Raw genomic sequence first — 102952 nt, forward strand, 5'->3', positions numbered from 1 at the left:
TGAGAAATCCAGAATTGGGTCCTGTATGAGTTTCACCATGTCTAATCGACTGTAAAATGCAGTAAAATCCCAAAATATTCGGACGGAAGAAAACGCCAGTTCTCATGCGCCTTGCGAAGGCCACTTAGTCTCAGTTGCGCTTTTTGGTCGTGATTATGACCTTCAAGTGAACGATCGCTCAGCATTGTCATTTGATCGCTTTGACAAACCTCCCGCAAGTCTTCGATACTAATCCGGTTGCACAATAAGATCGTCAAACAATCGTCATACCACTCACCGTTGTCGTTACCAAGGTGGACCAGGTTCGTTGCTCAAAGAGAGTTGAGAATGCGCGGTGCGGCGCGGATATTCAATCACATGATGATTGACTACGTATTGAAGCCCAGAGTCCAAATGCTTAATCGGTGAATTATTCTCAGATCATTTACAGACGACCTTGATGGTTTCCCGGCGGGGGAGGGAGCGGTCAGCCGGTTGCGTGGTAGGACCATGACCTCAACGACATTGCCTCAAGCGGTCAACGACACATGATCAAAGTTCCATCCGCTCTAATTTCCGACCAAAATTTCGGCTCAGGGAAAAAGACCGATCTCTGTTTAATTTAATAGCACTAAGTGTACTAAGGATGCTGGCAAAAGTCTCCCGCCGGCTCGTGGCATGATTTAGGTTGTCATGACTCTCGACGCAAGATACCATCCACTTAATCCTTCAGTTGAACATGTTATTATTTTAAGAGCATACCTTTGCTCGGAAACGTTGCACATTGAACTGACTACGAAGACTCATTACATACTGAATTAAGCTGGGTCATTGATATCAATGGGCACGACGACAGCGTATCTATCCGTCGGGACTGCGGCGGGGCGGAGTCGCTGAAGCTCTTGTCGACGCGACGAGTAGGGGCAGTCATCCACTGCTGATAGCCGCTAAGGCTCGATCTTCGATGAACCAGCTCTCGGGAAGAGGGGATCTCGTCCTTGAATAGCCGGTTGTTCCCAGGACTTCTTTTTAGACTGACCGACGTGATGCTCTAGGACTGGCGGCTTCGCAGTAACTAGCCAATAAATGATTGTACAGGCAGTAATGAAAAGATTGCCGGTATGACTCGACGTTGAGACATCACCAAGCAATCCATGCGACCCAGAAGCACGGTGTTGGTAACGACCCCCTATATCACACAGCAGCACGGCCGAAGCCATCCCGCCGGGCCAACTTAGCTCGTACCCCCACAATATTTCGAAAATGCCATCGAGGCTAGAAGTAAACTGCCAAGTTTGCCATATAGGGTACGGAGTACCGTCGCACGAATAATGAACAGTGGATTTTGCGATTTAATTTCAGTAAAGCATTGAAACAAATAGACTCTTTGCTTATCCGACGTCAATAGTAGCTGTGAAGCATGATTTGAGCCAGTGGACGTGGCCCCCATGGCTCAGGGCTCATGACATCTCACGGCAATGGCTCACTAGCGGGAGCAGTAACAATCATTTGGGCAGTGGTCGTCAAAGTCTATTGGCAATCGTTGGCGATAAACGAGCGCACCAGTCGAGAACTTCCATGGGAACTTAACTCCGTTTAAGAGGCCTCTCAGGGGTTTTCACTACTTGGTGTATACACTGATAGAGGAGAACAATCATGGACAATGGGTGGCAGGTATTGCAACAGACAGCAGATAGAAGCTGAAGATGACGATCAAGGCACTAGTTTCTTCTTTCCCTTTTTCTGCCTTAAGCATAGGCCATGCTCAGAACCGTTGAGAGATAAGCCGTCATCAAACGAAAGGAAAAGAAAGCTACGAGGAAGAACCGTACTTTTTACCAAGTGAGATGAATGCCCAGAACTAGTTTGAGCAGTACTTGGCTGTGAATCTGAAAGTATAATTTACTTGCAATAATCGAGAGACAATGCTTGAAAAGAAAGTAACAAGAAGAATATAGGAACCAAACAGTTCTGTCACAAGCCTGAGCCCCAGCGGAACCTTAAGCTTTCGGAAACTGTGCTCGCCATTAAGCCTTCTGAGTTGGGCCTCACCTGCCTTCGGTGGTGCATAAGCATAAGACAGTCCTAACTCAATCAGGTGCTAAGCCTGCCAGGTATCATAGAGGAGTTTTAAGGCTTTTGAAAGCGAAATTAATGTCCGATACTCTAATTCAACTGCAGATTGAGCTATCGGTAGTGGTACATCGCCGGCAGCCGTCCTCGGCGTCTTGCAATGATCGGACTCACAGTGAGAGAACCAAGTAGACGGTATGTAATACAGAAAGAAACTTCAGGTCTTGCCCGTGAGAAGTCCTACATGTGAGGTGCGAGAGAGTTGTCTGTCTGGAACCTATCGTACGTTTTGGTCGTGACCAATGACCATAGTGTTTCTTAAGGCTTTAAGGCTACTAATGGCTCGGGGAATAGACCACGCATAATCGGCATTTGCGCCATCATGGAAATACTCAGGGTGATCTGAATTCTCTCTGTAATCCTCACCCCTGTTTGGTTCTAATATGACGAGTTGTGAAAGCCTCTGCGCGGCCCATACCATGTGTAGGTGGATTTCGCTATGACTCAAATGTGTCGTGATGTGGGTGAAGTTGGGACCCTCGCAGACTGCTTTTATCCACCGCTGATTTTCTCGCAGTTTTTGAGCCTTGCTCAGACACGGTCTTATAGTGGAAGGAGTCAGCGGAGGTCGGGCTACTACGAAGTAGATCTTTTGAAACATTTGATGTCCGCATACTGAGTTTTCTTTACGGCGAAATTGCCCATCTTCCGTTTCTAATGTGAGGTATCAAGGCTGCGGTTTTCTCATTGATTTCCACTACTCGGTAATACCTCATTTCTGAAGCGGACGAGTCATTCTCCTTCAAGGGAGAAAAACTCAAATTGATTGATTTCATGGTACGGAACCCCAGCTGCCGTTCGTTACGCCTTCGACAGATTATAGCCAGAGCTATAAGTTAAGTGATGTACAATCATCGATCACAAGGCCTTTACTAGTACCTCAAAGCTTTCTACGACTTTACTTACTCTTGATCACTTACTTATCTGCTTTGACCGACCTATCTTACAATTAACAATGAAGGGAGGCATTTTCTTCACGATCATATCTCTGGTGGCGGCGGCTGCCGCTCTGGTGGCAGAAGACCCTTCCAAGGTTACCCGGGATCACCCCCATCCAGTTCGCGCTGCTCCCGATCAGTGTTGCTCGATGAGTATGGCAGGATGTGTAAGCTCTTCTGCCTCCATTTTACCATGCATCAACCAACCGCTAATGAATTATCGTTCCAGACCTGTGTCGCCTACACTGTTGAGGTTTGTATATGAGGACGTAGTCACTCTGCTATTCGATACTAATATTTTTTGTAGCAATGCAGAAAAGGACAATGTTACTGAGACCACATCTAACTCTTGACGCCATGAGGCCATTTTTGCTGTTGAAATCCCGGTGGTCGAATTATATGTCCGCGAGAGACCCAACATCTCAGAATTCATCTGCTCGAAAAAGACCAGGTTGAATATGCATTCTGTCTACTCTTGCGCCACGCATATGGATATGGGATATTTATTACGTTAGGAGAATAGCATAACCGTTTACTTTCAGAATCGCGGGAGAAGGATTTCCTTCTCGATAGGTCCCCGAGGGGAACGATGTGTTTATCAGTTATTACTTGCCCGTGAAACCAGGCCATAGTAAGAATAGTGCATTGTGGTAAACCGCACGAGTCGTCTCCTATGTGACCCAAGCCCGGTGAAGCCTGAGGGACCTTGTCGGAAGGCCTTGTTTCTGTGCTTCTAGTGCCGTGGCGAAGAAGACTTCTGGTTGTGATGTGATCAAAATTCCGAGTTGGAATAAGCATCATAGCAGATGATTCATAATTGGCTCCTGATTCATTGCTGTTTGACAAACCGTCTCCATGGCTATTGGTTCTTGGAAGAGTATTGATTACTCCGTTTGAGATGGCTCCATGGGCGAAATGAACGGCCGGGGAAAACATCGGGGAAAGCTGCGAGACTTGGTTCAACATGTGGCCCAATGGCAATCAATTGCCGTTGACATTTCCGAAGAACCTCTCCGACACGCAGGCCAAACTTGTTCCACGACATTTCATTAGAGGGTCTCGAGAGCAGCCCACGGAGCTATTCCGAGAGATGGCCCGGCTTCAGAAGCCTAAGAAAGAGGCCTGCATTAGCTCAAGAACCCTTGTTCCATCCCCTAGTCTTTTAGCAACCACCTTTGAAGAACACCCCTTTCCACAGATTTCCCTGCTGAAGCAGATTCATTATCATCTTGAAGTGATGGAAGCGCTGGGATTGCGGAAATAGCATAGTTTCCCTCGCCTTTCGTTTCAACTCTACAGACTCACACTGTTTCATCAACGTCTTCCCACACTATTTCGAACAGGCTAAGATACTGTCCGTATTCTAGCAAGATGGCATCGCGATCAATCGAAATTTACGAGGCGCCTTCTGGTCTCCCCTTAAACAGAGACTTCATCGTTGAAGCTCGCCCGTCAGTAGAATCGACAGATGATCCTCAACAATGGCGCTCGGTCCCGGCGTATGCAGTCGATGTTGCAAACGCCAACACCATGAGAAATGCATTCGACAGACACACGGTGGCTCTGGCATCCTTCGACTCAAGCGCACCGACAACAGTCAGGGTGAAGTATAAGGCGGGTGCCATTGAGACGGTTGCCATACGGCCTCTTTCTCTGGGCATTACAGCGCAAGTCGAAAACGACACGATTGTCTTCAATCTTGATCAGCCACGGGATGTAATGATAGAGCTCAACGGAAACAAGTGGAAAGCACTCCATCTCCTGACCAATCAGATCGACAAAGATGCACCAACGGCTGATTCTGAGGACATCTGGTACTTTGGACCGGGCATCAATCAGGGTTCGGCATATTCCAAAGTCACCGACGGAGTCAACTTGATGGTGCCTTCAGGCAAGACAGTGTATCTGGCCGGCGGCGCTTTCATCACTTGTCGACTGAACTTCATTGACGTATCCAACTCTTCCGTAAAAGGCCACGGCTTTATCCTCGGGCCAGAGGGTGGATACGTTTACCGAGAGCATGGCGGCGCCATCCACATGAGCCGGGCAAGACACATTAAGGTTGAAGGCGTCACTTCTCTTGGGGCCAATGGCTTCAGTCTTTCTGCTGGAGAGTGCAAGAATATCCTTGTCAACAGGTATCGATCCTTTTCGTTTGCGGGCAATGGCGATGGGGTTGACTTCTTCTGCTCTTCGGACATCACCATCGAGAACTGTTTCTTACGAAACTCGGATGATACTATCGCACTGTACTCCCACCGCTGGGACTGGTATGGCGACTCAAAGAACGTCACGATCCGCAATTGTGTGTTGTTACCGGACATTGCCCATGCCATCAACATGGGTACACACGGCAATCCAGCGAAGCCGGAAACCACCAGCAATGTTCACATAAGCAACATCGATATCTTGGACCACGAAGAGAACCAGTTATGGTACCAAGGGTGTATCGCCATCAACGCTGCTGACGAGAATCTTCTCCATGATATCCACATCCAGGATGTCAGAGTTGAGAAAATCACAAAAGGACAGCTCATCAATATTCGCGTTATGAAAAACGCGATGTGGACCACTGCTCCGGGCCGCGGCGTTCATGACGTTCACGTCAAGAACATGTCGGTCAAGCTACAAGCCTCGGAGGTCGTCAATCCATCGATGATCATGGGGTATGACCAAGATCGGATGGTGAAGAACGTCACGTTCGAGAACTTGAAGGTCGGAGATGGGATCATACATGAAGAAATACCGAAGCCTAAGTGGTACATGGTGGAAGATTTCGTACCCCTTTTCGTCAATGAACACGTTGAAGGGGTGAAATTCAGTAAATCAGCAGAGTAGGAGATTTATTATCGATTTATTTTGATAACAATCGCTCGGCTAGTGCACTTCCAGGTTTCAGAATACTTCGAACTTGTGTTGGTAAACTTTGAATGGTTACAGTTGTCCTCCTTCTAACGCAGTAGACCCTGATACGAACCTGACGAAGTTCTGGAGTGTTAAACACCCCTGAGAGAACGCATCCCTGAGAAAGTCCTACATAGTCAATGCTAAGGCAGCCAAGACTCCCAACAGCCAGGACGCAGGGTTGAACTTTTCGGAACCGGCCGTGGGAACCTGGACGATTGTACTTCCAGAAGGTGAGGCTCTGGTAGTCGATGAAGTACGGAGAGTCTCGGAACCATCCGAAACAGAACCTTGGCCTCCCGGTGGAACTGCTGGTCCTGAAGTCGGCACCACAATTATTCCTGACGTTGTCGCAACATTGCCAGACGCTGTGACTGTAGCTCCAGGATGGTTTAATGACCCTATTTGACGATTGTAAATACGAAAAGAATGCGGAATCCATTGAGTAGCTTACCGTTGATAGCAGAAGTTCTGATCTAGCCGACTGTCGCTGTCGGAAGATCATCTTGAGAGGACATGTACTAGGAGTTATGTGGATCAGAATCGATTAGAAATCCGGGGTTCAATCAAAACCAAGACTTACAGAGCAGTCAGTTGTCTTGGTTGACAAGGTCCTGACTTCTGTACTCAAGGCCACAGATGTTGATGCAAAGATTGCAACGGCGTACGTAAATTTTTTCTTCATCGTGTCTCCGAGAATCTGATCTTCGTGAAGACATGAACAAGTTGACAAGTTTAACAATTATGGAAGACCAAAAATGTGGAAGAGGCAAGAGTACTATAGAGAGGAAGACGATAGCGAGCTCTTTGTTGGATTTGTGTACCCTCCTGCCAGTCGGCCTCAAGTCTCAGACATGCATTTTCATCAGCAAAGATCAAATAGCTGACGGTGAGATTTGATCTTGGTTTGGGTCCTTGGCATAAACTTCAAGCGTAATCCAGAATCCGGAAATCTAATTACAGAGAGCTTGTATTAGGAGCACTTGCCGAGTAACAACCGACATAAAGGTTTGACTCGCTATTCGCATCCGTCTTGCAGTTAATCAGGAAGAGTATTTCATCGGCATTACCCAGTCTCGGTGAGTCATGCAGAATTCGTCCGGAGAAAATTGCCTGACTCACGAGAGAATAACACTTTCGCACTCATTCCTGAAAATTGCGTAGCCATGAAAGTGCGAGTGAGGAATGGGGTAAGTACATCGAATGACGCCCGACCACAAAGCATCAGAGTCTGAGACGCAGCTGTGATGTGCCATCACTAATTCTGTTGTCTTAAGCAGCTCGTATGTTCTCTCAGGTACTAAGACATAAGAAATTCTTAAAGCCAAGCTCTTATCTGACAGACGCCGTTTTCAGACATGAGATGAGGTGGAAAAGTGTTGTCGAGACCGACTGGGACTGTTCATCTCATTTCTCGTACGACTTCCTTCCCCTTGCGAGTCCAGCGGCCTGCCCTCGAAACCAAGGTCAGGTAGTTTTTGTTAGTCTCAGCTCAACGCCAAGAACGGTCTCTTTCCGACTTTAAACTAGCCTAGAGCTCGGATTATCCTTTACCCCATAATGATCGCGAGATGCAAGTAATATCTGATAGTCATGGGGGGGTTTAACTCTTTGTACGAGTGCGTATGAAGTATTACCTAAGTAAAGTACCTGTAGAGACATTGTTACTGAAGAGTCTGCATCAACTGGATCCAAGACCTACTCCACTCCTCAAGAACAGTGATTAAAGCTTAGGCAGTCCAGTCAATTGACTAAGTGGTGTGGCGATATCCTGGTCGGAAAAGAGCATGCTGCCCTGTTAAATTCCTTCACGAAGCCTTAACTTTGAACACAATACAAAACGACACCTAACTAGGAAAGACATAACAGTCCATAATAACCATATTCATCGTCATCCAACCTTTCCAGCTCTCGTTTTCGAGGTCCCTGATGTCTCCGCATAGAAGTATATCCTAATCTCCAGATGGACATGCGTTATACTCAAACACCTCAGATACACCTTATCGGCATCCTTATTACTCTACATTGATAGGTAGATCTAGTATTCGGGCAGAGGGAACACAAGTATTCACCTACTAAGCTACTTGAACTTCTTGATTCGGACGCTTGGCTCCAACTGAACTTTTCAACTTGAGGAGAAAACACTCGGCGATCATGGGTAATTAATTGACGCTTTGGCACGTCTAGTCTCATTTGCGTCTCCCTACGAGAAAGTACATGTACTTGGTTCAAATGCCCGTGCCCTATCCAGTTTTCGATTTGTTATACCTCACCGTGGACTAGTCTCTGGCTTTAGTTTACAAGGGACCTTGAAATGTCTCACAGCTCTCGCACAAGATCTCTTCAACAACACACATCGTTGCACCCTCTTTCCTCTTCTGGAAGTGGTGTGTATTGCTCATGCGTGGGTGCGGCGATCGTATCTTAATTCGTCAACACAGCATCATGACTGGCAGAATCGGCATTGTTATTGCCCTTTTCATCTATCAAAGGCATGATCACGATACGACATTGCGGCCATTCTACGGCGGCCGACTTGCTGACACTAGCATTCTTTCTTGCGCGATGCTTTCTCTCATTCCAGGTGGCAAAATCCGTGAGAGCTATTCGTTGTAGCCCAATAATAGGGAGTTTTGCTATCCGGGCAGTACTGTTTGGCTATCCGGGCAGTAACCCACTTTTCTACCCAATCAGCACCTACCGCCCCAACTTCAAATTTCTACGCCCCGCTATACCTACCTACGGGCTATTTAGTACATATATACGCCGTACTTATATAAGGTAGCCGGGCGGCCACGAACTATAGTTATAACTACGTATAATTATAATTACCTATAGTCATAATTACTTATAGTCGTAACTACTATTTCTTAGCTTAATTAATAATTATAAATATATTTAACTAAACGACTTTAGTTAAAAATAGGTAATTTTAATCGAAAATAGGTAATTATGACTATAGGTAATTGTAATTATAGGTAATTACGACTATAGGTAGTTACCCTATATAGCTTATATGCGTATAGCTACTTTATGTAAGTACGGCGTTAATAGATGGGTATGGGGTAAGGTCTAAGCTTTTGGCTGGAGGGCCCTTATTGGGTGGAAAAGTGGGTTACTGCCCGGATAGCCAAATAGTACTGCCCGGATAGTAAAACTCATAATAGGTGTTGCTGACCAGGGCTATATCGGCGTTGATGTGATCTGGGAAAAATCAAAGCTCCCATGTCCAGCACACAATCCTTGTGGCTCCACGGTCTAAGCTAGCGCAAACGCAATTACAAGGCTTTCATACGGGTGATGGATGTCTCCGGGGTCGTGCCTTTGACAACAGACGCACACACGCAGTCATGTTGGCTATGAGGACTGCGATGAGATACTATAGGACGTAAGGGAGTGTCTCGAAGTTACTTTCGTCACAAACATTGGCTACATACGGAGTATTCAAGCCCGAACTGGCAGGCTATAATAGCCTCGTTACGTCATATGGCTAGTTCACATTGCTGTGGGGAATATCATTCGCTCCACGTAGAATTTGCTACAGCCGCCAGTTAGTTCTCCTGCGACTCCACGCTACATATCTTGATGGAGCCCTGCTCGGCAGCCCACGACATCATCGCACCGTTCCCGGATTAGGCCTCAAGAAAAGATGCTGGAAGTGTAACCGTCTTGGCGCAGTTCAGAAAAATCATAAGAATAGCCAGAGATTCTGCGACGTCGAGAAAGGGTATCTGAAGCGTTCACGCGCTACCGTATGTTAGCGATATGAGCCTTTATTCAGTGTCCGAGACACATGAATTCACCAGTATCATATTTGGGGCCTCAAGGCAAAGCAAGACAAGGCCGATGTGTATGGAGGGCAAATACGAGTGTGTGGAACGGGGACAGCTTGCCACTCTTCAGTCTTAGGGGTGATTTCAATTCCTCAGAGCCTGCAACAGCCTGGAGAATGGCCATGCATCTATCGGTACGTGACAATTGGCCACCCTTAGTGACTGAAGTCTCTCATAAATGCTACATGGAGGCAAGCGTTTAGTGAGAAACTGAACTGTTTTCGGATGGGTTGTGGGAGGGGCTTTGATGCTAACATGCCCGTTAACAGACACTCTCCGTATGTGTAGAGACTAGCAGGCGTAGGCTTGTCTCTTGGTTTTTAGATTAGGGCCGAAGCCAATGCTACTGCGTATGAGAATACTAATAGAAGGTACCTGTAGTCACTTAGAGCAGGCTGAGGTACTGGAATGCTAGCATCTTTACCACATTCGGACGTACAAGAAACATCTCTCCACTTCTGCCGGCGGCACAGCGCTGATCGCTTTCAAGGTACGGACCCTTGCTCCCCGTTCGACCCGGCCGAGTCTACCTCGGGCCCTTTGCACATAGACGGGTTAAGGGTACGGCAGAAGCAATGCAATGTTTCTTCACAACGCCCATATATCTAGGGCAGCCCTATTTGATCCAATGCTATGATGGGCTGGTCTCGGCGTCGAGCAGACAGGCGCTTTGTGGATACCAAGCTTCTTTCCTTCTTCCGATATGCCCTGCTAGGCGCCGGGCTAACATTTAGGTACGTGGCTCCGGTACGGGAACCAAGCACCACTAAGCAAAAGCTAGAACCCTACTCGTATATACATCTGAATCTGGCATCTAAGTAGGACCGGCGAGAAAACACCTTCCAGTAATGTCTGACCTGTCCTCTAAGACGATTTGGAGGTCGCGGAGTACTCAGTAGTAACATCCTCAAGCAGGTACTAGGCCAGTTTCGTGGCAATTTGCGAGGAAAGAGAGTCTGAGGGTACTTTGCTTGCTTCTTCTTCGTCTTAGGCCAGTAATTCAGGGCAATTGTCCCAGTGACCCCACGCGGTGATCCTTACGCCAGCTCCATTCGACTCATACCAACTGTCAGTTATCGACTTGGACTTGGGCTTTCAACTGCGCCAGGAACTGAGACTAATGCGCAGTTGATAGAAAGAGTGAATGTGAAAGGCGGTGCAGGAAAGTCCCAAATCTGGGAATGAAACTGTTCGGAATCTTCCTATCACCACATGTAGCACAGCCATTATCACATCAGCTAAGGGAGTTGAAGCGTGGGTTCTGTGTCTTCTTTCAAAGCATATTGCCAAAACTCAAGAGCAAGAGGTCCCAGTGACGTGAGCTTCCGGGGGCTTCGGAAGAAGACCAGGAGTTCAAGTAAGTATTAGCAACCGGCAACGACGTTATGTTACTTATGCAGAATCCAGTACTGGTAGCTAATAATTGTGTAGGACTTGGACGGAATGGCAAATCCCAACCAACATTGTCCGCGATGGTACACTCACCTCAAAGGCAACGATAACAGTCTCAGCTTCTGGAAATGAAGCGGGTCATTCTGCCATCCCACCAGTCGATACTGGCAGTTTGGGCGGCATCTCTACATCACCCGACCCTAGCAGTGGTCCTGGCGTTGTTGGGGGGGCCCGGCCTAGCACAATCACCACGTCTTCGGGACTTCAACCGGGAGCAACGACGATCCAATCAGGGACCCTAGGAGATCCGAGTAGTCTCATTACTTTCGTTGAGCCTTCTGGGACTCGTCTGCCCACGGTGACTTCTGTTGGCAGCCGCACCGGCCTAAGTACAATTCCTCCCGGTCGAGATGGAGGACCCTCGACCATCGTCACATTCGTAACAGACAACCTACCAACCACATCACCACCTGTCATTTTAATGTCCGTTGCATCAATTACTGGCCTTACGACTCTTCGTCCTGGACCAAATGGCGGACCACCAACTATCATCACCTATATGACAGCAAACCCAACATCCGCATCACCTATCACCCTCACTTCCAGTGCTTCCACCACCGGTTTGATAACGATACCTCCTGGCCAGAACGGCGGTCCACCTACCATTGTCACATATATCACCACACCACCCAGCCTGGTGACCCTGACATATTTGACATCGACGACAGGTTTGACTACGCTTCCTCCCAGCCAGGATGGCAGTCCTACTACAATTATGACATTCATTATTACGCCATTCCCTCTTCGACCGGTTACGCTTACCTCTGTTGCAACCGCAACCGGTCTGACAACTCTTCTGCCGGGTCCTAGAGGTGGACCCTCGACCGTCCGGCGTCATCACCTACGTGACCCTTCCGCCGTCAACACCACTTAAAGACCTCTTGGATGTTCCTGTCACTCTCACATCAGTTGCTAGCACAACTGGCCTGGCTACTGTCTCCCCTGGCCGGAGTGGCGGCCCGCCCACTGTCATCACCTACATCACCAGGCCGCCCACTGTCACATTATCATCGATTGCATCTACTACCGGCTTGACCACTGTATTGCCTGGGCCCGGTGGTGAGACTCCGAACGTGATCACCTTCATCACCACTCCACTGGCCACGCCACCAGTCACTCTGACTCAGCCTGCCATCACCACTGGGTTGACTACGATTCCCCCTGGAACAAGTGGAGGGCCTTCCACTATCATCACTTTCGTGACCGGGCCTCCGCCAGTCACTCTGACGTCTTTTGGCAGCGCGACTGGTCTAAGTATGTTCCCGCCTGGGCCTAATGGAGGGCCTCCTACTGTTGTCACTTACCTGACAGGCCCTCCGTCAGTGACGTTCACCTCTACCGTCAGCATAACGGGCTTGGCCAATCTTCCTGGAGATCCCGGTGACCTTCCTACGGCTATCACATACGTGACAAGCCCCCCACCAGTCACCCTGACCTCAACCAGCAGCACTACCGGCCTAACCACAATTCCTCCTGGAAGCTCTGGTGGTCCACCCACCGTCCTCACCTTCGTTACAGGTCCTCCGCCTGTGACTTTGACATCCACCGCTAGCACGACCGGTCTGACAACACTGCCCGGAGACCCCGGTGGCCCTCCTACAGTTGTCACTTTCGTTACAAGCCCCCCGCCACCGACTCTCACATCTACGGCGAGCATTACTGGCTTGACAACTTTACCTGGCGGCCCTGGAGGACCCCCCACAATCGTGACCTTCGTTACTGGCCCTCCGCGCGTGACGTTAGCTTCGACTGCTAGCACTACTGACTTGACGACTTTACCTCCTGGCCCTAGTGGAGGTCCCCCAACTCTAATCACATTTGTCACTAGTCCTCCACCAGCAACAGTAACGCTCACATCTACGGAATCTACTACGGGTCTAACAACTCTCCCATCTGGCCTGAGTGATGGTCCTCCTACCATTGTTACTTTTGTCACTGGCCCGCCTCCAGTCACCGTTACGTCAACTGCCAGTATGACGGGACTGACAACAGTTCCACCCGGCACCGGTGGGGGACCTACTACCGTCATCACGTTCGTACCTCCGCCCACCGGGTTCCTCAAAACCCTCACTTCTGCGGCCTCCCGAACGGGGGCAACTACGATTGTCCCATCTGACCCTGCTGGAACCACAAGCATTATGACTTTTGTACCTCCTCCCACCGGATTCTTGACAACTCTGACGTCGACAGCCACCCAGACAGGGGAAACCACAATCATTCCAAGTGACCCAGAGGGCACTACGAGTATCATTACGTTTGTGCCTCCTCCAACTGGGTTCCTCACGACTCTCACCTCCACGGCTTCCCAGACGGGCTTGACAACAATCGTTCCGAGTGATCCAGCTGGAACAACGAGCGTCATTACATTCGTCACACCCAGCGCCATAGGCACATCATCCAGCTCGAGTGCGAGCTCTGTGCCATCTGGTGCTTGCGGTACCCCGCCGGTAAACTGCGCCGCATCTGGGCTGACTCTCAGGGCCTACGCCAACTCTGTTCAGGTTGCCAGTGGATACGGAGTGTCCGATGGTCGATCAGGTGTTGGTCCTGACTACTACCTGTCCCAAGCACCCTTAGCTCAGGGCAGCACAAATTCACTTGGGGTTCCTTCTCAGGGATCGGCTGGCTCGACCGCAACGCCATATAACCCGCAGACACCGGGCTCGTCGGCGACGTTCCAGTACTACGATGGCTTGACCCAAACCTACGGAGGAATCACGTACAACGCGAACAACTTCACACTTGTCTTTACAGGTTATTTCCGTCCTGACCAGACCGGGACCTTTACGTTCTGCTACGCGCCTGACGCCGACAACCGCGACGTTCTGTATCTCGGCAGCACCAGCGCGTTTCCTTGCGGTCAGCCTTCCAACGCAGCAACCCCTCGAGGAGCCACTCCACTGGCTCAGTACTGGTTCGCTGCGTCCGGTAACACTGGCTGTGTTAGCACTAACCTCGTTGCCGGGTTCTTCTACCCAATTCGATCAGTCTTTGGGAACTGGGGTACTCCATCGTCACTTTCACTTGTGTACACGGGGCCTGGGCGAACGACAAACTCGTCCGATATATCGGGGCTTGGCTACGCTGAATCATGCTAAAAAGCCATTCCAATGGTTCTCCTGCTTCTTGTTCATCAATGCACAACATTGCGGCAGCTTCAACTTCTCACTCATCAACCCGGCCGGACGTGTTGTTGCCTCGAACTCTCAAGTTGCTGTTGGCGACCAACTCATCGCTAGCTGCTCCAGGGACGCGAATGCGACGCCGTTTGGTTTCTGCTGTGCTTTTGCTTTGCTTTCTCTTTCTAAAGCTCAATTTTGACCTTGATATTATCTTCTATGTAGACTTAAACGATGCGATCCTACTATCGAACTTGAATGCTCTTCAATTCTTGCTCGCGATTCTATGACACTTTTTGGCGTCAAAGTGGAGACGTGAAGATACTGAGCGTACCTTACGGAATGAGTTGACTAAGGTATGTATTACGACTTAGCAAAGACTGAAGTTCAACCATGGGGTCTCAGCTTTGTTCACCTTCGGCAGAATCTTGCGACCCGGAAATCCGGGAGAGATCTCGGTGTCGCCCGCGCCGATCATGAAAGACGGCCACGCGACGCAGCGGGCCGGGTCGTGTTACCCCGCGTTTGTGGGGTAACGCGAGGATCGAGTGTCACCCGGGGGAGATCGCGCCGGTGCTGTGAACGGGTATGCACTTTTGTTGACTGCAATATTGTTAACGATGCACCTTCAGGTTTTTCGTATTGCTTAAAAGCCGTAGGTGTGTTGCATGCTAGTCGTGCTCATGAATACCTCTGTTGTACCTGATGTATCAAACTTCTGAGCACTTTTTGACATCACACTTTTGTCGTAGTTCTTCGGTCTCAAGCAGTCATCATGCATCTTAAGGTCGTTTTCCTTTTCCCTCTGTTGTCATGGAGCGCGGCAGCGTCATCACTTGAGCAGCCGCATAGCCTCAATAACACATCATTCGCTCACCCTGGCTCCTTACACTCCTCCAAAGACATTGCAAGAATCAAGAGCCATGTCCAAGCCCAAGATCAGCCTTGGTATCGAGCCTGGCAGCATCTGGAATCCGGAAAATTAGCTCAAACATCGTGGAAGCCAACACCGCAGTCAATTCTTGTTCGCGGCACAAACGCAACATTTGCGCCCACCAACAACTACGGCTATGCTTATCGCGATGCCCACTCGGCTTACCAACTGGCTATTCGGTGGCTAGTCGGAGGCAACACTTCCTATGCAGACCACGCCGCGAAGATTCTCGACGGCTGGAGCTCCTCTCTCGTCGATATCAACGGCACCGAAGACAAGTATCTCGCGGCGGGACTTTACGGCTACCAGTTTGCCAACGCCGCTGAGCTTCTCCGCGGATACTCCGGCTGGCCCAAGAAGAACCAGACAGCCTTCGGTAGTATGCTGAACGGCGTCTTTGCGGTGTATAACCGCGACTTCCTCGAGCACCACTACAATAAGCCAGACTTCTACTACGCCAATTGGGATCTCTGCAACATCGCCTCCTTGATGGCCATTGGTATCTTCAACGACAACAGAACCATGTACGACTACGCCGTCAACTACTTCAAGAGCGGGCTTCCGGGCCAGCCCGAGGTTGTAGCTAATGGTGCCCTGCCCTATTTCTCAATCGCAAATTTCACGGAGGAGGCCAGCGGAAAGACTCTGATGCAGATTCAAGAGTCTGGCCGTGACCAGGGACATGCTCTGCTCTGCATAGCTCTCATCGGAGTTATCGGACAGCAAGGATGGAACCAGGGAGTTGATCTTTATGACGCCTTTGGCCGCCAGATCCTGAACGCGTGAGTCCTCATCCTTTCTCAATTTGAGACTTTCAGCAGGTCACTAATTTCAAGATAGCGCCGAGTATGTTGCCAAGTACAACACCAACCACACTGTTCCTTACACGCCTTATCGCAGCTGGGAGGGCGTGCTGGAAGTCGTCGCTGCCAAAGCTCGTTTCGATGTGCGGCCTGGCTACGAAACACTCTACTCACACTATGCGGAAGTCAAGGGTCTTAACGCTTCGTGGTCCATGGAGTTTCGTGACTTTGTCAACGGCAACTTAACCGCTAATCTTGAGGGCGGTGGTGGTGACTACAGCGCTAATTCGGGCGGCTATGATTCATTCGGACATGGTACTTTGCTGTATCGTATCGAGAAAGACAGCTGAACTCCAATCCTCTTGCACTTGACAGCAAGACTCGAGAAAGCGAACCAACTAGAAATTTCGGAGTACCCTTTAGTATCAGAAGAAAATGTGTAAGACTCATCGAGGGATGTGTTTGTCTCCACTGCACATACATAAGATAAATTTGCGGAAGCACCTTTGTACGAGAATACACGGTGACAGCTCTGTTCACGAATTGAGAAGTCGGAACCTTTGCCTTCAACTTTGAGTAATTATTACGCAGTGAGAAACTTTACTGGCAGCAGACGTACGTATGATAGTGGTAATTTCTAGATACTAATTCGTCCCAGACCATCCCATATCGAATTTTAATCTAGACTTTCCCCTATATCGTAATACTGTGAATCTCTCCAAGGAAGCCACGAGTCTGCTGACTATGAAGCTCGTCAATTCTATTTCGACCATTGCGTTATAAACGTTCAAGCTTCTTCTCACATCGAGCCTTCAACAATTATAGTGCACGACGTTGTTAATCATGTGAACAGGTAAACATTAAGCTTCTATTTTACAATCGGCCTTTGTGAAGCTGACAAGACCGTTCTGTTCATTCTTCCGATCATGAATGAAGACTGACCTGATGCATTCATCTATCTGAGAATCGTAGCCGTTCCACCCCCCAAATTTTCGATGTCAGACTTGACAGGTAGCGTTCTGGGAAGCGTGGGGAGACTACCGGTAGATTGCTCGGCAGACAGCTGATCTTCAAGATTCGAGGGCGCACGTCTCGGGATCTCAGTCTCGTTGATTGACGAACGAGATGGCCCGTCGGTGCCAGTACTAGTAACATATCCAGAAGGCTGCTGCCGAGAGCGCTCATCCACGGTCCGGTGGTTATTGGTGTTGTTGTTGTTTGCCGACAAACCATTAGCATTGTGGTGTTCGTCTCCCAAAATCGATGTAAGGGAGCCAGGGGCCTTGTTAATAGTATTTGTGGCTGATTGCGGCAAGTTTCTAACTTGTTCGGTAGCTGTGCTGGTCACATTGTACGCCGTCTGTTGACCGCTCCGAGAAGCGTTGCCGACAGTTGTGCTAGCATCAGAAGTCATTTGTTGGGCCTTGGAGGATAGTTCAGCCGCCTTTGCTTGTCCATCGCGAGCGAGATCCGCGCTCTTCTGAGCGGTCACGTTGGCCGCGTTTTGAGCCTGTATAGTCGCGTCGTGCGCAACCTTTCGTCCCTGAGGTGAGGCAGCGAGGGGGGCGACGAAGATAGCAGTCACTCCAACGACAGCTAGCCAAAACGGAGAAAGGACTTTGATGAGGGCATACAAAGATGCAAAGCCGACAAAAGCCTGAAAATGTGTCAGCCAGGACGTCCTGTGTCAGATGATGCACCTGTACTGACGCCAAACGTCTTGCCCAGGTCTTCGCCGTAAATAATTCGCTGAGCTTCTACGACTGCATATTGAATCAAGTCGTGAACATCTCTAAGGGTGTTGTTGAGGGCGGACTCTGGCAGTCTCCTGTACTGCCTCGGTCGCAGACGGGTGGACAAAGAGTCGGAACCGAATGACCGGCTGGCGTATTCGGCAGCCGAGACAACTAGCAAATTTCAGCATTCAATGCACCTGAAATCATTACTGGGTCATAGTGTTTGGGATCTTACCTCCAAGAGTCGTTACTGCGGCCTTCAATGCCAACTGAGTGAGAGGCAAGTGGTGTGCCCCGAACAAAATGCTCAAGGCGCCGATGTACACGCCGAGTGTACGAAGAGGATCTTCCCACTAAAGTTGTGAGTTAGCAAGGCTCAAGTAGCAGTACCGAGTGAATACGCACGTTGATATACTTGTAGAAGCTATCTTGTTGAGCTACATTAAGACCTTTGTCAGAATGCTTGCTGGTTATCGTCGACAGCATAGAGTACACTAAATACCTAGAACTTGCCGCAACGGGCCATCTTGTGCCAATCTCGGCGACTGTCCCTCATTCAAGGCATTCTGGATCTTCGATGCAACTAAAAGAATGTGAGTCTTCCAGCTTACCCACATTGAGCGGTGCCTCTCAAACTTACTCTGCGATCTTTCTTGGTCAGTGTGATGGGAGCCATCAGCCGCGCCGGGCAAAACAATGACAGTTGGGTCAGCCATGGCAATGACGTCGATTTGTGGATGATGAGAATTTGGCGAGTAAATGTGGATAGGATCGCGAACTCCACACAGACGGCACGAAAGGATTATGAGCTTTTACTTTGCGTTGATGAGAGAACATGAACCGCAAATGCCCCGTCAAGCAGCTGAAGCAGCGCTTTATGACAAAAGTCAATCTTTGAGAACCTCCTAGGCCGCTCGTGGCACGAAGGCGCAATCTGGCGTATTGCACCACCGGTGCATGGTAACACGGTGAGGGGAGGGGGTTACGACACCCAGCGTTTGTGACGTACATAGCTGGTCATCGCGTATCCGCTGAACTGCGGTAGGATTCCCCAAATGTCAATAATAAGGCTCGCATACCCGCTGGAATCGAGATACCGTACGCCGCGCTGTCATAAAGTTGTACGAGGTGAGGGGAAAACCTTTGATGTTCGAGGTCGATTGACGTCGTTCGGCGGTCATTTGGAGTCCGTTCCACTTGCAGCCCTGACGCGCTTTGATGACGAGGAGGCGGGATGTCTCACTAGGAGATCACGGCACTAGCATTCCGCTAGGCTGGCTAAAGCCAAGATGCTATTCAAGGGATGATTTACTACGTACACACATACTTACGCCAAACTAGGTGGCCAGACCACCGGTAGTTCATGGCATTGCAGAAATTGAAGTAATTAGATGTCAGCAGAGACCTGTGCTCTCAGCCGGAGAGTCGGCGGAGCCTCAACAGACCTTCCACCTACTTTACGTAAGGTACATGCATGATAGACACGCACACGACCAGTCTCGACAGGCTACATATGGAGGCGTTCGGTCTCACGGTCCGGCCCGCTTCCTAGTGTGCGTGAGGTTCCAATATACACAAGAATTCCTTGAGTTGTTCGGATGCAACCCTCCAAACCCGTGCATGAAAGGTGTACACGGGTATCGAAGCTGAGTTCATCCTTTAATCTGAATAGTCACCATTCGCTTCAAGATTGGGTAAGGCATTTACGTGAACAGACACGCTGTATGAACAGATGAATGATATATTGGTCTGCGCTTTTCCGACGCTTCCTATGCTAATCGAAGGGTATATGCACTCTATGAGAACCATATAGTATACAAATAAGAACCACAGAAGAAAAAGGAAACATCCTCTACATGACATGGCAAACTACATCCCACATTAGACGACCAAAACAGCCAACGCCGCTGCAGCCGCAACGAGGCCGCTGGAGCTAAGCTTACCAGCACTGGCCTGAACGGGACCAGTGGTGGTCGCCGGGCACGCGGCGCCGACACAGGGAGAGGTAGACCCGGTTCCGACGGGGATCACGGCGGTAGTAAGTGTGCCGTTGAACCCAACTGACGGTGCAACGACCAAGGTCGTAGGGATAGGGGGCGGGCCGGTCGGGGTTCCCGATGCGCCGGGGGTCTCGAGGACGGGCTTCTCGGTGGAGACGGTGCTGCTGGAGGCAGGGACACCGACAGTCGGGACACCGGCGCCAGGGGCGGTCGAAGCACCGGAAGTGGCGGGTACAGGCTTCTCAGACACGGCGGTGCCGCCGACAACGGGGGTAGTGACAGGCTTGGGGATCGTGGTGGAGATGAGCTCGCTGGTGACGATAGTCGAGGTTCTGGCAGGGCAGTTTGTGACCTCTGCCGTGCAGGAGGTAATCGTGACGAGGTTAGTCTTGTAAGTGGTCAAGACAGTGGGGACGTCGGTGGTCAGGACGGGCTTCTGGCCTGCCTCGGTGGTGGGCTTGGGAACGACGGCGCTGGTGATGATGGTGGATGTTCTCGCGGGGCAGTTGGTCACCTCTGAGGCGCAGGAAGTAATGGTGACGATGTTGGTGACATAAGTGGTGATTTGCTCGACGGGCTCAGTGACGACGGGCTTCGCGGACTCGGTGGTGGTGGGGACAGCGGGAACACCGGGGATCGTGGTGGGGATGACCTTGCTTGTGACGATGGTGGACGTCCTGGCCGGGCAGTTTGTGACTTCTGCGGCGCAAGAGGTGATTGTGACAATGTTAGTCTCGTAGGTTGTGATGGCGGTAGTGATATCAGCGACGGGCTGCTGGGAGCTGACAGTGATGGGAGCATCGCCGCCGACTGGCTTTCCAGGGGTGTAGCTCTCGACGGGGATGGCCACGGTCGTCGGGATGACGGCCTGGCTGGTGACGGTGGTCTGTCTGATGGGGCAGTTGGTGACCTCAGGGGCGCAGGAGGTGATGGTGTGAACCTCGGTCTTGATGACGGTTAATTGTGTAGGGACGTCGACGACGGGGCAGATGGTCGTGGTGACAGGGACGACCTCGGTGACGACCTGGGGGGTCTCGCGGGCCGGGCAGTTGGTGACCTCGGCGGCGCAAGAGGTGATGGTCTTTACGTTGGTAGCGTAAACGGTGGACGTCGCCAGGCGGGTGGTCAAGCTCTCGAGGGCGGCGGCAGAAGTCGCAACAGGCATCTCGGAGGCCACGGCGGTGGAAAGAGCGGAGCTGACGACGGCGGTCTGCGCAACAGAGGAAGAAGCAACCTGGCTGGAGATAACGGAGGCAGTCGCATTACCGTCCTTGAGGTTGTAGTACTTGATGGAGCTGATCTTGAAGAAGACATCGGCAAAGGCAGTCGGGTTGGCAGCAACATACTCCTTGCAGGTCATGCCAGTCTTCGCCTCGCAGGTCTGGGTCCAGATACCATCGTTGCCGGCCACACCGCAGAAATCAATGTTGGCCACGAGTTTCTGCTCCTCGAAGAGCTTATCGGCAGCGCAGGTGCTGGTGGTGAAGCTGGGCGTACCCCACGCGTCGGGGTTGGGGTTGGCACTCGCGATGTCAGCGGGAACATTGGCGTGGGTGAAGCCCCAAACGCGAATGGCGGTATCGGTCCATTGCATGGCGTAGACTCCTCCCTCGGCGGATCCAAAGGGGGCTGCTGCATCGAGGCCGGCGCAACCCTCGTTGTCGGACTGTCCTGCGGCGTAGTTTGCGCAATTGGGCTTGCTGATGGTGCCGGTCATGTTGGTGCCGTCGATGCGGCACTCGGCGATGGTGCCATCGGTGTGGAGAACAACCTTGTTCACGTTGTCCTCGTTCCAGGTCTCGACGATGTCGATTTCGCCGGCGGCGGGCCAGGGGTTGCCGACGGTCCAGCTATGGATATCTCATAAGCATCATGAAGTGAGTGGGGAGCATGAGATGAAGCAACTTACACCGCAGGCCAGGCACCGCAGACAGGCTTGGGAAGATGAGAAAAGTTGATGACGAAGAGTCCCTGGCCATACTTGGCCGTACTCTCAATTCTCACACTACTTCTTCCGATCCCAGCGGCATCGAGAATAGATGTGGAGTCGACACCGAGGTAAAGGTCACCACCCTCGGTCTTCACGAGACCCAGGCTCTGAGCATCCGCTGCTGACTTGTAGCTGACATATCCACCGGTGGGGTCAACATCGTTGTAGTTTCCGGTAGAGTGATCGCTCTGAGGAAATCAAGTCAGTCAAAGATCTTGCGCCTCACCCATTGACTTGAATCATACCGTGAAGAAACCAAACTTCTCAAGAAAGTTGGTCGAGTCGTAGCTGTCGGCGAGTTGGTAGGTCTGGATAGCGGTCGCGGATGACGTGAGGAGGAGGGCGGAAGAGAGCGTGGAGAAAAGCGAAGGCGCCATTATGGGCTAAAGATTGATAAGAGAAACAGAGGACGGGGTTTAAACTAGAATGAAACGACAGGAACTAGAAACATAAACCACGGTCAAGAAACGACAGAAATGGGTCTTCGAACTGCAAAGGGAGTGAACAGAATGAAGGATCACAAAGGCTTTGTTTTGAACAAAAGAATGACTTAAGAGACCAGAACAGGAATCTTGAAAGAAGGTGAGAGGGAAGGCCTAGACGCGCAAGGCGCCTGCTCCCGTGGGGTTACCATGAGTCTTATACCGAACCGAAAAAGACGGTCGACCCAGATTTGCTCCTGGCCATTCGATTCATCCGCGGAACGACGGGCTGAGATGTCCAGGGGCCTATGGCCTACCTGTTTCTCCAGCAATCTCATTCTCATTGGGTCTCCTCGTACCGACAGAGGCTTGGTGAGAAGTCCCGGGAGCAGTGGTTCGTTCAGGGGCTCTGGATGGAGAACGAACTAGAACATACATAGCCCGCTCCTCTCCTCGACCCCTTGACAGAGTCTGCCGGTTCTGGAGATATCTCAAGGGTTCTTTTGCATCGTCTGCCAACATACGTAAGTAATCGTGGTTCCACCCCTCGCATCTCCATGCTCTATGCCACTTGTGCATTGACATATGCGCTTGTGAGTGGACACAAGTACATGTTTCCTGCAGGCCCAGAGAACCTCAAACACACGAACGCATGCACTAAGTCCGCATTTGTTCATGGGACGCCAGGAACGGCACGGCGGTTGGCTGGCGGCTCAGGCACAGTCCGCACAAAGGTGTGGTCGTCCCGAGGCCAATGAAGCGGAGGGCGCATGTAAGCCTACCCCCTGCTTAACATCCAGGAACAGATCCTTGATCGGGACAGGTTGGAGTCAAAGTGGATTGCAACGGGGGCCGGACGGTGGTCTGAGTGGTTGCCGTGAACATGTTGGATTGTTTTTCTTTGAACTGACGGGCAGGATTCCGCCGTTCCCCTATTTTATTCTCCATTGACCATTCAAGCCATTGTGCCGCGCTAGACAGGGGTTGTCTCACTCAAGCCGCCGAGATCTTGATGGCGCTGGTCGCTCTTGGGGGGCGTGATTGGCAAACATCTTCTGCACCGTTGCATCGAATTCTCTAGACCAGCGGCATTCCTTCAAGTCGTTTTTTCTACTTTACTTTCTGTGTCTTGGTGTATGTTTCAAGTCATGACAACTCATGAACAGTCCTAAGTGCCGCCGGTCTTCTTTTAGTTCCGCTACATCAGAGCGACGGACTGTCTTTGGCCACTTGGCCACGCGGCGCGTTAAACCCGTCAAGTTTCCACACCCGTTTACGCACATCTTTCGGGATTGGAGGGCTCCAACTCCCAACTTCCAAGGGCAGAAAAAACGTGTCGCTTTGATTGCTCCCGCTCAGGGGCTGAGCCTCCCGCTTCGGAAGTCAACGACCAATCCAGACGTTCGCAGGGCTGGTTTCTGCGGCGTAGCGGCCGGCCGTCGTATTCGAACATGTATTAGCGAAGGGGTTCGCCCCGGTGGAGTTATCAGAAAACCCGGCACGAATTCTGGATGTGGATTCCCTGTCTTGTCAACTTATGCTGCCCGGGTTCTGGTTTTTCGGAGCATTCCATGAGGCGAAGCTGCACAGAGATGAATATCAAATTACAACCCACACTTTTGAGAATGCTGGCTGGATAATCTGAATCGAGAGCTGTCTTGTCGATGCACGACTTTTGTGGTTTTCTCGTTTCTCGAAAATGGGATGGCAGCCCTCGGTTGATGGCTGCTTTGATCCGCTTTTGCCTCGGCTGCGGGCCCCCTTGTAGTCTGGCCTTTCAGCTTTGGCTAAGAACGTAAAGACAAGTGGACCGTGGAATGATATCAAGGAATATTTCCCGATCACTGGGCCCGAGTACTAAATATGGCGTCCCTTCATCTCCTTCACCTTGGTCGACCGTTGACCGACTTTCTTCTTGAGCTGGGTGTCCTCTAGCATCTTGGAATTCGATAATGGACATGCGCCTCAAATTGTATTGAACCAGGCATAGGTGTGTCAAGACGGGAATAGAACCCCCAAGATCCATATCGTCATTCGTATAATGACTATCTACGGATACTCCCCAGACTTTTATTTTCTTCCATGAGAGCCATAGTCGTGCACCATGCGGCATCACCCAATTTCTATGTGCCCAACGTGAACAGTCCATTCCGCGAGGTTGTACACGATTATGCAGGTCAGACAGCAACCCTGCGCCAGATCGAGTACCCGTCTTTCTGGCAATGGATATGGAGTACTCTCAGCCGTTCGTAATCCACAACAGTTCTCTGCATCTAATGGTCCTATCCACTGTAGAGCACTCCCTTACGATCTTGCGATCACGCTAAACTCCCACATGCCCGGGTGAAGTCTGTTGATCCAGCGACCCAGATATTCAACCCAAGTTTCCCAGTCACACAGTCCCTCTGTACGAACGACCAAGTACATCGACTCTGCCGTATCTGCTTGCTTGCATTGAGCCATCTGCTGGACAGCACATCTGGACCTCAGGGCTTGGTGGAGTCCGCCTTCTCGCCTGCGAATACATCCCCTTGCACTGTAACGGCACTGCTTCGGAAGTGCCACGATTCGGGCTATGATCGGCCCTTGCCTTGATTTCAGCTTTGCTGACGTTGCATTCCATACTTTGTGAATTCCGTCCTGTCCAAGGCAATGTCATGAACGAGCATACCGGTGTGGCTGTGAGAGTGACTACAGCGATTCCAAACTCTGTACTATGTTTCAGTTAAAAACAGGGAGCAAGAACGTTGCTTAATCGTGTCCTTCGAATTATTATTCGTAGAGTCGAGTAAGACGTAAGTCCATCGTCTACAATTGTTGCATCGTTAATACAATGGTTTCAAGGTGTTTTCCAAGAGTGTAGCCATATAGTGCTCCCTTCTGCCTCTTGAGGTAGCACACTATAATGCAACGCTTAGACATATGCATTTGAAAACTACCATGCTCAAGAGTGTAAGGAACAAGCCTTTCACTAGCACTAAGTTGTTTTCCTCGGTCTGTGGAAAGTTCAGACCCAAACAGAATGTTTCTAGGAGGCGGATAGTCCTTTGGATTTCGTCAGGGCGGTCTAACAATTTCCTCCTTGATAAGAGACTAGAAATAGCTCATAAATATGCTAAATGACGATCGGCATCGAGCTTTTGATTGTTAATACATCAATTGCTCGGTCTGAGTTACTTTCCTCTGAGGTAGGTTGCAAACGATTCAAGTCTTTTGGTTCCTTTCACATCTCCGAGCATGTCAAAGCTCGTTGCTCGAGAACGATCAATTCTGGAGAATTTCTTGGCAATATTGTAGAAGCCATGAACGACCAGAAGAAACCGTGAAACGAGAGCTGCGAATATCCTCCTATCAACGCAATACTCACTAATATCAAATATCGCATGCATATTTCATGAACTCATTACCATGGTAGTACGTGGTAGGATGTCATCGTGTATGATGTTATTCATGTCAACTGGACTTTTCACGCGGAGATTCGGGACTGAACGTGGGATCACGTGTTGATCCGTCGTTCAGGGCATGTTAAGTTTGAAGGAACAAAGGAAGAGTATTTTGATCAATACGTCATCTTTAGTCGAACCCCATCTTGTGACCACTGTTCTTGTATTATAAGTTCAGATCTTCCCATAAAGATCACCCTCGTCTTCAACCCAGAAGAGCGAATACCAGAACAACCGCCCATACACTCCCCACTCCCCACAATCTGAGCACCCCAAACCCTCCCTTCGCACCACTCATCTGATTCCCATTCGCATCAGGCAAAGCAGGCGCGTCTCGGAAATCATTCGGGGGCACAATGGACGGCAACGTCTGGAAATTGGGCGGAACAAACACCGTCACAGGCGTGATGGACTCCGAAGACGGCGTCGAGGACGCCACATTGACGGGCGGTACGGAGGGCGGCGGCGGAGGGGGAGTTGACAGAGAGGAAGTTTGCACTGCCGGCGGGAAGGTCGGCGGCGGTGGAGTTGTTGAGGAGGACGTTTGGATGGCCGGTGGTATGACTGATGCTGGCGGTAGGGGTATCGATGATGAGGATGAGGGTGTAGATGAAGATGGGAAAGGCTGGATGGGCGCCAAGTTTGCGGGTAATGTTGTTGTTACTGCCGGATTCAACACCGGCGGTGGTACTATCGGCGGAGAGGTGGTTGTAGTGGTAGAAGTGGTGACCGCCGGCGCCGGAGCGGCCGGCGCGGCAACGAAGCCGCATTCTCCAATGATCTCCCTGATATCTATCCCTCATCGTCAGCAAAACCACACTCATTTCAAGAAATCGAACCTTCATCAGCTATTTCGACTTTTAGAAAAGGTAAGCTCACCCTCATTGGCCTCCACAGCCGTAACATTCCGCGAAACACACGATAAACACCCAAACGCAGCCCCAGCAACATCGAACCCCCTCTCCCCACAAACACACGCCCTCGAAGCATTCTCCGCCGCCGCCTCAGCAGCCTCTTTAGCAGCCGATTCGCTCGCCGAGCGTCCGACGCCCAAAGTAGGCGCCGCCACAAGCCCCGACCCGGGAGTCAGGCTCGCTGTCTCCTCTTCCTCGTCGCTGCTGTCGCCGTCTGACTCCGGTTCCTGTCTGCTGCTGAGTCTCCGCCCCAGCATCCTCTGCAGGTCCCTTCTTCTCCTTCTTCTCCCAGACAATCTCCTCAAAGTTGTTTCTTCCACATCTCTGGTTTCCGAGATATCTTGATGTTGTCGAGTCGATAGATCCCGCTTGTCCGTCCCAAATTGCGCCTTCACTTGGGCCTCGCACCGTGCCGTGAGCTGCACTATCGGCGCGCATACCTGGACACACTCAGGCGGAACGTCCTCGGCCTCCAGATCCTCTATCGCCGCCACGCCAGGCACGAACATCTGGCCGGGCAGGTTCGTCGTGGCGGAGAGCAGCGCGAGCACGGCGGCGAGGTGCAGCGCCGTGGGCCGGTGGTGGCGTGTCATCGCAGCGGCGGCTCCGACGAATACATGCAAGGCGTGTAAGCAGATATCTCGTTAGTTGCTGGTGGTGCTTCCTCGTCTTGATGGAAGAGTTTATCCAGTTCCCTATTGTCGTTGTCGGATCTGTCGTTCTTCGTCTCGTCTCATGACATCTGGAAATAGCACTGCAATTCTGACAGATGCCATCCAAACTTTGGGTCGAGTTTCTGCAACTTGTCCCAACTCTAATTTCGAGACCCGCCCTCCATCCATCAAAGAGAAAAAAGAATCCAGACCGCTCTTTTCCAAACGTGTGATGGCTGGAGGGGGGGGGAAATCAACCTTATTGTAAAAAGAGCAGCCCTTCGTTTCCCTTCTCCCCCACTATCCGACCAACTCATACTAGAATCCCTCAGGTCTTAATGTAACTGTAATACCTTCTACATGATCTACCCCTCGGAAACATCAGGCCAAACGCCGAAACCGAACCCCTTAGACTACTGCCGGACAAAGCACTCGCAGACGACTGCTGAACGGCATCGCATCCCGAAACGTCTTGGCGGTATCACCAGAAGACGGTGCGGAACCACAAAAATCACAAGAAACCCACATTTCCGATGGACGTTACCGTAGGCTTTATGCGCGCGGCTCTTGTGATTTTTTAGAGTTCACGCTCGCAGCGGGAAGCATCGACAGTTAATATACAGGAATTGACCACTAAATTTGGCAAAAAGAGGGTTCATTTGATTGATCGCCTGCCGGGATGCTGCTTCCTTACCTAAGGCAGGGAGAGAAGCTAGAGGATGGAAGAAAAGAACACTGAAAGAACCCCGCTGCGAGTCATTCCGATCGTATCACTTCCCATCTCTTACCGATAAAGTCTAAATAACCGACCTCCATCGTCAGATCGTTAGGGAACTGGCGTTAAGTAAGTACCCGTAGGACTGACCCTCTCAAGCTAGATCTCCCCGTCTACGGATTATGCATATCCGACACCCTGCCAAGTTTTCCGTTCTAGAACCCTTACAAACCACTTACATCGCCGAGTCGGGTGCAAAGAACGGCTCCGACTTGCCTCTCCGGTTACCCTTGTGCATATTATCGGCCGAGTCAAGTCGAGTCATTCCAGTCGTCCCCAGCGATGTGAGACCTGAAAGTCTTGGAGTCTTAGTTACACGCAATACGGTATCAATCTGCTCCCGGAAAGGGCCACCCTCGGACTTCAGCTCAAGACAATGCCAAGGTTCAGTCATTATGAAAGCCAAGTCCTCGTCAATTCGGCGAATGCTTACACAATATCGATGCTTGACCATTTCTACTGATCCATTTCCTATGCTCCCGACGTCTTGGCTATAGAACTGACTTGACCCCCCCCCCCCCCCCACGCGTACCACACGGGTCCAGTCCGCGGCGGGTTGTCTCTCCCGGCAGTTCCGAACGAGTTCCGAAGAGGCTCTCGCTGAGTCTGTGACTCTGTGCTCCAGTCTTGGCTACCATTCTACGCAACATCAATAACAAGATAAACACCAAGCTGACAAATTCTGGACACCCCTCGTCGTCAGCCTCGCGGATCACGGATGACGCCTTCGTCATCCCAGAACACGTACGGATGCCGTAGATGTGTGCATCAGATCTCTCTTCTTGGGTATATTCACTGAGCTATAACAACCTGAATCCTCGCCATCCACATATCCATACATCCGCCCTTCCCTTTCTCTTGGCCTCCCCTCCCCCTGGGCAATGCCCGCCGGGGGGTTTAACCCCACGTCCCGCCACCACCACCCCCACGACCGCCCTTCCTCTGCGCACTAAGCCTCCAATCGTCTTCCCCAGCATACTTGTTATGCAGCGGCTGGATCCTCTCCGCCTGCTTCCTCTTGGATAACCGATCCGTCGGGGCGACCTTGAAGAACGTCGGCGCCGCGTCCACGAGCCACTTGGGCTCGATACTCGTCGTGCAGTGCATGTACTCCTTCGTCGTCAGCACGAGCGTGTGGTAAATGACCCACTCGGCCTGCTTCCCAAACAGCGCCGAGCTCGGGTGCAGGTAGACCGGCGTCCCCTCGATGAGTGTCTTGTACCCTTCCTGCGGATCCTTGCGCGCCGCGTTGCGGAAGAAGCCAGAGCACAGCGCCTGCCGCACAATCTGCGTGTGTCGCCCGCAGCTGACGACGGGGTGCCGGTACCGGTCCATGATCTTGACGAGCTGGTCGTGTACGTCCTTGGCGCGCTTCATGGACCTGGCCTGGATAAAGTTTTCAAAACACCACGGGCTCGAGTAGCTGCTCTGCTTCCACGAGTTGTAGACGTTGAGCAGTGTGAGGTGGTCGCCGTGCGGGTCGTGGAACTTTGCCTTCTTCTGATCCGCTTGCGATTGCTTCTCCTTGGGGCGGTAAAAGACGTTGGGCAAGTTAAGCATGGCGACGATGATGAGCATTTCGGCTGAGCATTTCATGTCGATGGAGATGATGAGCACCTTGGCCAGCGACGGTTCCATGGGGAAGTCTGCCATCTTTCGTCCCAGGCGCGTCAGCAGGCCCTCGTCGTCTAGAGCACTGAGCGCGTATAACTCTTCTAATGCTGTGAGCATAGTGTTGATTGGCGGAGGATCCATAAAGTCAAAGTGCAACAGGTCGTTGATACCCATGGCCTTGAGCATTAGAATGACGTGAGACAAATTTTGTCTTTGAATCTCGGGAATGGTCGTAGGCAACATCTCTGACTGGTATGCTGCTTCGGTGTATAGGCGGAAACACTTTCCAGGTCCGGTACGTCCGGCACGGCCAGCACGTTGATTCGCCTGGGCTTGCGAAATCGGGGTGACAACCAATGAATCCATGCCCAACTTGGGATCGTAGGCGTTCTGTTTGACGAAACCAGGGTCAACGACGAAGTAGATGTTATCGATGGTGATTGAAGTTTCGGCAATATTGGTTGCAATGACCACCTTTCGGCAACCAGGGGGCGCGGGATCGAAAATACGACTCTGCATTTCGTTGGGGAGTGCAGAGTACACGGGTAAGATGATAAGCTCTGGGACGTTGGGTCCTAGTGCTTTCATCCGCTCGTATAGAATCTCGGCCGATGTGTCGATTTCTTCCTGACCCGTCAAGAAAAGCAAGATATCTCCCGGAGGCTCGGTAAGGTGAATCTGCATGACGGTGACGAGCGCGGCATCGAGGTAGTCGGACTCGGGCTCGCGCGAGTATAAAACTTCGACGGGGAACGTGCGACCAGGGATGGTGAAAATGGGGCAGCCGTCAAAGTACGACGAGAATTTGTCGGCATCGAGGGTCGCTGATGTGGCAATGACCTTGAGATCCTTTCGACGCTTCATCGTCTTCTTCAGAAGCGCGAACAAGACATCCGTAGAAATGGTACGCTCGTGGGCCTCGTCGAGCATAATGACCGAGTAACGCCTCAGGTCGGGGTCGACGAGAATCTCACGCTGAAGCATACCGTCCGTCATATACTTGATCTTGGTCGCCGGGCTAGTCTTGTCTTCAAATCGAATCGTATAACCAACGGCCTCACCCAGCGGAGTGCCAACTTCCTCGGCCACACGCTTCGCAACAGACATGGCGGCGACACGTCTGGGCTGTGTGCAACCAATGACTCCGTCGTTGGCGAAGCCATCTTCGGCGAGGTATTGCGTAAGTTGTGTCGTCTTGCCTGAGCCAGTCTCTCCGATAACGACCATGACCTGATGCTCCCTGACAGCGTCCAAGAACTTCCGCCTAAAGGCGAACACGGGCAACGACTCTCGTTGGTCCTTGATGCTCATGTTTGTCCGCTTGCCAAATGCCTGGTCCTTTGGCGCCACCGCTCGCTTCCATTCCGGAACAGCATCGGGCTTGCTCTGGGCCATCTGTGACTTGGCGTTTCGCAGATCGCTGGCAAACTTGCGCTTGTCTGGGTCTGCCATAGGGTCGTTCCACTGCGCAGAGAGGTCGACCTTGGAGTCTTCCGCCGCCGCAGCCTCCGCTTCTTGTTGTTTCAACTCCTTTCTCTCCTTGGCCAGTGCAGTACCTGACATGGCAGCTCTGTTCATAGAGCCATCAGGCGCTTTGACAACTCGAATGGGTGATAATTCCAAGGATTGCTTCGTCTGACCGGCTAGGAACGGCGGTTCCTCCTCTCGAACCTCAATATCAACATCCTGTTCCAGCTCCAGCTCTCCGTCGCCCGTCAGCGTCGCGTTGTAGTCTTCTTCGAGGTCGGGGTAATCGGAAGCCTTGGCGACACCGGATGCAATCAGCTGACGAATCTCCCATCTCTCTGGCGATGTCATGCGCTTCTTCTGTCGGCGAGGTTGATGCTGTGGTGGCGGCATCGGTCCATCATCAAACATGTTTCCGTTTCGACCACCACCGCCACCCAAAGCTTGCATATTTGCACCCGAGGATATCCTGTCTTCAGGGTACAGATCCATGCCCGTCTCTTGATCCACCTCTTTCATCGATAGCCCTATCCTGTTTGCCTCAATATTGACGACCTTGACCTTGACATCCTGGCCCTTTTCTAACAAGTCGGACGGGTGATTAACCCGTTGGCCTTCCACCAGCCTGGAAATGTGAACCAATCCATCTACCTTGCCACGAACACCATGGAGGTTGACAAAGGCGCCAAAATCTTTGATACCAGTGACGTGTCCGCTATACACCTTGTGCAGCTGAGGCGCATCGTCGACTTCGGGCTCAGGCGCCCTCCTGAAGCGGCCATCGTCTTCGTCGTCGTAGTTGCGTCTCCGACTCCTCTGCTTCAGCGAAGGTCCGCTCTCGAAATCGTCGTGCTCCCGGGATCTCGACCGGTACTTGTCGCGCTTCCTCCGCTCCCTTGACCTTGACCTCCCCCTCCGCTTCCGCCGTGAATCGCGACCGTCATCTGGACTGCGGCTCCGCTTGCGCGAGTCCGATTTATCTTTCCGCGCCTTGCCCTCCAGGCCCTCCAACAGCGCCAACGTATCGTCAATGGCGTCGACGCCGTCGCCAATGCTATCGTACGCCACCGGCTTGTCGGGCACCGAGAGGCCTCGGAATATCTCATCCTTTTCTGCGGCGCTGCGGTGGTGGTGTTCGTCGCCGGTGCCGGCACCGTTGCTGTTCTTATTTGCTTTGCCCCTCATCTTTGGGTGCATGGTGAGCACCAGACGATCAACACTCTCGACTAAACTCGGGGGGAAGTCGGCGCCCATGCCGGCGAGCTTCTTCTTGAAGCCATCGTGGTCTTCGGCGTCGACTCGCTGGGCGATGATGAACTCGGCGAGCGTCTTGTCGGAAACGCCTAAATGGTTCTGCAGTTCGGATGTGACCTTGGACACGAGCGACAGAAGCTCGAGATTCAAGAGATCGTCCATAGTGGTCGAGAGTTAGGTAACCTGCGGGTGAATACAGGACCTCGGAAGTGCGATGGTCGCTGGTTGAGGCCTCAAAAAAGTCTAGATTGCTGCACGCTGCGCGCGCGACCGAGACATGACAGCACTAACAGGGAAGCATCGGAGAAAGCACTTTCCGCTCCGATGTCGCCCCACTAAATACCTGGAACCGCCACCCGACCCGGTGTTCTCGGTCAGGTACGTATTGTTTGCGGGACGGGACATGGAGGTCTGCCAAAAACCTCTCGAGCTACCTTATTATTGATGATTGACCTTCTGATGCTTGTCCATAGATGAATGAAGTAGGCGCCATCACTTGAATATGTTGTTCTAGAAAACAGAGTTGTAGCCATGTCTTGCATATGGATATTCTGCAGCCTTCTCCTCGTTTAAACTCCCTATTCGCGTCACTTTCTCGTTGATTTCTGTTCGGTCTTGAATATCCTCTCCATATCTCTTACCATCAGACTTATCATAAATGAAGATGCTCAAAGGTAACTTGGTGAAAGAGAACTAACAAGCAAAGGACGAGCGCGTAGATATGACGGGGAGTCAGAGGCGTTGACAGCGAGAGAGAGAGAGAGAGCCAAAGCAGACCTTGGAACCAACATGAGAAGGTGTGTAGAGCCACCGACCTGTCTCGAAGCTCTAAACAAGTACCGAATTCTCGGCGGTGGAGCTCCAGAAGATATCGCTCCACAGTCTCCAGAACAGAGTCTCCTAGAGTTTCCATCTCAGTTCAATTATTCGCGATGGTTCAGATCAGTACCGTAGATCCAGAACAGTGCATTACTTTGTAGAATTATGTGTACTATATACTATTACTAGACTTGGGCTGTGCTTGAGCCAGGGGATCGTGCCATGACAACTGCTTGACGATACCGCTACTTCCGAGCATTCGTCACGCCCAATTTCCTTCACTTGAACGTCAATCCACCCTCCCGCATTGCCCGAGCAACATCTGGATGTGGGGTTCCCGCAATCTTAGTAGGTGTCGTCCGTGTTCTACCTGTGCAGCCAGCCTGCATTGGCTCCATGCAGGGTCCATAGTTGATGCTGGGTAACCTTTGGGTTCCCTGTCGTTAGCACAGGGCAGTGATACGATTGACTACGAAGCAATAGACGCGCATATTGTAAGAATAAAGTAATGGTATTAAATGAATTTGCAAGGTATCCCCGACGCCTGGTGTGATGATGATATATCTCAAGGTCGTTATCATGGATGCGAGCCTGTTGTCCTCCTCAGGAGTGGCTTCTAATTCGCACCAAAGTCCGCTCGGCTGTATCTGGGTATTGTATTCGTTGAGCAAACCGTGCTCGTCTGTTGCCTGCTGGCAGATGATGGTCTTTGTTTATCGCACAAATCATGGCCTGCAAAAACTTTTGGTGGCTATGCTGCGGAAGCCGAGGACCGGTAGCCTCTGTGCCCCGAGCACCTTCTATCGAGCCGGCAGGAGAGAAGGCCTGGGCCTCACTCTTCCTTTTCCATCTCTTCGAATATCTTGATCAAACTCCGCACACCCTTGAGTGCGTTTTCGTCAGGACCCTGGCCGGGGGTCCACTGCGCGTGGGCGAAATCGATAAGTTTCAAAGTGAAAACCTTGGACAGTTGGTCGTCGTCGTCGTCGTCGGAGTCTGAAGCGTCACCGTCATCAGGAATGTGAATCGTCACACGGTCTTCCTCGATCAGCTCGATGCCACTATCGACGCGGAGGGTAGTTCTACCAGGCTTCTCGCCATCCGCCTGAAGCTTGGCCTCAACCGCGGCCTCGATACCGTCGACGGCCGCATTGTTCAGCGCAATGGCTTCCCTGAGCTTGTCGCCATCTCCCTCAAAGACAAACAGCAAGCTGGCCGAGTACATCCTGCTCTCTTCCGAGGAGAGAACACGTTCAACGTTTCGCAGATCGTGGAGGAAAGCCGAGACAACGGCGCGCGCTAGGTCGTCATCGATACCGGCGGCCTTGTTGAAGATGAATTTGCGGAAGTTTTCGACAACGTTATCGGTGTTTACGTAGGTGCGACCATAGTCCTTGTCGTATACCTTATAGTCGTTGTGGTCCAGCTCGGACTTCATGGTTGAGCCGCGCCATACTTTCATACCGGCGATCCTGAAGCCCAGGGGGGCGTGTGTGGTCTTGCTCGTGATGTCGTCGAATCTACGCTTCTTCTCGGCAGGCGCATCGTCGGCCCACAGCCTGACGCCCAACTTGACGTCGAGGAAGTTGGGCGATGCAAAACCCCAGCCCGAGTTGTTAAGAACGACCGACTGATCAGTCTTGATTTTCTTTGACTTGTTCTGCACCCACTTTCCATTCTCCTGGTGCGAATCGGCCGGGGGCTGTCCGGTAACAGAGGTTTCGAGCTCCTTCTTAGCCTCGGGTGAAGCGACAGGACCGGGAACGCCGTCTTCGACAGAGCTGAGTTCGAAAGGGTCAACGAGGCTCAAGGTTCCCCAGAATTCAGGCATTAATTCTTTGAAGTCGGAATGCGCGGGGTCTGAGTATGCGGATTGGTAAAAGTCGAGCTCTGCCTGCGTGCAGGGCTTGATGAACATGGTGCCATCGGCAGTGGTCATGGTTCCAGCACTGAAGGCGGCAAACTAATGTTAGAGTTTTGCCTTTTTCATAGCGCTTCGCAGCGCACCTCGTCGGCAAAGGGTGGCGCCAAAGACGAGGTACGCGAGGCAAAGGAATTACTTACTGGCCAGCAACAGTATGATCGTAATCGATAAGATCAGAGAGATCAGGGAGGTTAGGGATCTTTGTTTTGCTCATCTTGTATGCGCTGGGGAAGTTTGAAGAATTAGAGAGGATCGGTGTGTGTCGAAGAGTGTTTATGGGCTATTCGCTTTCCCAGGGGATATCCTAGATGTGCCTGGCGCGTCAAAGTCGGGGTAACTGGAAAGTTTTGCAACGGATGTGATGCCAGATGGTCGTAGCGCGGCGTGGCGAACTGGTTTGTATCTGCGCGAGTCTGTCTTCTTGGCTTTCTATTTCTTTGGCGCTGTCTCTTGAGTAGATGTCGGAAAACGGCAGTCGGGACGGCTTGGCAAGGGAAGCGAATGGAGGCGCGAGGTTAGTGGATCGGCAGTGTTGAGAACTTGAGAAGAAACGAGGCTCCAGTGTCGAGATGAAGGGGACGGGGAGAGGTTAAAATGCAGCTGGTCTGGTCCGGAGGTGTGGGAGGGAGGCCGGTGACAAGGGAACAAGGTTAGATGACAGGAGGGGGGAGGAGGAAGAAGGAGGCGTAGTCACGAATACACGATGAATGAATGAGTGTGTTTGGTAGGCGCTGGCAGCCAAATTGATTTGGGCGCGAGAGCGAGATTGAGAATGCCATTCGCGAAAGGGTACGTACCTCCTCGGCAGTGTAGTGTTGTACCTCGAACTGATTTCAGGTACTGTGATGCCCACAGATGGAGTGTCAGGTACTTTCAGCAGCACAAGGTACTTTTTACAGTGGATCGCCGCGCCCCATCCCCCCCAAGGTCTGAGGGAGGGTTTTATTGAGTACGTATCTTCGGAGTACGGAGTACCTCCCTAAAGTACCTGACGTTGCGTGAACAGCATTAGGTGCCACCTATTGGCGGACAAAAGAAGGCAATCAGCGCTGTTCTCTCTCCTCCAACTCGGCCTGAGAAGATCACGGATGGAAGAACAAGGACACAACGTCGCAAAGGTGCTGGTGGCAGCAGCAGGCATGATTTACCACGGGGTAAGGTGGATGGCACGGGATGGAACGAAGGGGAAAAGGGACCAGAATAAACGCAAAAAGACAACCACCCCGCTGCCCGCTGTTCTGTTCTCAGGGACCTCTTCCCATCCATCGAAACGACGCTACTTCGTCTTCCGCCCCCCTCCACCCTCCAGGCCCTGTGTGCCCCTCCAAAAAAAGACCCTTGCCGGCCGTTGCGGGAATCCCACGTTGGAACCGAAAAGGTGGCGGAAGCTGCGAATCTTGCTCAGCCACATCACCAATGAACTCGTCCAAAGTTCCTCTCTCTCACCTTTTTGCTTCAATTCAGCCCTTTTCCTCTCAAAGTCCGCCTTGTCCAGCCGCTGGCCCATGTCGCTCACACATCCAGGCGCACACATGAACGAACCACTGGCATCCCACACTCGAGCCACTCCGTGAGCCATGGGCCTCAACCGCCTGTCCCACAGTCGGCCGAGTGCCTTACTCAAGTTCCTAGTCTCTCCCCATCTGTTCAACCTTGCTCCAAAGTTCCAACATGGGTCTGAACAGGCGCAGCTCATCTTCCCTTTACTACGTATTCGCACGACACAGCAAGTCGAGGCTTTGATCAAAGGCGTCGTTGCCAACGAGCTAAGCTAAACCCCCCCCCCCCCCCCCTGGTCGTCAATAGACTGAGGTATCTATCTGTGACCTCGCTTACAGCGTATCTTTCCGAGTCTGACTCTGGCTTCCATGGAAACTTCGCTCTCGACTTGTCGAATTTGAATGACCTGGACGGTATGACTGTGTCTTGTGAATCGGCGGCGACATTCCACGAAATACCAGTAGCGAGTTTCGCCATGGCCGAAGATCTGGATCACACCGTTGGACAGGTTCGTCACGATACCGTCCACCAACACCACCACCAAAATGGTGCATCGCCTCGCCTGTGATATCCAAATCGAACCAACAGCCCGTATCTATCTTTTTCTACAATACCACTAGCTACTCGGGTCATTTCGTGTTGGCTGCATTCAATAGTCTCACCGCTGCCTCTCCAGCGCACGAGAAGTTCCCCTCCCGCTCTCCTGTGACAGGACCGAATCATGTCAGCTGGGCTTTCCACGCAGCAAATGGAATATGCAGCCCGCCGCCTTGGTCAGTCATCATCCATCCTCCTCCTCTTCCTCCTCCTGCGGCGCACGCCATACGAAATGCGACGGGACTTGTCATGCATGATGATTGTCAACTCCGCCTCACGTTTTTCGCCTCAAAGAAGCGAAAAGCCGCGCTGCAAATGCAAGTCATCCTACAATTCCAATGATATTGTGCCGCGTCCCACGTAGGCACGTACGGCACGCAGACTTCCCACCAACCCGCCGCGCTTTCACGTTGCAAACCCCTGAGCAACCCAGACTCTCGGAGACAATTGGCTCGCCGTCTGCGTTTGTCTGGAAGATCGTTTGCAGTAGGCCTCCGATAATTGGGAGTGCCTGAGGTGATTGGGTCGCATGGTTTCTCACATCAGGCAAAGTTTAGATCGATTCTGCCATCTGCGCATGTTGTTTCTTAGGATAAGACGGTATCCCATGCTGTTTAGCAACATTTGGATTGTGTCAGCGCGGAACAGAAACCGGCTTGAGAATGCATCTCTTACTAGAAGTACAGTTCTCTTTAAATGTGCTCTGATGTGAGTTGTAAGGTGAGGAAGGTGGCGATACAGTCTGCCTCCTTCTTTTCTAAGTGGAAAGTGGAGGAGCATAGAATTCAAAGTGGAAAGAACGAGAAACGCGCCTTCTCTGTATAGGTAGATACCTAGTCCGTACTTGCCTCGCTCTCCAGCGGACTATTCAAGACTTCAATCCCTAACGTGAATGAATTGCTTCTGCTCTTCTTCTTCACTTCCAATACAATCAACCTGATCCTCTCCGCTTCATTCTCAAACATCTTGGGGACTTGCTCTTCCTCTTCTCATGCAATAAGACATCCATCTCCAACATAAACAAGAACATCACAACAACATGGCAGGCAAAAAGGCCAGCACAGCTGACCGCGGCCCAACTGCCATGCACAAGTATCGCGGCACTGGCTTCGAGGGTATATTTCATTGGGTAATGATTGATCGCGGCTGTGCTTTGCTGACTGGGTCTCACAGAATTCTATGCCGACCCTCCCATGACTCCTGCCGAAGCCCAAGAGGAGCGCGAGAATGTCTACAGCCTGTAAGCGATTCTTGTCATTCTTCACTAGTCCTGGGCAATCACTGACGTGGGCTTACAGAGACCTGAACTTCGCCGAGTAAGACTATTCCTTACTCATATGGCCATTTACCTTCCAACTAACGAACAGAAAGACGCATCCAATCATGCATCCAGCGCTACCGCGCTCGCCGCCGTTTAGGTGCTTCCGATCAGATCTTCAACAAGTATCTCTTTCTGGGGGGCATCGACTCCACCCCTCGCATGTTTGGCGGCAACATTGATGCCGATCTCAAGGACATGACACCGGCTGAGAAGCGGGAGGCAACGGCCATTGACATGGTTCACAGCTCCGGCGGTGGCGCTCGCTTCTACAACGACGATGATCCTGAAGGTTGGGATGTCGACTTTGTCGGTGTAGTCGCGGGTTTCTGCTCCGAGACTCTGCCCAAAGAGATGGCCTGGAATTACGCGCACATGGGCAAGGCGGTTGGCCTGATTGAGAACTTTCTCACCTACATCCTCCAGCATGATGTATGCCCGGAGTATGACGCCAATGTCAAGGAAGCTCTGGATCTCTGCCAAAAGGCCAAAGTCGACCTACCGTTGTCTCACCAAGCTCTCCTCCGGTTCCCTGGTCAATTCAACCTGGCGCTGTCGGAGCTGTTTTGCAAGGACTTTTACTTCTTCGGAGACCGCGATGAGTTCCAGCGTCCAGAAGATTTCTCCCCCGAAGCCGTCTTTAAGGTTACCATGGCAATAACTGCCACCAAGGAGCAGTATGATGCCGCTACCAGTGGCCTGAAAGATGGCACCATTGAGGTCATCGGCGAGGAGGAGTGCAGCGTCGAGATCATCTCTATTCACCGGCCCACAAACGAGTCGCGCAAACTCACCCGGAGCATCCTCTTAGGCAAGGGACATCGATTTGAGCCCGTTGGAATAATTGTCACGAAGCCCTGCGTCATTGAGGATGGCTATGACTATGGAGACGACATCAGTTTGTCTGACGGACAGCGAGATACCTTCTATCTGGAAGACTCAGTCCTGCAGCGTCTGAAGCCAGGCTTCAAGCTACAACTCTGCGTCTGCGAGCTCAACATTGGCATCAAGTTCATCAAGCAGGCTGGTCAGGTCCTCGTGGAGTGGTATAGCTTCCTGCCGCAGAACCTCATGCGACACTACAAGGAGCCCGTACCCAATGAGCGCCCTGCCCCTTCGGCCATCAAGGTAGACGAGGAGACTGGGAAGGAGAACACGATTGGGAAATAGGTGCCTGCGAATATTCGTCGAGATAGACAGAACAATAGCTGGCTATCACCACGTTAGTACCAGAGTTGACCCTGTCACAGGGAGAACGGAGGTCACTGGATAGAAGGCTCACGAGCAAGGTTACGGCTTGAGGCTGAAAACGGGTCATTGAATTAGACTTCCTCCGAGGTAGCTACGTCACGGAGGCATCGGCGTTTCGGAAAGATTGGACCAAGATACCCCTTCATATAGATGAATTTAGAGGATTTAGTGCCTAGTGTATATGGATAATGCAGTGATACATCCCACCAGTGTCTCGCGTAAAACTCGTGCAAAACGTGATTACTTCGTCAAACCCCCCAACTCCACATGGCAACGGGATCCAAAATTCCTCGCGCTCATACAACCCAGAACCAATTTACAATAACCGCAAGTAGAATAACAAGCCGGGCAAGCCTAAGCGAAGAAAGCCAGAAAAGCTGTAAAGAATAGACAGAAATTCAGGTAGCAGAGGATAGAACCAGCAGCAGCAAAGTCAAAGACTTCACAACGCCACTGTAGTATGCCAATCCTGCTCTAATCCCGGGTCTGAATCTTGTTATCTCCAGCCACGACCTCAGCATAGCTAGGCGGCACGGCACCATCGCTGCTTCCCTCCCCAGCACCCTGCTGCTCAGAGTACTGCTGCTGAGGCTGCTGCTGAGGCTGCTGCTGCGGCTGTCTGGAGGACCCCCCGGCGTTGTTGCTGTTGTTCGTAGTACCGTATCCGACGGCGCCGCCGCCCTTGCCGTTGTGCTGCGAGGGGCGGGGCTGCTGACGGGGTTGCTGGGTGTGAGGACCGTTACCGTTGCCGTTGCCGTGGACAAAGACGTATGTGACGCGGCCGTTGCCGCCCTCGCGATCCTGTTGAGGGACGGAGTCGTATTCGTAGTCTGGCTCGGGAAACTTGGCGATGATGTACCAGGCGTGGATGAGTCCTGGGATGTAGCCTAGGAGGCAGAGGAGGATGTTGATTATCGAGTCTGCGCCGCAGATCCCGCGCTTTACCCAGACTGTAAAAGAGCAAACCGTGTTAGATATGGTTCGATGCGCGATGGGGGAGTTTGTGGGAATGCGCTGGAATGCGCGATTGCGGGGGACGTACCTGGGAGAGGCGGGAAGAGGAGGGCCAGGAGGCCGAGGAAGATGTCTGCGGAACACATTCTGACGGGCGTGATGCTCGTGTATATGTGTGGATGGAGTGGTGGAAAGAGACTCGCGGGGGTCTCTGCGGTGTTGTTGTAGTGATTTAAATCGTCGCTTTTCCTGGAGGATGCCTTTGCAAAAGAGTAAATGGTGGGTGACTGGATGGTGCAAATAAGGTGACGTTTGCGCCTCTTTGCCTCTCAAGGTTTCGGTCCCGCAGGCTCAGGTGAGGTCAGCAGGCAGCGAAGTAATTGAGCCGGGTACGGTTGGTACGTAACGGGTGGTACGGGTGGCGGAGCTGGGGTGAGGCGCGAGCGGCTGGTGAGGCGTGGGGGGCTTGCGTAATTGTTGCTGGTTTAGGTCCGAGGTAAGACGGCGAGATGATTGGTTGTTGCGGAAGAACATGCCCCCGAGGCGGAGGCAGCCGGGGGGATATGAAGTGGGTTGCACAGGTTCCTGAGGGGCATCGCCGCACAGGGGTGGGTGGATCCCTGGATCGTGCGCTTTTGCCGATGTTTCTGGACTTTTGCAGCTGCTTCTGATAGTCATGTGCCTTTGATGATTACCGCACTCATTCTTCAAAGTCTTTATCGAATGAAGTCCTGTCGATGTCAATACAACTACCTAAAAGTTTGTAATCTCTCGGAGAAGTATCCGCGATGCGCACAATTTCCTCACTCCCGCTAAACCTGGGAGAATATGCAGGAACATGGAAGCCGCATGCGACAGCGACGACGGCCCTGAGAATCGCAGCCCCGCCAAATAAACCCCCGCCAGGTGTGGGAAGCTCCCGCACGGACCATTCCAGCATCCCCCAGCCGTGATGTCAAGGTCCCCCAATTGAAATTCCCAGTGTACGCGTTGGCGGCCACTTTCCACGACTCTAATTATTGCATTTTGGACGATTTTTCGACCCTCCAGAAGTCGCAACGCCTACTAGTCTCAGTGCTCGACGCCCTATGATTTTTGAATAATCCAACCATGTCGATCCCCGGTTTGGGCCACCTCGTGGCGCCAGTAAGCAAAAAAAAAAAAAAACACCGTCTCCTCTTGAAACCACATCGAGAGAGCTTAAGAACCCAGCTAACACACCCACCCACCACAGCAACCGACGTCCGCGAACCAAACCCGCACAATCCGCCTCCAGCCCTTCTGGGAATGGCGCTTCCAAGTCGCCTTCGACACCCAAATCACCCTCAAACTCCTCTCCGGCACGGCTGAAAAAGACGGCACCGAACTCGCCCTCCAGCACATCTACACCTTTGCCGGCACCAGATCCAAGATCCTCACCCTGCAAGGATGCGAGCTCGAGGTCGAGGGCGTTCTGGCAGACGAGTCCGTCGCAGAGTACGCCAAACCGCAAGACTCGCCCGCAAACTCGGTCTTGAACCTACACTTCCAGCTCACCGCCATGCGCCAGCGCGCCGCCGCCGAGAGGAGGGAAGGCCCGAGGATCGCCGTCTGTGGGCCGCCTACGACGGGGAAGACGAGCTTGACGAGGACGCTGACGAGTTATGCTGCAAGAGTGGGCGCGCAGCCGTTGGTGGTGAATACGGATCCCAAGGAGGGAATGCTGAGTTTGCCCGGGACATTGAGCGCCAGCGTCGTCGGGTCGTTGTTGGATGTTGAAGCTGTTGATGGGTGGGGTACTACGCCGACGAGCGGACCGAGTCAGGTGCCGGTGAAGTTGCCGCTGGTATACTACTATGGCCATGCGAGCTCTGAGGAGGACCCGGCGAAGTACAAGGAGCTCGTGAGTAAGATGGCGGCGACTGTGACGTCGAGGCTGGGGCAGGATCCTGAGGTCAAGGGGTCGGGTATGATTATCGATACGCCGGCCGTGACGGAGACCAACCAGGTTGGTATGGAGAACTTTGTGCATGTTGTGGAGGAGCTCTCGGGTATGTTTCCACCTTCCCTTGCGGCACTGTTTCTTTTTGCGGGTGCTAACAGAGGACAGTCAACATCATCATTGTGCTGGGCTCAGCGAGTCTCAACGCCGAAATTGCTAAACGCTTCTCAATGGAAAGGACCAGCCTCGGCGAGCAGTACAGTATCCTCCTCTTGGAAAAGTCAGAAGGCGTGGTAGAGCGCGACGTGGGCTACACGCAACAGGCTTGCGAGGCGTCCATTAAGGAGTACTTCTTCGGCAGCATCGGCCAGACGCTCAGTCCCGCCACGCAGCAAGTTGACTTTGACAGCCTGACGATATACAAACTAGGAGACGGTAAGTTATCGTCTTTCAAACGCCTCTGTTTCCTGGGAGAAACCTCTGAGAAGCAAAGACCATCATTTACTGACTCTGCTTGCCCAACTAGACGCCATGTACGGCGGTGGTGCCGACGAGAGCCTGATGCGCGTGGACCCGGCGCAGCTCCTGGCCCATTGGACACTGGCCATCGTCTACGCCTCGGTCAAGGATTCGCCAGAGACGATATGGACGGCTAATGTGATGGGGTATGTGTACATTGCCGACATTGACAAGGAGAAGCGCAAGTTGAGGATTCTGGCGCCGGTGAGCGGTCGACTGGGGGATAGGCCGCTGTTGATGGGCAAGTGGCCCGAGCCGTTTATCAACCTATTGGGTTAGGACATTTTCAATGATACCACTTTACATCGCCATTGCTGCCAAGGCTTTTGCTGTCTCTCTGCTACTCTACAGCCTTGTTTCTGGTATTTCAAATTATTACTGCCTGCTCGATTACGAGTCAGCTCTTCGTATTTGCCAGCTTTTGAGCAAACAACTTTCCAGGTTCTGTAGGATGAGGCTCAGCTAGTCTCTTCTTCTCGTACCGGCCAAAGACTCAATCACTCTTTCCAACTGGAGAGTCTACGCAGCTCGGACGCCATTCGTACCTAGTTCTGGTTTAGTTGCCTTGTCCAGACTTGAGACACTTTCCCTCTGTTGAGTTTTCTCTGACCACAGCCACCAACGCCGACAATCACTGAACAGAGTTGTGAGTTATACAGTTGCATGTCTTTAGCCAATATACATCTTAGTTGGACGCCACCAACATAACATCAGAAACCCCTTTCCGCCCGACAGACATTAAGCCAACTGTTCAAGTACCAATTCGACTTATCATTAGTTGCGTTTTCGTTAGCGCAGATATAACTCAAGCGTCAAGCCTGATGAAAAGGAAACGTTAGATCACCACATCTATATATCTGCAAGGAATGACTGGCAGGTTGAGAGTAAGGACTGATGAGTGATCAACTTCGATGACGATTAGGCTCGGCTTTCGCCTCGGCAAACGCCCTTGGCCATCAGGTACTTAGACTTGAAAGACCTAGAGGACTTGCTGAGCGCCATTATTGGAACTAGGTCTCTCATTCGTCTCTCTCTAATTGCCACGCCATGTCTTATAGTCGAAGCAAATATTCCATCTTTTCAGCAGCCAAACTCTAAGCTTCAACAGCTTTTGCCAAACACTAACTCAACTAAAGGCCCAGGCTTGAGTCTTTCCAACCCCCCTGCAACCGGACTCAGAGGAGTTGTCATGCGCCTATGACAGCTCGCGAGACTCGGCCCAAGACTCATAATATGCAGGCGCCATGTGTCAGAGTAACAGCAAACATCGCGCCAGTTTGATAGCGAGACTCCGTGCTCACCAGCTTTTCAACCGCCGACTCGACTCTGAGCTACATTCTGTGGACCAGACAACCCCCCATTATTAGTTTCGAAGGGAGGGAGGTCGTATCCAGCCATTGGCGTCAAGCGCCAATGACAACATTCGATCTCTCTTTCGTCTTATGAAAGGTCACATACGCCAAGTCTTGAGATCCAAGCAACCGTTGTGCTTTCCAAAAACCAGGCTGCGAGATGTTCCACCGCTTCGCGCCCTGCACTCCCTTTTTGGGTTTTAATGCCCCATCATCGAGCTGCAAGTAAGACTGCGCGTTGGGAGCGGCCCACGTCAAATGTTACGATGGAGCCTTGGACTATCACTATATAATTGAGGGTTCATCCCCCCCTTCCCTGTTGCTCTGCCGGTGGAGACCATGAGCGTGGGTTAAATTACACTGGCTCACGCCTCAAGCCTGTCCACAGCCTGGTCTGTTGTCACTGAAACTTAGAATATCTTCAATTCAGTTCTTCTATCGCGTAGTCCCTGCCATGGAAACATTGTCATCGCTCTTGAGGGACAGACTCGGGCAGCAACCTCCGCTACCTCTTCGGAAACAAAAGAAGAAGTCAACCCCCAAAGTCGACGTGTATAATCTCCACCCGACAGGCTGGGAATCCGACCCAGAAGACGAATACCACCGTCTCTGCACGCTCGACTACTGCTCCGGCACAATCTAATGCGCCTACGCCCTCTTCTTCAAACTCAACCCAGAAGCAGACAAACACAAAATCGTCGAGGTCCTCAAGCAAGGCCTTGAAATCACACTCAGCCAATGCCGCCGCCTCTGCGGGACACTGAAAGAACATCCCGAAGGCAGCGGAGAAGGCGAACTGTGCTTCCACAAGAGGCGTGACGACACGGTCGAGTTCCACGTCCAGTGGCTCGACGGCACCAACACCAACGACAATGACAACGGTGATGAAAAGTACCCCTCCTATGCCGACTTTGAACGCCAGCACTTCAGCACCCGCGCCTTCGGCCCCGACCTGAACCTATGGTGCGTCGCGCCCATGACGCCCGCCGAAAAACCCTCCAACCGTCCAGAGAACAAGCCCAAGGCGGCCTCCTTCAAAGCGAGCTTTATCCCCGGCGACGGGCTGGTGTTGATGATGATGCACCACCACCTCGCCAACGACGTCACGGGGTGGGCGGGCGAACTTCACCAGCTGGCCGAGAACTGTGCCGCCATCTGGGCTGCATCGGCGTCGGCGTCGGGTGTGACGGTCACTAGCGCTGCTACGCTGCCGGAGCTGCCTCCGTGGGACCCCGCGTGCCTGGACCTCTCGCGCGTCACGGCCCCGGACCCGCCCGCTGATCAACTTGTTGACGGACCGCCTCGTCCGTCGCGACATCCTGATCAGAGGGCTGCTTCAAGGTTGCTTTTCCATATTCCGCGGAGTAAGTTGCTTGAGTTGAAGCGGTTGGCGACACCAGTCCCGGCCCCGGCTGCGGATGAAAGCACCAGCGACAACTGCAACTGGATCTCAAGCTACGATGCTCTTAATGCGTACCTATTGAGAGTCTTGCTGAAGCACAAAGCCCGATTGCACAAGTCTGATCCAGAGGCGCTCGTTGAATGGGTTGAGGCTGTGGATGTGAGGAGACGGCTGTGCGATGCTTCGGGGAAGCCGATGCCGGCGCGCACGCAGGGAAATGTGATTGCCGTTGCTATCGCGTCGAGAAGTACTCAGATTGTACCGCAGTTTACAATCAAGGATATTGTTGAGGAGGCACCTTTTCCCAAACTTGCGTGGTGGGTTTACATATTTACTTCCCCTTCTTTCCGCCGCGGATCTCGCCCAACCAACATTTGACTTGCACCAAATGAACGCGAGAAATTGAAAGTCACTGACAGTCTCCTCCAGGTACATCCGCCAACTCACAAACAGCATCACGCCAACCGCCATAGGCGCAATGCTATCCGGCATCGCCCACATCCGCAACAAGCTAACCCTCTACGCCGGCTCCGACACCTTCCCGCCCACGACCCTCCTCGTCACAGACTGGCGTGACGCCGACCCGTACACCGCGGATTTCGGTTTCGGCTGCCCTAGCGGGTTCCGGTGTCCGTGGGACTCTGTGACGGGAGGGCTCGTGGTGATTTACCCGCCGCGTCCTGCGGCTGTGGGCGAGAGTCCCAGTGGAGAGGACGAGGGGAACGAGATCTCGTTGGCGGTTGAGAAGGAGCTTGTGTGGGATTTGCTTGCGGATCCGAAGTGGAATCGGATGTTTGAGTTTAGAGGGGTTGAGGTTGAGGATGAGTGACGGGGAGAGTAGGGTGGTGGATGTGAGGGCGAGGGGGTTTGGATTTGATCATTCTAAAGCATGCTTGCAGATAGTTTCCTGTGATTGAGTGCCTTCAGTACGATGGGCATACTCCATAAAGCCACAGTTTGCGATACTTGGGCGCGATTTTGAGAGCGTGCTCCTCTTTTCCGTTATCACGGTAGACTTAGTGAGAGAGAAGAACTATGATCAAAGTATCTCATACGCTTCCATGAGAACCAGTAGCAACAATGAGTTGAAAACCCAAGCCCCTCAGTGACAAAAGATGACAGGCAGGCGACAGAAAACACCAGCAGAAAAGAGAACCGCCAAAAAGATAACCCGAAGAATAACTTGGTCAATCGCGGTGAGGATTTGAGCCTCACGCGGGGGTCGAACCCGCAACCTTGAGATTAAGAGTCTCACGCTCTACCGATTGAGCTAGCAAGGCGGGTTATTGATTGTTGAGGGACAAGGCTTCGTGCGGTACTATGGAGGAAGTCGGGTGGGGTTAGCAGGTGTGTGTGCATGAGCAGGTCTCGCTCGGTCGGTCCGAAATCTCGATGACTTCGTCCGTGAAAAATTTTCTCTCGTCCGCCTGCTCGGGAAATGTGGATCAAATCGGGGTAAAGATGGCTGCGTTTTCCAATGTTGGAGAAATGTGCTCCGTGCGGAGGAACCCACCCCGGCCCGTCCTCTACGGTTCCGGCCTGGACAGATCGTTCCTTTGATTTCTTGGCGTTGTCTTACTCGGAGCCAGGCTTTCTCCCATACACCACGATCCTTCACGAGTCAGTAATCTGCCCCAGGTCGCAACCATCAGATAACTGAAAACACAAAATGACAACTCACATGGGCCAGTATGCATGAATACTCCGGTCCCCGACATCTTTCCTTGCCTGGGCGGCCAACACGTTCACCTCGTCCAACTTCCAGCCCAGCCCGCGAGTCAGCGCCGCCATGAGAAACCCTTGCAGCCCTGTTGTGATGTTCTCGTAGTTCCAGGCACCGAGCTCTTTGAACTTTGCGTGTCGCGGCCACGTATTGCTGGGCCACTTGAAGCGCAGTTCCGACACGTCGACGAAGCCGGCGGCCTCTAGCATGGGCTTGAGTGCGTCGAGGTCGACAAAGGCGTGGTCCGTCTTGGCTGCCGCCTCACCGAGGTGCTTCATGGACTGATAGAGAGCGTGCTCCTCCTTCAGGGTGTCGTCGTCAGAAAGGGGTAGGCCGAATTCCTGGAGCTCGAGCCAGCCGCCGGGTGTAAGATTTCTGTGATGATGCATCAGAGCCTGGCCTGCAGAGAAGGAACTATGTCTGTAACTACTCGAAAGATTGGCGGATGTATTCCTCCCACTTGGAGATGCTAGAGTTCATCATTCGGCTGTGGATGTAGTCGAACGGACGCGAGTAAGTCCAGCTGTCCTCGATGTCGTCGACTTCGAACTTGACATTAGGCGGTACACTGTATACGTTGTCAGTAACATGCTTGGGGTGAAAGCGGTTGGAAATACTGACAATTGCGGTTGGATGGGTGACAGATCGACGCCAGTGACCTGCGATATCAGCATAAGAAGAATATAGGCCATACTATTGTGTCAACACCAACCTCGGCCCCAGGATGCTCGTCTCCAAAGTCCATGGCCCAGATGCCGGTTCCCGTTCCCAGGTCCAATACGCGGCCAACGTTGGATTCGGGCTCGTTTGGGGGCGACAGCCCGAGTTTGCCTTCGAAAGAGAGGTCAAAGATGTGGTGTTGAAGGTCTGTGGGCGTTCGCTCAGTATCAGTCTTGTGAACGGAGGTGGTGTTCGGCAAAACTAACCCAGTCTCTCGTTTTCCTCTTCGTCGTTTGGAAAGTGGTACTCTCACAGGGTGTCAGTGAAGGAGCAAAGAGCATGCTGAAGCGTCACTACTGACTCCCGTCGCGGAACTTATGATAAGTGCGGCCATTCTCTTTGCGATAGTTGAGAATTGAGCTGTTCAAGCTTGCGGTTGAGGAGGTTCCATCCTACGGCAACTATCAGTCACCAAAGCACCTTAGCGAGGACATACAGGAATCGTACGTTGCCGACATCTCCCAGAGAGGAGTCGTTGTCGTTGAAGTCATCTGGTTCCACCACGACGTCTTGTGCTGGCGTAGCCATATCAAAGATGATTCAACTCTACGGTCTGAGTCCTTTACGTAGTAATTGGCCCCAACGGTGAAGTAGAAGCAGTTCAATCGTCGACACGGGGATGGAGCGGTGCGATGAATTGCGCAAGCCATCAAGCGGGGTCCTCCTGGAATGTTGGGATACCTGATGTCACTACTCAGGCACCCTGAGGGAGGGGGATTCGACTGCTTCCAGCCAACGACATGTCTTAGCTAGGATCGACCGACGAATCCAAAGATGGGATAGGGCGAGATTAGGGCGATGCAGCTTTGAGGTTCAAGGTGCGTCTTGAGAGGTGTCGAATGCAGGTTAGCCGTTGGGAGTATTCCAGGAGCCAGGTCAACACCGCGGATGCGCCGGTAGACCCTGGGCGAGTTGCTGCAATGGAAGTGACGCAACTGAAGTCTGTGTCGTGGCCCAATCAGAGTTACCGGGGAAGCAGCGAAGGATGCAAGCCAACAGCCACTTTGCATGGCTCAGCTACCAGTCTCTGATGGGTTTCGTGTGATGGGGATGCCGGAGTGTTCGCCGCCCGAGAGGCTCCTCTTCGGATACGGAAGACCAAACTAGTGAGCAGTGTCAATTGAGAATGGAAGTTCGCATCGACAATTCCACATCAGATGGTGCTCTAGCTGCGATATGGGACTGCTGGGTATCCTTTCCTTGAAAGCTTCATCAAGGGACCGCAGCGTATTGCATCCTGGACGTTATCATTTCATGTTCTCCATTGTGGTATGGATTCTCGACAGCATCGGGGTATTATTCCGAAGTTGAATTGCAACTATCAATGCTCCGTGGAAGTCTGCCGTGATCTAATCCGTCATCGATCCTGTGACGCGTACCTGTCATTGAGCATCTGCGGGAACAAGAGAACCTGGCGCATTCCGGGTTGCATAAGGCGGAACTAGCTTTTTGCGCGGCAATTTTTCTCTTCATGGCCTCTGGAATAAATTCGGTGATGAGATGAAGATGCGATTCACAAGGTCTCGCCCGATGGAGGAGGGAGGGACACCTCGTCATCGGTGAGGAGATAACGATAAGATGGCCCATCCATAAGCGATAAGATAAGATAGGCTTCGCCAGCAGCCAGGGGCGCCTCACCAGCTCAGCTCAGGGCAGTAGAGTGGACCTCGGGAGGCCTTGGATCCCCCGAAGCTGCCAAAAGAGCACTGTACAGGAGAGCCCCTGTGCTGTAGGAAAGTCAATTCCTCCTCACAGGGCACCGCTTGGCTGGTCCTCGCAACTTCGCGAAACTCTGCTGAACATTTGACATCCAACGACATCTGTCTTCTTCTTGGCATATTGTCTTGACAATGCCACGGGAAAATCATTCTTCTCCACAGATGACATTCAACACAGGAATCGGCATGAAATTTAGCCCGTCGTGTTCCTTTTACGTCACGTCGTGAAGCAACGTTACTCGAGGTTGCCCCTTTCAAGGATCTCGCCCAGGCAGCACTACGGATTCCCAAACCTCCTTTTACGAGATGTGAACACCACGCTGCGAGGCTTAGATCAGGTATTACATATGGCCGTACTAGACAGTTGACGGGAAGTTCATGCTGTGAGGCGGGCCAAACATCCATCCGCACCATGTCCTCAGAGTACGACTTCTCTCACATTCAACCCCAGAGAAATGGGTTTGGATTTTGGGTCACCGTGGAGTCGAACCTATCTTCGCGAATAATAGGAGAACTTTCGCTTCAAACGGCCCATCATCGGACAGACCACACCGTTGACAGCCTCTCCCGTTTCGCAATGCTAGTCTCAGCCAGACCAAAGACAACAGACGAATGAGCTGCTATTACGGGCTTGGACCGCACGCTACCTGTGAAGATGGGGAAACCTGGATCGTCGGAAGATCGTGACAGGGGAGGGGCTCCCGTGCAATGCAGAATTTCTACGGATACCATATTTTGCTTATTTTCTTCTGCACTGAGGTAAGTCAACGACTCTCTTTCTGCAGCTGTCGGTGGCCCTGGTTCAGGGGCTCGAGAGCGCGTTTAGGCCCGTTTGCCGTTCTCCGATGTTTCGTCCCATCCGAAACATTAGCACGACAGGGACGGCCTCGTCTGCGACCCAGTTCTCCAACGTCAGCCTCGACAACCTCACTGGTCCACGCCGCGCCATGGTCTCTGATCATCTGGTCTCATGGGGTTTCGACGGCATCAGGATCGCCGGGTGGCGGTCCCGAATCGTGATAGCATTCCTACGCAACGAAAAGAGAAAGATGTTGGTCATTCAGCTGCATTTTCTGGTTGCTCACTTGCTCAGCCTCAGTTGCAGAAACGTGCCCCTGTGACAGACCTGCGTCGCATCTTTGACTGACCTGGTTGACAGGCGGGAAGCATCAGCAAGCGCGAAGAGCCCTAGCAAGCGTGCAGGAATGTTCGGATCGATATATCATCGTCAAAGCATGGAGAGACGGAGGACATACTTAAGATGGCAGATATCCGCGAGCTGGACTTGAATCTTACTCAAAGCGCCAGCATCGATCACTTTCATCTCATTCTTGTATTAGTTATACTCCAGTACTTTGACAGTACTTCATTCTCTTCTTACTCTCATTACATCATGGTTCGCTTCTCTCTTGCTGCAGCACTCTGTGAGTTCTCTCTCCCGCACCTCCCGTCTCCGGGTCGTTGTCACCCCAATATCCAGCTTTGACTAACATACCCCAGTCGCTGCCTCTGCCCTTGCAATCCCCAGCCCCCTGACACCAGACCCATCTGGTGACAAAAACGTCGGCAATGGCAACGGCGTCCAGTTCATCGGCGGAGCCTGCCTCAACAGCAAAGACTGCGCCTCGACCTGCTGCGCAACCCTGAACGGCGCCGGCATCTGCTCCGGACTCGGAGCTCAGTTCCAAGCAGGCAAAACAGGATGTGGATTCGGTGATGGTGGCACTGCTGCTGGCCCCGCTGCGTCCCAAGGAGCAGGCCAGGCCACACCGTCCATGGAGGCAGCCGCTGGGAGTGGAGGCGGCGCCGGATCAGGGACCTCGTCGAATGTGGGTGCCGGTAACGGCCAGCAGTTCATCACGGGGCAATGTTTGTCTGACGCGGACTGCACCTCGGGGTGCTGCAATGGTCCCAAGGGTGCTTGTGCCGCTAGAGCCGTCGCAACAGAAAATGGCAAGGCGGGGTGCGGCTTCACCGGCACGGGAGCGGGTGCTGCCACTGGCTCCACCGGCGGCGGCGCCGCGGCTGAGGCTGCGGCGCCGCCTCAAGCTGCTCCGTCTGCAGGTGCAGGTGCAGGCTCTGCTGCAGGTGCTGGCTCTTCGGGCGCTCCTGGCTCACAGAATGTTGGCAAAGGAAATGGGCAGCAATTCATCACCGGCCAATGTCTGTCGAACGCAGACTGTGCTTCTGGATGCTGTGCCGGGCCCAAGGGAGTATGCTCAGCGACGGCGGTTGCTAATGAGGGCGGGAAAACTGGATGCGGATTTACGGCGGCATGATTTGATGACAAACTTGAAAATTAGTATGAGTACAGCGGATGTAGACAGTCTTGGGGTGATCACTTTCTGTATGCTAGGTAAATTGAGATGATACCATTGAGAGGCCTCACCGCAACCTGTCTAAGTAGGTACGTGTGAAAGAAAAGAGTGCTTGATCTAGTGTTCCATGAATCTAGCGAGCGATTCCTAAGCCGGTACCATCCTCGCATTACCTTAGTCATTACACATGAGGTTGGAAATATCTCCTACATACTTGTTTCTTAGAAACATTAAGTGAGATAATATAGTTGAACTTGATTTGAGAAGGCTATGTAGACACCTATTGAAATTCAAGGCTAATGGAGATACCAGTTTGGACTACGCCTGTAGGTTAATCCTTCCTCCAAGCCTTCTCGCCAAGCCAGCGAGTCAACCTCACAGCATTCACATCGACTATCCGATTAAACACATCGCTCGCCCAGAACAGCGCCAGTGTGTTCACCAAAGAGCCCCAGAAGAACGCAAGCGCGTACGCACTCCATGCCTTGTTCACCATCTCAGCACCAGCAGCGGCGTTACCACCTTCCGTGAGCACCTTGGCCTGGGCACCAGCGAGCTGCAGCGCAGTGTGCGCTGGTGATAGCCACCTGACGCCAACCATGTGATTGATGGCGCCGTGCCATAGATACAACGAGTAGGAAATCTGTCCGAGGTACTGGGCGAAACTGGTGGTAAAGGGGCGTTGGAGGAGAGGTTCGGCTGTTTGTGCTTCGGCCTCTGTGGAAGAGAACGCAGCCGTCGCAAGCTCTTCTTTTTCGTTGTCATCGAGGTCTGATCTTGTCTGGTGCCAGGGCAGCCGGATATTGCGACCCCTGAGAATCATGGCCTTTAGGTTGAACGATACATGTACGGCCGGGGAGTACATCATGGCGAAGATGAAGATGATGGCACCAATCGAGTTCCAGAACAGTTGGGTGCGGTCGCCCATGGCCTTGTAGTAGTCCGGTACCCATTGCGAGATCGTGATGAAGCCAGGGGTCGAGGCACCGTAGTACTCGGGATAGGAGAAGAGATGCAGACCGAGGAAGAAAAGGGCCATTGTGCCGACGTGGCGGATAATGTGGAAGGATTTTGAGCCGACTCTTTTGACAACGCGCAGTTTGTGACTAGGGAGCTCGTCTTCGGGTATCTCTGCTATCTTCGGGGCTGCGTTGGGGAGAATAATGGAGAGCTCTGCGAGAAGGAGCCCGGCACAGAAGAGAGCTTGGTCCCAATCACCGATACGGACTAACCAGATTGCAACGCCTGTGACGCCGACCATGTGGATCCATCTCTTTGCTCGAGCGAAAATAAGCAAGAGGAAGAAAACGAGCAGCGAGCCCTTGAATTCGACGGGGATTGTCCAGAGATGCCCATCGTACTCGCTTCCCTTCATATTCTCCCGATTGACGATAACTCGGAAAGGGTTCATCAAGTCCACCGTACTCCAGAACCAGTGGTGTAACTGCTGGTCGAGAGTCGGGCCCCGGGGAGGTACAGATGCTCCCGAAGGATCTCGTGTGTACTCCCCTCCATATACCAAGAGGGCAATAATAAACGTCGACGCGAAGATAGGGAGGTATAGTCGAAACGGGCGGCGGAATGCTGAGCCGGCCAATGCGCTAAACGCCTGATCCATCTTCCCCTTGTGGATCATTGTGAGCGTCTTGAGCGTAAGGACGAAGCCCGAGATAACGAAGAAGACGGTAACGCTGGCGCGGCCGGAGTGTAGGGAGCGGATGATGGGCATTTGCCAGAACATATCGTGGCCGAGGCCATAGCCCCAGCGGAGGTCGGGGTACCAGAGGTAGGAGAAGTGGAAGATGTAGACCACGAAGGCTGCGACGCCGCGCAGACCGTCTAGGTACGCTGTTGGGCCCAATTTCTTTGACTTCGGGCGCTGGGCCGAGGATGTTGTGAAGTAGTTGAAGGGGCTGACGAAGAATGTGGGGAGAAAGAGAAAGACGAATGGCTTCAATGTGGTGAGGAGTGTGAGGAGGCGATCCGTCCATGTTAGGTCGCCCCCGAGGTGAAGGTGTTCGTTGAGAAATGATGACACTGAGTTTCTTGCCGATCTCACTGAGATCAGGAAGGGGTACTCGTGCTTTTCCATGTCGATGATGTCGTCCAGCGATTCTGTTGACGGCGAGGCTCGGCCATCTTCCTCTCCGGCGATGAGGGAATGTCGCTCATGAGTGTCCCGTGGAGGATGCGAGAATGGGTTTGTGAACCGCATGATGAAAAATGATGGCCCAGCACCCTGTTCAAAGATGAAGTGTCCCTTGGCTAGGGTTGTGGAGAGAGCAGAGTCGATAATTAGGGGGCGAGATAAGTAGTACTTTGGAGGTCGAAAAAGGTAGTTCCAGACTTGTTATACAAGCTTTGACAGGCTGCCGGCGCAGTGTGTATGTAATGATCGTCCACCTTGAGCCTCATCTGTACAAGTGCGGGATGAAATGCTGCGTGCCGACGTCCACGCACCTAGTATTAAGCCGTAAATGACGATGCCCTCTCTGTATCCGTGACTGATTAGCGACGATGGCCAGAACGCAAGCCGAATCAAAATCCGTCTCGACTCTGAGCCACAAGCCTCTATAGGGAAAGCCTTTCGCATCGGTGACCTGTGGCAGCTTTTGGAGTGAGGCGAGTGATGCGTCTGGTGTAAGTGCGTATAAGTCAGCCAGTATGAAAGCGTGGTGCCTTCGGGTAGGCCGATCTGCTTGAGGAACGTTGTTTGCAGCAAGCTAAAAGTGGCGGTAGATCGAGGCCATTAGATCAGAAATCGTTAGAACCGGGCACTTTATCTATGTCATTTCAGCTTCCCGAATAGAGTTGACGCTTTCGTTCGGACGGGCTGACACCTCACACTGAATAAGTTGGGGTGAAACCTGAAAGTGGAAATCGGCTTGTGTCGTCTTGTCTATTTGACAGGGCGGAACCCGGTGGCAGGTGTCTTACCTTGCCAAGTCAAGACCAATTGAAAAGTCGTGACTCGGGCTCGGGGGGTTAAAAGAACTTGCCAAATAATCTATGAGGAGGAAAGTAGGGCCCAAGGTATTCTTTCGAGCTTTCCGCAACTTTGCATTTCAAAACCAAACAACAATCATCTCTGAGACTTAAAATCCGTGGAATTCGCGGTCCGAACTGTTGACTCAGACATCCAGACCAAAATGGCAGATGAACACATGCCTGTGAAAAAGCTTAGACCAAAACAGGACGTTGACTTGGCATTGGCGTGAATCGGCCGGAGGCGCTTTTTGTCTCACAATAGCTTGGCCCTGTCTCTTATTCGCGCCGAAGACGTTCTATTTATTCCGATTCCGAACTGCCAGTCGCTGGTAGCGGCATAGGTCTCGCAATAAGACTTGATGATTTCCGGTTATGTGTAACCATGGACCGCGAGCCACTGACACCCTGATTTTAAGATGCCCGTTAAAGCTGTCATTCTGCCCGTGTGAGTAGCGGGCATCCCACAAAGTGACATCACATCAGGGTGCCAGTTTTCAATGTCGCCAAAGCTCATATTCGACTCAGAAGTGAGATCGGGAATCAAAGAAGGATTCAATGAGCCATGGCCCATGGCCTTAGGGAGTCGGGTCCCCTTCCGGATAGAAGCTCTTTGGTAAAGGAGCGGACTCATCCAGGATGCCTGGCCGAACCTTTCGATGCTGAATGCGTTTAAAGTTAGGGGGCCTGGACCGACACTTACTTCCGCCAGATTTTATGAAGGACAAGGTCACACGAAGAATAACGACCGCATTGTTCAAACGCCTCCGTCCTGCGGCTTCAGATACGGTTGCACACGCAGCCATGTGTGGAAGCCTCATGGAATCGGGATGAAAAAGGTTTCTGGGAGACACTAGGTACTTACACGTAGGCGCCATTCTCCTTTTGGTTTTCTGGAATCGGATTGATATTCGAGTCAAAAGAGGCGTAATCAGAATTCAAGGCGCCTTCCTACAAAAGATCTCATATGTAATCAGGATTGAGGAGTCAGGGAGCATACGTTCAATGTTCCTCAAAAGCAACGCGGCTTACGATACACTTGGGGCTGAGGTGGCTAGTGTATGCCGATGCTCGATCGCTCGCTCGACTTCCTGCTTCCAACGAAAGCATGGGGCCTCATTCAGGGGGGACCAACTGAAAGGCTTTTTTTTCTTATTTTTAGGTATCGCCAGATATGACTTAAGTGAAGATGACATTGAGTACTTTAAGATATCTCATCAGAGGCTATTGATCCGTGAGGGGCAGCTTTCCCAAAGTTTCCTCCGGTGTTAAACATCCCCATGAGTTGGAAGAAAGGAAGATTCGGGGCGCGATCATTGCCAAGTTCTTAATACATAACGCACGTGGCTTTAAGAGTCCTCTGATGATGGATAAGATGGAGGTTATGGCAAACAATGAAATGTGTTATTATAATTTTTACGAGATAATACACTGGTGACTAAAAGGAGCCGACTTTGAAGTTGCCTTGATGTAATACCGTAGGATCGGTCAGAGTTTCGCACTCAATGTGATCTTGCAGTTCGAGTCCGATGTGGTACGCATGACGTCGTTTTTCAACGTCTTCATTTCGCACTCAGTTAGTAGAAACCGTAGCACTTAGTTGACAGCCCAAAGACATCATTAATGCTGTGTAGCATCAGCAGAGAAACGTACCTAATTCGGAACTCGGATAAAAAAAAAACGTCGCGAACCGCTCTCTGAAAACGACGGACTCTGGAAGCAGGGTATCATTCAATTGACTTTTGACGACGTCGTCGACCCGTTAGACGTTGCTAGCGGAGCTTCTATGTTGGTAGGTCACGTACATGTGGCTGGAGGTGATCTTGGCGCTGTTACCTCATCCCGTCAATATGTGCAGCTGAGACTAAGATCAATTGCGAACTTTCGGGACGGGTCCCAGACACTGAGTGGCGCACCTCCGCCTTTTGGGTCTCGCAAGAATCTCATCCAACATCAATTGCGATAGATAGTTTTGGTCAAAGACTACGATGACGTCAGTTGCGGCTCCATCCCGCCGTGCCTGACCAGTGGGTTCGATGCTGGTGTTGCTCACAGGCAAAAACCCCTCAACATCTCAATGATCTCTTGTCCGACGCTGTTGCCGTAATATTAATTTACCTAGGTAGTCCTCCCAGCCCCCGTGAACCCAATAGTTGGTTTTACTTTTAAGAACCTGATCTGGCGCCAGATCCTAGCTCCCCCCGTGCATAGCGCAAGACACCCTTAAGCTGTCTGCTTAGTGCTTCACGATGTACGAAAGATTCCTATTGGGAGCTCATAAGTCATAAATGACTATGGGACTCGCGCTTCAGAGCTCTTGAAAGGATGTTCGTCACATCAAGGGCGGCTGGTAATAAGGCACGAGATCATCGGTAACGACTGAATTCTTTCCTGGCCACCCTAACGCCTTGCATTCCCTTAATTTTGTAATAATCTCCATACGTACATGACTTTTACTTTTGCTGTTGTTTCCTCTAGGAGGGCTGGTGCTAGGATCGCTATGGAAGACCTTGAAGTAGGACAGGGCGCCTATACCGGTCTGGTTCTGGTTGTTGAACTACATGGAATGGTCCAGTGGAGTACGATGGACTGAAAGGCTAGACATGACGATAGAAAAAGAACAGGACTTGAAGAGAAGACTACGGAGTTTCAGTTGAATATGTCATGCGTGGAGCGCGGTATACATTCAGAAACTGAATAGACCACTGCGGCGCTTGCCGAGCGGGTAGATAATCAACGCGCTGATGAACAGGCCAACGGCAATACCGATGGCAATCTGGATCATGGAGGCGGCGACATTGAACACGACCGTATTCAGAGACTCGCCTCCGGAGTATTGAACAGAGCTTGTGCCATTGACGGCGTGCGTCGAGTTGGTGATTGCGTTGGCTGCACTCAAACCACTCAGCAGTCCTCCGGTGGATGCCAGACCTCCGGGTACCTGAGTAAAGATAGCCGGGATGAGCGTGGCTGCCGCGACGCCATGCCTCAGACGCGAGTACAGGTTCGCCAGGACACCGACGGTGAGCGCGCCAAGGGCATTGGCGACCTGCGGCGCGGCGCTGAAGCGCAAGCTGCTAAAATAATTGACAATGTAGCCGGCGAAGGCAACGACGAGCATGACAGGCATCTGGCGCCATTTTGCCTGATACAGAATACTGATGCAGAGGACGAAGAGGGGCACGAAGATGAAGGTATAGTAAGTAGGGATCGAGTTGGTGCAGCTCGTCGTGGACACGGCGTTTTCGTCGAACATGCCGTAGAGGACGGCGCCGATGGTGATACCGAAGCCGAGGAAGAGAGAGTATATGATGGCGTAGACGATGCGGATCGAACCGGGGACGATGGCGCGGGACTGAAGCTCGAGGGCGGAACACACTGGGCCATCAGCGGCTTGTCCTAGGTCTTTGGCGCCCGTGGGCAAGTAGCATCCCCAACACGTACGCGAGAAGCGCAGAGACAAAGGAGGTACAGCTAGGGTGGGAGATCACAATGGGGTGTTGCGAAGAGTTCACTTACAAACTAAGTATCCAGGTAGAAGCATGACGATGCCTCCCTGGGCCATGGCCGAGAAGCAGAAGAGCTCGCCACCCTTGATACTGCCGAAGGCCCGTGCCAGGAAACTTACCAAGACAGTTGCCGTTACTTCGAGAACGTTGCTGTACAGCTTAGAGTTGGCGGCAACAATGAGCTGCAAGAAACCGACGAGGCAGCCAAAGAAAAAGCAGAGCGGGAGATCGATCATGCGAGCGCCGAACGAGAAGGGGGCGGCAGTGGCACTGGTCAAGCCGAAGACGAGAACTCGGATCCAGGCGTGGAACTTGTCCTTAGCTTTGATGAGGGTGTCCAGCCGCTGGATGCCATCGTCAACGCTGACGACATCGTGAATGACTTCTTTGTATACATGATGCGCGTCCCTGAGCTTTCCGAGGTCGATACCCTGGGCTACGCGGACGATGCGGACTTCGGTCGTATGGGTGGATCGATCATCGAAGGAGACAATCATGCACCCTGGAAGATACAAGAAATGACCATCGATTTCTAGAACCTTGGCCGTTGTGCTAAGGTACTCCTCAAGACGATGAGTAGGCGCACCAAACAACATCAATGCCTTGCAGAGCGTGATAATGTACTCCTGTCTGGAAAGCGTTTCGGCGATGTGAACGGTGATCTTGGCCTCTTCTTCCTGTCTGGCCAGGTACGCAGCGATGGAGTTGCTCGCAGTCCGCTTGTGCTTCGGGCGTGTCTTCTTAGCTGGTGCTTTGCCATTCTTTGGTGACTCGTCTGGCTTTCCTTGCGTGTTGGGGTTCGCAAGGCGGGCGGATGCTTCGATGAGGTTGACGAGAGTCTCCTGAGAGCGGTTCGCCTCGTACCACTTCTTCTTCTTGGGCGTCGTCGGAGTTGCGGTGCCTGAGTTCGAGCCTGGCGTGCCGGCTCCCGGCAGCGGTCCACCAAATGAGAAAGAAGTTACCGAGCTGCGGTTGGTCTGCCCGGACGACTGGTACTGATTGCCTGCTTCCGCAGGCTTGTAAAGCTTCAGCAGCTGTGATAGAACACTTCCGCGGTACTCTGTGGGTGCGGGGACAGAATAGACGCCATCGTATTGACCATTGTTGATCTCTTGTAGGAGGTGTTCAGTGGCCTTGTGCATTTCTGCGTCTTGGGCATTGGATGGGCCGGCGACGCTCTCGGACCTCTCGGCAAGGCGCCAGGTGTGAGCTCTCACAATCTTGTAAGCCTCGTCGTTGAGGGCGGCCTGGTGCTCGTGAGCTTTCTTCTCGGCCTCGGCAGACTTGTCGTTGAGTGGCTGACGGGAGTGAAGGTCTTGTAGAGCAATATACCCTCCAGCTCCCTCCGCTCCTCCGAGATCATACTCGCTTGCAGTGGTGGTCGTCGCGGACTCGAGGGAGTCTCGATTCTCGCGGGTCGGCGAGCCGGAGTGAACATTCTCTGCCATCTGCCGGGCTCGTTCTTGAGCAGCAGCTGCGGCAGACTTGGCTTCTTGGCGTTCATTTTCATCCGCAAGATGGGGTTCCTCTTTGGCAAAGGTAGCCACAGTAGGGATGGAACTGCCGGAGCCGCCTCGTAAGATGGATGGTCTAGTAGGCTGTGCTGGAGCAAGCTTGGGTGTAGTTGGAACTGGTGGTGGTGATGTTGGAGGCTTGGTCGCGGCCGCGTTGCTGTTAAATCTGACGCGGCCTTTCTCTTTCCTTAGGGCGGCTGCAGCTGCGGCCTCGGAAGGGGTGCTTGTCCCGGCCGTGTCGGAGCCGGATGTTGGCTCGGAAGCGGATTCCACCGGCTCAAGTGCTGCCGTTGAGGCCGAGCCGACACCGCCGGGCTCGGGGCCAGGGTCGTCATCGGGAGAGGACTGTGAGATTCCCGCCATTGCATTGGCGTCCAGAAAACGAGCGAGTATCTTCCAACTTGGCAGCGGAGTAGGATGGAGCCGCGAGAAGAAAAAAAAGCGAAATGCAAAAGCACAATATATTACCAAAGAAAAATTCTGACGGCACAAGTGGATCGTGGGGAAAAGTATGGGGGAAGACCCCTTTCTTATAAGTCGAACCGGACCGGCGGTTCACGACGTCGGCAGCTTGTCACCCGGACCCTCCGGTAACCTGGAAAGGTTCTCATACCGGAAATACTTTCTCGTATCCATCAAACTCCACTTGGGCCGAAACCGCTCCACGAGAAGCAGCAGATCGAATTTCCATGAACGTGCTAGCACACCATGGTCTGGCGCAAGTTCGTCGGGCCACCGACTTCCTATTACCTAACAAAATCAGGCATGCTTGCCGTCATTCGCCAGGGGACTCCCTGTGAGTCCCTGCGCGGTCTTGGCTTGCGGACGGTATGCAATATGGATATATGCACATGTCGTCATGGGGCTTCCGTTTCCTCTTTGACGCGTCTTTCGGCTGATGTGCTGGTCTTCGGAAATGGTGATAAACCGCCGTATTGGTCGAGATGACACAATATCGCGGAGCTGTCCATGAGGTTGCAAGAAAACTAGTGCCGTAGGACGATGGCCTTAGGGCCAACCCGAAGATCCTGCATAAGACTCAAGAGCTCCCCTCGATGATGTGTGTCCCACTCGGAAGCACCCGATTCGCTGTAGCTTGCTGTCATCCGAGCTCAGCCAACCAGACGTCTTGTTTGTGTCTCTACTGCCGTAAATATCTGTTCCGTCAGGGGCTTAAACCAAGGGTCTTCCCATCTCTCCCTGCCCAGTCCTACCGCCTCATCGAAAGCCACATGTTCGGTTTCGGCGCTATGTTTGGTTTGCGCGGTCCGCTGGGAGCGCGGTCTAGACTCTCGAGTTCATGGAAAGCTTAGGTCATGAGTGGCAACCCCTTTCGAGAAGAGGAACGTGGGCCTTACTGGCCTGAGTCATGTAGCTGGTCCCCACGTGCCGGAGCCCTGTACGGCCCGGCAAGAAATGGGTTTCCACTACACGTGAGCAATGGAAATTTTGTATCACGACGCGAGTGAAATGATGAAGACTTTTTTCTTCAGTAATAGAAGCTGAGGAAAAGGGGCACGTATTTTTTTTCTCCGCTCATGAGATGCTTGTCCGAGGATGGGGTGGGTTAATTGAATGATTCACCGCAGTTCTCCACTTCGGAGAGAGGCTTGGCCCAATATATGTGTGCAAAAGCATGTTCAATATCGATCGTTGAGGAGGCGGGTTAACCTCGTGTATGTGCTGTGTCGGACTTTGGCATCCCTCGTTCTCCGTATTTTCTCTGTGGTTAAGTCAGTCTTGATTCGAGTTATAGGGAGACTGCAACAAGTCGAGGAACCCTTGCACAGAACCGGAAATGTTTAGAAAGAGTTTTCCAACAAGTCTTACTGGTAAGGTACAAAACATGGTCTAATAGGCGGTCAGCCGAATTCTCCGTGTGATTATAAGTTCGTCATGCGCTCGGACGAAATTAGGTATTTGCGGCGACCACGGATATCTCGATGTTCACAAGTGTTGAAAACAGAACTGAGAATTGCAGATGGCCGTCAGTTTTGACTTAGGGAACTAGGGCGAGACTAGTATTTGCCACAGCTTGGAGATTCCGTATGATTGTTCTGAAGAGAATTGATATTCATCTCAGAAATTCGGCCACGGTCTCGACCAAGCAAGCGACGAGCCTGTACAGCTGCAGGGCGTCCTTCCCCGTCAAAAGCATCCTATCTCTAGTTTCATCACCCATCATCCTATCCGTCATATCAACTACTCTTTGGTATGCGAAGAGAAAACCTGTGCAACAGTCTACCAGGCATTCCCTAGCGCCGAAGCTTTCTTTCGTGTCAGGAACAATGACGACGGGACAATATAAAGCGCAACAACACTCTGCACAATGCCCACTCCGTCAAGCGTAGAGCGGTAGAGATACTTCTTCAAATATAGTCGTAGCGGGAAACTCTAGATTGTATCCTTTCTTAGACTCATAGCGTAAAATGTCCAAAGCGCCAGGTCCCATTCTCTCGCTTGCGCTCCGGACTCGTCATGCTTCAAGTCACGCGAAGGTGGGCACCATTCGGCGAATTCCAGCCCTTCGTCTCCGAGGCTCCGCCGTCAGTAGATACCCTTGGGCCACGAGGTAAATGTTAAAACAATTTGACAGCACACACATGTTCCAGGATACTTTGGGAACCTAGATTCTTTGATGATTTTACTCATTATTTGATACATGTAGCCATCGTATTTAGGCAATGGAATCAAGGCTCCATTAGCTTCTTCGACTAGGTATCAATGAGAACGACCCGCGCTTGACGGCTATCATGTGCTACCTTGGCTCTTGTTGGAATGTTGCGAGCGAACTGTGTACCGTACTACATTGGTGAAGAGAAAAAGATCATTATTTGTTATTTGTTCCGCGGGCTGGTGCCTAATCATTCACTCCGACAGAGCATCACTCGTTTGAAAAGTCAACTGGACACATCGTCCCGAATGTCCGAAAAGTGCCGATCAGATTGAAAAAAAGAAAATCTTGCCGAGGTCAAAATTGCCCACCGAAGACCTCAGTGAAACTTGAAACATAGAGAACAAAACATTTCCTCCAGCTTAAATCTCCTGTTGCTCCCAGCTGGTGGCTTTTCTCAACCATGCGGGAATCTCAACCGGCTGCCCGAATACAGCTGGTGTCTCCTGGGGAGCTGTTGCTCGATTTATTATGAAAGAGGGGTCTTTGGTAGCGCGATAGACGATTTGTTCGAGCTTCTCGTACAAAATGTCTGCGGTAACGCGGTCGTCCACTCGAACCAAAAGTAAGTGCTGGGTGATTAGATTGATGACAGCGCCTAGCGCTGTGTCATCCCTGCAGCGGGGATCACCTCGCAGAGCTACAAACGCGTCAAGAACCGAGGGATGGATAACCGCACTATCTCCTCGAAGCGCGTAAAAGTTTGAAGTTGGGATAATGGACGTCCTGTCCTCCCTGGATTCGGCAAAGCTATTGATGGCACTGAACCCGTGAACCATCCAGATAACGAACTCGAGATAAATGCATGCCATTGACCAAATATCGTATCTGCGAGGTCTAGGCTTCTTTGTCTTCTGAGTGGCTTCAGGTGCTTCGTATGAAGGAGTAGTCGCTCTGGTGTAGGTGCTTATGGATCTCTCATACGTAGCAGCTGTGTGGACCTTCGAAATTCCAACATCTGCAATAACAAGATTACCTAGCCCGCCGCGTGGGAAGTGAAGGATGTTCCCGGGCTTGAGGTCTCCATGACGGAAATTGATGTCGTGGAGCTTCCGGAGAGCACCACTGAGTCCAAGCATCTGTTGCAGAGACCACAGCATGTACTCCCGATTTGACGTATGCAGCATCCAGAACTCCTGCAGATTCCCCCCTTCTGCCCATGGGAAGGCTATGAAGTAAGACTGACCTCTCTCGCAGAAGAATAGGTGCCGAATGAGATGTCTGTCTTGAATACCGCGGGTCTCCAGAAGGTTTTCCTTTTCCTTCTCAAACAATTTGAAGCCTTCAGACCTGTGAAATACCTTAAGTGCAATCACCATGTCCGTGTTTTGCGTCTTCGCATACCGTTTGTTAGCGCCTGGATTTCTCACTGCGGGAGCAGATTCAGGGGCTCACCTCAGAACCGGTTTGATGAGCTGCATGTAGCTCGCTCTTGTAGACAATATTGCTGTGTTCACCACGAAGTGGAGTTGCCCTCAAGAATGGCAACGGGCATTTCGAATCCACTCGAAAGACCGCAGATGTCCCTGAGACATCTATTGTTGGGGCAAGAAAGTCCCATTGCTTTTCCAGAAACATATCCACCATGGCCTCGTTGTTCCAGTCTTGAAATGACCTGACTTCCAGTCTCCCCTTTGTCTCCAAAATACGACCGTGACGGGCATGAGTTGGCCTAGCAAACGGCAAATCGTCGTCGGTAAGACCATCGCCGACCAGCTTTCGAATTGCGGAAGGCTCTCCGATCATCACAAGGATTGCAAATAGCCGTCTTGCGTTCTTCGAGACTTTGCTTGGGAGGCTATCAGGGAGTAACCTATTGATGAGGCTTTTAGGGAGCTCCTTTTCGACGGTCTCCTTGGTGATGAGATCGTCTAGACTGCTGACTGGCAGGAAACCCTGGCCAATGACGGAAGAACGTCGACGAGCGTCTTTCAACCTTGGAAAAAGAGATGAAGAAGCCATTTCTGGGCGTCAGGTATTAGGGATGGCATTCACAGATGACTAGAGTTCAAGGCTGGTTTCAGCAGGATCATCGACAGTCGCGGGGGAGTTGATGAAACTCTGAGTATTGACCGTGACCGGCGATTGCACAAGTCAAAGCAGGCTGTAAATTAAGGCGGCCATGAAGGCAGCCACATAAGTATCCGCCGCGCTGGACTGACTATCAGAACGAAACTGCCGAAGGGACACCCACGTCTTTCTGGGCTGTTGCTTCGACATCTTTACGCTCCACTGGCCGAGAATTGACATATTCCATGTAGAACTTGTACATAAACAGGCGACCCAAGACATATCTGGGGACTCCCTGGGAGCCGCTTCGCTGATCCGCAGTCATATAGTCGGGGATGCTCTGGGTCAGCTGGCACCCCTCTCATGGTTGCGCCGCAGACTGGAGACCACCTCTATGGCACTGTAGTCCAATGACGAACTCTTGGACTGACACCCTACATAAAAATGAAAGATAAGCTGCTTGGTTCAGCCTGATCTGGCGCTGGAGAGAGTCTGCAGATTCTGTTAAAAGATAAGATGCACCTACCCCGCCTCCTTGGCTGTGCAGACACACCAACTTTGGGCAAACTCACGTCATCGCAGTGCATGCACGTCAGGGAAATTGATGCCATGCTCACAGCCTGATTCCAAACCAAACTTCATCACAGGGCTGCTTTTCTTCTGCGGATACTAGCAGGCACCTCGAGACTTTGGGAGGTCTGGAAGTTTTCGTGCATTATTAGAGCATGTACTAGGGCCTATGTCGATCTCTTGTCCAACTCTTTACAATAATCGCGTATTCCGAAGTGAAAGTATAGTTCATCAAACCATGATCTGTGTGAATGGGGCTAAAGTATTGATAGATTATTAGCCAATGCTCACAGCTTCCTGATCTGGCGTCATGCAGCCACCGCACTACTGGCAATGAACGCATAGGGTAAGGGTTGCAGTTGGCATGCCGAGTCTGGAGAATATCTAAGTTCCTCGACTCCGAGCCTGATTGAGCTTGATCCATGCCGCATGCGACACGTGTGCGAATCACGCGCACCAGCTTCGGCAGCACACGGAGGCCAGGTAACAAGAAGCCGTTGGAGGAAATGTGTACGCATGGGAGACGGACTTTCGGACCTGGGTTGACTTGTCCCGCCTTTGCTTTGCAAATGATCATGATGTATCCAGAATGCATAGCATCGTTGTGCTCTATACGTTTCCAATAGCACCAACTATTGAGGGACGAAATCTTTCTGGAACTTACAGTTGACAACCCTAAACCTACCTGTTAGGTACTTACAACGCTACTGGATATTACGGTACTGCAAGTCTGTCAGAAAGAAGCTGGACTTAAGTCTAGGCATAATGGTGTACACCGAAAGGCGACCTGAACCAATGAAGTCGTCGTGGAGGATGCGGGCCGAGCACAAGAGGGGAAAGTCGTAATCTCTCATGGAAGCGGCAAACATCAACCACCAACGCCACCAACTCGTGTCTGCATAAGTACGTTGCTGCATGCTCCGGACAAGTCCAATAGCATAAGGTCCAACTTCGCCTGGATCCATAATGTGGAGGCTATGTCACTCGTCGAAATATTCCCGGAATGCGAGGCTTACCATTGCTTTGTGGTAGTTGTTGGGTACCATCACATGTGAGTAGGACCCATTAGCATGCCAAGACGCAGAGAGAAGCGACATAAAGCTGAACGTGTTGCCAAAGAAAAGCCAAGTTCCCGAGCATGGCTATCGAGTCACCAAAGCTCACAAGCAGCTCCTTCGGGAAACTCAAGACCTCGAGCAGTCGCCTAAACCAACTTCGCGCCGAATATCTTCAGTCACCATTTATGCCAGAAGGACATCGAGCATACCGTCACAGTTGTGGAAGAAGTCATCCATTACCAGTCTTCGGAGAGGAAGCAACGGTAGTGGCCATAGCAGCGAGATGGCCAATCTTCAGAGTCAATTAATGTCGGCGCAGCTTCCTGCAGGAACATGCGGGGGTAGTAAATTTCTCCCATGCTCCGTCCTGGAAGAGAGGGTAACTACGCAGTTGGTCACAAAGACCCTCTCGTCCATATATAAAACGACCAAGTCTCCAGAGACTATATCAAACATCGCCTCCTTCGTCTGTGGAAAGCCTGGGGCAAGGAGAGTTTTTGCAATCCTTGCCTGCGTTAGCCACCTGGAACGGATTGACCTGTTTTACGAAAATAACTTTGTCGACTCCATTCTACCTCTCTTTATCGACAAAAACACCAGCCAAGTGAGAACTCGCTCCACTGAACCCCGCCACTCTGAGATCACCAGAAAAGTTTTTGCCAACGACTTTTGGGAACATGTTACTTCAGCGTGGATCTTCTGTGACACCCAGTGGCAATTTCTTGGGCCGGTCTTCAACGAACATCAATTCAGATACTCCTTTCGCGAGGATCATCGAATGCCGTTCTTAGAGCAACCTGATGGACACAGAGAAAGTCATTTCAGCACGGTGGGAAAGTGGTCTATCCATCAATCTCATTTTGAGAAGAGCTCAAGACTTGTAAGTGCACACAAGCACCTCCGCTAAGCCATGGCTACAGAATTCATGGATACGACACTTACATGATGCAGCGCCTATCGGTTGACACAAACGGACATCCGATCGTAGCAGTAAAAGAGCTGAAAAATGTCAACATGAAAGCCAATGAGTACGAGCGCGTAGCGGAGGCTGAGGCAGAAGTTTTGGAAATGATCCGTGAAATGAAGCATCCGCACCTCATCAAAGCGATCGCTTATTACAAAAGGGGCGATCGATACTATATCATTTTCCCGTGGGCTGGAGGTGGCAACCTCCGAGACTATTGGGGAAGGGAGCCTCCTCGTAAGCTTGATGGGGGTTTTGTTAGCTGGGCTCTCGGCCAGCTCTGTGGTCTGGCTGGTGCAATGCAGAAGCTTCATTCAGCACAGGACTCCGCATGTCGACACGGAGATCTCAAGCCAGAGAATATTCTCTGCTTTGAAGATACCAGAAGCTCTGATCCAAGTTCTCAGCCATTCCTCGTCATTGCGGATGTTGGTCTAGCTAAAGTTCACACCTTGGCGACAGAAATGCGGAACGAGGCTACACGCACGATGAACGGAACAGTGATGTACGAGCCACCTGAAGCTGTATTGCTACTAACTAAGAAACAACCACGATCGCGACGGTACGACGTCTGGTCCATCGGATGTATTTATTTTGAGTTTCTGATTTGGCTTCTATACGGAAAGGCCGAACTGGTTCGCTTTGGTGATGACATAGCTCATCCTGTGAACAGAACACGGCAATTCTTCGATGTATCTGGAGCTGGAGTGACTGGGGCGGCCAGGGTTAAACCCAACGTCCAGAAGTGGATGGAATGGATCAGAAGGGACCCAAGATGTCCACCAAATACTGCCATTCGAAAGGTTTTGGAGCTCGTATGCACACGACTCCTAGTCATAGCGGTAAGTAAGCCGAGGACAGAGTCATCTGGAAGCGCCAGTGCTCAAGGCAGCACTACCCTACATGCGACCGATGGCCCAGATAACCCGAGCATCATTCGATCGGACACCAACAGCAGCTTCAATGGGATCCTCGTTGACGGCCTTCGTTATCGAGCGACATCTACTGAAATGCATGAAACGCTGGCTGGCATCATAGCGGAAGCTTCGGGCCCAAAGCCAAAAATTGCGTGGATGAATTGGCAGGCTGCGTCTCCAAGAGGGCCGGGACAATACGGAGACACTTTGAGTGTTTCTCAATTAGGTACAAGGGGGTCGCCGCGGCCTTAGTGGATGGGGTGAAGGGTAACTTTCCTAGGATCTCGTTCCCCTCCAATAACCAATTCGCTGGTAGACAACGACGCCGACTTGGCGGGTGCAAATGACAGTGGCCATTCTATTGATGTAAGAACCCCCTGTCTTACAGATTACAATGTTGTATACTGACATCGACAGTACGTACGTCTGCCCATAGTGGTTAAAAGCTGAGTGATCATGGCTCATAGTTTTCGTGGCATAGATGGTATGGATCCTATTTTGACAACCTTCGGACATTAATAATACATGATCAAGAGCTAATATTCCATCCAGTTTGTATGTTAGCAGCCTCCGACGGTATGTGACCATTGCTAATGGTCACCGTATCAACAGACGGTATGTCTTGATACTCAAGTTGAAAGCTTGACCTGCGTATCCGGGATCCGGTTGCCTGACTTTTATGCTGACAGTGCACCGTTACTTAGCCAGTAAGCTCCTTTCAATATCAACAGGAGCTACAAATTCTGATCAGCAATGTTCTTCCAGCTTGATAATGAATGGGAGTGTAGTCCGGATGTCAACACAGCACGGGAGTTGTCCAAAGTCGATATTTTTCGCCAGCTACCACTTTCAAGTACGATCGCCGCCCTTTGTACTCGATGCAAAGACCTCCAGCAGCGGCTCTGGTCCCATCGATTCTTCTTTTCTGATAACATCGAAGCACTGGCGAACAGGGCAGAAGTATGCGATTTCTGTCGCCTAATTTACGCTTCACTTGAATCTCTCGGAGCCCAGACCTACGGGCAGATACAGTTTGAAAAGTTCAACAGCTATTTGACGTCAAGTGTAAGACCTAGACGGCCAGTTGCGGTCTTTTACAGTCGGCCAGGTGAGGTCAACAAGTTCCCTTCGTTCATCTCGTGCTGATTCCGTGTTTAAGACAAGCCCTTAAGTGGTGCACAGATGGGAATGCCATTCCTTCCGGCTGCCGGCAGTCCGGCGCACATCGCAGTATTATCGACGTGGATGCGTGTCTGCGACGATACGCATGATTGCAGCCCAACATCAGACGACACCTTTCTTCCAACACGAGTTATCGATGTCAGATCTGAAGGCTTTGAATCATGCCGATTGCTTTGCGCGGATCGTGGGCAAACGAACCCAGGAAAGTATCTCGCGCTATCGCATCGATGGGGGGCACCGGACCAACACAAGAAATTCTGCACTCTGAAGGAAAATCTGGGAAGCTTCAAAAAGAGGATCAAGATTACGGAGCTCCCGCAAACCTTTCAAGATGCCATCAAAGTCACACGAGGCCTTGGTATTGAATATCTTTGGATTGATTCGCTCTGCATCGTCCAAGATGATCCTCGAGACTGGGAGAGGGAATCTCGGTTAATGGAACAGGTTTACAGTTCAGCATACGCGACTCTGGCAGCTAGCTGCGCAAGTGGTACCGAGGACGGCTTTTTGAGATCTCGGCCGGGGAGACATTGTGTTACATTAGAGTCCGACAGGGGCTCCTACTACGTCTGCACCTCTTTAGATGACTTTGGGCGTGATGTTGAGCAGGGAGAGTTGAACAAGCGGGCTTGGATTCTGCAAGAACGAGCTCTATCCCGTCGCACAATCTATTTCTCAGAAGATCAGACGTACTGGGAATGTGGAAGGGGTGTGCGGTGTGAAACTATGACGAAAATGAGGAAGTAAGCCTGTCTGGATCTGATTTCAGCTAGTCTGTGACTGACTCTTCGTACCCTCAGCCGAAAAGCCTCATTTCTGGGAGACTCAGACTTTCCCCACTCCATTGACACCTACGTACGCGGAATGAAGATTGAGCTTTATCAAGATCTCTACCAGAAGTATTCGGGGTTAGCACTTAGCAATATTGGTGACAGGCCAGTTGCCATTCGCGGGCTTGAAACGCGCCTCATCCGCACTTTCAAAACTGTTGGCGCTCATGGAGTTTTTGACACATTTTTTCATCGATGTCTGCTGTGGCAAAGAGCAAGCCGATGCCTAAGTCGGATCAAGTCAGAACTGCTTAGGGGAGTTTATGTTCCATCCTGGTCATGGATGGCTTACAACGGTGAGATTAGGTACATGAATGTTCCCTTCAACAATTATTCTTGGGAAGCGGACATCATCTCCCCGTTTCGAGCTTGGTCAGATCAAAGGATGAGGGAGAGAGGTGAAAGAGAGGGCGCATGCGAGATCAAGGCGCCTATATGGGACTTCCAGGGCTCTAATGGCCTTCTGCTGGAGCTTGACAATCCAGATAGAATGCTCTCGAACCTCAAGTGTGTCATTGTGGCGAGAAGGAAAGACTTGCAAGGCAACCCCCAACAGTCACACTACATAATTGTTGTTGAGTGTATAGAAAATGACGGACTCAGCGAGGTGTATGAGAGAGCTGGTGTTGCGGAGGTTAGGAGAGAGCAGATTGCATTCAACAAGGGAAGTCGGAGCGGCGTTCTTAGGTGACCTTAGGACATGGCAATAAGCTGGAAACTGCCTTCTATCTTTGACGCGTAGTTTAAATTGCATGTAAGCCGAATCGGGCTCTGAGGCATGATGCTTCGTCCCTTCTTGATGTTTGTGATGCTGCTCGTAATCTTGTACACTGTCACAGTCGTGAGCCAAGGTTGAGAAACTTTGAAGTTTATGAGTCCAAGTGCCTGTGTTGATATACGTGATATTCTAGAGAAGGCAGGCATAAGTTGCTGAGTTTCCATATTCTCACAAGACCTTTCCTGATTTCATCGTTTCTGAGGTCAGATGTTGGGATAACAAGGGAGAACCTCACGTGAGTTTCTTCCCGATGGGCATTGCTGAATCCATATTATTGACTTTAGAGAACCTAAGTCATTTGAGCATGGAATTATCCACCCACCCACCTACGAATCCGTATGTTCACTCCGAATACACCCTGGTGACTAAGGCTTAAGCCTGTATACCTCCCCCCCCCCAAGTCCTCTTCTCGCCACCAGCACAGCAGGCGCCTTCCTAGATCGGTTGGTCAGGTCAAACTGGCTGGATGGTGGAACAGTTGATGGTCGGGAATCATATTTACGTCAACCAGCCTACTCGACGACAGGCTTAGCAAGAGTACCCGAATTCGAATCCCAGCATGAGCACCAAGAGATATAGCCACACCGGTGGTGAATACTTTTTATTTATTTATGAGGCTATTGAACACTGGCGTCATGTCCAATTGGAGATACCGGCAGGTCCTGTGGAAGCACTTCCATTGTGTTCTTACTGTCTAGGTCGCATTCATTTACGGTAGAAGAGCGCGAAATAGCACGGGGTTAATGTATCGAGTACATCCACCTTTGCCACGACTTAAGGCCTGGATGTGGCAAGGGCTTCCGTCGCCGAATATTACTAATTTCGCATCCATTTCCTTACGCATAGCTGATGGGAAAAAGTGATTATACTGTCAAACTAATCGACTTGGTATTGAAAACAAGATACCATAATGAAGACGCTCCGCTATGCAGTCTACGTCAATGCCCACCGCCCAGACGATAGATCGTCATCTCAAACCAGCTCTCAATTCTCTTCTTCCAAGTCAAAGGCTGCAGGACTCTCATCTTGTCTACGCAACTCCCATAGAATAAAACTAAAATGCTTCGTTCAGCCCAGTTCCTAGTCTACAAAACACCGCCCTGTACACTTCCCAATGCCTGAATGTTCGTATCCAGGGACCTGACCACCGCTCCAAGGTGCTTCCTTCTCCCGGAGCCTGTCCGAATCCTCTGCAATCTCCCTTTAGCGAACATGTCGATCCACCAGAATACTTTCACAATATCAAGAAACGCCTTGACGTACGCGAGAAAACTCTCGAAGACAAGAAGACCGTCGCTCGAACATACGAAACACTCACGCCGCTTTGGAGCAGTATCTTGACTCCATCGAGGCTCCCCATCTCCAGCTGGTTCTTGAGCACGACAACACTCGTGAAGGCACCCCCGAGCCCAGCTGCCCAATCATTCCTCAGCAAGGCCAGGGCCTTCTGGCTCATCGTCCGGCGAAATGAACTCTATCAACGCTGGCGATTCCCTCAGTTGGTCTAATTTCGTCGTGGTTTCGAGGATTGTTAATAGAATCGCTCGCAGCCACTTGGGAAATAGCTTTTGGGTGTCAGAAATCTCCGTCCACCTCGAAAAAATTGGGATTATACCGCACTGTCCACTCTCCTCTTCGTACTTGGCCAAGGCCCCTTTCTTGATCAAGCACTCTACAGCAGTTTGTAGAGACGGTTGCGCAGTCACTCCTACTAGCCATCTAGGCGCATCTGTTGCCATAATAGTGAGAGAAAACCGCTCCCAAAGCCCCATGTTGGCATCGTCGCGGCTGGTGAGGATATTCTTGTAGTCAAGCAGACGGCTGTATACGCCAGCATCGAGGGTGGCCAATCTGGCGGGGTGTATGGCTGAGGTGGGACCAAACAGAGCCCTGTCATTGAAAACCTGGAAAATTGTTTCCGCCGGAGATCTTCTTTCGGCATTGAGGATGAGTTCAAAGTCCAAGTTCAGCAGAATATCGATCAGAGGCTTTCTGGCCGACACGTTAAGGAAGTGCAGGGCATTCTGAGATTCTTCGTCAACTTCGAAGGGGTCTGCGCCGAAGTCAATCAAGCTGCGAAGGAGATCCGCTGAGCCACATTCGACAGCCAGAAAAACAAGAGATTGAGGGCTTTTGAGGTAGGCAAGATCCGGCTTGCAGGTCTGGAGCATGTGGATCGCCCCTTTGAAAGCTTCGGGTGTTATTTTCCGCCCGTGCCTCATCGAGCTGAAGGGATAGATGACGGCCTCGGCAATTGGAGTCTGGCCGTCAGTCATTACACCCCTCAGATTCCGGTCTTTGTGCTTGTCGTGCTCTTGAAGGCATTCAAGTAGGGCGATGTCTGAATTGGCGGCTGCGAAGTGCCATATATTACGTCCACTCTCATCGGTATCTGTAGTTCTTGCTCCATGGTCCAAAAGGAGTTTCAAGGTCTCTGGCGACTCTGACAACATCAGGGGTGTCTGGTCTTTGTGGTTTCGTATATGCACATCGACATCTTCTCCTGATGCCAAGATGGCAGCCACTAGAGCTATTTCATCGGTCTCGACCGCATGGTGTAGTATTGTTGTTGCCTTTCGAGGCTCGTCCAAGGCGAAGTCAATGTCGGACGATACGCTTGAGAGTGCTCTCTGAGGAGCCATATATGCGTTTGGATCCCAGCGAGGATCCAAGATAAGCCTTCTGACAACTGCCGTCTCGCCATCTTGGACTGCTTCTCGGACGAGATCCACATACAAGGTGTCTGAGACATCAAGAAGTCGAGACCCGGCGATACTCGAAGGACGAGCTAGGTTGAAGTGGTCTAGGATCTCATAGATGCCTGTAGCCAATAGTGAAATATCATTGTAGATGTCGTATTCGGGGATTGCTCTGTCAAGAATGGCGGGAAGCATTCCCTCCAAGAACGAGCGTGTTGGTGGCTTGAGAGGAGACGGCCAGTAATGCAAAAGAGAATCCTTTCCGTGGAAGAGCTGGATAAATCTCATGTCGAGAGCGATCCCCAACTTGAGAAGGCGAAGGAGGATCTTTGGAGCACGGATTGCCTGGCAAATCAGAAATGCCAACGTTGCCAATGAAAATTGTTCGTCTTGACAGGGTCCAGCTGTTTCCGCGGTACACGCAGCACCTGCATCCAAGAGGACCCGTATTGTCTCTTCCTGGGAGTCGGTAGGTTTACAGTCACATACTAGTTGCGCAGGGTCGGCAGAGCGTCCTAGGAGGGCCGTTTGACCAAGCAATGCACAATAAAGAGGTGAACCCAGAGGGCTCGGCTTGTTGACGTCTACTCCCCATGATATCAGTTGCTCGCAGAGCCGAGGCAGCCCTAATGAAGCAGCAACATGGAAAGGGGTGACCGACTCATCCTCGAGTCTCGACATCAGCAGATGCAGTGGTGCCATCGACAGGGCACCGGAGCCGAGATTGAAAGTTTCCGGCCATACCTGCCTGGCGTATTCCAATAGCCATTGGAAAAAGTGCGACGACTTTCTCGAGTGGAAAAGCACGTGGATTGGTGTTTTGTAGTCCGTGTATCTTTGACGGGCCAGATCCGGCAGAAGCTTTGCTGCTGCACCATATTCGGGGCGCTTCATATCCCTCTCAGCGACATATTGCCTATGCGTAAAGCAATCAACCGGCTTGTTGTCGAACTCGGCGCTTAGAAGAATGGCAATGCATTTGTCGCTATCGATCTCTGTGGGTTTGGGTGCAGAGTCGAGTGCATGATCTAGATGTTGGCTTTGAGCATCTTTGCGGTGACCGTTCGTCGACAAGCGTACGAGCAAGGCAGCCCAGGAGTCGCACCGGACAAGAGAACCTAGCTGCCCTTGGATCTGGTAGATACTTGAGGTAAATGCTGAAAGAGAAGGGGGTCCTTCTTTTGGAGATGCCGAGCTTATCGACCACTCAAGGCTGGGATTATCAAAAAGATCGGTTAAGTCGTCGAAAAGGGTGCGGTCTGGACATGCTGGCGAGGTGCTTGCTTCTGAAAAGTCCTCAAACAACAGCCAAAGGCTGTGGAGAGTACCAAGGAGTATTCTGACAGCTACGCGTGCCTCGTCGTTGACACCGCGGTCACGCAGAAGATGGTACACCAATCGAGCTTTGGATCGAGCCTCCGCAAGAGCTTGTCCGAGGCGATGGCTGAGGGGCATTGTGATGAGTGATATTGAATGGTCTGCGTATCCGACGGATGATCTTCGACGTTCCTTGGTATCCAAGGGGAGGATAGCAGGTCCATGAGGCGGGATGACGATGATGAGAATTGAGTTGTGGTAGCAGTCGTAGGTGGAGAACGTTGAATTTCGGCGACGTTGAGGTGTCACGGCATCCCCAGCTCTGATAGGTGGGTCCCTCACGGGCCAGTGCAGTTACTTCCAGCGCCATTGAAGTCCGTTCTAACGATTTAGTGCCCGCAGGAAAGCCTTTATAGCGGCCTTCCGCTTGGGCCAGCTGGCGAGCTCTTTTCTTTTATTTTTCTTTTATTTTTTTATTGGTAGGTAGTTAGGTACTGTATCCCGGCGGGTTTCCAGCCGAATGGTGCTGACATAATACAGCATGACGATGAGATCATGGGCCTGGAACCCTTTCGCCATGCATCTTCTTACAAAGAATTGATTGAAAGATGAATGTCAGCAACGGGACGTAAATCTCAAGAGTGTTATCTTTTATCTGAGAAGACAAAATGCGGCCGTCATGCCCAGGTAGTAATCAAAGACTTGAGAACACCTAACGAGCTGGACTTCCGGTACACAGAAATGCTGACTAAGGATCAAGAACGATCTTTAGGAGCTCATGTCGAGGGGTAGATTATTAGATGGTAACTCAACGTCTTGACCAAAAGCAACTTCCCGAGAGCTCATGTACGTGTATGCTCCATGCCACCAGAGAATTCACTTTAGAGACACAGTTCAACCAAGGATATTGCTGTCTAGATCTCAATCTTGCCCACGAGTTCTCTTGAGCAGCCGCCTGCGAGATCAAGATGATGAACCCCATCTTACAAGCTTCAATGATGACGGAGAAGTCAAGCTGATGCAGTATGAATTGGTTTGCACTCAGATGAACTGTGAAACAGAATCACCTGAGAGTGTTCCTGGACTTTGGCGTTGTCCTAATCATCACGGCTATCCCCCCCGTCCTCATCACGACTGAGCGATCATGTCATTGACTCAACCTGAAATTTATGCTTGTGGCCGGCAATCGCTGGACAATGGTAGCACTTGCGGCGGCTTCGAGCTAACTCAAATAGGCGATGTTGACTGGTGCGTTTCCTAGTTTAATTGGGATTGACCGAACTTGGAGCCTCAGCATCTGGCCAACATCTGGAGCCCTTGTGAGATCCCGTGGCAAAGATTTCAAGCGGACTACCGAACCTGTTAAACTTTGTTCGCTCATTCCAATACCGAAGAGGTTCTATGACCAGGTTTGTGATTTGATATATGTAAGGGTCACTTTAACTTTCTACTCCCACCAAGCTAAATCTCCTACAATGAGAGGACTCAGAGGAGAGAGGTGACTCAGCGCTTCATCAACTACCTTGCCCAAGTTGTCCACTCTCTAGTGGCAGTCACAGGATTGAATCAGCTATGCTTCCTGAGCCCACAGCTTGTGAGCTAAAAAGGTCTAGCCGAGAGTCTGAGGCTAGCTCAAATATGCTTTCTTTTCTCTACAGGTTGTCGGCCACCACGCTGCTACGCACGAGGGTACCTACTGATTCCTGCATGATTTCCCCACAGTGTCACCGGCTTTCACGCTGATGGATGGCGGTAGACGGCGAGCTGTTTACCGATCATGTTCTTTCAAATACTGAATCTGGGGTAATGGCAGAACTTCAAGCCCGCCACATCAAGCTCGGGCGTGTCACGACTGATCCTGACGCCATCAGAGTCACTCAAATTGACCGTTCGACAGCTGAATAGCAAGTCAACCAGACGAGACGGAGCGTTGCACGGGAGAAATTCAGAGCGGCCGTTGAGGCTTGACGAATGTCTGAGGCGCAAACGACGAGCGTTGGCGGTACGTACCCTTTGGAGCCCGTAGGTACGTACCGTCAGCAGTTCCCGTCCGGCACTGTGCATCCCGGCCCTTCCATCTCTCCATCGGCTTCTCCCATTCTCCCTCTCCTCTGCATCTCTCTGCGAGTCTGCAGCCCGCACATCACACGGCGACAAGTCGACGGTTCCACTCACGCAGCCGAGAAACACAATCAGCCAGTTCGGTCACACAGACCACAGTCTCTTTCGTCTGAACTCGTTCCCGCCATCTCGCAGCCCGCTATCCATGCAAAGACTGTCTGATCATCCTGCCGCCCGGGCGAGACGATGGAATGCCGCCAAACTTTGACCAAGCATAGACCTCTTGATGTCTCTTGAAATTCCGTCCGTCGTCCTCCCGCACGTGTCGTTAGTGACGACTCGTCAAGTCGACGATCGTTCTTCACCTGAAAACGGCTCGATGTTGACCATTTAGAGCCTCCCGCAAGGACGGATACCTGATACACCTAGCCATGAGCTAGACGCACAGTCGGTTTTTAACTGCCCTCAGTTCTTCTCCCGCCCCTCCTCTTCAAGGTCCCCGCCGCTCTATTAGCTGCGATGGTCACCGGGCCACACCAGCAAACACCAGAAGCATTAGGTGGTGTGGCGATGAGATCGCGGATACCGTTGGTCTCCCGTCCAAGGAAGATGCCGCGGTGCACGCCAACCACGGCCCACCTACCGAGCTCGGAGCCAGTACTGAGCTTCAAGGAGCGCCATGTTCTACTCGATCTGCGACATTCATGTCGATGGTTTCCGAAACATTCATTTATACTGAAACGCCAACGCGGAAATCCCTCCTTCTCGCCTTTCTGTACGGATACCTAAATTGCCGCGTTAACGTACGGCCATGGATCTTGTCAACGGAACCCCCAATGACAGCTGCAGGGCCAACGTTCATCGTCGCCATGCTTTTTCTCTCGCGTTGTGCTGACCGCCGCTTTTTGCACAACGCCAATTCTTCGTGCTCGCCTTCAAAAGCCTACTCACGCTACCCTACCGAAAGCAGCATGCGACATCCAACCGCCGCCACCAGCCAAAGCGTCGCAACGGCGTGGTGCCCCTTCATGAACCCCCGACAGGGACAGGCGTCCCAACCAGGCGGTCTAGGAGGGACCCAAAATAGGCCTGTGCCACTCCGTCGTCACGCAATGGCGGGAGATCGTCTACCATGTGGACCATGATTCAGCCAACATTTCCTGGTCAACATTGGTTGTTCCTTACGCCTTCGTCGCTTCCCTCATCCTCGACACCAGACTTCGGATGGCATGGTGGCCCTCCGTTCATTTTAGCTCCAGCAAAGTGATGTTAGGCGAGGTAGAAACGCCGTGTGAAGGAGCTTCTCGACGCCGCTACAATCAACTTGCCAACCAACTTTGACGCACGGCCTCATTGCTTTTTTTACACTCACATGCAGTTTGCTCCTGGGTGACCCCTGATGGTCAAGCCTGGAACACCAGACCAACAACTAGTCCAGTCCTAATCGGCGAGGTCGATAGGCCCATATTGGCAACTCATTCATACAATGGTCGGCGGGCATTGATGACGGTGATCGACGATGCGTACCTGCAAACGCAGGCAAAGTCGCATATCGGGCCTCAACGTTGCTCAACGCCATGGGACCATGGACCAAGGAAAACGCTCGGCAGACGCAGCTCATTATGTGTGTTTGTTCCCAAGCCCCAGGCTCTAGCAAGCCAGGCCTTCCCCCACAAGTTCGTGGCGTCGGCCTAAGACATCCTACTGCCCACGGCGTTTGACAAGCCTGGCACAACACCAAAGAAACTGTCCCAGTGCGAGTCAGGGTCCGTTCGCCGGCGCGTTTGCTATAAGCACCGGACGTCGGCCGTCTTTTCCATCTCCAGAGGAACCCCTCCAACTCTTGGTGGCATGTGTTATCGGTGTCAGTCACTTTGTTTCTTTGCATCAAATAGCATGCACCGTAGTCGTTGCTAATACTCGGGTACCCTTTTCTAAATTTATTACTCTTTTGCTTGTAATCGAGCATTTCTGTCATATTCCTACGTCCGGTCGAGCCTGCCAGAGGCCTTTCACTTATCACGTTCCTTTCTCGTCGCTCATTTTTACCGAACTACCAACATGGCCTCTTCCATGTCTCGAAGGTCACCCGTGACGCCGCCATACGACGATGACTACAACCAAAGTCCAAAGGGTCTGCGGGGGTTGGCAATGAGAAGCAGTCCAACATCGGCCTGCCTGCCTGTTCCTACCATGACGTTCTCTCCGCCCGCGACGCCTCGGAGCTCACGACCGAATAAGATGTCCCTGCGGCTGAGGAGCAATTCTGGCCTGTCCTTACACACAAACGAAGACGCCTTCCGTCGATACACCGACTATAACCCCGATGGGTCTCCGAGATCCCCGACATTTGGGCCTGGTATCTGGTCTAGTCTCGACAGCGTCTCGACAAGTTTGCGCCGAAGCTTTGGACCACCAGTCATGGAGATCGAGCCAGAACCTTTGTCTATACCGGACTTCCTTGGTCGAGAGGTTTTCCAAATGGTTCTTGCCAACGCTTCCATCTCTCAACGTTTCTTCCATTTTGCCCAGAATCAAGGCTGCGGCTCGGACATTGAATTCCTTCTGAGGACCCAGGAATATGCGAAATCTTTGGCGCTTTTTGGGAAGCAAGCCTCGTCAATGCCGACACCAGCAAATCTGCCTTCAACCGTCTCCAAGTCACTGAATGCCGACATGAAGCAGATGACGAACTCTGTTCTTCCGGGTCTTGAGTCGATGTTTGCAGAATCTACACGATGCGTCGAGCAACGAGTTGCCCGGTCTATCTACCCGGCATTCGTGAAGCACCAGCTTGCCATCTCCACCTCGGCAGCTTTATCCGGTACTCGTGTCTTCAAATGTCCTGGTCTTGCCGAATCATTCTGCCTGACGGACGCCTTGAGCCCAGACTACCCCATCATCGCGGCATCAGATGCTTTTGTTTCTGTTACTGGGTATCCAAAGATCGAAGCTCTATCCAGCAACTGCAGGTTTTTACAAGGGTCACTCACAGACCAGGACACAGTGAAACGCATCCGGGATACCGTGGCGCGTGAAGAGGAGTCTTTGGAGCTCGTCCTCAACTACCGCAGAGACGGCACCCCGTATTGGAACCTTCTATTTACCTGCCCGCTTGTGGACTCTTCCGGCAAGCTACGATACTACCTCGGTGGGCAGATCAACGTTTCAGAGAACGTTGGTGGCTACAAAGACCTTCTCCGGATTCTCAACTTTGGGCCGGCCCTAGAGGAGGTCAAGGAAGAGACCTCGGGTCGGGAGTCCCGAGTCAGTCGCCGAATGAGCCGTACGAGCAGCCGAGACAGAAAACAGGAGCGGCGGACAAGTCTCCGCAATAGGGATAGTCTACACAACAAAGGACCCAAGAAAAGCCTCTTCCAACCTTTCCGAAAGCATGCGACACACAACAGTAACAATCAGGAAAACACGTCACCGTCTCAGGGCGTTGGCCTTGGCTTGGAGCAGTTGCTAACGGTTTCGAGCTCAGAAGAGCATCTTTCGGCACCCGCTCAGCTGGACTCTGTTTATTCTGGCTACAGCCGATTGATTGTTTTGCAAAACACCGACGGACCTTCCGCCTTTCCGCCAAGGTCGTCTTCCCTACCTGCCGACCCTAACAAGAGGAAGGCCGCTCAGCTGAGCGTTGCCTTTTGTTCGGCTGCCGCGTTGGAGGCGCTCGGCCTCGGCCTTTTTGCCGACAGCATTACGCACCGAGATATTTTTACCGTCCTTTCCGACCTCGCAGACTCACCGTCGATTACCAAGAGCTTCAAGAACACGGTGCGTGAACGGGTGATTCAAAACGGAAAGACCGCCACGCTAGATATCATGCTGGGTGGCGGCTATCTCGCGCGGAAGGGTAGTCTCATTGGCCTCGGTGGGCGTTCGTCCAAAGACGAGTCGGACGGTAGTACAAAGAAGCATGGACGACCGGTCAGCAGGTCCGGCTTCGCGAGTCTGGTGAGTGAGGCGGGCAAGATGGAGAAGCTCACCAGCCAGTGGACCCCGTTGAAGAATGCTGAAGATAAGGTCGAGTGGATAGTTGTGATCATCACACCGATGAAATGACGAGACACACCCTGACGGTGTGCACTATTGCCTATTACATACAACTCACACTGTAATTATAATGTATATGAGATGAAAAGAAAACATGGCTTGGATGAAAAGGGGAGGGACGACTGGATAGATACCTGGGATCTATGATCCCTCAGTGGATGATAAACCAACATTCGTCAAACATTTTCCTTCTTTTAAAGCCAGGCCACCATTGGAAGTGACTAAGAGAACTCATGGTCTCGAATTGGTGTGCGAGAGAAGCTTTGTGTGACCGAGGTAGGGTCGATCAGTGAGCTTGGCTTCCAACAACGCAGTCGATACTCCAAGTTTGATCTGGGAACCAAATCGATGATAAGATACCGTGTAGACACATGAATGCATCCATAGCAACAATTCGAGTATCTGGCCCAAGCCCCCAGTCATCGAACAGTCACACCCTACATATACTTACTCACCAGCACTGCCTCAGTGCCTCTCTAGAAAAAGGCTCCAGTTTTTTCTCACAACAACAAGCACGCCATCTCGATCATAGGGAAACCCCCTCCCCCCTCTCAAAGTGACATGAACCCTTCATCAATGTTGCAGATTGCGGGGGACGGGAAGGGCAAGTGAAGGGGTTGATCCGTTTAGCACATGGCTTGGGGGAAAGTGAGTAGATCCGGGGAAAAGGGTAGGCAAAACGGGTAGGAGATCTCAGATCTCGGTTACTTGCGGGTGAGTAATGATACGATTAGAAGGAAGAGACCATGAGCAGGCAGTTCTGTCGTCCTAAAAGGGTAAAAAAAGGGGACAAAAGGAGGGTATGGGAAAGGTGGACTTCGGGAGAGCCGTCGTGAGCCGTCGTTGGGCTTTGCGGTTGACGGGATCTACGAGGAACGGACTCCCGCGTTTCTCCAGATCCACGTGTGTGTGCGTTAGTATGTGGCTATGGAATACGGGGAAATGGAACGTTGTCTTGATTAGCTGCTTTTGAGTACCTACTTCTTGAAGACTTCCATGTTGTTTACGTGGTTATGGAAAACAGCAAGCACAGGCCAAATTGTCGGCGGCAATCCTGGTGTGTTAAGGATTCCCTTCACGTGTTTCTAGTTGCCCAGATGCAGTTTATGCAAAGTATTCCAAGCCTTCTCGGATATGAATATTGAACCTGCTAGAGAGGTCATGAATAGGCAACTATGGTTACGCCTCCAGGTCTCCGACGGCAAGACCCAGGAAAAGGGCATGAGGAATGGAGACAGCCTGTTGCGGGCTTCTAGAATGAAGTGGTTGCGGCGAAATGAGCCATTCTATGCAGACCACGCAGACAATGCATACCGGAGCGGAGTCAAAGGGGGAGTATCCGTTTCCATAGACCCAAGAGCCAAAAGCAAGACACCAGGAAACCCGTTGGCGAACAAAATTGCGTAAAAGATTGACTACATGCGCCGGCTCCGGGCATGCGGGCTGCGGCATCGGCTGCGTTGCGTGGATCATGAGGAACTACGCGGGGAAATAGGGCCGAAGATCATTCCAGACTTTTATTGTTCTGAGATTTTGCTAGGGGACCTGTGGGAAATTCTTTTACGTGAAAATGGGCAATGGGCAGATTGGGGGACTTGCGTTGATGTTGAATTCGAATAAACTCCACAAACCAACTGGGACGTCAACATTAGTAAAACCCGTGCCAAGTGGATATAATCACGTAAATATTAGCCAATGTGTGGAACTTTTTGATGATTTGAGATGGCACGGATGGGTAATGCGCGCTTGAAGATTTTTTTGCACGAGGCGCGTTCCGGGCAGATTTTCCTGTTCTTTGTCTTTCTGACTCTGCATCTTTTGGCTTTGGGGGTGGTCGATCAGCCCATTGACTTTTTTTTTTCTTCTTCTTCTTCAGCTTGGGGGTACTTGGGTCTTGGGGGGGGAGAAAGCTTAGTATCGAATGATCGATTTCTAGCTGCCGCAGCGGGACTCATGTCCCCCTCACGAACTTCTTGTTAGAGCAAGATGCAGACATTGGTGTACATATGAGGCATCAGCTTGAACATCACCAAAGAGTCGGAAATCAACGGCGAAGAGTCAATGGCAGCGGAAGGGCTTCCGTGGGTTGGTTGTGGTGGATGAGGCTCCAGGGCCGAGCAGGGGGCGTGGTCCAACGTCCAGGCACAAGTCCCCCAAATCGCCACAATCCCGAGTGGGCCGGAGGTGCGGGTCCCGAGTCATTCTGCTGGGAAAGGTGCCGTTGCAAGTTCGCAACTTCTCACACCCCCGTGGGCCGTCTGGCGGCTCTGGCCCTGCGCGGTTCGCCATTGCGGACGCGCCGAGATCGCCTCGGCAGATGTCTCGTATGACCAATTCGCCCTGCGCGGGTTCCAGTGAGGTTGACGAGGCCGATCGCGGCGTGGCCAGGGTGGATTATATCAAGAAATCTGGTCCCCCCGGATGAAAAGACTCTTTCTTGAATGAGAGAGATTTTCTACCGTGTTCACTCTCATTTCTCTCACCTGACGTCCGTCGTGGTTCAATTTTCCTCTGAACCAACTTATCAACTTCATCCTGCTTCTCTTCAAGATCTGTGACTAGATCGCGCAGGACGACGGACGGACTTACTGACAGCTTCAACGCGTCAGACAAAGCAAGGAGTGAGCGACAGAATACACGTTGTGTGTACCTAGAGGCAATATGGGCAACGCCGCAGACGTGACGAATAGCCCCGAGATGGCGGAGGCTCAGAACCAGGCCAAGAAGGATGTCGGCGACCGTGAGGAGGCCGCGCCGGCCTACGTATCCGCGACCGCAGAGGAGCACAACAGCGTTCTGACAGGAGAGGACGGTGAACTGATCGACTACAAGACTCTCACCTGGTGGTACGTCTCGCCTCCACCTCTAACAACACCATTGCTATCGGTTCGCTAACTCGCAACCTTTCAGGCAAGGCGGCATCGTCCTGATCGCCGAGACCGTATCCCTGGGTATCCTCTCATTGCCTTCCGTGCTGGCGACCGTCGGTCTCGTCCCTGGCATCATCCTGATCCTCGTCATGAGCGGTCTGTCGACATACTCAGGCCTCGTCCTTGCCGAGTTTCGCAACGAGTACCCCTTTGTGCAGAACTTTGGCGACGCCGTTGAGGTCATCGGCAAGTCCATCGGCATGGGCGCCGTCTTTCAGGAGGTCTTTGGCTGGGCGCAGGTCATTTTCCAAGTCTTTGTCATGGGTAGCCACTTGTTGACCTGGACCATCTGCCTCAACACCCTGTCCAACTCATCCACTTGCACCATTGTGTGGGCCGTTGTCGGTTTGGCTGTCTTTGCTGTGCTCAACTTCCCGAGAACGCTCAAGTACACCAGTTACATGTCCATGGCTTGTGAGTGTTGCCCACGTCGGAAAACATTGGCCGAGTTTTGACTGACCACAAATTCGCAGCATGCTTGTCCATCACCCTGGCCGTCCTCATGACCCTCGGTGACGTCGCCGTCTCCCGCCCCATCGGTTCCGGCAGCATCGAAGTCGCTCGCCAGCTCGGCTTCACCGGCGCCTTCCTGGCCGTGACCAACATCGCCATCGCCTTCTCGAGTCATTCCTGCTTCTTCAGCGTCATTGGCGAGTTCAAGAAGCCCGAAGACTGGCCCAAGGCCCTGGCCCTCCTCCAGATCGCCGACACGACGCTCTACCTCCTCGCCGCCATCGTTATTTACGTCTTTGTCGGCCCTGACGTTCCCTCCCCCGCCCTCTCCGCCGCCGGCTCAAAGACGATGCGCAAGGCCATCTGGGGCATCGCCATCCCGACCATTGTCATCGCCGGCGTCATCTACGGCCACGTTGCCGCAAAGTACATCTTTTCGCGCCTGTTCCGCAACACGAAGCACATGATTCGCCGCACGAAGCTCTCGGGTATCGCGTGGATCGGTATCGTCGTCGCCATCTGGGCGCTTTCCATGGTTATTGCCGAGTCCATCCCCGTCTTCAACTCGCTGCTCGGCCTCATCTGCGCGCTCTTCGCCTCGTGGTTCTCGTATGGTCTTCCCGGCATCTTCTGGCTGTGGATGCACTACGGCAACTGGTTCAAGGACGGAAAGCAGACATGCAAGTTTGTTGCCAACGTTGTCCTGTTCCTCACGGGCTTCCTCATCTGTGTGCTTGGTCTGTGGGCTTCCATTGAGTCGATTGCCAATGAGAAGGGTACCAAGCCGTGGACATGCGCTTCCAACGCCGCGCGATGAGAAGGAGCCATTGGTTTTAGTTATCGCAACGTCTAATGAGTATAATATGTTAAAGTATGACCTGGCGACCCGTGATCATCTAGTGCTCAACCGTGACAACGCTGTTACGGCCACAGCAGCAATATAACAGCCTCGCAATGGGCAAAATGGAGAGGTGTGGTTTGCGTTGAAAATGAGACCGAAGCGTTGGCCCCTCGTAGGTGAGTATGGAGCCATTTCCAACGTTGATCAATGCCACTTGTCGTCACGGTTCCAGACTACCTGACTCGTACCTGTGATGTTGCCGCCGTCGTTGAGGATAGCCAAAACGGAGGATTCTCGGAGTGAAAACCACGTGAGTCGAAGCCCCACTCGGTGCCGAATGAGCCCGAACACCGACGTCCATTCCAAACAGCGTCTCCACCTCTCTTATCTGCTTACCTCATCACGCTCATCTCAATGATGAAGTTGGCCACTATCTCAGTTGACTCACTCATGATAAAACTGAGCTTCACTTGAGCTAACTCGTAAAAATCGCGAAATCATCAGAAAATGGCAGTGACGGAATCAACTCGAGCCCAAGTGGTCGGGGCATTGGCTTGTCAACAGAACTCGTATCTTCGCACGCTAGAAGCAGAGGTCATCTCATGTGCGAAGAGACCTCCACCAACAGCAAAGAAGAACGGCAAGAAAAACACTGCGGAACCAGCCGCCGATAGTTGCGACGCCGACGTGTGGTTGATCGAATTTGCCGACTCCGTTCTCTTTCCCGAAGGTACCGCACGGCATATATGAGTGAAATTGGCCTTTGAGCTAACACGACTGGACTTTCCTTTCCAGGCGGCGGACAACCGTCTGATCATGGATCAATCACGCCTCTCTCAAGCCCAGATGCAACCGCCATCCCAATACAGTATGTCGAACGTGTTGGGCTACGATGCGTCTACCACTCCCCCCAACCTCTGAGTCCTGGTGAAAAGGTACGCCAGGAAGTCGATTTCCAGCGCCGATGGGATCATATGCAGCAGCATACGGGCCAACATCTCTTGTCCGCCGTCATGAACACCCATGACTCCCTCAGCACTCTCGGCTGGGGTATGGGAAAGACTGGGGCAATGAACTACGTCGATATCCCGCGGAAACCTTCGGATGCGGAACTCCAGGCCATCCAGGCCCGATGTAACGAGATCATTCGCGCCAGCTTCCCAATCACAGTCGAAACTCCGGACGATGCCAAGGTCCATAAGATGCCGGAGGACTATGATCAGAGTAAAGGAGTTGTCCGTGTAATTCGGATCGGTGACATTGACCGCAACACGTATGCAAGCTTCCATCCCATCATGCTTTTCATAAAAAGTCTTGACTGCTGACACTTAGACTGGAGATGTTGCGGCACTCACCTTTCCCAAACATCCCACATCTCACTCATCCTCGTCCACCACGGTGAGCCAGTCCACGGGAAGAACTACCGCCTGTACTTCTCCGTCGGGGATCGAGCCATCAACCTCGCCACAGCCTCTCTCGGTGCAATGAGCTCCCTCTCAAAGCTGCTGTCGTGCAAAAACACGTCCTATGAAGTAGTTCAGACCGTGAAGACTGTGCAGAGCTCCGCGACGGATCTCAAGAAGAGGGAGAAGAAACTGCTTGCCGATATTGCCGAATTTGAAGCAGACGCCGCCAAGACCAAGCTGCAGTCTACCAAGAGTGTCTGGGTTCACCGAGCGGATGGCAACGCAGACTTTGTGAAGTGGGTTACCGTCGGCGTCAAGGACGCTGTGATGGCTTGCGGTGGGGTAATTGTCTTGGCTACTGGCGATGATGGTAACAGCGGACAAATCTCTGTTCTTGGTGGGAAGGCTGCTGTTGAGGCGCTGGTACCAAAAATCAAGGACGCTGTAACCGGGGTAAAGGGCGGCGGTGGTGGGGAGAAGTGGCAGGGAAAGGTCACAACATGGGAAAAGGGGAGCTTGAAAGCCCTGAAGGAGTTAGTGGAGGCACTTTAAATATAAAGACATCTTCGATTTGGTCCATAAGAGATCTGGCCCTTGATCTGTCATGGTCCTCTCACCATCCCGATCCTCGAACCCAAATATCCACGATCTCGGTCTTGTTTGACTTGCTTGAGTCAACTACGAGATACCACCCATACAGGGCACCGGTAACGCACGCATGATTCGGGTAGATCCTAACAGACTGACCAACCTCGAGCGGGATCGGTGGCAGATCGGAGCCTTCTCCGGGACCAACCTCCCACGAGAGAATCGAGTGCTCCTGGCTAATCCGATCCACAATCAGCCTCCGTTCTCCCGCAATCTCCAACCCCGGCTGACACCCGACAACACCCCAGCCTGGGTAAGAAGGGCAAGGCTCCCTTCCGAGACCCAGCACGCCAACAGCAACGAGCGCCTCTGGTTTCTCCCGCTCGCCATCATTGTAGACGCTGCACACCTCTGCTACAACAAAAACGGCAACCTCGTCTTTGTAGCTCCCTAAGGCCTTCCGCGAGCGAGTAGACATCTGCTGCATGTCGAGGAAAGCGTATACGCCAGCGTGGAGTTCTAACGTAGACTTCACCGTCGGCGAACCATCTCTAACCTTGCTGATGGCTGCCCGGAGACGCGATTCACCGGATCCGTTTGCCGCAGTAGCACCCATAAGGTTTTCAATAGCAGTGACTTGAGGAGACGCCCCGACGCTTATGGTGATTTCTCTCGAGGCGTTGGCCGCGAGTAGACTCTCGTTGGCGTGGAGGGCTTCCAGGCAGCCTTCGATTTCCTCGGCGAGGTTGTGCATCGCCTGGTCGGCGGTGTCATCCTTATAGCTGAGACTGCTGTGTGAGTACAATCCCACCAAGACTGCTTTGCCTTCCGCGTCTAGCTGTATGAGTTGTCCCAGTAGGCCGCCCTTGTTCAGAGCCGTGGCTGGAAGACCTGCTCTGTGATAGCCTGTGTCTACTTTCAGATAGACTCCTACCGAGAGACCACTCAGATCATATAGGCGGCGGATTGAGTCTAGTTGGGAAGGGTGATCGATAATGACTGTGAGTCCATCTTCGCCGAGTTCCTTGCTCAATAAAGCGAGACGCTCAATCTGAGAACCGAGGAGCGGAACACCGTAGAGGACGTTGACGGGGCGACCGGCTTGGGTGTATTCTTTGAAGGTTGGCAAGAGGTGGTCGATCTCTGCTACAGTTGACACAATGCAGTTGATCTTCTTGGTATCCTCGCCTGCCTGAAGCTTTGTGACTTCCTTGGTCTGGGGTAATGGTCAATTTCTGTGTATCTCGTCCACAAAGCTCATCTTACATGTACACATCACTTGACTAAGGTATTGAACCACATACCTTGTGGGTCTTGACGTGAAAGCGAAATCCAACCCCCAAGTCATCGACAGCTTTCAACATTGACTGGCAGTGCCTCCGGACCTTAGCCACGTCCAAGACCACCGCCGGCTTGGGAATGTCTGTCACATCCTTGCCGACGTAAAACTCTCTCAGAGTTTCACTGGACGGAGCGATTCGCTGCGGGACAGCCATTTCATGGACCGATACTTGAGAACGTCCTAAAACTTGTGACAACGTGATCTGTTGAATACGCGCATTTGTTGTAAGTGCGCTTTGGGGGGTGGTTTGTTGATGTTTAAATAAGATTATGATGTCAGATTCGGGCCGCGCTTAAACGATTAAGCGATGGAGGAGAAGCTGGCGCACCCTCGTGTTCGGAGGTCAATTTTCGCAAGCTCGATTGGCGTTCAGTGGAAAATGACTCATTGAGTCACATTTGTCCGAGCATATTCCTCTTGCACACTTTTGACGGAATTTCGTTTTACGTCGGGTTGAATCGAACTCGACAACTTTTCAACCCTATCTAGAGAGGTCATTCCATCGTTCGAAGCTTACCTCAAGTGTTCCATTGCTACCTTGACCGTCTTATCAATGCCTTATTTATAGCAGTTCCTCCACGATTTGCCGCACTGGATATCAGACCCTAGCTAATTGAAAAATTACACCTGGCTTTTCTTGGATGTAAGTCTAGAACGGAGCATACGGCCGAATTAAACTCCTCTATTCAACTCGGCCCAAAGGCGTGTTTGAGACGACAAGAAGCGGACAACCGGCGAACGAGGTTTGCATTCCCAGACGTTGTATGGTTACCTTATTAGAGATAGCTACAAAGTAGCTGTGCTCCAAGAAACTCATGCGTTGAAGAGGTAGTCAGTCTCACAGGGGGCACTTCGATAGCAAATAGCTGCGAGCGGGAGGATTCTTGCACGAGCCTGTGCTGTCATCAGTGCAGGGACACTCCGCTCAAACTTTAGTGGGACTCCCGTAAATCTGGTTCAAGTGGAAAATCATCAAACAATAATAATGAACCAGGGCTGATGGGTTCAGCCAATCCAGATCGAGCAATATGACGCTTGCAGGTGCTTCCAGTAAGCTGATGCCTAGCACAGCCCTACTGGAACTGACTGACAAAAGTCACTTCTTTAAAGACAAGACGAGTTTAGGAGCCGACATATACCGGGACCGTCTTCCTTATCCCTAGAGGATTCTTTCTGGTCGCAAAATCAGACATAGCAGTCAGGTGGTGTCTAGTTCTAACCACGGCTACGCTAAGATAAAATGGCAACTTATCCCTACCGGCCTCTAAACCTCCCTAACGAAACCCGCATCCTCACCGTTCAACCCGGTAACTTTGACGACAAGGTTATATGCGGCATCTCGCACCTCAACCTCCTCTCACCGGACGCGCCGTACGAGGCATTGAGCTATTGCTGGAGCAAAAGTATTGATGCCGTTAAAGAGATCGACCCAGAGTCTGATATCCCCTGGGCCGTCTACGGCACAGACGACGATGGCAACATAGTTTCCGAGTCTGGCACGTCCAAATGGAAAGACCTGTGCGACCACCCCTACCACGGCGAGCAGTACATCCGAGGAGGTGGCCGCATGCCCGATGCCCCCATCACATGTGACGGCGTGGAGATCATCGTCGGCGGTGAACTCTTCCGCGCGCTTCGAAGAATGCGAAGCGAAGAGAGAGGAGAGCCGCTTCGGATTTGGGTTGACGCGCTGTGTATCAATCAGCAGGATATCAAGGAGCGGAACGAGCATGTTCAACTCATGGGACGGGTGTATGCTGGTGCGGTAAGGACGCGGGTATGGCTGGGCGAGTCAACGGAGATGGACTTCCACGCTATCCGCACGCTGTATGCTATTTCGGAAGTGTTTGACGACATCTTTGTTAATCGTAAGGTTGTTGATATGGCGAGCGTGGCGATGCAAGAGGTCCAGTGGCATTTCCACAACAATGCAGATACACGTCGGCTTGACTGGGGGCTCTTGGCTGATTTGCTGAATCGGTCATGGGTAAGTATCAGCGTGCGATGAAGACGATATTTCTGCTCTTGCTAAAGGCCTTTTAGTTCAAACGTACCTGGATCATCCAGGAGGTCGTCAACTCTCGCGAGGTCATGGTTCATCTTGGACCGATACAAATTCCCTGGCACTTTATGGCGGTCGTCATGCTCGCTCTATCAGACTTCAAACTACAGACACTGATTAGCGAATGCAAGGGCTTCAAAGCCATTGGGTTCATGGAGCAACTCCGCAAAGAACGTGTGGATGAAGCGGCGATGTTCACTAACACCCCGCTTCTTACCTTGCTAGAAGAGCTGAGAGACTTTCAAGCGACGATCCCTAGCGACAAGATTTACGGGGTGCTTGGCCTCATCAATCAGAAGGGAGACTTTATTGTCGACTATTCTCAGACTTCCGAAAAGGTATTCACTGACTTTGCGGTCAAGAACATAAAGACCGGATCACTGGATATTTTGACTCATTGTGTTGAGTCGTCGAAGCCAACGACCCTGGAACTTCCGTCTTGGGTGCCTGACTGGACTTGTCCCGGTTGGACTGAGCCGCTCCGCATCCGTGGGCTGAAGGCCTCGGCTACGGGTGATAGCAAGCCGATCATGCATATCGATGAGGATACAGGGGTCTTGCATATCAAGGGCAGGATTGTCGATGTGGTGGCTCAGGTGGAATGCAAGAGACAGATTCCTGGGCCGAATCAGCAAGGCCCGATGGGAGGCGGCAGCACCGATGAAGTTGAAAAAGGCGTCGCAGAAAATCTAGGCAAACCTAGCGACTCAAAGGTCGTAAAGATGGCAAAGTACGGCGGCCCAATCTTCAAATACGAGAAGGAAAACGATCAGGATAGAGCGGATGGTAGCAGGGCTGAGGACGACGTCGAGAGACCCAAGAGCCCCATTAACGACGCCGAGTACAGACTCAACGTGACAGTAGAAAAGATGGGAAAACACGCAGAACAATGGTACCGCAGCGTGACCGCCGTTGCCTTTCCAGACAAGACGGCTACCCCCAAGACATGGGAAAACCTTTGGCGGACCTTCATGTGCAACCAAACGCGGGATCACAAGCGACCTGACGAGGATTGCGCGATTGGCTTGGATATACACTACAGTATCGCCTTGGAACCGGGTAAGGGACTTGCTCGCATTCTCCAGGAGCGGACGGATCACGAGATCCAGTTTCACGGGTTGGCGCCGCAGGATGGCGTTGCGCACTATATGAAGGAGAAGGAGATTGCAGAGAAATTTATTGGTGCGCATTCGAAGTGGACTTATGATCGAAGGTTCTTTCGCTCGGAGGAGGGCAGGTTCGGGTGGGCTGTGGATGGGGTAAGAAAGGGTGACTTGGTTGTTGTGCTGTATGGGTGTGACTATCCCATCATTGTCCGTGCCGATGAGCAGAAGAAGTCACGGATAATCGGGGACTGTTATATCCATAACCTGATGGACGGGGAGGCCATGGAGGAAAGTGCTGCATTTGCGGAAACCGAGTTTAATATTGTGTAGAGCTGAGAGCCATGAAGAGCCAGTTGTTGCTATGGTGCATTAGGTACCTGCTTCAACCTTTTGAACCATGCTCAGAAATCCAGAACATTCTTTCAACTCCAAGACCATGACCTAGGAGGATAAAACAACCTGTTTCGCCTTGGCCTTAATATCGCGAGAGCTGAGGCCGACGCGCAACTCAATTGATCCAGTGGGAATTACCCACGTCTGTGACGCCACATCCCAATAGCTCAAATCACGACGCAATAACTCGAATTCGACCGTCTTGGACTCCTTTGACTTCAGAATGACTTTCTCAAAACCACGCAAAGCTTGAATTGGAGTGCCCTTGGGAACAGAGTCCTGCGGCAAGGCTACATATAGCTGGGGAACAGTAGCGCCGGGTACGGCGCCGGTGTTTGTCACACGAGCAGTGACGCGCAGGACAGGCTCCCAGAGCTCTGGGTTGCCTCCGGGGGAGTTCGGGGTTGTGGGGTCCGGCGTGGCGGCAACGCTCTTTGCTAGCTGTTTGATCTTCAGGGATGCATCCAGGTTGAATGTGGTATAGCTGAGACCATAGCCGAACTCATATCTGGGGTTGATGTCCTCAGCATCCAGTTGACGGTAGTCGATGAGAAGACCTTCTGTGAAATCAGCTTGCCATGCTGTAGGGGACGTGATTTCTGCCTCGGTGAGGTTGACAATGGGGATATCGGTGTCTTTGGCATCGAAAGCAATAGAGTAAGGCAACTTTCCAGAGGGATTGACGTCTCCCCAAAGCACATCAACAATTGAGTTTCCAGACTCCTGCCCTGGCAAGTGCGCAGCCAAGATCGCAGTGACGTTTGGATTGTCTGCCCAGGGCAAGGTATTGATACCGGCCGAGTGTGTAACAACAACAGTATTAGGGCACCTTCGTGCGACGTTCTCGACAGCCAGCGTCGAGTTCCAGTCGGCTTCGTGGCTCGTCCTATCATAAGCCTCCGACGCGAACGTGTTGAGAAAGACGAGACAGACTTCGGGGGTAGGATACAGGCTGCTAAAGTCACCAGCAGCCAGGACCTTGTTGTCAAGTATGTACTGCACGCGGGAGCCTGTCGTACGCGCTTTGGCTTTGATTGCTTCGAGAGGGGAGATGAGGTAGGTGTGACGTCCCGTGCCCGAGCCGCCGCCGACGGAAAGCGTGCCAATTTCGAACCCGGCTCCGAAGACGAGGCCGTCTGCTGGGTCGGCAGCGTCGTTACCGAAGACGCCGATATTAGTTGGCTTCTTGAGAGGGAGGGTTCCATTGAGGTTCTTCAGGAGGACTGTTGCTTCCGCACCTAGCTTGCGGATAAGCTTGCCGTGATCTCGTTGGACATCGCGGCTTGGTGGTGGCTCGAAGGGAAGCAGGTCTAGAAGATTTGACTGAGCTGCGATTGTGAAGACGATGGATGGATCGACAGTGGGATAGTCGGAACTGTCTTGGTCGAACAGATAATATTGTGTCATAATCAGCCGGATCATTTCATCAAGACGGTCTTCTGTGACTGAACCATTCTTGATCATATCGGTAATGTTGGGTCCCCAGTATGTCTCGCCCGAGACAATTTGGGCATGGCCGATGGGCCCAGGCATATTCATATCCAACCCGTTGTTGATAGACTCGGCCCCCGAATGCGTCGCGAACCAGTCGGACATGACGTATCCCTCGAAAGCCAGCTCCGTCTTAAGGATGTCATTCAGCAAGCCCGAATTCTCGCACGCATAGGTTTGATTGAGCCTGTTGTAGCTGCACATTACGCTGGCAACCCCGGCACGGACGGAGTCTGCAAAAGGCCACAGGTACAACTCATGCAAAGTACGATCGTCTATGTTGGACGAAATCGCTGCAATTTCTGTGCCATTTGCGAGCCACGAGTTGGTTCGCTGAGTTTCTTGTTCGTTTCCGATGAAGTGCTTCGCGCACGCTTGTACGCCTGCTGATTGCATTCCTTGAATGGTAAGTTGCATCGCGATGCCTGTGAGGTAGGGGTCAACTGAGAACCCTTCCCAGTTGCGGCCTCCCAGGGGCTGGCGTCCAAGTGGACCGGCGACCGGGCTGCGCAGCTGATTAGTATGAATGTTGAGCTAATGTTGAAGGAATGCAAAACTCACCCAAGTCCAACATGGACGCCTTTATCGTGGAACTCCTCGCCAAGCGCCTTTCCGCGCTGGTAGATGAGCTCCTTATCCCAGCTCGCGGCTGTGGTGAGACCGGCGGGGAAGACGCTGACGAGATCGGCGCGGTCCAGCGCCGTAGGGCCGTCGAGCAAGCAGAGTCCGGGGAATCCAACGCGCTCGATCGGCACAATGTTGCCGATGCAACCGCCGGCCTCAAGCCCGAGCTGGCCAGTGACCATCAGAGTCTTTTCGGTGAGGTTGAGCTGGGCCACAAAGGCCGTCGCCTTGGAGGCGGCCGCATCCCAGTTCCGGACTGGGGAGGCTGGTGAGACCCGAGAGGGCGGAGAAGCAGCTGCTGGCGCCGCTGGCTGTGCTGGTCGACGGGCTAGCCAACTGCCGGCGTCGAATAGCTTGCTGGCAGAGTAGGCCGAGATTAGGATGAGGCCCGTGAGGTACAACGCGAATGCGCCTGTAATCCATGGTCTCGAACATCTTTGCAGCCGGGGAAAGAAGGTGGCAAGTCTGGTTGGTTGTTTGGGAGTAGGGTGGTGGTGCTGTTGGCTGGCGTAGTCTGCTTCCTTGGATTCCTTGGTAGCGTGAAGAAATTGAGTCTGATCGGGCATGATTTCGTCGGTCGAGAAGCTGCAGGGCTGGCCATTCAAATGGAGAGAGATCTTCTCATCTTCTGCAGCTCGGGGATGCGAAGCATTGATGCACGTTGGCTCCCGGGCCCCCGAGTCCATGATGGCGGGATCAGTCCTGCCCATTGTCGTTCGTCACTTCAGCAAGAAGAAGTGCACAGCCTTGTCGATGTTGAGCGATGCTTTAACACATGGCAGGGCGAGAGCACATCCGGGCGTGGGTTGGTTGATGTGACCGGGTCCAGGTTTCAAGAATCCGGGGTAGAAGCAGAGATGGCCGGCACAAACGTTCTATGCCTTTGAGCTCGACTCTCCGTGGCCGTTCGTAGGAGTTGGGGGCATGTATTGAACAAGGCGTGTTCGAGGGTAGAGGTCGTGATGGAAGGTTTCCGGATGGAATGGATGTTTTAGGAAACGGAGAGTAGAAAAGGGCTCCCGATGGGAGAATTAAGGCAGAGACAGACGCCTCTCCCTCGGCCGGCGGTCAGGGTCATTGCGTGACACTCAGCTTTGCCTACCTTGGGCTGCCACTGGGTGACACGAGTGAGAAGCTTTCCCCCTTGATAGGAGCGGGGGACTTGTGCCTGGTTCCTGGTGCGACTCGAGCCCTGCAAGGTCTGGGGGAGGGCCACATGGCGCGCCCTCCGGGACTGGGAACCGTCGCGGAGTGTCGGGTCCGGATCCGAAGGGAGAACCTGGCACCATGGGGCTTTTGCGACGTCATGATTGTCTGGTGGTCTGGCTTCACGCGTATGAGTTGCTATGCTCTTTGCTACTTCATGCTGGGCTTTACAGATTACAGACTATGTACCTTGATCTCTTTACTTAACTCTTTTGTTGGATTAAGGCTTCTGCTTACTGCTTACGGAAGGTAATGCCGAAAAGCAGCGTGTTAACACAGGCTATCCATCGACTAGGTTTACGATGATTGTTCACTCGGATGTTATTCGCCCGATGATAAGTGACCAGTCAATCAACCCCCAGCACTCACAGAAAGCCGCCGTTGACGAATTTCAAAAGACGAAATCGTCATACGTCTTGAGATCAGCAGGCTGCTCTTTTCTACCTTAACACTGCTTATCCAGGTAACAACTCGATACGAACGCTATTAAACCCGAGATGTTCCCGGACTGTCTTGGCAGTCTGCGCAAAATACCGAACACCAACACCCCCCCACCCCGCGTTATCAAGACGATTCTTGAGATGACTCACTCACGACTCCACCACTGAGCTCCATAACAAAAAAACTCTGCATCTTCATCATCAAATTCACATGGTCGGTTAGCTCAGTTGGTTAGAGCGTGGTACTAATATTTCACCTGGAATGTTGAGTGATGCCAAGGCCGGGAGTTCAAGCCTCCCACTGATCATAGCCTTTTGCCACTTCACGTAATAATGCCATAGATCCTCTCTTTTTGCTCGCGAGCCATCGAAGTGGTCAAGCGGATAGAGCCAAAAATGGCACCGTCTCACTTTGATGGCATACGAATTGTCAAAAAACGTTGACAGACCTCTCCAATGTGTGGGTTGCTCACGATTTCAGAAGACAGTCTATCTGATCTGGGCCGTAGGGAATTTGACGCGTTACGACGACTCAATCGCCGAAACAAAAGTATGAAGTCCATGCGAGATGCAAGATCGTCGTCTGATGGTCGTCAACTCTTTGCAAGTCTTTTTCCACGTTGCAAGTCTAAAGCCGTTAGATCTTCTAGATCGCGAAAGAACACTGTGGACCTACATCAAGTTCGATACCAGTACGTGTGATGTCTGATCGAAGTCATTCTCACAGAGCGTCTTCTTAGTTTCAACCGTCTGAAGCCATAATCTAGACATGCCCCGAGCCAATATCGTATTCTTATTGTGAAAGCAATGATCTTTTCGCTTCACGGTCCTTCCGAAGTGACCTCGCCACGGGATAATAGCTAGCCCCAAACACCCTCGCAAGCTCGCAGGCGATGAGTTAAGATGAACTTGACAACTAGTGAAGTTTCGACAAATAGACCGCCTCACGCTCAAGACGGCCAGATATTGTACCCCTGAAGAACCTGTCGAACCAGTGAGAGATCAAGGCTCAACGGTCGTGCATGCCGAACGCCTCAGCGTCATTGGGCCGCACTGACGTGTGAAATGGACTTTTTCGCGATCGCTTGGTCGATGCAGCTGTGGTGTTTGTGCTATGCCGCCAAGAGACGAACGTGTTTCTCCAGTTGGTCGGCGAGGGCAGACAAGACAGACTGGCAGTCGGCAGCACGCCGTTTGTTTATTTTCAGCTCGGGGACGTATGTCTGCGTCAGTTTTGTTTCACCAGAATGACAAACGGATGTCTCTTGTTCATGACGGGTAAGCCGTTGCCATCGAGTGGTTCGAGCCTGAGCACTGTCCAAGCGTTCACTAACTGCACGAAAGCCAACGATCAGGACCCCAAAAGAGGTATGGCAGGTTACTGGTATCTTCGGGGACCACACCGGCGGCAGCTGTGAGAGAGTTGATGTGGATGATGACCTGGTCGTCCCATGAAGACAGCTGGGGCCTTGGCCCGAATTCCCACCAACACGCCTGGGCATAATGGTTCATGCTGACGGGTTTCGCGAATAAAGGCGGGCAACCCCCTCGCGACCCGTTCGTCTCGCAAAGATCATCATGGGGTCTGCTCTGGCTGTTGCACGAACTTGCACGAACTTGCACGAACGGCATGATGGCCGTTGCTTAGAGGAAAGAGACGATATGTCCTGGATTTAAGCACTCAGTCGTAAACTTCCCTTTGCCCCCGTGCAACTTTTCGGTCACCGAAGAACTTACTATCATGCTGACTTGTGATCGCATCGCAGCTAAATGCGGATGTGGTAGGCGTTTGAGTACGACAACTACCGGTATGTTGACGACGCAACGGAAACTAATACTCAGCCTAGAGCCAATTTCTATGCAAAATTTTATCGTTGGCTGATGTGATAGCCAGCTCTAGACTATCACATCCTCTGTATCTCGATGTACGATCTGAGTTGGAAATACTTTCTTCTTCTCCACTATATTATTTTTTTTTCGATTCCAGAGGATATTTGAGGCCGTCGTTCCACATTTGAAAGCCAAAATCGGCAACTACAGTTATGTTCAAGTCGATGGCTTCCTTCACAAGCGCTTCTTTGAATGATCGTGCCGATTAGCAACAAGTGGCTTCAGTCTCCCTTGCTGAACTGTCAACTGGCCGCAACATATGGAATTGTTGCACAGAACTTCAAGTCGTGGGGTTTGAAGAACTGGGACCCGGGGGATGATCAGGATAATTGGGCAGATATGAAATCTGAACATGTCAACATCCGAATTCCAAATGCGATCTGAGGCTGTTTTGCCTAATTCACTTCTGAAGATTTGTAAGAAAAAGAAAAAAAAAAGAACTGATGACGAACGTTGCTTGTTAGATCAGGAGTTGATTACAGTTACCAGTTTTTAATCACGATGTTGGTAGGTTCACCCTCATCACTCAATCAGCCATCGCTATCATTGGTTACTGCGTACATATGACTTTCCACCTCAAGCGCTTTGAAAGCTTTTCCCCTTTCCTGACTGCTGAAATCCGAGGGAATTTCTTACGGTACATCTAGTCACCATTGAGTGCACGCATGTGATTTCTGGGGAATTGGCCAGGGCATTGGCGGACGTTGGCTCGCCGTGCACTCAATGTCTTCCAGGTTCGAGTTTGTACACCAACCAGATGCAAGAGGCATGATGTCCTATTATGTGACTGACGGGGGACATCCTGTCACCAGGACAATGTCAAGGTACTGACTTGCATCTACAAATGTGTTGTCTCATTTCTCCACCCAAACCGTCATGAACGTTTTCGTCCCGAAGTGGTCCACCCATGCAGGAATGAGGCTAGAAGCAACCTATCATGAATAACACTCGAGCTCATTGAGGTAAGTGTCGACCAAATCCGTCAGCAACATGCAAGAAGGAGAGGAATGAAACAATTCCAATTATCACATGCAGAAGCGACACAGGGGAAACACGAGGGATTATGGCCTGAACACCGCGATGGTCTGAGGTATTTGAACCGGTTCAGTGACGTCACGATGATCAGCGCATGTGTGGAAATGTCTTAGCTCACGAAGCTCAAGATAGCATGATATATGCCACCATAAACCAGTCGCTTTCTAAGCTGCAAGTTCTGGCTGGCTCACATTTCTCCCTTTACACCACCCATCCAAGCGTTGTGACCATGGCCACCCTCGAGGATCATAACTATACGAAGATGGAGAAGCCACAGAAGCCACAGAAACCGGCTCAGAAACCGGCTGAAAAGCTGGGAGAACCTGTCGTTTGGTCGATTCCGGAGGTTCCGGTCACGCAACAGCGCAAGCCCTTCTTGCAACCTCAGAAAGATCAGAAGCTGGCACATACTGGTATGATCACAATCACATCTCGCCAGAGCAGGCCACTCATGAATGGCAGGTACTCCTCGGGCGAATATCGCTGCTACCTATGAGAAGCCCAACGGGACGACGGAACATGGCTGGGCGCGGAGACACCGTCATCAAACGGTTTTGCAACAGCACTGCGAGTTCTTCGATAGCGTAAGCTCTCTATCTTCTGGTTCCGGACATTAAGTGAAACTAATCGAGAATTTCAGGACAAAGATGGTGTTATCTATCCCACTGACACGTTTTGGGGGTTTTACGCTTTGGGATTCGGAATTATTCTCTCAGTTCTGTCCGTCTTCATCATCCACGGCAACTTTTCCTATCCGACTGTGAGCGGATATCTGCCGGACCCTCTCTTCCGCATCTTTCTCGACAGAGTTCATAAGGACAAGCATGGTAGTGACACTAACACGTATGACACTGAGGGCCGATTCAATCCTCAAAAGTTCGAGGACATTGTTGTTGTTGTTGTTGTTGTTGTATTTAACGCCGTGGCGGCCGGGCTAGAGCCCTTACCGCAGACCTCCCGAAGGGTATATGGCGTGGAGGGCCGTGAGCCAAGGCTACCTACTCTACAGTACGTCGTCTCTTTACATCGTCCTCCAAATCATGCCTTGTGGCCACTACGCGTTCTGTCTGTCCCCGGTTCCCGCTGGTGCCCCAGTTTCATTCTTTCCCAAATCGTCCCTTGGAATCGGGAGGTTCTTTGTAGTCCGCACTCACATCTACGTAGGTGTGGATGCTGCTACCGCAGACAGATCTTCTGGAAGAAGTCCGTCACGCGGAGAAAGGCCTCGAAGCCTCGTGGGTCGGTGATTAATCTCTTGAAGTAGGCCTCGAGAGATCCCATAGGGCCTATGGGCTCGGGCATACTGCGAGAGTGGAGGGTCGGCCACCGTTGCCTCCTCGCCAGCGTTAGTCGACAGTAGACCAGGTGGTCCACGTCTTTTGCCTCTCCACAAGAGCACATCATTAGAGCGTCGTCGTGGTTGAAACGTCGGTGATATTGCTCGAAGTCCCCGTGACCCGATCGTGCCGCCAGCAGGTGATGTAGCGTAGCCCGCGGCAAGGCCAGTTCAGGAGGGCTGGATAGAGCTGCCTCAAGCCCCAAGTCCGCGTACCGCGGCCTTCGCTCTTTATACCACCATCTCCTGTGCTGGCTTTGTAATTTTTCCCTTGCAAGCCGCTTGATGCCCGCTAGTGTTGCCATTTGACCCATCCGCGCCGGCAGTGTCGTTCCTTCTTTGGCCAGCCGGTCCGCGGCCTCGTTTCCTTCGATGCCCTGGTGTCCCGGGGACCAGTGCGTCCGTATATCAAATATCCTGGCCGCTTCTTGGATTTCGAGGAACGCGTCTTGTGACGAGTCCGGCGCCTTGCCGCGGATGCCTTGTATAACGCTGGTGTTGTCGATACATATGTGGATTGGATGACCGCGATTGGTGAGCAGAGCCCTTCTGAGGCCGGTTCGCGCCCCTTCGACCTCGGCGTCGAACACTTCTGCTAGTCCGAGTCGGCCGCACCCTTGTGCTATGCGTTTGGAGTCTCGGTAGATGACGAAGCCGTACCCCACGGCTCCGTTCGTCGCCCTGGAGCCGTCCGAGAAGACGATCATATGGCTTTCCGGTACTGTCTTTAGCCAGCGCTCGAAAGCTTTCGCAGCCTCTTCTTTGCATTGAACTACTATCTGATCCTGTGAGCTTGGCAGGTACTGTGATTGAAGGAACGCTGGTCTTCCGCATCTTGGCAGAAGTTCAGCCGTCCGTTGTAGTCTCGTCTGTTGCTGTCCCTGCTGGGAGAGCCGCGCGACTAGCGGGTGTCGGCGATCAATCCTCTGTAGTCGGACTGCGGCCCGTAAGCGGACGCCCTCTAAGGCGACTTTGGCTGACGGTAAGCCGGCGTCTCGGAGGAGGCTACTGGTTGGCGTTGTCCTCCAGACAGCAGAACGGCCCTTGCTGCCGCTGTAATGACGCTGTCGATCTTCTGCACGAGCCCTTTTGGCCTGTGTTGACGGGTCTTCCTTGGAGAGGCGGATTCGTGTCTGTCTCCGCTTGGCGTCTCGAAGCCGGCTTCGTGATACCTGCGTACCATGTTTCGGCGCCGAAGAGCGCGATCGGCAGTACGCAGGAGACGACGGCTTTTCGCACGGCGGCCGCTGGAGTCCCTCTTTGTGTTCGTAAGCTGTCTCAGATGTTGAGCTGCCTCTTTGCTGCAGCTACTTTTGCGTCGACATGGTCCGGAAGGACAGTCTCTTGTCGAACCAGACACCCAGCCAGCGTACAGGTTTCGTCGAGGCCTTGACCACCAATCCCCGCCCGACCTCTGGCAGCTCCGCTGGCTGGCCGTGCTTCTAGTAAAGTGGATGACCTCGCACTTGCTCGGGTCAAAGGAGACCTTGTTCTCCAAGCCCCATCTGAGAATGCCGGCTGCGCTTCGGTTGAGTATTGCGACGTTGCTCTCCAGGGAGGGGCTGATGGCCAGAGTGGCGATGTCGTCCGCGTACCCGAATCGCGCGTTCGGGTCGTCTTCAAGTATCTCTGCGATGTAGAGCAGAAAGGCAATGGGAGATAGTGGTGACCCCTGAGGCAGCCCGCATGACAGCGGAAAGTACTCCGTTGTGCTTTCTTCCAGTCGGACTCTAGCGGTGCGGTTGCAGCAGAAGCTAAAGATCAGTCTGGTCAGGCCATGTGGCCATCCCTGCTGACGCAGTCTAATGACGAGCCGGTTCCGAAGGACGGAGTCGAACGCCCTTTTACGTCCATAGTCAGAAGTGTCGCCGTGAGTCCCTTTTAGGAGGGCCATCTCGATGTCGTGGGTGAGGCAGGTCGTCAGATCGACGGCTGACCTGCCTTGTAGAGCCCCGATCTGTTGCGGACTGATGATGCGCTCGACAATCGCCAGGGACGCCATCCTTCTGGCTATCAGTCGCTCTAGTCCCTTGCCCAGGCACGAGAGGAGCGCGATCGGCCGCCAGGACCCGGGCTTGGAGGCATCCCTGCCGGCCTTCTGGATCATGACCACCTCAGCTCTGCGGAAGGGCAGAGGAAAGTGGCCGGCCCGCATACAGGACTGGAATAGCTGCCTGACCGGTTCCGAGATGACATCCCCAGCATGCCTGGAGGAGGCGTGTTGTGATGCCGTCCACACCAGGGGTCGTTGTCTTTGTTAAGGTGGCCGTCTTCACTTCTTCT

At 52.1% G+C, this 102952-nt stretch overlaps 29 protein-coding genes and 2 non-coding genes across 31 annotated transcripts; 16 read left to right on the top strand and 15 right to left on the bottom strand.

Moving 5' to 3' along the window:
* Positions 1-4421: 4421 nt before the first annotated feature.
* Positions 4422-5888, top strand: BDP55DRAFT_708799 (pectin lyase fold/virulence factor; the record flags this gene model as incomplete). Its single annotated transcript, XM_060578110.1, has 1 exon — positions 4422-5888. One exon carries the CDS (start codon positions 4422-4424, stop codon positions 5886-5888), a length of 1467 nt encoding a protein of 488 aa, XP_060422136.1.
* An 8065-nt stretch (positions 5889-13953) lies between these two features.
* Positions 13954-14337, top strand: BDP55DRAFT_567340 (uncharacterized protein; the record flags this gene model as incomplete). The annotated part of the gene is made up of 1 exon (XM_060570582.1): positions 13954-14337. A coding segment is annotated over one exon (384 nt), but the record flags the coding sequence as incomplete, so codon positions are not given.
* A 634-nt stretch (positions 14338-14971) lies between these two features.
* On the top strand, positions 14972-16600 carry BDP55DRAFT_623695 (GPI anchored protein-like protein). The gene is made up of 2 exons (XM_060571394.1): positions 14972-16074; positions 16133-16600. The coding sequence occupies exons 1-2, from the start codon at positions 15134-15136 to the stop codon at positions 16443-16445; spliced, it is 1254 nt and encodes a 417-aa protein (XP_060422138.1). The 5' UTR covers positions 14972-15133; the 3' UTR covers positions 16446-16600.
* Positions 16601-17050: 450 nt separating this feature from the next.
* BDP55DRAFT_734944 (Reticulon-domain-containing protein) lies at positions 17051-18547 on the bottom strand (the record flags this gene model as incomplete). Its single annotated transcript, XM_060580265.1, has 6 exons — positions 17051-17752; positions 17806-18002; positions 18067-18184; positions 18237-18268; positions 18334-18414; positions 18472-18547. The coding sequence occupies 6 exons, from the start codon at positions 18545-18547 to the stop codon at positions 17051-17053; spliced, it is 1206 nt and encodes a 401-aa protein (XP_060422139.1).
* Positions 18548-19712: 1165 nt separating this feature from the next.
* On the bottom strand, positions 19713-22577 carry BDP55DRAFT_623700 (concanavalin A-like lectin/glucanase domain-containing protein; the record flags this gene model as incomplete). Its single annotated transcript, XM_060571395.1, has 4 exons — positions 22067-22577; positions 21741-22009; positions 20991-21681; positions 19713-20114 (listed from the first exon to the last, which is right to left on the bottom strand). The coding sequence occupies exons 1-4, from the start codon at positions 22196-22198 to the stop codon at positions 19713-19715; spliced, it is 1494 nt and encodes a 497-aa protein (XP_060422140.1). The 5' UTR covers positions 22199-22577.
* A 3450-nt stretch (positions 22578-26027) lies between these two features.
* Positions 26028-27193, bottom strand: BDP55DRAFT_734946 (uncharacterized protein; the record flags this gene model as incomplete). Its single annotated transcript, XM_060580266.1, has 2 exons — positions 26028-26478; positions 26664-27193. The coding sequence occupies 2 exons, from the start codon at positions 27191-27193 to the stop codon at positions 26028-26030; spliced, it is 981 nt and encodes a 326-aa protein (XP_060422141.1).
* Positions 27194-32776: 5583 nt separating this feature from the next.
* On the bottom strand, positions 32777-33307 carry BDP55DRAFT_685819 (uncharacterized protein). The gene has a single exon (XM_060576478.1). It carries the CDS (start codon positions 33274-33276, stop codon positions 33016-33018), a length of 261 nt encoding a protein of 86 aa, XP_060422142.1. The 5' UTR covers positions 33277-33307; the 3' UTR covers positions 32777-33015.
* A 707-nt stretch (positions 33308-34014) lies between these two features.
* BDP55DRAFT_567343 (inositol polyphosphate kinase) lies at positions 34015-35320 on the bottom strand (the record flags this gene model as incomplete). The annotated part of the gene is made up of 2 exons (XM_060570584.1): positions 34015-35131; positions 35247-35320. 2 exons carry the CDS (start codon positions 35318-35320, stop codon positions 34015-34017), a joined length of 1191 nt encoding a protein of 396 aa, XP_060422143.1.
* Positions 35321-35866: 546 nt separating this feature from the next.
* On the top strand, positions 35867-36899 carry BDP55DRAFT_439259 (uncharacterized protein). Its single transcript, XM_060567575.1, has 2 exons — positions 35867-36055; positions 36113-36899. Exons 1-2 carry the CDS (start codon positions 35952-35954, stop codon positions 36678-36680), a joined length of 672 nt encoding a protein of 223 aa, XP_060422144.1. The 5' UTR covers positions 35867-35951; the 3' UTR covers positions 36681-36899.
* A 1497-nt stretch (positions 36900-38396) lies between these two features.
* Positions 38397-39691, top strand: BDP55DRAFT_567395 (argonaute siRNA chaperone complex subunit Arb1; the record flags this gene model as incomplete). The annotated part of the gene is made up of 3 exons (XM_060570588.1): positions 38397-38443; positions 38502-38519; positions 38575-39691. The coding sequence occupies 3 exons, from the start codon at positions 38397-38399 to the stop codon at positions 39689-39691; spliced, it is 1182 nt and encodes a 393-aa protein (XP_060422145.1).
* A 555-nt stretch (positions 39692-40246) lies between these two features.
* On the bottom strand, positions 40247-40872 carry BDP55DRAFT_567353 (uncharacterized protein; the record flags this gene model as incomplete). The annotated part of the gene is made up of 2 exons (XM_060570586.1): positions 40247-40722; positions 40815-40872. The coding sequence occupies 2 exons, from the start codon at positions 40870-40872 to the stop codon at positions 40247-40249; spliced, it is 534 nt and encodes a 177-aa protein (XP_060422146.1).
* Positions 40873-41658: 786 nt separating this feature from the next.
* On the top strand, positions 41659-43565 carry BDP55DRAFT_439371 (pre-mRNA cleavage complex II protein Clp1). The gene is made up of 4 exons (XM_060567576.1): positions 41659-41872; positions 41961-42756; positions 42816-43082; positions 43174-43565. The coding sequence occupies exons 1-4, from the start codon at positions 41837-41839 to the stop codon at positions 43443-43445; spliced, it is 1371 nt and encodes a 456-aa protein (XP_060422147.1). The 5' UTR covers positions 41659-41836; the 3' UTR covers positions 43446-43565.
* An 845-nt stretch (positions 43566-44410) lies between these two features.
* BDP55DRAFT_699021 (uncharacterized protein) lies at positions 44411-46749 on the top strand (the record flags this gene model as incomplete). The annotated part of the gene is made up of 4 exons (XM_060577849.1): positions 44411-44420; positions 45064-45123; positions 45196-46237; positions 46350-46749. 4 exons carry the CDS (start codon positions 44411-44413, stop codon positions 46747-46749), a joined length of 1512 nt encoding a protein of 503 aa, XP_060422148.1.
* A 378-nt stretch (positions 46750-47127) lies between these two features.
* Positions 47128-47200, bottom strand: BDP55DRAFT_t327. The gene has a single exon. It is a non-coding gene; the product is annotated as a tRNA-Lys (tRNA).
* Positions 47201-47597: 397 nt separating this feature from the next.
* Positions 47598-48891, bottom strand: BDP55DRAFT_734952 (S-adenosyl-L-methionine-dependent methyltransferase; the record flags this gene model as incomplete). Its single annotated transcript, XM_060580267.1, has 7 exons — positions 47598-48018; positions 48074-48211; positions 48265-48302; positions 48356-48510; positions 48570-48611; positions 48665-48755; positions 48811-48891. 7 exons carry the CDS (start codon positions 48889-48891, stop codon positions 47598-47600), a joined length of 966 nt encoding a protein of 321 aa, XP_060422149.1.
* A 2695-nt stretch (positions 48892-51586) lies between these two features.
* On the top strand, positions 51587-52360 carry BDP55DRAFT_567370 (uncharacterized protein; the record flags this gene model as incomplete). The annotated part of the gene is made up of 2 exons (XM_060570587.1): positions 51587-51875; positions 52158-52360. Coding segments are annotated over 2 exons (492 nt in total), but the record flags the coding sequence as incomplete, so codon positions are not given.
* A 388-nt stretch (positions 52361-52748) lies between these two features.
* Positions 52749-54263, bottom strand: BDP55DRAFT_517325 (acyltransferase 3; the record flags this gene model as incomplete). The annotated part of the gene is made up of 3 exons (XM_060567749.1): positions 52749-52883; positions 52935-53114; positions 53250-54263. Coding segments are annotated over 3 exons (1329 nt in total), but the record flags the coding sequence as incomplete, so codon positions are not given.
* Positions 54264-55757: 1494 nt separating this feature from the next.
* BDP55DRAFT_638787 (uncharacterized protein) lies at positions 55758-56494 on the bottom strand (the record flags this gene model as incomplete). The annotated part of the gene is made up of 4 exons (XM_060573157.1): positions 55758-56046; positions 56088-56156; positions 56250-56335; positions 56417-56494. 4 exons carry the CDS (start codon positions 56492-56494, stop codon positions 55758-55760), a joined length of 522 nt encoding a protein of 173 aa, XP_060422152.1.
* A 1576-nt stretch (positions 56495-58070) lies between these two features.
* BDP55DRAFT_567404 (uncharacterized protein) lies at positions 58071-60770 on the bottom strand (the record flags this gene model as incomplete). The annotated part of the gene is made up of 2 exons (XM_060570589.1): positions 58071-58762; positions 58904-60770. 2 exons carry the CDS (start codon positions 60768-60770, stop codon positions 58071-58073), a joined length of 2559 nt encoding a protein of 852 aa, XP_060422153.1.
* A 2673-nt stretch (positions 60771-63443) lies between these two features.
* BDP55DRAFT_567352 (kinase-like domain-containing protein) lies at positions 63444-65043 on the bottom strand (the record flags this gene model as incomplete). Its single annotated transcript, XM_060570585.1, has 2 exons — positions 63444-64415; positions 64477-65043. 2 exons carry the CDS (start codon positions 65041-65043, stop codon positions 63444-63446), a joined length of 1539 nt encoding a protein of 512 aa, XP_060422154.1.
* A 1586-nt stretch (positions 65044-66629) lies between these two features.
* BDP55DRAFT_439592 (kinase-like domain-containing protein) lies at positions 66630-69039 on the top strand. The gene is made up of 4 exons (XM_060567577.1): positions 66630-66712; positions 66786-67599; positions 67671-68966; positions 69018-69039. The coding sequence occupies exons 1-3, from the start codon at positions 66639-66641 to the stop codon at positions 68850-68852; spliced, it is 2070 nt and encodes a 689-aa protein (XP_060422155.1). The 5' UTR covers positions 66630-66638; the 3' UTR covers positions 68853-68966; positions 69018-69039.
* Positions 69040-69365: 326 nt separating this feature from the next.
* Positions 69366-71441, top strand: BDP55DRAFT_685853 (heterokaryon incompatibility protein-domain-containing protein). The gene is made up of 3 exons (XM_060576479.1): positions 69366-69708; positions 69760-70525; positions 70583-71441. Exons 2-3 carry the CDS (start codon positions 69783-69785, stop codon positions 71301-71303), a joined length of 1464 nt encoding a protein of 487 aa, XP_060422156.1. The 5' UTR covers positions 69366-69708; positions 69760-69782; the 3' UTR covers positions 71304-71441.
* A 1330-nt stretch (positions 71442-72771) lies between these two features.
* Positions 72772-75718, bottom strand: BDP55DRAFT_439632 (uncharacterized protein). The gene has a single exon (XM_060567578.1). It carries the CDS (start codon positions 75542-75544, stop codon positions 72812-72814), a length of 2733 nt encoding a protein of 910 aa, XP_060422157.1. The 5' UTR covers positions 75545-75718; the 3' UTR covers positions 72772-72811.
* A 3810-nt stretch (positions 75719-79528) lies between these two features.
* On the top strand, positions 79529-81535 carry BDP55DRAFT_638792 (uncharacterized protein; the record flags this gene model as incomplete). The annotated part of the gene is made up of 1 exon (XM_060573158.1): positions 79529-81535. The coding sequence occupies one exon, from the start codon at positions 79529-79531 to the stop codon at positions 81533-81535; it is 2007 nt and encodes a 668-aa protein (XP_060422158.1).
* A 2487-nt stretch (positions 81536-84022) lies between these two features.
* Positions 84023-85840, top strand: BDP55DRAFT_439656 (aromatic and neutral aliphatic amino acid permease). Its single transcript, XM_060567579.1, has 3 exons — positions 84023-84372; positions 84437-84870; positions 84930-85840. The coding sequence occupies exons 1-3, from the start codon at positions 84188-84190 to the stop codon at positions 85724-85726; spliced, it is 1416 nt and encodes a 471-aa protein (XP_060422159.1). The 5' UTR covers positions 84023-84187; the 3' UTR covers positions 85727-85840.
* Positions 85841-86140: 300 nt separating this feature from the next.
* On the top strand, positions 86141-87716 carry BDP55DRAFT_685863 (threonyl and alanyl tRNA synthetase second additional domain-containing protein). The gene is made up of 3 exons (XM_060576480.1): positions 86141-86480; positions 86546-87023; positions 87090-87716. Exons 1-3 carry the CDS (start codon positions 86258-86260, stop codon positions 87706-87708), a joined length of 1320 nt encoding a protein of 439 aa, XP_060422160.1. The 5' UTR covers positions 86141-86257; the 3' UTR covers positions 87709-87716.
* BDP55DRAFT_685865 (putative serine dehydratase domain-containing protein) lies at positions 87717-89295 on the bottom strand. Its single transcript, XM_060576481.1, has 2 exons — positions 89049-89295; positions 87717-88960 (listed from the first exon to the last, which is right to left on the bottom strand). The coding sequence occupies exons 1-2, from the start codon at positions 89238-89240 to the stop codon at positions 87770-87772; spliced, it is 1383 nt and encodes a 460-aa protein (XP_060422161.1). The 5' UTR covers positions 89241-89295; the 3' UTR covers positions 87717-87769.
* Positions 89296-90326: 1031 nt separating this feature from the next.
* BDP55DRAFT_567341 (heterokaryon incompatibility protein-domain-containing protein) lies at positions 90327-92584 on the top strand (the record flags this gene model as incomplete). The annotated part of the gene is made up of 3 exons (XM_060570583.1): positions 90327-91073; positions 91130-92002; positions 92093-92584. The coding sequence occupies 3 exons, from the start codon at positions 90327-90329 to the stop codon at positions 92582-92584; spliced, it is 2112 nt and encodes a 703-aa protein (XP_060422162.1).
* Positions 92585-92695: 111 nt separating this feature from the next.
* BDP55DRAFT_734963 (glycosyl hydrolase family 3 N terminal domain-containing protein) lies at positions 92696-95448 on the bottom strand (the record flags this gene model as incomplete). Its single annotated transcript, XM_060580268.1, has 2 exons — positions 92696-94643; positions 94700-95448. The coding sequence occupies 2 exons, from the start codon at positions 95446-95448 to the stop codon at positions 92696-92698; spliced, it is 2697 nt and encodes an 898-aa protein (XP_060422163.1).
* A 1173-nt stretch (positions 95449-96621) lies between these two features.
* BDP55DRAFT_t326 lies at positions 96622-96716 on the top strand. The gene has a single exon. It is a non-coding gene; the product is annotated as a tRNA-Ile (tRNA).
* Positions 96717-99562: 2846 nt separating this feature from the next.
* Positions 99563-100320, top strand: BDP55DRAFT_734964 (Caleosin related protein-domain-containing protein; the record flags this gene model as incomplete). Its single annotated transcript, XM_060580269.1, has 4 exons — positions 99563-99746; positions 99796-99917; positions 99974-100243; positions 100297-100320. 4 exons carry the CDS (start codon positions 99563-99565, stop codon positions 100318-100320), a joined length of 600 nt encoding a protein of 199 aa, XP_060422164.1.
* Positions 100321-102952: the final 2632 nt, after the last annotated feature.

The sequence above is a fragment of the Colletotrichum godetiae genome, assembly GCF_030913485.1.
Source record: "Colletotrichum godetiae strain CBS 193.32 chromosome Unknown BDP55scaffold_94, whole genome shotgun sequence".
Classification (NCBI taxonomy): Eukaryota; Fungi; Ascomycota; class Sordariomycetes; order Glomerellales; family Glomerellaceae; genus Colletotrichum; species Colletotrichum godetiae.

What these genes read in the sequence shown, in the direction of transcription:
- BDP55DRAFT_685853 (XM_060576479.1), top strand. Translation starts at nt 69,783, where the DNA reads ATGGGAATGCCATTCCTTCCGGCTGCCGGCAGTCCGGCGCACATCGCA. An exon ending in ACTATGACGAAAATGAGGAA is followed by an intron (nt 70,526 to 70,582) that starts GTAAGCCTGTCT and finishes TCGTACCCTCAG; the next exon opens with CCGAAAAGCCTCATTTCTGG.
- BDP55DRAFT_439656 (XM_060567579.1), top strand. Translation starts at nt 84,188, where the DNA reads ATGGGCAACGCCGCAGACGTGACGAATAGCCCCGAGATGGCGGAGGCT. An exon ending in TACAAGACTCTCACCTGGTG is followed by an intron (nt 84,373 to 84,436) that starts GTACGTCTCGCC and finishes GCAACCTTTCAG; the next exon opens with GCAAGGCGGCATCGTCCTGA. An exon ending in CAGTTACATGTCCATGGCTT is followed by an intron (nt 84,871 to 84,929) that starts GTGAGTGTTGCC and finishes ACAAATTCGCAG; the next exon opens with CATGCTTGTCCATCACCCTG.
- BDP55DRAFT_685863 (XM_060576480.1), top strand. Translation starts at nt 86,258, where the DNA reads ATGGCAGTGACGGAATCAACTCGAGCCCAAGTGGTCGGGGCATTGGCT. An exon ending in CTCCGTTCTCTTTCCCGAAG is followed by an intron (nt 86,481 to 86,545) that starts GTACCGCACGGC and finishes TTTCCTTTCCAG; the next exon opens with GCGGCGGACAACCGTCTGAT. An exon ending in GGTGACATTGACCGCAACAC is followed by an intron (nt 87,024 to 87,089) that starts GTATGCAAGCTT and finishes CTTAGACTGGAG; the next exon opens with ATGTTGCGGCACTCACCTTT.
- BDP55DRAFT_439632 (XM_060567578.1), bottom strand. Translation starts at nt 75,544, where the DNA reads ATGCCCCTCAGCCATCGCCTCGGACAAGCTCTTGCGGAGGCTCGATCC.
- BDP55DRAFT_685819 (XM_060576478.1), bottom strand. Translation starts at nt 33,276, where the DNA reads ATGGAAACTCTAGGAGACTCTGTTCTGGAGACTGTGGAGCGATATCTT.
- BDP55DRAFT_439259 (XM_060567575.1), top strand. Translation starts at nt 35,952, where the DNA reads ATGCCCACAGATGGAGTGTCAGGTACTTTCAGCAGCACAAGGTACTTT. An exon ending in CTGAGGGAGGGTTTTATTGA is followed by an intron (nt 36,056 to 36,112) that starts GTACGTATCTTC and finishes TTGCGTGAACAG; the next exon opens with CATTAGGTGCCACCTATTGG.
- BDP55DRAFT_439371 (XM_060567576.1), top strand. Translation starts at nt 41,837, where the DNA reads ATGTCGATCCCCGGTTTGGGCCACCTCGTGGCGCCA. An exon ending in TGGGCCACCTCGTGGCGCCA is followed by an intron (nt 41,873 to 41,960) that starts GTAAGCAAAAAA and finishes CACCCACCACAG; the next exon opens with CAACCGACGTCCGCGAACCA. An exon ending in TGTTGTGGAGGAGCTCTCGG is followed by an intron (nt 42,757 to 42,815) that starts GTATGTTTCCAC and finishes AACAGAGGACAG; the next exon opens with TCAACATCATCATTGTGCTG.
- BDP55DRAFT_623695 (XM_060571394.1), top strand. Translation starts at nt 15,134, where the DNA reads ATGCATCTTAAGGTCGTTTTCCTTTTCCCTCTGTTGTCATGGAGCGCG. An exon ending in GGCCGCCAGATCCTGAACGC is followed by an intron (nt 16,075 to 16,132) that starts GTGAGTCCTCAT and finishes ATTTCAAGATAG; the next exon opens with CGCCGAGTATGTTGCCAAGT.
- BDP55DRAFT_439592 (XM_060567577.1), top strand. Translation starts at nt 66,639, where the DNA reads ATGTCACTCGTCGAAATATTCCCGGAATGCGAGGCTTACCATTGCTTT. An exon ending in GTTGTTGGGTACCATCACAT is followed by an intron (nt 66,713 to 66,785) that starts GTGAGTAGGACC and finishes GCCAAAGAAAAG; the next exon opens with CCAAGTTCCCGAGCATGGCT. An exon ending in TTGAGAAGAGCTCAAGACTT is followed by an intron (nt 67,600 to 67,670) that starts GTAAGTGCACAC and finishes TACATGATGCAG; the next exon opens with CGCCTATCGGTTGACACAAA.
- BDP55DRAFT_685865 (XM_060576481.1), bottom strand. Translation starts at nt 89,240, where the DNA reads ATGGCTGTCCCGCAGCGAATCGCTCCGTCCAGTGAAACTCTGAGAGAG. An exon ending in TTCACGTCAAGACCCACAAG is followed by an intron (nt 88,961 to 89,048) that starts GTATGTGGTTCA and finishes CCATTACCCCAG; the next exon opens with ACCAAGGAAGTCACAAAGCT.